General features: G+C 45.8%; 1 protein-coding gene and 3 long non-coding RNA genes across 6 annotated transcripts; 1 reads left to right on the top strand and 3 right to left on the bottom strand.

The window, feature by feature from the left end:
• Window positions 1-26,710: 26,710 nt before the first annotated feature.
• On the bottom strand, window positions 26,711-133,190 carry Gm12506. Of its 3 annotated transcripts, none has more exons than XR_390584.4 (5): window positions 131,052-133,190; window positions 60,110-60,507; window positions 57,742-57,847; window positions 57,375-57,565; window positions 26,711-29,056 (listed from the first exon to the last, which is right to left on the bottom strand). It is a non-coding gene; the product is annotated as a predicted gene 12506 (long non-coding RNA). The 3 variants fall into 3 exon arrangements; XR_390585.4 differs by having other exon boundaries at window positions 60,110-60,285; XR_881290.2 differs by lacking the exon at window positions 131,052-133,190 and adding an exon at window positions 60,699-60,817.
• Window positions 67,151-94,108, bottom strand: Gm12511. The gene is made up of 3 exons (XR_881291.1): window positions 93,973-94,108; window positions 92,898-93,021; window positions 67,151-67,833 (listed from the first exon to the last, which is right to left on the bottom strand). It is a non-coding gene; the product is annotated as a predicted gene 12511 (long non-coding RNA).
• Gm34343 lies at window positions 124,157-127,008 on the bottom strand. The gene is made up of 2 exons (XR_390583.2): window positions 126,404-127,008; window positions 124,157-126,035 (listed from the first exon to the last, which is right to left on the bottom strand). It is a non-coding gene; the product is annotated as a predicted gene, 34343 (long non-coding RNA).
• Window positions 133,191-133,424: 234 nt separating the features above from the next.
• Klf4 (Kruppel-like factor 4 (gut)) lies at window positions 133,425-138,763 on the top strand. Its single transcript, NM_010637.3, has 5 exons — window positions 133,425-134,033; window positions 134,150-134,270; window positions 134,917-135,901; window positions 136,018-136,182; window positions 137,600-138,763. The coding sequence occupies exons 1-5, from the start codon at window positions 134,029-134,031 to the stop codon at window positions 137,773-137,775; spliced, it is 1,452 nt and encodes a 483-aa protein (NP_034767.2). The 5' UTR covers window positions 133,425-134,028; the 3' UTR covers window positions 137,776-138,763.
• The last annotated feature ends 5,416 nt before the right edge of the window (window positions 138,764-144,179 follow it).

The following is a 144,179-nucleotide window of genomic DNA, read 5'->3' as shown; positions in this document are numbered from 1 at the left end:
CATTCCTACACACACTTATGTACCAATAGCCAGATGGAGACCATGGATGCAGATGCAGCCTCATCAGCCCTGAGCAGACAGGGCACTCACCAGGCAGCCAGTGATTAGCACAGGAGGTAACACACCCCACTGTAGATCCACACTGAGTTCACATACATTGTTGTAAAGCCACAGTTTATCAAACTACCAGGAATCAACATCTATCTCTACAAGCATTCCATCCCTCTAGATGGAGCTTACCTTTTTAACCCAATAGAGTCTGAGTCATCCATCCTCACTGTCCCTAAGACCATTAGCACCTCTCTAGCGACATGGGCACCTTCATCTGTGGTTGCTCTAATTCCTGCTTGTTGGACACATTTCCCTAGAAGCTTCCTTCCTTTCCACTCAAGGAGACAGAAAGGTCTGGTTTTGCAAATCAAAAGAGCATGCTTTCTCTAGTCCATCATAGGAAATAGAATAGGTCCATACAGAGATTCCAGAAGGCACCCAGGAAATGCTTATAAAAACATTAAATGTGAATAAACTTGAACACAGAACTAACCCTTGCAGAGATGGAATCACCAAGCACATGTGAGCTCTGGTGGCGCTCCAGAACATTCGTAGAGGAACAAGGAGGAGGAGGAGGAGGAGGAGGAGGAGGGAGAGGAAGCAGAGAATGGTGAGCAGTTTGCTTTAGTCAGGAATCCCTATTTCACACGTCCTCTCAAAATGGAAAAGTAAATGCAAGGTAGAGGTCACTGATGCTAGGAGGCACGTTCCATCATAGGGCAGCTGTGTCTTCCCGGGGAGTGGGAAGTTGCTCTCGGGACCTGTCTGAAGAAACCCTGAACATGTGGCTGGAGAAGATGATGACAAAACAGGTCTCAAGTAGACATGCCATATGACCAGGATGCTCAGCAGGGCAGTAGTTCTTCTGACTGAAATGAGGAACAAGAAGAAAACATCAAGGAAGTAGACAATTTGAACAGGAAGAGCAATAATTTCTCCTACAGACCCAACATGATCTGTAGGTTCCTACCTGAAAAAAAAAAGTGCAAGTCCAGCTCCTGCTGGACCTTTGGTGTTGGAAGACCAGGAGCTTCGAGCAAATTAGGTTCAGAGCTGGTCCACAAACAGAAGAAACCTCGGCACATGGAGGCAGGGGATTCTCCACTTTTGATATCCATTCTTATACCCCACATTGAGGAAGGCAGCTGTTCCACAGGGAAGACTTCCTGCCCTGATGTCATCAAGGCAGCTCCTAACGTGTTCTAGCTAAGAGGTATCCATTTTTCTTTCTTTTTTAATTTCATCTTGATTTTGATTTTACACAGTGTCTCATGTAGGTCTGGCTAGCCTCAAATTCAACCTGTAGCCAAGCTGGCCCTGAACTGATCCTCCTGCCTCCATCTCCTGAGTGCTGGAATTGAAAGTGAGCATTACCGTGCCCAGTGCTTGGATCTAACACTGGTCCCTGATATCTGGAACTCTACCAACTGAGCTACACTGAACTTAGATGTTCGCATCTCAATACAACCTTTAGCATATTTTACATTTCACATATTTCATGCATTTCTTTGAATCTTTTTGTCACCTGCAGTGAGTTGTAACTCATCACTGGAAAAAAAAAAAAGAATGAGTAGAACAGTTACTTATGCCTCTGTTTGAAATACTCCCACACTCTGATTTCTCTAAACCTGATATTTAAATGATTAGCCCTCGTCACTCCCCCTTCACCCAGTTCTCCCTGTCCTCCATGTGTTTATTTTCAAGCCTTTGAAAAATGAAGACTATAAAACTGGGACAGTTCCCATGGTGACACATTGGTGTCTTTGATCCTCTCTACTCTCACATGGCAAGCAAGCCACCCAGACAGCTGAAGCTCATTATAATCCTGTGAAGAGGGATCACGCCTGCTCCAGTCACCAGCCCACCCCCGGCATTGTAGATGACACTGCTGGTGGCCTTTAAAAGAAGATCCATCTTGCTCTCCAGACGTGCCTGGTGGAGATACTGAGAGATAGCAGAGGTGTGGAAGCAAGCACGTAAAACAAAGACTCAGAGGTCCAACCACTCAGACCCAGCTCTGGCACTGCATGCAGCACTAATCCAGATACTGATTCCCATCTCTCCTGTGTGAAGCAGCTTAATGTCAGGAAGCTCATGGAGGGCTCCGAGGCACTCATTCTTTCATGCACATCTGCCCACCACTGTGAAAGGATCCACCCACGGGAAAGACCCTCAAGGTGTTCAGAGACCAGTGAATCCAACAGGAGGCTCACAGCATGATATGGTATTAAAGGAAAGCCCTCAGCCCAAATTGGCCACTTTTTAATTCTCAATCAGCAAGGGTAGCCAGGCAATGGTGTCCCATGCTTGCAGGTCCCAGCACTGGGGAAACTGAGGAAGGAGATGCATACGCTGGGCTGCATCACAAGATCCTGTCTACAAAAAACAAACTGAGACAAAAGAATGCTATGGGAAGAAAAGGTTCTTTGACGATCATCAGCTCCAGGGTCAAAGGAAAATGTACACAGTAGTGATAGTGACAAGCCTTGTTCTGTTCTCTAGACCAGCAGATCTTCAGATCCAGCCAAGCCTCGATTTGTTTCCAGTGGAATAAATGCTCCAGTGCAGGGTTACTGCATCCCAATTTTTATGAATACCCCAAAAGAGTGTAGTGAGGCTGGACGGTGGTGGCGCACACCTTTAATTCCAGCACTTGGGAGGCAGAGGAAGGCAAATTTCTGAGTTCGAGGCCAGCCTGGTCTACAAAGTGAGTTCCAGAACAGCCAGGGCTACACAGAGAAACCCTGTCTTGAAAAACCAAAAAAGAAAAAAGAAAAAAAAAGAGTGTAACAAGCTCCATCCTCAGATCAGTAAGAACTGAATACAGAGCTACAAGTGACCTTGCCTAGAGGACTCAAGAGTGAAAGTTGATATAGAAAGTGAAGAGGATTGTGTGTTCAAAGCCTCAGGGGGTTTCAGGCCAAGCTGGGCTACATGAGACACAATAAAGAAAAAAAAAAAAAGGAAAGAGAGGAAGATGGGGGGGGAGAATAGAGACAGACAGAGACAGGGACAGGGAGGGGAGAAAGAGGAGGAGAGAAGAAAAAAAGATTGAAAGGGAAAGGAGAGAAAGAAGAAGATGGGGAGGGGAGAAGAGTCAGCTGCAAACCTAACTGGGAGCTTTGGGTGACAATAAGCTGGTTAACTTAAATTCTCTAAACCTTGGAATATTGGTTTACACAATGTTAGATATCCTATTACATTCAATTGCAGATCAATGCTTAGTGGAGAACACACCAGAAAGGTGTAAATGAATGATAAATATGGTCCACACAACTTGGTCCCCCAGGCAGCTTTACAGAGAGAGAAAGAGGATCTTCCATCTAAGACGTGCTGAGCCATTTCTATGCTAGGGTCCTTTAACACTGTGGTGTCAGTGCTCGGATAGTACTAACAAAATCACAAGCAAACCCCAAGTTAGGCTTCTGGGTCTCATGGGGGATGTCCTTCCATTAGTGACACCTGGGTTACAGCTTAGCTTGGGATCCTCAGACAAGGAGATGTGGCCTGGCTGGTGGAAGTGTCGAGAAAGCACCCTCAGGCGCCGTTCTCAGCCTGGCCAGAAGCACAGTCTGAGCTGATGAGCCAGGGAGGGGCTGTAATGAAGTTCACAGATGCCTGGGGATGTAAACACCAGTGGGTGTGGGTGACTAGGTGTGGAGAGGTGACAATGAGCCTGCCCTAGCAGCTCGGGGCCAGTAAAAATATGGGCAAAAGGTGAGGAAGGAAACCCATCCACTGGGCCTGATCTGGAAACACAGCAGGCCAGACACTCAAACAAGGAGCAAGCGTCCCTGGAGGCAAGTGAGGCCCAGAAGCCAAAGGGCAATCTCACAGAAAAGACGACACTGTGACCTCCTAACCTTGGGTCTTTGCCTCCCAGAGAACATGATTAGAGCACCTACTGGTACACAGTCTACAGAGAGAATCTGTGTCTAAGACTTTGTCCCTGCCTATAAAGTCAAAGTATTACTAATGTTAATAATTAGTATCCTGATCCCCACTTACCAGCTCTCCTTTTCTCAGCTGCAAATGCATATAATAATCAGTAGGTTCCACACAGTCACTGGGAGGATTAAATAATATACATCCAAGAAAAAGAAAAGGCCCTTGGCCCAATGCCCAGCCCAGCTAAACCATTAACAAAGCCCCATAGCACTGCTATCCCCAAGTCTTTCTCATGTGCCCAGACACCACTATTGATGTTGTCTAGGTACTGGTAGGAAGCCAATGCCATGCTCACCCAAGGCACCTAAAAGACTGTAACTAAGAGGTGTGAGTATGACGAAGCAGAACAGCAGTAGAATTTGGAATATCTAGGGGATAATACTGGAGAGTATATTCTTCCATTCATCCTATATCTGGCTGAGAGCAGAGTCCACGAGGACCGGCCATCCAACCCATGAGAGCTAGAACAGAATCGCGAAGAAGCCTTTCTCCTCTCCTGCCCCCACAACCACTACCTCCCACTGGCAGAATTTCATGGGGAGTCACAATAATGGTTCTATCAGGGTCAGTTTCATAATAGATGTCAGCTCTGCCGTGCAGAGAAGGATGGAGTGCAGAGTTTGGAAACACATCTACCTACCATCCCAGAGTCTAAGACTCAGCATCCTCATTAACCCTCTGAAGGTGGATGCTAGTGTCACCCTCTTTCAGATGATGGGATGATGTGTGTGTTACATGCTGGACAGAATAATGGTGGAACCTTATTTTGATCTGAATCTGACACATTACATACTGCCTCAGGGATGCCTGTCCTCGAGAGAATAGATAGGTCCTTAGAGATCTGGTAGGAGGGTTTTGTGCAGGAAAGCAATGTTTGCATGCAATCCTAAATTATCATTAGCTACATAATGATTTGTAAAAACAAGATCTATGAAAACAAAACAAAATGAAATGAAATGTAAGAGTCATGGGTCTTCTTGGGGAAGAGCTCTTTATCCTTCCAGTTACTGTCATAGTCCCAGACAGCTGGCAGACAGAGTCTAGCCAGCAAACCTGACTTCCACTCATGTAGCACTCCCCAATACTTTCTATGTAGTGATACGTTTTTGATAATTGCTTTAATTTACTTAACCCTCTTTAAAGCCTTCAGTCCACCATGGGTATTCCCCTGGAAACCTCTCAAAGTCCTGCAGATTGTAGTTTGTGACAGTTGCTAAGGTGCAGTGGTGTCTTAGTTAGAGTTTTACTGTTCTGAACAGACACCATGACCAAGGACAACATTTAATTGGGGGTGGCTTACAGGTTCAGGGGCTCAGTCCATTATCATCAAAGTGGCATTGTGGCAGCATCTAGGCAGGCATGGTGCAGGCAGAGCAGAGAGTGTTCTATATCTTCATCTGAAGGCTACAAGTGGAAGACTGACTTCCGGACAACAATGATGAGGGTCTTAAGCTCATGCCCACAGTGACACACCTACCCCAACAAAACCACACCTCCTAATAGGGCCACTCCCTGGGCCAAGCATATACAAACCATCCCAAGAGGCAACCAGACATTTAAGAGCAGAAGAATGCAGTGAGGTGCTGTAGTGTCTCTGTCCAGCTTTCCAGAACCAATTGCATACATCTCCCTAAGCATGCAGTGACTTTACCTTGCTAACTGAACATCAGCGGTGAGCACTGAAAGCACTGAGCCAACGATAGGGATAAAGGCTTTCTTGGAGATTGGATCATCTCACTTAGCTGATGATAATGTAGGATTCTATGCAAGCACTTGCTTTCATGTAGAAAACCCTCCTACCAGATCCTTAAGAACCCATTCTTCCAATGACAGGGGCCACTGAGGTCATTTACTTGGTAGAATGTTTGTCTAGCATGCCCAAAGCCCTGGGTAACATCCACAGCACTGCATGAAACTAGACATGGTGACACATCCCTGTAAACCCAGCACTGAGGAGGAGGGGAAAGGACATGTTACTAGCAAGTCTGAACCAGCCTTAAAAAAAAAAAAAAAAAAAAAAGTTACCAGCCCACTTTTGCTCGAAGGGTTTTGCAGAGGGTAGCATAAGGTAGATTTAGACTTTGTCCTCTCTATAGTCCTCTGGCCACACTGAGCTGATCAAGGCACCCTTGCCTTCCCTTTCCTCCAAGTCCTTTCCCTGGCTGCTCTGTTTGTCATCTCACCTACCCATCATAGAAGATGCTCTGGTTCCTGTGTGCCTCTATGAAGGCAGCAGGATGACCGTGGGCCATCCTCGCCATCGCTAAAGCCTTGATTTCCTAGGCTGCCAAGGAGGGAAATATGAGCTGCGTTGTCTACTGCACAGACTCGTGGGAAAGAAACAAGATGGTCCCAGGCCACACAGGAGAGGTGAGCACAACAAAGGCACGGACTGCTGAGCGTCAAGCTGGAAGCGGCTCTGAAAGCATGGAAACCAACCTTCTCAACTTACAGAAGGGAAAACCCAGGCGCGTATTCCTTGGCTCGGTGACCGAGGGCCGTGGAAAAACATGATCTCCTGGGCGTCCCAGAAGACCTCTCTCTTTTGCCCACCACGGACATGTGGGCACCACCAGGACAGACCTCCCAAGAATGAGAGGCTAGGACTAGAGTAGAAGCAATGACTGCCCACAACTTTCTCAGCTGTGGTTCAGTAGAGGAAGAGTGAATCTGAGAAAAAAGAGAGGGATGTGAGCTGTTGGGGCCGCTGCCACCGCTGCCGCCACCGCTGCTGCACAGAGGCCCTGCGGTGTTACCTTGTGTGGTCATGAGCACCAGCTGACTCACCCCACATCCCTGGCACTCCCAACCCCATCTGGAGAGAGGAAGGATGAGAGGTAGAGAGGGAGGCCCAGAGTAATGGAGCTATGCAGAACTGAAAGATCCGGTGGGAAAAAAAAGAGTTAGGACACAAGCTGAGCTCTTAAGGCAGCTGTGCTTGGGCTCCAGGGAAATGGTCATCAAGGACTTACTGTGCTCCTTGAAGGAGATAGAGAGGGTCAAGGCTGGGTTAAGTATCGCAGAGCAGATGGCATCAGTAAGAGTCCAGAACAAGGACAAGGGGCACTCTGCCCAAGTCCAGGAGAAAAAGTACAGAAGGCAGGGACTTGTGGCCCTCAGCTGTCTCCTAGAAACTCAGGGGGAGGATTCAGTTATGGTTTTAATCATTTTTTTCATTACCCAAGCAATGCATTCTCAATGCAAACAATGCAGACGTTACATAGAGCAGAAACCTCTCTTGGGAGCCACTCTCCCCAGAGACTCATTCTGATGTCCTCCTGCCTTCTCAGCCTCTGCGCATGAGTTTAAGCCTGTAGATGTTCATATGGGAAGTTATGCAGCTGTGTGCAGATGTGTGGCCATCTGTAAAGAGGATCAGCCATGCAAGCCATCCCAATTGACGTGTTCACACCCTCGTTCCACGGGACACCATACCTACAGAGCTTCGTGCATCCTTTGTAAACTGTCACCGTGCAGTTCCATAGCCAGGGAGAGTGATGGAGTTGCCTAACCACGCCCACACTGAAAGGGGTTGTTTTCCCCAGCCTTACATTTCCAAGTAGTATACCAACAAGAGTCTTTCCACGAGCTCGCTAACTAGGAATCAAATGAAAAATACAAGATGGGATTGCTGGTTCATGCCTACAGTCAAAGTGCTTGAGAGGCCGCGGAGTAGGAGGATTGCCGTGAGCAGAGCTATGTAGTGACACCCTGTCTCCGATAAATTACTACCCAATACATAAATATCCAAGAGAAAACATAATTTTAAAAAGAAAGCTATATTATATATAATATACACACATGTATATACGTATGTATGTATGTATGTATGTATGTATGTATGTATGTATGTATGTATGTGATGAGAGCAGCTTATCTGTAAAGTTATCTCCCCAAGAGGTAAGAATTTCCTAAGAAATGTGGGAATCTCAACCCAAAACATGTCCCTCGATCTAAAAACCCATCTGGCCTCAGATACTGCAGGCGTGTTGCCAAGAATTGTGATAGCCTATACCCAAGATGGGACCGAAATGTTCGATAAGTTGCTTCCATCTCCATGTGCAAGGGTTCTGTATGCTTTGTGCCCCTTAGTCATCATTTGGGTGAGTTCTACATATTTATGCTTGCTCTCTCTTTTTTTTTCCTTAATCTGTCGTCATATATCAGTCCCCTCGACTTTCTAATCAAATCCAGCTTTTCAAATGAAACTGTAGCTGGGTGTTTAGCTGGCTAAGTGTTGTGTTCTTCCCCATAACAGGGAGGGAGGGAGTGACATGCTATCATGACAGTGGCTCCTTCTCAGTGGACCCAAGAACCATATGCTGCCACTGCACAGTGTGTGCTTGTCCTGTACTCAGGGTGTCAGCTTTGTGTCCCTGGATGCTCAAAAGTGGAGTCAGCGTTCCCACTGCTGCTCTTCAGAAGGGAGAAAGGCTAGGGATGTAGAGCCCCTGTCTAGCATGCCCAAAAGCGGGGTTTAATTCCAACTACCACATAACCTCAGCACCACAGATTAACCAGGCAACTTATACATCAGGCACAGTGGCACACGCCTGAAATTCTGGAATTCAGGAGGTAGACATGGGAGGATGAGAAGTTCAAGGTCCTCCTTGGCCATATAGCAAGTTCAAGGCTAGCCTGTGATACCAGAAACGCTGGCAGGGGAGGGAAGGGAGGGAAGCTTTAGAAAGGATGGAGTGAGGGAAGGATGGAGGAAACGGGGGGGGGGGAGAGACGGAGGGGAAAAAATGTCTGAAGATACCCTCTCTTCAAATGCAGTATTGAAAATGTCTACTGGATTCTTGTTCCCCAGGGTCTGTCAGCCATTAAGCCTTCAGCAGCTTTGAGAGAACACTGGACAAATGTACTTCCAAAGATCTAGGCTGGCCTCACAGGGCAGGGGTGCTAAAGAGTCAGTAAGGGGCGGGGATTAAGTTCATTTCCCCTGAAACCTTACCTTGACCCTATGCTCAGTTGCCCAATCATTCAGTCACTTATGTCATACAGCAGTGGCTCTCAACACATGTTTCCTAAATAGCTGTAACAGTTTTACCTGGGACAGGTCACAAAGACTTTTTCCCAGACTCAGCCCACTGGATTTGGACTGATGTGTAGCTCAGTGGTAAGCTGTTTAGTTATGGTTTTGTGAAGGGCAGGGCTTGTTTGTTTTGTCTTTTTTTTTATTTTTGGTTGATTGATTGATTGTGTGTGTGTGTGTGTGTGTCCATGTCCTATTTTACTGGTGGAGTTGAAGAATCCTCCTTCGCCTCTCCCAGCTATGAGAATACAATTTTTCCCAGTTTGCTGTATGACCTGAGTACACATCTAATCTCTTTGAGCTTCAGTTTATCACCTGCCTTTCTCACTTGACAGATGAAGAAGCTGAGGCCCAAAGAATGGAAACAATATGTTCGAGAAAGTCAGTGGCGAAGTTAGTTCGATGCCCTGGTGTGAGAGCCTTTAACCATCCTGTACCACTGTTCTCTGCATGTCCTGCCTGGTGATGTTAGCATCTTGTAATGAGCTCTGAGAATGCATCAGCTCCTATTGCCTGTAACTGCCCAGCAGGCATGTAGAGAAAATTCTCATATCCCACCCAAGACTTCTCTACCATTCTTCTCGTGGGCTTGCTACCTCCACATAGCCACGGCCACCAGTGCTAGTGCCACGACTGCCTTCAGAAGGAGAGGTCTTCTCTTCTTTCTTTGGATGCCTCTGTTTTCCCCTTTCCTGTTTCCACAGCGGGCCCCCACCTTTGCATCCAGAATGATGACAGGATTTCTAAAGGATTCCTTTCTCCAGGCATTTCCTACCCATTTCCTTCCAGAAGGAGATCCATGCCAGTCTGCCTTGTGTCAAAAGGGAGGGGTGGGGGAAAGAATGGAAGAGGAACAGGGACATGAATAGAGAGAAGTAAAGAAGAAAGGAGAGGGAATTTAGGAAAGGGGAGAGAGATCCATGCCTTTCATACTAGTCTGACCTTTCTGCTCCCTGTGACTGGCAAAGTTAAAGGAGACCCCCATGGTGGATGACACCAAAGTCTCTCTTTAAGCCCCACGTCACCAACTTTGTGAGATTACTACAAAGAGGAGCTGCTCCACAAGGAATTCTCTCCATAAAAACTGCATCTCCTGCTGCAAAACCTTTTTCTTCCCAAGTCAAGTCTCAGTTTCCTTACCATGGGGAGCCTCTGGCCATTCCCTCAAATTCAACTATGTCTCCTGGGCCTGAGTCTGAGTGCCTAGGAGGGAGTCAGTGGGCACTTTATGTGGGCTCCTTGTGAGCTCAGTAGTCTCTGTGGCTGAGTGACTCACTTGAGAAGGTTATGTAAGGCTAACTCATGTAATATCAGCTCAGCCACAACAAATGAACACAGACTTCATGGCTTAAACTTGGCCCAGGCATGGGTGGGTGGTACGTGTCTGTAATCCCAGCACTTGGAAGGCAGAAAGAGGAAGTTCAGCTTAAATTCAAGGTCACCCTAGTCTACGTAGTGAGTTCTAGGCTAGCCACAGGTGTTATCACTAGGCCCTGTCATAGGAAAAGAAATGTGTCCATGCATAGCTCTGATGATACAAAATTCTATAGCAAAGTATCAGTAAGGCTAGCCACTCCTTAAAGTATATACATAGATAGTTCTTGAAATATGAAAGGACATGTGATAAGAAATTCACTATAGATTGAAAATACTGAAAGTCTAAACCATATTTGATGTACCTGTTTAATATACCTAATCTAGTAGAGATCCTAGTTTAGACTGGTGTTCTATCTGCTCAGAATCAAGTTATAAAAAAAAAAAAAGAAAATCTAATGCAACCCCGTTTTTATATGAAGTACCAAATATCTCATTTTATTTAGTGAAATCACAGGTCAGGATGGTAATTCTAAGTGGAACCAGGCTGAGTATGGTAGAGCGTGCTGTAAGCACTTAGCGGGTGGATGTGGAAGAACTGGGATTTCACCATCTTATAGCTCTCATCTATATAAAGAGTGGAGACCAGCCTAGGCAACAGAGACTGTGTCACAAAAACGGAAGGAAGGAAGGAAGGAAGGAAGGAAGGAAGGAAGGAAGGAAGGAAGGGAGGGAGGGAGGGAGGGAGGGAGGGAGGGAGGGAGGGAGGGAGGGAGGGAGGGAGGGAGGGAGGGAGGGAGGGAGGGAGGGCACAGAGGAAGAAAGAAAGGGAGGGAAGGAGAAAAGAGGAAGAGATGATAAAAAAAAGAAAGAGAAAGAGAAAACCCCACAAACCAACCATCGTACATATAGAAAAGACCTTACCTTGCTCTTTCTGGCCTCTGGGGTTCCAGTGTGTTCCCTCCCTCCCATCTCGTCTCCACCTCTACGTCTACCTGCTCTGCTGCTTGTGTGTCTCTTCTGTGTGTTCCTTGTCATTGGGTTTCAGTATCCACTGGATAATTTAGGATAGTTTTATCTCAAAATCCTTAAATTGTGACTACAAGGCATATCACTTGAAGGGTACATAATGTCCTGGCAAAGGACCCAGGTTCCATTTCCAGCCCCGGCCTTAGGCAGCTCACACTATCTGTAACTCCTGCCCTAGGTCATCCAACGTCCTCTTCTGGCCTTCATGGGCACCTACACCCAGGTTCACGAACTTACACATAGACATTGTGTAAAAACAGGCTGTGTATAGCCTGCCCAAGGTCAGTAAGGGTCATGATAATGAGTTCTACGTGGTTATGACAGCATAAGCCCTCCTCTCACTTATACCCACAGACCCCTCTGACTGACACCAGCCCAGATTAAGGAGGCAAGGCATACCCTTAGCTTAGCTTATTTTGCAAATGAATACATGGAAACCCAGAGTGGTTTGGCCATGATTAGGTCCAATTAGCCCAGAGCTAATGTATCAAAGGAAGCTAAGGGCTTTCCCTGGGTGCTACTGTGTGGACAGAAAGCAACAACAATAGGATTTTCAGTGATGCATGATGTAGAGGCAGTAACAATGTGGGAGGTAGCTGTCTAAGAAACATTATTGCTGCAAGGATCAAATTCTATCTGCTGTGAGTGCAGACCCCACAGCATTCGAACTCAGTGGGCTGGTCTCAGTGCACCTGTGTACTCCTCCCTCCCCAAGTGGGGTCAGGAAAGAGAAAATCCCATAGTGGAGCAACAGGAAGAACCAGAGAAAAGGACCCCTGCCTGGCTGCAGCCTGGATGCTCATTCCCACCCTATGTGATGTTAGCATGTACCCAGCCTTTCCATGTCTTGACCACTGTGGACAAAGTATGTTTGAAAGAGAATGGACAACCTTCTCACCCTCTGGATCCTGAAAGCCCTGACTTCAGCTTGCCTGGAATCATGAGCAAAGGCATTATTCTAAATTATGCCTGCATTGTCGGAGTCTAGCACTTTTCATTTCTTACGTTTCAGAAGGCCGGGTTGACCCGCTGGCTTTCCTAACGAGATGGCAAATGAGATATTTTCCCTACTTAGCTGTGTGATCTTCAGCATCCATCTAACCTCTCAGACCCTGAGTGTCCACATCTACCCAGTGGGAGGAGAGGGGAGGGGAAAGGGGGGATTGGTGGAGGGGAGGGGGGAGGAATAAAGGGAGGGGAGTGAAGGAGAATCTCTCCAGATTTTTGCCCCGTAAGGCCATGTGTGCAGAGTACTAGTTAAAGGCACCACAATGGGCTTCTTCAGTCTAAGGTTAGTGATAGGATCTGGGCTCACTAAGTCCTTTACATGCCTTGTCCTAGCTGACGTGCACAGCATCCTTCGAGCACACTCTGTCTCAGCCCCGTTGAAACTGAGACTCACTTGGAGCCAAAAAGTAACTTCCCTGAGAAAGTGTAGAGCTAAGTGAGAAGGCCGAGAGGTAGGAACTCAGCCTCTGGGTATTGGGATGAGGGCAGACACCGTCAGAGGACAATCTGCCTGAAGAAGACATAATGCTATCTCCTGCCATAACACAACTCAGAACCTGAAATACTTCTGTCGTCCCTCCACCAGCCCCTCCACAAGCCCCAGACCATGTGCACTAGCTGGGGAGAGAAGTGATGGGACAGGGGGCAAGAACAGGCCATCAAGACCCCAAGACTCTGAAGTGAAGGAAAGGAGACATCAGTATCTAACCTAGGACAACCGGGGTGTACTAGAAAACGAGGCCTCCTCGTGTGATTTTTTTCAGAGCACCCAGTCACCAAAGACAGATGTGTGGAGAACAGCTGGAAAACAGCCTTTTATCTGCCACCCAGCAGGTGGTATAACTGGATGATATACTTGGCTCAAGTGACTGTCAACCATGGGAGGGAACTATCAAAAGATTCAACAGTGTTGCAGGGGAGTACAATGAGTGGACAGCAATGAGTTAAACCTATGTCTTTGGAATTAGCCCCATTCTTCTTCTGAGGTTGTACAAACTTGGCCCAGCTGTGACCCTTTCCTGGGTCTCTGGAAGAAAGGTGAGCAAACCTGCCTTAAAGGAGAGTAAGTGACAGTGCTGTGTGAAGCTGCTGAAATATCCCAAAGCTAGGAGCCAGGTGCGGAGCTCACCTGTCACAGAGACAGGGAACGGACTCTTTGCGCCCCTATCTGAGAAAACCCAAACATAAATCATCCTTTGAAAAGGGTGCCTTGGGTGCCTCTCCTTGCAGGGGCTCGAGCCCTTTCCAAACATCCACACCCCCTTTAATCCAGGTAAACACTGAAAGAGAAACGCCTGGAAAAGTGGCGCTTTTTTTGATGTATGCAGGCAATGAACAAATGAGGCTCAGCTTCTACCGTAAGGTCACAGGAGGCTCCTGTGGGTTAGGGAACAACCTGCCACTGACTGTTAGCTAAGCTGCCCTCAAGACTGGAGAGCAGAGAAGCAGCTAGAAAACCCCTGTTGTGTGTGCTAAGTATTGCAACTCGCAGTTCTAAGAGAATGTAAGAAGAAACCGAAGAGACTCGGACAACAGAGCTAAACTTTTATTTATCCCCCTCCTGCTTGATTTGAGTAGGATCTGTTAGTCCAAAAGTAGTAACAGGATACAAGGAGGGAGGAGGGGAGGCGAGATGCTTTAGACATGGAAATTGACGTCTTTCCCCTTCTTTTTAGTTCAAAATCAAAAAGGGAATTCAAGGAGAAGAGACTAGAGCGGGTGGGGGGGGGGGGGGGGGAAGAGAGGAGAAGAGAGCGAGGAAGAGAGGAGCCCGGAGTCGTCCGCAGTCCGCGGGCTTCCTACCCGCAGAGCCAGGACCGAAAGCGCTTTTCCGCAGCCGCCGCGGGCTCGGAGCTTTTAAGGGTTTCTAATCCTGGAAGGCTGTCTGACATCACCCCGTTTCTTGTCGGCTGATGTTTCGTACAAGCCTCTCATTTCCTCAGCGATCTCGGAGCCGCCAATTACTGCCCCGATCTGGTGTTTATGTTTGCCCGGTCCTGCGCCTGGCCCCGCGCCCGCCCGCGAGCCTGCGCTTCCCTGGCCGCGCGGCCCGAGGGGGTGGGTGGGGGGCCCTGGCCCGCGCACCCCAGCGCAAGGGAGGGGTCCCCCTTCATTTTTTTTCATTGACTTCAGCACCATGTGATCAGGAAGTCTGGCCTCCCTCCATTTCCCCTCCCGACTGAAGGGAAACATTGTGTAGCAGCCTGCCGCGGCCACTGGTGGGATGGCCTTCGCTGGCCTGACGTAGGGGGATAAAAATAACCGGCATATTTAAGGCCGGAGCAGGAATCCCGGCGCTCACACGCGGCCTGGTCAGTTCCCGACGCCGCCAGCAGCGCTCTGCGCAGCATCCTAGCTGCTGCGCCAGCCAGCTCGGGAGTGCCTGCACCGCACATCTTGCCCTTGACCTGGGGACCCAGGCCTTGGAGAGGCACCTCGCAGAGCCCTACCCTCTCCATCCTCGGCGGCCTTGCGTTCTGTGTGCTGCCTCCCTAGAGATGAGAAAGGAAAATGCACATCAGGATGGCCTCAGAGAAAGTGGCCAAGAAGCCTGATGCTCCCAAGGTTAATACAGCCTTTGTCTCAGGGGAAGGTGACAACAAGCTGCCACTCCAAAAGCTGCATGCCTCCAGCCAGGCTCAAATCAAGTCCCTTCTACACCTCCCTTTTATACTGGAACTGCGTGTTTCGAAGATTTACAAACATGTGGGAGAGCGAAAAAACAAAGCAGCAGCATTTATCAAGGCCAACTTCATCAAATAAAACAGAAAAGATCCACCATCATCACTACGCCCCTAGAATACCTAGTAGTCTGAAATAATATGATTTCCCAGTAACTTGTCCAGCTGTTGCCCACCCCACCCCACCCTACCCCACCCCCAGCCAGAACACTCAGGCTGCCCCCTACAGCCCTTCACTGGGGCCGCCAGCTATGCAGGGACCCAGAAAACAGAAAAGGAGGAATATTCCTTGTGCCTAGATGTGGAAGCCCTCATATCCCACAAGCACCCTCCCTCCCTGTGAATCTGTCTGCAGCTGGCATTCTCCTGCTCATGCCCTCGGGTAAACCTAGTGCCCTGTACAAGAATTTCGGACCTCTTATTTTTACACAAAGGGAAACTGAGGCTGGGCGAGGTGAGTCAATGTGCTGATAGGACTTTCTGCACCATCTCCGTTCAGTTGCATCATCCATGCCGTGGCGATTTCTCACTTCGTGGAAGGAAGCCAACTCAGTTCTGCTGCCCCTCCTCCTCAGCTCCAATCCAGCCCAGCAGAGGTGAGTTCTCTGACCTGTGGAAACCTCACCTCTGCTCCATACACAAGTTTTTACTCCCAATTAAAAATGAGAAGTCTCCCTGTCTTCCGTTGTCTAAAGTAACAAGATATTCCAAAATTTCTGGCACAGTGACTCTCCTAAAAAGCCAAATGTTATGAGGAAAAGGAACGGACACCCTCCCTCCCTCCCTCCCTCCTTCCCTCCCTCTCCACTTTTTGGTATTACAGGGATGACAAATATCTATTTGTCCGGGTGGACGAGGCAAAGAAGTATTCCCTAAGAAAGACTGAGATTTAACCACCTCAGAGGAGGAGACTCCAAGGATAGATGTGACTTGGCTGATTCTGCAGCTCCCAGCACACTGACTGACAATTGCTGTTCTTGACCCATAATAATTAGACTGAATGGATAGAAGGGATGAGGGAAGCCAGGTACAGCAGATCAACCGAGGTACATCAGAAATGTGTGGTCTGGTCAAAGCTTTAGTGACTAGTGATAGTCACATTACCATATCCCTGGAAGGTAGATGCCATTGTCCCCGCTGTGAGTGTACAGAAAGTGCCACAATATGAAAGTCTGAGCACAGCATTTGAACCCAGACAGCTTACTTCCAGAAGCTGTGTTCTTAACTACTAGGCTAAATTCCAAAAAGCTGAGATGTCAGAGAAGCACCCACCCTTCCCTAGGCACCTCCTTGGTTCCATGAGGCTGAGTCCTGAAGAAGAAAAGGCTTTGTCTCTCAAGGCCCCAGGTCTCAGAGAGAGAAGCTTGAACACACAACTGGACTACAAGTACCTCACAGGCAGACATGGCACACCCTCTTCTCAGTTACCCTACATCGCTGACACAAATGTCTGTTGAAATGGTTACTCCTTACAGAAGCCAACCTCTGGACCATCAGCCATCTTCCCTATTTGCATCGAATGTAGCTAATGACTATGACATCAATCAAGCCTACCTAGCTGCTTTTCCTCTGGCCTGAGAATATCTGAGGACAGAAATAGTGACTGGCCTGGTCAGTATGGGGACAGTGGCCACTCACTTAATATTGATAATGGATGCACACAACGCATTAGCCCTTCACTGCCCTCCTTATCGATCAGTATAGGCCCCTGGTGACCATCACTCTGACTTTCAGTGTCTCAGCACCTCATCTGCTGCCCCACAGAATTTGCCACAGATGTTTTTTGACTTCCTTCTTCTTTCCCATAAACTCACGAATGCAGAAACCACCTCGATTTGCCTACCACAGTACACCCCACTTGGATTAAAGTGCCCCACACATTGTGACGCTCAGTAAACACTTAAGAAGTCGATGAGCAAACGAATGAGCAAGTGAATGAAGGAGTATGCAAATGCATGAATGGATGAATGGATCAACATTGCGTGAAGCAAGCCTTATCTCTTCATTTACAATAAGTCTATTCCAAAAGTCAGTCGGGACTATGGAAAGCCACTGAAATAATGCCACTGCCCACGTTATATTCATAAAGTAAGTGCTTTTTGTTTGTGACCACTCCAAATCCAAGACTCATCCATATTGAAGATAAAAAAAACGACATAAAAGGGGGTCATTGAATGAGGCCCTTCTTCTCGTACAATGTGGGCTCCAGTGGCCACTATCGTTAGAGCTACACACAGACTCTCTTTATGCCTCTCTGTTTTCATTAGCTCGGGTAACTTGCCAACGAGTGATCCTTTGGGGCTGAAATTTTCCATGCTGGGTCTTGGCAAAAGGTGAATTTTGGGGAAAAGTTTGAATAAAATCCCTTCAGCCATTTTTTTTTTTTGGTTTGATGAGGATTAAAAAAAATACATTTTTTCCCTCGCCTTTAATTGAAGACATTTTTAGGCCACAGGAAATGCCAGTTCAGTTGAACTTTGAAAAAAAATGGAACTGAGATCTAAACCCACCTAAGGAAACAGGGGAGATCATTTGGGACTCAAGAAATTTTTTTAATTAAAAAAAAAAGTCCAAAAATGTCCTTTAAAACTGTGTTGCAGCAGCTTTAGCACCCATGGTATCTGCTCTCAGAGCCTGGGCTGTATAAGTCTCTCCGTTATTTTAGCAGATCACAAAGGCTCGAGCCATTTAGAAGGGTTATAAAGCTTGGATTTCAGCTCCTCTGCCGTGACATATGATAGCACTTCTCGCTTGCTTTTGTCTCAAGAATCTTTCTGTACCAGGAATATATGGTTTGAACAATCGCCTCTAAAGAGAACAAAGCTGGGGTTCCTGGCACGAAAGGATCGTTCCTTCAAAGCCAATCACGCAATTTGCTTTCGGGAATTTTCTCAGACAAATGCTAACTGGACTATTTTATCTGGTATTAGATTTTCTCAATATTCTATCCAATATCAGATTCTTGCTTTCTTATTCATGGGAAACTACCAGGCACCGGGCACGTTAGCATTCTTGCCACAACATTTTTCTCAGAAAGCAGTGAGGAGTTAGAAAAGCCTGGGTTTGAGTCTCAACAAATTCCACAAGCTCTCTATGACTTAGTTTATTTGCCAGAGTAATGGGAATAATGGCATTAACTCAATAGACACGGTGGTGATTGGCTTAGGCCAAATGTCCTCCCCTTACTTTCTACAGTAAGTGGTATGGAATTGGTGCTTAATAAACAGCAATGTCTCTTCCCCCACCCTCATCAGGTTCACTCAGATTTCTCCCACCTTTGTGCTATCTAGTTGGCTCTTTGTATCTCTTTGTCTTAGGAAACGAGCTAGGTGACTCCTCTGATCTGAGGGCTCCAAAAAACAGCAGAATCAAAATAATACTAGCCATACATTTGGATCCATGCTGGCTCTTTGCAGGGCTGTCAGCACATGCACCCTCTTCAGATGTCCATGTGTCCTCCTCTCCTACCCGAGGGATCCTTCCCACCTTTGTCACTTTAGGAAGTAGCTGGTTTATCAGACAAACAGATGAATGAGAGGACAACTTGGCACCTTCTTCCTTATAGACAATGACTTCTAAGCAAGCTTTATTTTAACACACGCTGTATGAGACCCAGGACCTGCTAGGATTGCTCACTCACCTGGATGGATTTATATTAAAAAATGTGCTACGTTTCAAGACACCTTACTCTCCAAGTGGTTCTATTTAGCAATAGGCAGGCAGCAGCCTCCAACCAAATCTTCCTTGAGCCCCAACTTCTATTCAAGTTTCTCCACTGCATAGATACAGAAAGGCTTCGACAGAAGAAAACACTACAGGAATAAACAGACAAAAGAGGGGAGTGAGGGAAGAAGCAAGGAAGGGAAGGGAGAGAAACAGAGGAGGGATGGGGGATGGAGAAGGAGAGGGAGGGAGGGAGGGAGGGATGGGGAAGGGAAGGAGGGAGGGAGGGAGGGAAGGGAGAGAAACAGAGGAGGGATGGGGGATGGAGAAGGAGAGGGAGGGATGGAAGGCTAGAGCTAGCTAAGGCTCCACACCTCCACATCCTCTGGCTACACTGTATCCTAGTTACCGGGTTTCCTGCCACAAGTTTGGCTGGGCTTCTTGCCTCCTCTTTAATAGCTAGAATTATGAAACTTCAAGATGATTGAGTTGCAACTGTGTGCCCTTGCTTTTGGCCGTTTTCTATCATTCCATCCACACTCCATTTCACAGACGAGAAACAAGCCCAGAGAGGTTAGGCAGTTATCCTTGGAGACACAGCTAGAAGATGCCACCTCATCTTAAGTGACCTTTCAGGGTTTCTCAAACCTTCCCACCCATCTCCCAGCCACCCAACATGCATGTGAGTGGGATTGTGGGTATGTGTTCACCCATACTCACATATGCATAATGTGTATTTATGGGAAAGAAGGTGTGTTCTATGGATCCAAAACTGAAAGATACATCTATGATCTATGAAACAAACATCTTCTAGGATGGAAGAACTCCACAGCAGGGTCTTCTCTGGGGGAAAGAGGAGATGTCCTTGAGATAATGCACAGAAAGTTTCCGCTGTATTTGGTCAGTTTTTTATGTCATAAGCTGGTTGTATTCATGTGACTTTTTTATGTTGTGTTTCATAAGTATTCATTTTTCATAATACCTTTTATTTTTTAAAACTTATCAGCATTTCCTGTTTTTTTTTCCTTGCTATTTATACTCTTGCATCATTGCACAGACACAACACACACACACAAACACACACACACGCACCTAGAGGCACATTTAGCACACAGTCTATCTCTGGCAAGTACACGGCTCAGATATACCCTCTCCTGAAAACCCACACGCTTGCTCATGATGACAGGCAAAGATTTAAACAAACACAGACACCCTGCCTGGCAGCTCCAGCCTCTGACCACCATTCTCTTCTTCAGTCAGGGACAACAAATCCAGACAGAGGGACTTTAAAACCTTGGGTGTGGGAATAACACCAGCTGAGCAATGGGGTCACCTGGAATTTGGCAGAGTGAGGAAGTTTGGGCCTTCTCTTGGGAGCCGTCATGGACAGATGCTACCATTGGCCAGAGTGTGGAAGAAGCCCTCTTGCCACTGGCTCATCTGGGAAGGGACAGAGTTAAGGAGCAGAGGGAAGTCTCCAGGTTTTCACAGTTTGGGTGGGAAGCAGTAAATGTGTGGGAAACAACCTCCTCAGAAACCATAGCAACGCCCATTTGGCGGCTCTGGATTGGACCCCAACCAGAAATTTATTAAGCAGCCTCATGAGCTGTGTTCTCCAGAAGAACAATACTAAACTGATCAAATGTTAATAGCTTCAATCTGTTCCTACACAAGGAGTTCTTCCCCATCCCCCTCCAGGCACTTTGCATTGCTGCCTCCAGCCTCAGCTGAAAACCGTTCTGCCCCATCTCAGAGCCCAAGTGCAAGACCAGGACCATGAAGCCATCACAGGTGAGTCCTGGCACAGGCATGGAAGGTCCCTGGGGCCTTGACAAGGCTGCTCCTCAGCTGACTGTCCAAGTGGAGGTATCCAAGAGCATCTCCCCCAGCAGTTCTCACTCTGGCTGTGTTTAAGAATTACCTGGTGAGTTTTAAAGGTAGTGCCAGTGTCTGGATTCCATAATAGCCAGCTCAGTCAACTCTGAACCTCAGGGAGGGTGGAGCATGGTTATCATGTTTAAAGCTCCCCAGACAACTGTAATATCCTGCTCGAGCCACAGAGTAATTTCTTCCCTCTGTTGGATGGGGAAGTCAAAAGAGGACCGTGGACTTGCCCAAGGTCATAGAGCTGGAGAGTCAGTGCTCAGAATAAAACCCTGACATCCCAAGACCTAGCTCATAGCAAGCTCCATTTATCTGGGCTACAGCATTCTAGAAAAGTGTAGTGATTTTTCTTCTCTCCCTCCCCTCCCCTCCCTCTCCCTCTCCCTCTCCCCCTCCCTCCCCTCCCCTCCTCTTCTCTCTCTCCTCTTCTCTCTCTCTCTCTCTCTCTCTCTCTGATTCACCTTGAATCCTACTTGAGATAAAATGGGCCCAAAGATAACACAAGAAATAGAAGTACTCTTGTTGATTCCCAGCGTCCACCACTGTTTTTGGATGAATTGTGGCTTACTATGTGTCTCCTTAGCCAGATTCCCAAGTTCCCTTCTCCCCAAGATAAAACCCGAGGTATGGCTTTACTCCTTCAGGCTTCATTCCTGCTCCTGTGTGATTTGAGTCTGCTTCCTAAAGAGTAGCATCCTGGAGAGGAGGGAAGGGGAGAGAAGAAATAGGAAAACCCAGCCTATCCCTCAGTTCTTAGTCTCTCTATTGGAATGCTTCAGTAGGAGTCAGGCATGGTACTAGAGAGTTATAGTCCCAGCACTCAGGAAGCAGAAGCAGGAGGATTAGTTCAAGGTAAGCCTTAGCTACATTGTGAGTTTGAGGACAACCTGGGCTTCATGAGAGTCTACCTCGAAAACAAATGCCAGAGAAGCCTCAACAGCACCTCTTCAGCAGTCTTTAGTCTCCAGTCTCTCCTCATAGAGTCACCCAACCATCCTCTCTAGAATACACACCTTCTATGTTGCCCCTCAGCCAAGTGTCTCAGGTCCACTGCTAACAGGCTCCTAAGCACTGAGCAGCTAACTCATTACACAGAGACCATATCTCACATTCTGGGCCAGGAAATGGATGCTAGGGCAGAGCTTTAGAAGCAGAAGTCACAGTCACATTGAGAGACTATTCGTGTGACCACTACTGTGAAAGAGGCAAAGCCAGGTCGTCAGAGATGGGAGGATAGGCACACAGGAACCTACTCATGGAGATGTCAAGATGGGTTCCCCTGAGCAAAGGATGGGATTATTGATCTGCTATCTGAAGGAAGAGGAGAAGTTACAAATGAAGAGAGGAGGAATCAGACATGGGGGCAACAGAACGCTCAAATGTTCTTGATAGGCAAAGGCTGGTCTGGGAAGAAGATAGCAAAGAAGAAAGGAGACAAAAAGGGTCAGGAGAAGGATGTCGTGAGACCTTGTGAATCAGGATTTTAGTGGGGTGACCAACCAATCCAATGTGCCCAGGATGAGAAGTGTCCCAAAATGTAGGACTTCTAGTGCTCAGATGTTGAAGGAAGAAGTGGGGGGGTGGGGGGATGAGGGATGGAGCCGTGCACCTCAGATGCTTTGTTGGTTGTGACATGGTACCAGTCTTTAGAAGGTACCAGGATTGAAGAGAGGGCAACAGATTCATTAGTTGAAGTTGGAACATTAGGGCAGTAGCCAAGTGGAGAGACTAGCTAGCCTCATTCTTCTAGATCCCTCCAACAGACTTAGATTTGGGAGCCATCAGCATAGAGAGGGTAATGAATGGAATGGTGGGGGTGGGTTAAGTAACCTGGAGAGAGTAACCTATGAGAAAATAAAAAGCCATCATGGGACCTACACTCAGCCTCATGGAGTCCTAGTCTACAAATATCTGGAAAGTTGGGTCAAAACCAACAAAGGAGGCTGAGAAACAGTAACCAGAACTGAGGGGTCTTAAAGCATAAAAAGTTAGTGGCCAGCAGGATAGAATCATCCACTATGCCCAACGATACCCTTGGGAAGCAGTGAGATCAGGGGCAAATGGGAGGAAAGGAAATAGAATCTGAGCACTGGAAGAAAAGAGCCTTGAGAAATTTGTTTAGAATGAAAACTGATCGAGTGGGACCCAGACAGAGGCACAGGCAGGACTGGGTCTAAAGTCACAGATCTGAGCATAGTTCATCATGATGGGGAAGATCCAGTGGAGAGGAAGAATCCAATGACACAGAAGAAGAGCTCTTCACCATTCCCACAATGCACTGCAGTGTGGGCACACACTCCACCCAAACACTCCATGCATTCCTTGCGTGGTAGATGCTTTGCCTTTGACCACAATGAGGATGGCTCTCACTGAGATCAAAGAGCAACCTTGAGAAGCCTTTTCTCCCAGCTTCACACAGCCCTGTACAAACATCTCACAATGGCATCCAAATATGACTGATTTCCATGTTATCTCTCCTACAGAAAGAGGAAATGAGATACAAATTCATATCAAATCACACACACACACACACACACACACACACACACACACACATTGGTCCTCAGGGCACATGCATGGAATGAAGAAATTAATGAATCAACAATGAACTTGGACAGGCACACGAGCTTCAGGAGTTCCTCCTGGGTTAGCATGAGACATGCTCTCTGTTCCCCAAGAGGCTGGGACCACAAAGCTCTTGATGTCTGTGATCCCTGGAAAGGAGCAGGCAACAGGAGGCAGGGTGGGGTGGACACCTCACGGAGATCACATTCTTCCTTTCCATTGTTCCTACTGGGCAGTGAAAGAAAAATAGAATATCTACTAAGGCCCCGTGTGTGCACCTTCTCTTCTCCCCCAGCAGGGAGAGAACAGATGGGCGTAATTTATGCCCACACCCTTGCTTTGCGGCCCTGGCACTCAGGAGAAGGGTGCAAGGGCAGAGTCCCACCCAGGTCCTCCTGCAAACTTCTCTCAACATCTAGGCAAGAGAGCCACAGCAGGCCAGCGGGGTAGGGCTGGGAGCAAGAGAGGACAGGAAGAGAGGGAGGAGGAGGAGGAGGAGAGAGAAGGGAATGACTGCTGGGAAGTGGCCTTGGCCTGGTAGTCCCTGTGTCGGCCCAGGGCACACCTTATTAGCTCCATGCGTTGGTAATTCCACAAGGAGCAGAGGTTTTCTGTCATTTGTTTGTTTGTGATAGGGTCACACACAGCCCAGGTTGGCTCAGATTCACTATATAAGCAAAAATAACCTTGAATTCTTGATCTTATCTGTGCCCCCCAAGTGCTGGGATTAAAGCCATGCTTGTGTAACCACTACCTGATCCAAGAAGCAGATCCTTACACCTGCTTCAAAGATTAGGATACTGAGGTGCAGAGAAGAGAAGAATCTTCTCCAAGGTCACCCAGCTATGAGTGGCAACAGCCCAGAGTTCCAACCCACACCTGGATCCCAGTTATCACCCCCATTTCTTCAGACCCCACTGTGAAAGGAGGTCACATCTTCACTTGACCCTTCATCTTTCATGGCCATCTGAAGTGAACTACTGAAGGATCCTTTTGGTCCCAGATCCTCTGCTGAGGGGCTGGACACTGATGCAGAAGCCATAAAGAAAACGTGGCACAGGGTTCCAGAAGACAGCGCCAGAGAAGACTGCGATGAGATGCCTCGGTAGCAGACAAAGAACAGCATCTTGTCAAATGAGGGTTTCTGTGACTTCCTTTTGGGATCAGCCCTCTGCAGGTGGCACTAGCCTACCTTCAAGGTTGGAAAAAGAGCTGAAGGTGCTATTCTGAGGAAGCTGAGCTCTGGGTCACCAAGCCAGGCTCCTAGCAGCCACTTGCCTCCACAGTCGGTGTCGATTGAAAGTAACTGCTTCAGAGTTAGGGTTAGTGTGACAGCTAGATCCTCCACATGCTTTTGAACCCCACCATTTCCTATCTGACTTGTTGATGTCATCTGCCTATGGGATGTGACATTTCTTATCCATGCTCTAAAGGCTAGTTTGTCCATGGCCCTGAATCTGAGTACATTTGAGAGCCGTGATCATTCCCATGTTCCCAGAGCCCATTGTGGGGCTTGGTACCCAGTAAGTGCTTAGTCAAACATATTTTAACAGCTATCCATATTGAATTCATATTTAGTGCAGACTTCAGGTGAGAAGAAACCAGACTTGTTTATATGCTGATAGCAATCTACAAGACAAATGCTAGTAGTATCTACAATGTACAGGTAAGCTATGAAATCTGAGGTCCAGAGAAGGAGACTCTCAGAAGGAGAAACAGACAAGATCCAATCATTGGTATTAGAATCCAGAACCAGTCGAGGCTTTGAACCAGAGGTAAGCAAGGTATAGCTTGTGGACCAGAGCCTGTGTGCTACCTAGCTTATGACAAGTTTTATCAAATATGGCTGACCCCATTCATTTTTATTATGTGTGGCTATGGCACAATGGTAAAGTTGAGTAGCTACAACAGAAACAATGGAGTCTCGCAGGATATTTATTACTAGCCCTTCACAGAAAGTGCCCACAACCTGGAATAGTAAGTAGGTCATATCTATAATCATAGCACTCAAGGAGCAGAGACAGGAAAACTGCCTTATTTCATGGCCAGCTTGGGTCACTGAGTAAGACACTATCAAAAATGAAAGGGGACTAGCAAGATGGCTCAGAAGTAAAGGTGCTTGCTAAAAGACTGTAATAGCAGCCTGATTTCTGGGGCCCCTGTTATAGAAAGAGAGAACCAGTTTCTGAACTTTGGAAAGTTGATCTCTGACCCCCAAAGGAGAATCATTGCACAGGCACATACCCACACATAAACAGAAAATAAATAAATTGGTTTTTAAACAGTTTTTTAAAGGGGTAGGGAGGGGGAGAGGAAAAAAGGAGGGAGGGAGGGAGGGAGGGAGGGAGGGAGGGAGGGAGGGAAGGAAGGAAGGAAGGAAGGAATTGGGGGTAGAGAGGGATAGAGGAAGGAAGGAATGGGGGTTGGGGTGGGTAGGAAGGTAAAACATCACCCAGACCTGTTCTATCTACAATTCTAAGCTCCTTTCCTCCCTCCACATGTTCACAGCTTTCAAGGGTAGGGGAAGTACCACTTTTAAACATATATGCAAAAGACCCATGGTATGGTAGAGAGGACATTAAGCTGAGGTCTGAATGGCCAGAAACCTCAGTCATGGAGCTATGGGAGAGTCTGATTCCCTGAAGCAAAGGCTCTGGGTGGTATCAGGATCCAGAGAGGCACAGGAAGCCAGCATGATTGGGCCTGAGCAGGGAGTAGGGAGCATGGGGCCTGGCATGGAGCATGGGTCCATGAAAGGGGTCTGGCTTGGAGTAGTGCCAGAAACCGTGTGATTAGATAAGTGGCCCCAGAGGAGACCTGGGGCCCCTCCCTCTCTGGAAGGTCTCCGTCCTCTGAGCTGTGAAGTTTGCTGTCACTGTGGGTCATCCTCCTGGGATTGTCATGGTCAGCAGTAATAAAAAACATAACATAAAAACCCTCGGCAACACAAAGAGCAGCCTCAAGTCAAATGGCTGCCTCTGGGGTGCATACTGAAGTGAGCTAGAAGGTTCATAGCCCTAGAGAGCTGTAGGACCAAGAAGTCAGGGGCATGGTTAACCCGGTGAGCCCTGACACTCCCTCCAAGCCAGGCTGAGTATCATTTGGCCTTTCTGGGCCTGGGAACATCCTCTTCATGTGGCCCATAGCCAAGGTGGTTAGGGATGGAAGGCCTAAGCACCTGGAGTAAGGCACCAAGAATTTCCATGAGATGGTGACCTAGTCTTCAAGAGAAACATGAACAGAAGCCTGGGGGTCGGGGGAGTGGGGACATGGGTGCACCAATACTGGGGGTCAGGAAGATAAAAGGGAATACCTGGGTAACATGTAACCCCATCAAACCAAGTTTCTAACTGTCCTTCACCCAGCTCCTGACTCTTCCTTAATGCTAAGCAATTGCTCCTGTCCTTGTCCCCTCTGAAAGGACTGAACAAAAAATGGATGAATGATGCCCAGGTTAAAAAAAAAAACAAAAAACAAAAAACAAAAACAAAAACAAAAAAAACCAAAAAACCCTGCAGTCTAGCAGGCCAAGCCAGCTTCCTGGCACCACTGTTTATTAACTAGGTCAATCTCCCCTCTCTAAAATGGGAATATCATCTCCCACAAAACTCACATCAAAGGTTATGAGGATTATGAATCGTTATGTGCAGACAGCAGTAGTGTGTGCACTCTTTAAAACTTAACAGGATCTTCTGCTCTTGGATTCCTACAGTCAAGCAGGTTACCTGGATGAGAGCAGATACACAGCAGGGCCTGCTTGCTGCAGCTGGTATGTCTAGGACATACAGAAAGGCCTGACTCTAGGGACATAGAAGACTCTTAAGAAAGCCCAGAGTGACAAATGATCTTGGTCTAGTCTTCATTCTTCAGTTTATTCACCTGACACAATGTAGGCAGCATTTGCTCTGCTGTGGGAACATAGGACATGCACAGAAAACCGAGTAACTGGAGGCCTGGCACGCAGACAGATGGCAGGCACACTTGTGCACACACCTGCCCAATGGTCAAGTGCATGTGAATGGTATCATCTGGTATTCTCTAAGCACAAACACTTCTTGCATACCAGAAGATACAGGAAAACACACTTCAGTCAAAAGGCAGGTCTTTATTAAATAAAAGGGGGGCTATTTGGGGAACAGGAACTAGACCAGAGGAAGGAAGTAGGGGGAGAAAAGGGGATTGATGCAGTAGAGAGAATATTATCAAAGTATCTTATGTGCATGCATAAAGCCTATTTTTGTTACAGTTGTGTGTGTGTGTGTAGTATGTGTGTATGTGTGAGTGTATGTGTGTGTGAGTGTGTGTGTGTGTGTGTGTGTGTGTGTGTGTGTGTGTGTGTGTGTGTGTGAATATATATGTGTATGTTGGGTCTCACATATAATACAGAGCATGTGGAAGTCAGTTTGCAGGAGTTGGTTCTCTTCTTCCACTATGTAGGTTCCAAGGATAAACTCAGGTCACCCAGCTTGGTGGTAAGTGTTTCTACCTGATGAGCCGTCTCACTGAGCCAAAGCCTAATATTTTATGTAATTAAAACAAACTAGTCATTGTTTAAAGCACATGATGTGAACCCCTCAGGTTTGATATGACAGACAAATGTGAGTTCAAATTCCAACTCCTCTAATTACAAACTCTGACTTGAGCAAGCCACTCACTTTCAGAGTTCTTTAAACTGGGGACTGAGCACACAGCTCAACGGTAGAATACTTCCCTGGTGTGTGTGAGGTCCTGAGCTCTCGCTTCAGCACTGAATGAAAGACACAAAACACACAGACTTGAATTGAGGCTGGTAATACCAGTAGGCAGGAGTCTGAGGCAGGAGGATCGTGAGTTTGAGGGGCAGCTTGAGCCACATAGCAAAATGTTGTCTCAAAAGAAAAGAAAAATGCAAAAGACAAAATTAAATTAAAAGTAGGACCTGGCCCTGTGACTCTAAAGTGGGACAGAGGAAAGAGTTCACATATACAAATCGCCCTCCATTCCGGGACTTCCCTCCTCTCAGGAACCCCCTATACTGACTGAATTTACTGCCATCCAGAGTAGATTACAGCCTTTCTTGCTGCCATATCTAGCCATGCCACTAAGTTCTAAGCAACGGGATGTATTTAGAACAGGCGTAAAGAACTCTAGGAAATGTGTTCCAAGTGTGCCCTCCCTTGCTTCTGCCTTTCTCTTTTCCTGCCTCCTAGGATGTGGCTTGAGGCTGGACCTCAAGCAAGCATCTTGGACAGTGAGGTGACCTTGAGAAGAGCCACACAGCACAAGAAGCCTGAACCCCTGACATTACATCACCTCCAATCCCAGTCCCGACTGCTTCTGACCAGAAGATGGGGGTGGGGGGTGAAGATGAGAAATGGAGCTTCTCCAGCTACTAATACTGGTTAGGAATATAGATAGTGTGTATCGCTGAATTGGATCCAATTCTTAATAACCAGAATTTAGGCCGAGTGATTTTAGGCCGATGTGTGTGCCCTCTTCTCAGTTCCTTACTGCCTTGTCCCTATAGCACTGCCTTCCAACACCAGCCCTTCTCCTTTGGGCTCTGGTTCTCCTTCAGTGAGGTCACGTGTCCTACAGGATGCTCTCAAGGTTTATCTGAAGTTAACAGGGGCAGGTGGCTAGAAGGCCAAAGTGCAGAAACAGCTTGATCCATGCAAGAGGGTGACAATGTTTCCAAGTCCAAGTATATCTATGGACTAAGTCTAGCTGTGTGGTTGAACACCAGTAGCCTCAAAAGAACTCTGTCGGCTCGTCCAATGTGAGGCTGATGGGATGCTGCCTCCAGTGGAAACTATATCTTGGCTTGCAGGCCCGAGAGAAGGAGAGATCCATCCCGGAGAAGCAGTATCCTCTATTCTGATGAGGACATGTTTACCTAGAACAAGGCAGGAGAAGGATTCACTCATTTAAAGAAATACTTATTGAGAACTTACTGTGGAGCAGGCGTGAAAGAACAGTCAATAGATTGATTAGGGATTGCTCCTAGGAATGTCTGCATGGCAGGCAAATGTGTATCCTGGCCCTGGCAGTCCCCAAGGAGTCGCCTCCCCCACCCCACCCCACCCCCGCCCACCACAAATTCATCTAGACACTTCATTCCTATTGAGAGCAGGGTCATAGGGCTCACAAGTGGACTTGAATGCTGTGAAGCTGGCCACAGACGGGCAGTGGTCAGCAATAGTTGACAACGACCCGTGGTTTCCTGCATAGTCATGAAGGGTGGGTCCTGGTTATGAGGCTGCTCTTCTCCTCAGCCAAAGTGTAGTTATCTTTAACACAGCATAGAGGCCAGGAGAGAAGCCCAGGGGCAAAAGCATTTGAGAAGTCACAGGCTGAGTTTGATGGCTGGTGCTTGCTCTAAGAAAAAAATACTGGTGAGCTTCCCACACAGTGGTGCAACCTCCAATGTATGTTCCATGATATATGTTTCTATAACATGGAAACTACCATGTTTATTTGAAATTGAAAGGTTAAGTGTTCTCTATGACAAGAAAGAAAAGAAAAGAAAAGAAAAGAAAAGAAAAGAAAAGAAAAGAAAAGAAAAGAAAAGAAAAGAAAAGAAAAGAAAAGAAAGAAGAAGGGAGGAAGGGAGGGAGGGAGGGAGGGAGGGAGGAAGGGAGGGAGGGAGGGAGGGAGGGAGGGAGGGAGGGGGAGGGAGAGGGAGAGAGAGAGAGAGAGAGAGAGAGAGAGAGAGAGAGAGAGAGAGAGAGAGAAAGAACAGTCTAAGAAGGACAGACTAGGAAAGACAGTCTCATTCAGCTGAAACCCCATGAACTGTTTCAACTATTTCTGAAGGGCCTTGTCCATTTATTCTTCCATATTTTTTTGGTTTTATCATAGACAGACAGACAGACAGAGATAGTTCCATATACTCAAGGATGGCCTCAAGCTAGCTATGTAGCCTAAGATTGTCTTGAACTACTAATTCTCTTGCCTCTGCCTCTCAAGTGCTGGGATTGTAGACCTGTGCCACTGCACCCAGTTTATGGCTGCTGGGGATTGAACTCAGGGTCTTGTGCATGCTAGACAAGTCATCTGCCAACGAGCAACATCCCTAGCCATTTTTATCTTTTTAAAACTATGAGAAAACATGTATAGCATGCCCTGCTCACTCTGGGCCTGGGCTCCCCATTTAGTGCAAGTACGGGGTGCTCCACATGGATCCAGCATGTCTGTCTCCATCCAGAGAGGCTCATCGACTGCCAAACGAAAGGGCAACCTGCACTTCCATTCAGAAGGTACAGCAGCCTGCTTTTACACAAGGTGCATTTAACAGGCAATAATCGCAGGTGCCATGCCTGTTAACACTTTATCAGCTAGACAGAAAACACAGTCCCCAATCAGGCCAGGCCAGGCCAGGCCAGGTGTGGAACACAGGCAGCAGAAAGGGCAAGAGCTATCAAGGCCTGGATTCCAGCCTTACTCACTCCACTGCAGCCAATCCCAAGGCCAACTGTGTCTGAAAGCCTTGTTAAGTCTGTTTTATAACTTTCTTTTTTGACAAGTGAGGCCTTTAAAACACATTTCCTCATTGTGTGAGGGTGAAGTTCAGTCCAAACACTTGTCTGCAGAAGACACCACCGGGTGGACAATAGCCAGGAGACCTCCATAAACTTTACTCACACCCTGGGGCCCCTGGTCGGACGTGCTTCTTCAAGACTCCCTGTTAGTGGTGCTGCTAAGAGTCGGAACATAATACAAAGAGTGAATATAACCCTCTGTCCCCATAATAACTGTATAATCGCTGTATCTATATTCTATAGCTTTAACATCAAAAACCCAATGCTAACATCCAAACTTTCTGAAAGGAAGATTAGATTCTAATGCACCACCCAGTTAGACGGGGGAAGCCAGTACTCAGATTCTGACCCACCTATACCAAACCTATGCTCATTCTATTCCACCAGCCACCTAACAGACAAGCTTTTTCTAGGAAAAATAAAGTGTGTGTGTGTTTGTGTGTGTGTGTGTGTGTGTGTGTGTGTGTGTGTGCGCACGCGCATGCATGCGCGCAATCACATGTTTATGTGTGTACCTCCACATGTATATGGAAGTGAATGTAGAGGCCAGATGACAACTTTGGGTGCCATTCCTCAGGTACTACCCACCTTATTTTTTGAGACAAAGTCTCTCACTGGCCTACAACTCACAATGAGGCTGGGCTGGCCACGAGGCCCACAGGTTTACCTATCTCTGCCTTCCCAGCTTTGGGACTACAAGTGTTTACCACCAAAGTTGGATTTTTCACATGAATTAGGGAACCAAACTCAGGTCCTGGTGCTTACAAACTCAGCACTTTACCAAGTGAGCTATCTCTCCGATCCCTTAGACACCACATTCCTTCACACGGTCTCTAAAGCTGTCTCTCGTACTGCCGAGCTTCACTTTAGATCTGTGTGTAGTCTGGGAATCTAGGTCAGACTCAAATCTCCATCTCTTGAAGACAAAGCAGCTGGAATCTTCTGGGGGAACTCACCCTGTGGCAACCGGACAAGCTTTAAAGCCTTGCCTGGGATGTGCATTTAAGATAGATCAGGTGGCCTATGTCCCATCACTCTTCTGAGACCTTCTGGATCCAGCCCACATAGTCAGCAAGAAAAGCAGCACCAGGGTCAAGGGAAAATCTCCCACTCAATGACCTCCAGTGGGGAGATTTTGTGAGCACACCTGACCCAGGGTACCAGTCACTACTCTAGTCATTATGAACCCGACAAAGAAAACTTAAGGGAAGAAGAGTTTGTTTTGACTCGATGTTTGAGAATGCTGTCCACCACCAAGGGGGAAATGGCAGCAGGACCATAAGACAGCTGCTCACAACGTATCTACAGTCGGGAAGAACAGTGAGATAAGTGTTGATGCTGAGGTCCTCTTCTCCTTCCTATTCAGTCAGGGCCCCCAGCCCAGGGAAGGATGCTGCCCACATTTACAGTGGGTCTTCCTGCCTCAACTAACTCAAACTAGAAACCTCTGCAGGACATGTTTGTCCCATAGGTGACAAACTGACAACAGTATTAGCCATCACTTGCAGTCTGCCTCAGAGGGTGAAAGTTGGGTTGCTGAGAGCAAAGCACACAGATGTCCCACGCATGGGGGAGTCCTAGGTAAGCATTTCCTGCCCTGTCCTCATCTCCTGCCTTTGGCCAATACTCAACCTTTTCTCACCCATTCACACAACCCCTCCACTAGAAAATCCAATGCTAGGTAGACCGGTGTGGATATTAGTCAGTAGTTCAATGCTCTTTATTGGCCATAGACTATTATCCTGTGAGGTAAGAAAGAGTTAAACATTTTCTATGAATGCTTCTTGCGTGGTGATGTCAGAACTTCATGAAATCTGTGACATCATATTATGCCAGACATATGACTGCTTGTAGCCCATTCCCCACTCAATGTTTGAAACATAATTCCAAAGGCATAACTCCAGGGAAAGGGTGCTCACTCCCTACCAGTATAACCCACCCACACTTTATCTGACCTCTGACTATGTGGTGGTTTGAATATGCTTGGCACAAGGACTGGCACTATTAGGAGGTGTGGCCTTGTTGGAGGAAGTGTGTCACTGTGGAGTGGGCGTTGAAACTCTCCTCCTTGCTGCTTGGAAGACAGTTGTCTTCTCCTGTTTGCCTTTGGAACACAATGTAGACCTCACACTCTTCCAGCACCATGCCTGCCTGGATGCTGCCATGCTTCCTGCCATGTTTATAATGGACTGAATCTCTGAACCTGTAAGCCAGTTCCAATTAAACGTTTGCCTTTATAAGAGCTGCTGTGGTCAAAGTGTCTCTTCGTAGCAATGGAAACCCTAAGAGAGACTGCAACAGGGTTTCTCTTGCATTGGCCCACAGCACACCAACAGGCATGCTTGTGCCCTGAAGCCCTGTAAATGCATCCTTCCTCCAGAGAAGTGCTTCCCCACCTTGCTAATGCTATGGCCCTTTAATGCAGTTCCTCATGATGTAGTGACCCCTGACCATAGAATTATTTTCATTGGTACTTCACTGTAATGTTGCTACTGTTATAAATCATAATGTAAATAACCATGTTTCCCTGAAAGTCTTAGGTAACCCTCAGAAGGGGTTGTTTAACCCCAAAGGGGTCATGATCCACAGGTTGAGAACTGGTGCTCTAGAGGAAACTCCAGCTTCTAAATCCAAGGCTTCAGAGTCCTTCGTAGCTTGAACATCTTTTCCTATATCTGCCACCTCCTCACATTCACTCCATGTATGGGTCAGGACCCAGAGCACTGAGCAGAATTTCTGACTGGCCCCAACAAGCATAAATAACAAGTTAGACTCTTAGAATCAGAGTCCTTAGAGACCATATAGGGATGCTGACCTTACAGACAAGATGTGTCATCATCTATGCAAGTGCCCTGGTACCCAGGAGAACACAACCACATTTGTTCACAACAATAAACAATAGCATCATTGTTGTTCTTGTTTTCACAGGATGAACTCATGATAGACCTCCATCTAGGAATTCTGATCTCCTCATCAGTGATGTCAATATTAATCTTGGAAGTCCTTCTGGTAAACAAGCCAGGCTTTTTTTTTAATTAAATAATAAATAAATAAAGGAAATCCTTAGAAACAGCAAGTGCAGGAGTGGTTGCCAGAGGTTGGGAGGAGGCAAGAAGGAGGAATGATTGCTGGTGGGTTAGGAGGTTTCCTTAGGGGCTGTTAAAAATTTCTGAAATTTGATCTCAGTGATGGTTGTGCAACTCTGTGAATGTACTAAAGACCACCGAAGTGTGAATTTGCCAAGGATGATCTTATGGTGTGTGAATTATATGTCAGTAAATCTATAATTTCTAAAAAGCCAAGGGATCCATATAAGTTTCCCCAACTTTCTTCAGCTCCACTGCCTTATGCTCGGTGCTTTGACTCAACAAAAAGCAGTGTTAGCCGGGTGGTGGTGGCGCACACCTTTAATCCCAGCACTCAGGAGGCAGAGGCAGGTGGATTTCTGAGTTCGAGGCCAGCCTGGTCTACAAAGTGAGTTCCAGGACAGCCAGGGCTACACAGAGAAACCCTGTCTCGAAAAACCAAAAAAACAAAACAAAAAGCAGTGTCTATTACTAGTTAAAGAATCCTTGAAGAATCTGTCTTAGATGGCTACACACACACACACACACACACACACACACACACACACACACAAAGGCTGTCAGCTAGAAACACTTAGAGTCAATACCATAAGCAATTACCTTACCCAGCCTTCCCAGAGATCTCTAAGGTTGGGGCTCTCAAGCTTCAGCGTTCATCAGCATCACCTGGAAGGCCTGTTAAGACAGCTGCTGAGTCTCTGACTCAGAGGGCCAAGCTTCTGGGTGAATGCCTGGAGTCTGGTATGGGAACCACTCTCCACACTTGGCAAACCATTGCTAGAAGGAAGTAGTCACCTATTTTACAAATGAGGAAACTGACCCTTAGAATAGATTCAGTAGATTGACTAGATCACATGATGTTGCAGGCTCTGTGGAGAGAGGCCTATTTTCAGTTTTTACATCTCTTTTCTCTTGTTGCTCTTAGAAGCCAAAACCACTCACCATCCTTTTCCAACATTGTTTTTTTTGCAAGTGGAGTGGCTAGGCAGTGTGATTCCAGATCATAGCCTGTTTTAGTTCAGATGGAGACCTGATTCTAAATGTTTTTCCTCTTCTCCTGCCAGCAACATGGTAGAGATACAGTGGTCAGTCTCCATTGTCAACTTGGCTGGATTTAGAACCACTTAGGAGACATAGCTCTGAGTATATCTGTGAGGGTGTTTCCACAGTTTTAACTGAAGTGGGCACTATCTCAAAGAATTCAGTCTCAGACACTAAGGGTGGGGGGAGCCATCAGGGATCCTGAGACCTCAAACGTGGAGCCAATATATACACTTCCTCTTATACGTAGTTTTGAGGTGTTCTTGTTGTTGTTGTTGTTGTGTACTTGTTGGGTCAGGAACCCCAGTCTCACAAGGGTCTTCTTGTCAGCCATGCAAAATGGAGCCCTATGGATTCACATGTCAGCCAATCATTCTCCTAGCAGGTAGATACATGGATGGAAGATCTGTATGAGAACCAGGATTTATGCCTAAGTCTATCTAACCTCAGACTTATTTTTAAAAAGCACAGCATGTTTACCTACAGTTTTCTGCACCGAATTTTTTTTTTAACCATACAGACCCTGGAAATAGAATTTTGGACTATGAAGTAGTCAACACTTCCTAGCAAATCTCTTAACTTCCTTCTAATTGTGTCTGTCCCCCCTAACCCCACCCCAAAGGGAAGTGGCTTGAGTAATTAGCCTCAATCCCAAGCAAAGGAATTGGGTGTGGCTGAATCTAACCAATGTCCTGTGAGTGACCCAGGCACACATATGCTTTTAGCCAAAACTTCTCAAAGTATGGTATGCCACCATCACGGGCAGCGGCAGCACCTAGGAGCTGCTTAGATACACAGATCTCTTCTCTTTGTATCTCATTCCAGCCCGGATGAATCAAAATCTGACCACTAACAAGATCCCCAGGGCCTTCATTTGCTCATTAAAGTTGAGAAGTAGTGTTCTAGTTCAGTGGTTCCTGGGTCTGAGTGAGCATTAAAAATCACCTTGGAAATCTATAAAGAGACAAAAAAAAAAAATCAGAGATCTGGTTCTCACCCCAGACTTAATGAAGCAAAACGTTGCCTGGGAAGAACTAGAAACCACATCACTACCTTGTATTATTTTTACATTATTTTTCTCAAGGATCATTTTGAGGAACTGATGAAAATTATAGTCCTTCTCCCCGAGCACCGCATGCATATCTACAAAGCAGTCTGCCTTTAATTTCAGAGTCACAGGTCCCTGACATCCACCCAGAGACCTCCTAGGACCTGTGGTCTCCAAAATAGGAGATCTCTACATGTCTGGGCAGTTATAAAAATGCACTCCAGAGCCTAATAAGAAGAGGCAGCCCAGCTCCTGCCCGCTGGGTGAGCCCCAGTTAGTTCTCACCTGAAGATGATTTATATAACCTGCTGGAGTCCGGGCCATAACTCAGCAACTTCTGCAGAGAATATGGCTGGTCTTCTCTGGACTTCCTATCAGCCCAGATTATACAACTATTCATTTCATTTTCGGCAAATTAGCCTAATTCACATGGAAGATGACTTCCTGTTCAGCCACTACCCACAGGATGCCACCGAGGCAGATGCCTCATTGAATTAAGAGAATATTTTGAAAATTGCATGCAATGCACTTCAGAACAAATTATTACCAAGCAGGGACAAGGATCTCAGCTCCCCAAGCCAACTGAGCAAGCTTGTTCTACTTCTACATGCATATTTCTCCCACCACACTCTTTCACCATCTTATTATGTCATTGATGTCTTGCTCTGTCAATAAAGCACAGGATCCTAGAACCAAATGCCATATTTTTCATAACTAGCTAGCATAAAACCTGCTACAAAGAAATTAGTGAAAAATGATTTGGAGAATAAATATGGTAATGGATAAATGGATATTGACATCATTGATGAGGAGATCAGAATTCATAGACGGAGGTCTATCATGAGTTCATGGGGGAGGGTCCATGGATCCATTGGATGGAAGGTTGATGGATATATAAGTGGGTGATGAGTCGGCTGGAATGAGATACAAAGAGAAGAGATCTGTGTATCTAAGCAGCTCCTAGGTGCTGCCGCTGCCCGTGATGGTGGCATACCATACTTTGAGAAGTTTTGGCTAAAAGCATATGTGTGCCTGGGTCACTCACAGGACATTGGTGGATGGATGGGGAGTTGGATGAATGGGTTTGTGCATAGGTAGGTGGATGGATGAGTTAGGTGTATAGGTAGGAGATGGGCAGATGAGTAGATGGATAGATGTATGCATGAGGGCTGGAAAGATGGCTCAGCAATTAAGAGCACTGGATCTTTTAGAGGACCCAGGTTCAATTTCCAGCACCCACATGCAGGTTCACGACTGTCTGTAACTCCTGTATACCCTCACACAGACATGTGGTCAAATCGCCAATGTACATAAGATGAAAATATAATAAAATAGTGAGTGAATGGATGAATAAATTGCTGGGTTAGCAGGTAAACAGATGAATAGATGGATCGATGAATGGCTGTGTGGGTAGATGGAAGGTAAATGGATGAGTGATGTGGGTGGATGGATAAGCAGATGATTCATGAATGGAGGGAGAGATGAGGGAACAGGTTGGTAGTTAAATGGAAATGGAGACTTTTTTCTTTAAATATAATAGAATGGATAAAACCACAAGTTCAAATCTAGAAAATTCAGATCAAGTGCTACCACACACTGGGAATCTATGGGGTCTTAGTCAAGGCATTTATCAAAACGTTCCTACCTGCCTTATCAAAACGCTCCCGTATAGAGAAGCCTACTAAGCCCATGTCAGGAGGTTGCAAATTGGAAACAAGTCTGATGATATTTATCTATTAAAATGTCATAATTAAACCCAGTATTTTGTATACTAACTTTTAAAAAATGAGTAAGTGAAAATATATCAACCTAGTGTAGGGCTAAGAGTTATGCGATTGGCAGGACTTAGATAAAATAACTGTGGAAGGGTCACATGCCTGCAATCCCAGCACTGAAGAGGTAGATGCAGGAGCCTGGTCTGATACCAAGTTCCAGGCCAGCCAGGGCTACACAGTTAAACCTTCATTCAAAAAGCCATCCAACCAATAATCAAGCGAGAACCTGAGTTTCTAAGGTGACTGTGATGATTAACTTTGAGAATATTTCTCCAAAAAGCAGGACTATGGCAACAGAGGGATGCTGTAATCTGGCAAGTATCTCTACCTCTGACCTCATCATTATCAACTATTAGACCTTGGGCACATTGCACTTGGTTTAAAAGGGGAAATAGCAATAACACACATACACACACACAAACACACACACACACACACACACACACACACACACTCACTCCCTCATAGTTCTGAGGAGACCCACTTAGATAAAAGCTCCTCATTACCAGGCAGCAATGTGAGTTTGCAGAATTGCCAATAGAGATGATTGATTAAGAAAAATGCGCACTGTTGTTGATTTGATCAAGTTGAGTGGGAAATCATGATCCAACCATCTGAGCTCTCATTGGTGGCTAGAGAGAAGTAATGTAACACTGGGAGGAACCATCACCACAAAGTCTCTATGAACTACCAAACACTGAGGTTTTCAGGGTAAGTTCCACTACTGTGCACCACATAAGCAAATCTCAGCTGCCTCGAGAAAGCAAAAGATGTATGCATTTCTTTCTACATTTCTCTCTTCCTACCCCTACCACTCTCTCCTCACCAATCAATATCTTTCATCATAACTCCTACATCATCTTTCTCCATAGCCTTTGAGGCAACAAAGTTATCCTGAGCTTTGGAGAGCCAGAGTCCCAGGTTTGGAAACCTTGGACTTCTGTGCTCTGGATGAAAGACCAAATGAGCCTCCCCTCTGTGGGCCCCAGGTCCCCATGTCAACCCACCTTGAGTCAGCCACTTCGGCCTATACCTGGAGGCTGCTGCAGGATTTAGGGAAATATCAAATGTAAGAGAGCAAGAGCAAGTTTCTCTCTTCTGAAAACGGACAGGAGTTCCAACTAGAAGAAAGTAAACCTTATCTGTTTTGTTGTTGTCATTGTTGTTTTGTTGTTGTTCAGGAATTAGAAGAAGTAAGACACTCCCCTAAGCAAAGAACTCTTAGACTAAAGTCAGGAAAAGTCCTTTATTGCAAATGCCTACAGAAACATCCTGGTATTTTATGACACTGGCACCTTCCATGAGGGCTCTGGTTGGATGAACTGGAAAGGGCCACCAGTGTTTTCAGGACAGTGAGTGATCTCCATTCTTTCTGCCAAGATCTTGCTCAGAATCCTCAAGTCACATCATTTCCAACACACAGGAGCACCATAGCTGAGATGTAGTCTCCCATGGCTAATGCTGTCAACTTGTTAGAACTTAGGCTTACTGAAGAGATATGCCTCTGGCATAGGTACCAAGGATAGTCTGGGTTAGGTTCATTGAAGTGAGGAAAGCTATCCTAAATGTGAGCGGCATATTACAGTGGGCTGGGGTCCCAGACTTCATGAAAAGAGTGAAGAAAATGATCGTCAGGATTTGTCTCGCTGTCCTTCCTGCCTGCTGACACCGTGAGGCCAGCTGTCTTATCTAGTTGCCACTACTCTTTCCACACCATGACAGAAAGTACTCCTAAACTGTTCTCCAAAATAAACCACAAGAAAAGTAATGAACCCAAGCTCCTTGCATCATAAAAGTAGGAGAGACATGAAAAGTAAGCTTCTGTAGGTCAGCCAGTCCAGGGAGCACGTGCATTTCATGAGTCTGCCATGTTCCAGAGCAGCTCCTGTGGAGCTGAACCCCCCTTTGCCTTGGGGAGTCTCTATCTCATTCAGATCTCAGAATGAGGAGATGACGAGAAACTGCTGTGTGACCCTGGGAATCTTGTTGAGCCCCCCACCCCATGTAGTCTACATGGCCCAACATTCCACACAGAACTCATGTGGCTCTCCTACACATGGTCTTATTTTACCTCCCCATAAGGGAGACTCTGGTAGGCCCACTGACAAATGAATAAACTGAGGCCTGAGGAGATAATAAAGTACTCAAGGGAACACAGCAGCTAGACTAGAGCAGACCCAAGGCTCCGATCTGTGCCCTGGCTGCCTCTGTCTCCGCTGTCCTTTCTCTCATACATTATCAGCAGCTACCCAACATCCAAGTCCCCAGCCTGCAATTTCCAATTCTCCTCCATCCCATTTCCAAGGCCCTAGGCCAAAACTCAAGGGCAAACACAGGGAGGATGCAGTACCTGGCAGCCATGCATAAAAAAACCAGGGCTCGGGGTACCTGAATGACCTCTTCATAGTGATAGGACAAGACAGTCTTCACCTGTGGCAGAAATGATCTCTCTCTCTCTCTCTCTCTCTCTCTCTCTCTCTCTCTCTCTCTCTCTCTCTCTCAGAAACCCTCAAATACCAGAAGAGAGCACATGAAGCCAGTCATGGTAGCACATCTCTGTAGTCACAGCACTCAGGAGGCTGAGGCAGGAGGATGACAAATCTGAGGCCTGGGTTACATAGCCAGGCTAGCCAGTGAGTGCCAGGATAGACTCTTTCTCAAATCAGCCAAGTAAGAAACAAGAGGGCGTATAGGCAGTTCTTACAAAAATAACCCATGTCTGTAAGTTCCTAAACTCACTAACCTTCAGTGACAGGGCCTTAGTCTAGGAGACACTCTCCACACAGACAATGTAGACCAAAGAAGTTCCTCTCAAAGTTCAGAATTCTGACAAATGAGAAAGAAAGAAAGAAAGAAAGAAAGAAAGAAAGAAAGAAAGAAAGAAAGGAAGGAAGGAAGGAAGGAAGGAAGGAAGGAAGGAAGGAAGGAAGGAAGGAAGGAAGGAAGGAAGGAAGGAAGGAAGGAAGGAAGGAAGAGAAGGAAAGAAACAGCGTAGGCCTATCGACCAAAAGGGAAAAAAAAAAACCAATGTTAAATGGCAGGTAAGAAAGAAGTAATTTATCGGGAGAATGATAGGAAGTCCATGGGTAAAAAACAGAATTTCATTTTCTCACCATACGAAGTAGGTGTGTAGTCTTCCCTTCCCCCAGTTCCTCCGTAAATAAGGGGCTAGTGCTATCTGTGAAATAATTTATGATCCGGTGTGCTCCATTGTAAATGGCTGCTGTGTTTGCCAGCTACACCCCTGAGCACACTGACCTTCGCAGGTGAGCTCTGTGTTTATAGCACAGAAAATTGTTTTACTGCTGAAGCCCAGGCAACTCATATACCGGACACCTGTCAGGAGGGAGAGGGGGATCAATCACTCTGTGCTTTCAGGAAGAGGGATCCGCAGAGGAACAAGGTACCCCTCGTGTGGCCTAGCCAGGTCAAACAAACTACTAAGTACACGGTCAAGTTTGGGCCGCAAGAGACATCCAAGTCCAGGGTGAGCCAACTCAACACTCCAGGCCGGGGACTGAAGGCCAGAAGGCAGTCTGGAGACTCGAGAAGTCTATCAGTTCTGCCAGAAACCAACAAGCTGGAGTCCGAGGCAAGCATGCAAATAATGCCAAGGACTAAGGTGGAATAACCTAGATATGCTGGGAAATATGGCAGGCCAGGAACAAAAGAAAGATGGCGGCAGGAGCCAAAGGTCCAAAGCTGCACATCCACCCTGAGGCAAAATGAGAGGTGTCTGCAGTGTACTCAAGAAACAAAGTATGTACTCAAAAATTGAGTGGAGTGGCAAGGGCAGGGCTGAGGTAAAAAAAAAAAAAAGCATTCGTTGCCTTTGACTGTACAGCTCAGTCTAAGGAGGAAACTGTCATTGTCATCACCATCATCATCATTATCATCATCCCCACCAATACCTCAGTATGTAGATTTCAGAGAGGTTTGGAGATGGAACAAACACCCCTAGTAGGATAATTACGGGGCTGGGGCTGTACCTCAGTGATAGAGATCACATCCATCAGGCTCTAAGTGTAAGCCCTAATACTTCCCTTTAAAAAAAAAAAAACAAGAGGCAGTGTTGAGAGGGAGATGGCTTAACAGGTCAAGCCTGACAGCCTGAGTTTGATCCCCAGAACCCACAGTAAAAGGAAAGTTGGTCTCTGACCTTTACATGAGCACGGGGCATGTGTACATTCACACCCACACGCATGAGTACACACTCAACAACAATAGAAAGCTTTGAAAGATTTAAAGAGAGATTTACTAAGCATCCACGTGGCTTCACGGACTCCCTTTTGCTAGTGAGGCAATCAAGTCTTCACCAGACATTTAACAGGGCCCCTGACTTAAAAACAAAACAAAAACAAACAAACAAACAAACAAAAAAAGCCTCTTGAATTTTGAACCACAAGATGAGGCCTACACCGACCGAGAACAGACAGAGGTATACAAAAGAGCAGAGATAAGGGCTAGATCTATCGCTTAGTGGTAGAGCACATGCCTCTCTTCCATGAGGCCTAAGGTTCAATTCCTTTCACTATTTAAAAAGAGAGAGAGAGAACAATACTATACTTGGAGGAGTCCTTTCCTTCACACAATGATGAAATCAAGGACAGGACACAGTTTCCTCACACGGAGGCCCTGGAAGAAGGCTTCTCTCTCGGCCCTAGGCCTAGTCAAATGAGGAAGAGTCAAATGGGCTGGCCTGCAGTTGCCCAACACCCTGGGCCTCTGGGGAGAAGGAAAGAGGAAGTTAGCCATTGTGTCCAGACCAAGTGAGAAGCTTAGTGCGTTCCATGCCTGGTGTTTTCAATTCTGGGCCTTTGAAGGACATTTTAATTTTTTAATTGAAAAAAAAATTACAGTTGATGATCTGCCAGTTCCTCACACACACAATTATCACTGAAGGCCAGACCCTCACCACCTTGTAAATAAACAATAAACTGAGAAGACCTGAAATCAGTGAGGTAGAGGTTTTTTCACCTGGGTCCCTGCTCCCCTGACTATGCTCACATCAACACTGATGAAGCCTCAGACGAGATCTTCACACCATAACCCAGAGTCTAACCCTGGGGCTAGAACATCCTGACACTTGTGGATATCATATCGACTTGTAGATCTGACTACTAAATAATGATACAGAGCATGAGGTAGCGTTCAGAAGTTTCTAGACCCCTTGCCTAGCACTTGCAAGCCTTGGGTGCTATCCCACTCTGCAGACACATTCATCTCTATAACAATGGAAGAAAGACTAGCAACAGGACATGCGAGAGAGAGAGAGAGAGAGAGAGAGGAGAGTCCAAAGTGGATGTGCCTTGGAATCCTAGCCAGCAGAGAGCTGAGTATTCTACTGGCAACAACAAGGCAAGGTGACATTGGCAAAGACCCTGAAGGTCCCAGAGCCAAGCCACATGCCACTCACTTCCAAGTCTCGCTGTTCTCCCATCCCCCGGGAGGGAAGTGTGCTATAAAAGAACACAGAGCACGGAAAGAGCTCTCCCCTGGCTTGTTCAAGACAGAAAGAAACAAACTGAAGTCAGGTTGATCTCTGGAGACTCCAGGTCTGTGGGCTGAAAACCCCCTGGTCTAAATTTACCCTGATCATTCACTACTGGGGCTGTGACAAGGCAGTTACTTAGTGAACATTTGCCAAATAAAACTCACCTAATAAACAAGGTGCATGTGGCTTTGGATGCAACCCAGGGAGTTATTACAACCCCTAAAGAAGGGAAACACTAACATCCAACCACTCATTCTTTACTCCATACATATTTGATGAGCATCTGTCATGTTGCAAACTATGTGTGACACACTAGGGAGAAAAAGCATGGGACATGCTAGACACGGTCTCCAACCCCCCCACAGGCTTACAAACCAGTAGGAAAGAATGAAGGTAAATTAAGAGACACCTAAGATAAGTATAGATTATAGTAATGCTATGAAGAAATAGGCAGGGGGTGGAGTAGAAGTTATTGGTGAGGGCCATTCGGCTGGACAGCCAGGGGAGCTTCCGAAAGGGGGTCTTTCAGGAGCTGAAGGGTGGGAAGAGGAAGTGCCATCCAGGCCAAAAAAAGGAACATGTGGCTAGACTAGGAAGGATTCAGGACAGAAAAGAAAGATGCGAGAGGGAAGACACAGTAGATATGGAGGTTAACTGTCTAAAGGTGCACATCGCTTTATGTTCTGCCAGTACAGCATTCTCCCTCCTTCTTTAGCAGCAGAATAACCTTTTTTTTAGACATGAGGCTTGATTAGTATTGATTCCTCTTCCCAGGACAGAGATGGGACACTAATCTATGCTTAGTTAATCAATCCCCACCTGCTCCCACCCACCCCCACGATCCCAACCATTCATGATAGCAAGTCCTCTTGTGCCTGGGCTGTCCACACACTTGATCAGGTCAACAAACAAGATCTCGCCTGCAACTGTTAATGGAGGTGTAGACTACAAGGAGGAGCCGTGCACAAGAACAGAGCCAGCTGATGGCCAAGCAGAGTTGAGGTGACCTCCGGCTCCTGTGTAAACCCTTCTTCTAGCTGTCCCTGGAGTTTTCATCTTCGTGAATGATTAAATCTCTCCTTTTTCTCCCTTTTCTCCACCAAACTAAAGACACTGTTTCTATGACAAAGACTTCAGACGTGCTGGCAGCTGGGTGACAAGAAGAGGACCAAGAATAGAGAAAAACCAATCAGGGAGCTAAAACGGGGGTGGAAGGGTAGAGAGGAGAGTCTGAGCATCTCTGAGCAGAACCCAGAGGGGGGAAGCAAATGCTTGCTCTAGCATGCTTGGTCTTCATACATGGTCCATACAGATCTCTAGCTGGCTTGGGGTGTGACACACCCATGCCTTAATGTATGTGTCTTCGCTGGTTTAGATCCCTCTAAAGGCCTGAATTATCCTCACCTTCTATCTCTCAGCTCATAAGCTCCTGTGTACAAATGACTTCCAGGAAATAGATCAGTGAGTTCCCTATTTACCTTCCTTCCCATTCCATCTTTGTATGACATGGTCATAGCCCACGATGTGTATGTGGGGAATATGGGTGACATCAATTTGCCATAAAGCATTGGAGTTGAGGTCTTCTAAAACTGGAGTTGCAGACAGTTGTGAGCTGTCATGAGGATTGGGAGAACTGAACTTGGGACCTCAGGAAGAGCAGTCAATGCTCTTAATCACTGAGCCATCTCTCCAGCCCGCCCATGATTATTTTTCACATCTGTGTCATTTTGGTCTCTCCCCGAGAAGTGTACACTTGAGGAAGCTAGGGCCCTGTGCCAATCTCCTTTCACCGAATACAGCTTGGCACATACAGGTACTTGGCAAGAATGTGTTAAAGAAATGCTTTCCCTACAAAGAACTGATAATAGTTTGAAGAAATAGGCATGTTTACCCAATGGTGCATGTGTATGCAGTAACATCACGTAGAGTCAGGTGTGGGGTACACACCTATAAATCCCAGCACTCAGGAGTCTAAGGCAAAAGGATCACAAGTTTGAGACTAAGCTTGAGCTACACAAAGACATCTTGTCTCAAAAGCAAACAACAGCCAGGTATAGTGGTCCATGACTATGATTTCATCACTTGGGAGGTAGAGGATCCAGAGCTCAAGGTCATGCTCAGACTCATAGTAAGTTCAAGGACAACCTGAGCTAAATGAGATCCAGGAATGGAGAGAGGGATGAAGGAGAGAGGGAGGGAGAGAAAAGTCATGTGGTACTCCACAAATCTGCATAACTTGCATGTTCCCATTAAAACTTAGATAATAAAATAATTATAATAATATAACTAGAAATAGACACTGCAGGGTAAAAATAGAGACCCATAAGCAAATTAACAGTGGTGTCTCTACTTGGGGCATTTGTAATTGGAGAAAAATACAATTATCAAGTTTTGGAGAAATGTCTGAAAACAATGTCAGTTGATAAAAGATGAACAACGCATTGCACGGATTGTACCAATATTTAGAAATGAATGCATGCCTACAGTGGAAACCTGAGTACACATGGAGAACTACAGGAAGGGAGGTACAAAATCAAACAAGCGATGTGGAAAGCAGGTAGATCCGGGCTTGGGGTTTTTTTTTTTAATATAGCACTTTTTATTTCCTTACAAGTTGATTTAACAGTAAGTAGGTGACATGGAATTGGGCAACATGCTGACTCAGAATAGAACATTCTAGACTATTGAGGCTGTAGGAATCATGCCAAGCCTTCTGAATAGTTTGAAGGTCAAATAGGAGCCTCAAGTTAGAAGCTCCCTGTTCAGTAGCCGGGTGTGGTGCTATGTGCCTTTAACCCACTCAGGAAGCTGACATAGGAGAATCACAAGTTCAAGGCCCACCTGGGCTACAGAATAGATTCTGTCTTAGTACCTCCTCCTGAAAAAGAAGTGCCTGCCTCAGGTCTGGCACAAGTATTTAGCACATAAAATTAATAACAACTTCAACAGAAACTAATGAGCATCCCTGTGTAAAGAAAGGTGAGCAAGGGGTGGAGAGATAGAACTGTGGTTCAGAGCACTCGCTGCTTCTCTGGAGGAACTGAGAGCTGCTCCCAGCACCTGCATGAGGCAGTTCACAGATGTCTACAGCTCCTGTCTGCTTCAGGGGACCCTATGCCTCTGGCTTTCTCAGGTACCTGCACTCAGGCATACAGACCCACGTTCAGACGCATACCTACACAGAACTACAATTAATGAAAATGAAACTGGAGAGACAGGGGAGGTGGGATGATACATCCCCAGCACAGCCGATAAAGCCTTGGAGAAATGTTTAGTCTCTTTATCTTTAAGGGTTTTAAAACAGGATGTAATATAGCCTAGGCTAACCTTGAACTCATCATGTAGCGGAAGGCAACCGTGAACTTCTGATCTATCGGCCTCCATCTCCTGAGTGTTTCCATCACAGGTAGTGCCATCACGCCCAGTTTATGTGGTGCTGGAGATCAGACTGAGGGCTTCATGCATGCTAGGCAAACCCTCTCCATTCAAAGCTCCATACCCATCCCACGCTTATAATCTCTGCTGACCCTTCGTTTCCCCATGTGAGGGGGAAAAATTCTGACCTTGGCCTCACAAGCTCTTAGGTGGCTGCCAGGCCAAAGGGAGCGACTCCCAAGACCTTAGTGGCAGCAGCCCAGTCATCAGTGCTAAGCAGAGAGATCCAAGGGAACAAAAGCTTCAACGAAGCCTTGTATTTTTCCACCCCTTGATCTGGTTGGTGCTGACTACTCCTTTATTGTTCTTAACTGAGTGCAGGGGAAAGGCTTTTTAATGGGCAAAGAAGGGAAGAAAGAAATGAATCACTGGGTCCTTCAAGAGAGGGGACTTTTTAAAAAAAATTATTATTCCTATGCAACATCAATAATTGCAAAATGGTTTACAATCACTTACTGGCTGCTCCTGGGGTGTCATTCAAAGAAGCTAAGTCCTTCTCCCTTCGGAAGGTCACTGTGTGCGTGGGGCTCTGGATAAATGATAAGTCAGGTGCCATCTGTGCTCCCAAAGGGCCGCCACTTATGTCAGAGGAGAATCAGGTACTGAAGGATTAGCAGGACCTAGTACAAGTGTCAGACAGCAGAGTGTCCTCCCAGTGTCACTCACATCCATCTGTTGTGTCCCATCCCCTCACAACAAGGCAATGACCAAGGCACTGACTATGGGAACAGGTTTGTAGAGGAGCTGAAACTCGTGCCCTTCATTTGACCTATAGGGCCCCTTTCAGGCTCTATGCATTCCCTCAAGGACCTCTGTGAAATACTCGGAACCTCTCCCGGCCTCCCATCTTGCTGCTCTCGCCATTCCTGGACAATTATACAATGAATGCTTGTAGTCCCCACCCACTCCAAATGAACACACTGACATTCTAACCTGGAAGATGATGCTGCAGGTAGGGTGGGGCTATGGCAGGCAATTAGTGCCTTGTGAATGAGTTCCAGAAAACTCGCTCACCTCTTCCACTCTATGAGGGCCCAGAATTATGGCATCATCAAGTAATGAGAAAGCAAGCCCTCAGCAGACTCTCCAGCTAGCAGACCATTGCTCTTAAACTTCTCAGGCTCTATAACTGTGAGAAACAACCCCGCTTGTTGATAACCTTCCCAGTTTGTGGTATTTTACTATAGTGCCCCCAAACAAATAGGATGCTACACCTACGAAAGATATCCAAGGGCACTCTCTCATCTTCCTTCAGCTTCGTGAGGACTTGGTGAAGTGATGAAAGGCTAAGAGACCTCTCTGCACTGGCCCCTCTGACCAGGGACTTCCTGCCTCCAGACATGTGAGCCATGAATGTCTGTTATTTGAGAGAGACTTTATGGGTCCTTTATCACATCAGCCTGCACTAAGGCCCTCTGCTCTGCCCTTATCATACCAAAGTCCCAACTGTTTCCCAAAATTGTATTCCATGGACATACTAAAACCTCCACCTCTGCACTCTCTGTGTGTTTAACTATGGGGACACTTACATACTGAAATTTGGGGCTATGTCAATCTGTCAGTCAGCTCATAGGGGACACATGAATGATTTGTTTCCATGTTTCTTACACCTTACATTTGGGTCTAGTTCCGTAAACACATGTTACTTTGGAGGGGAAAAGGATACAGTGTTCATATACAGGATGTAAATAATAGCAGTAAGCCGAGCCTGGTGCTGCAGGCCTGTAACTTTTGTACTTGAAAGACTGGGGTAGGAGACTCACAAGATCAGTGCCTGAGACACACAGTGAGATCAGAAGCAGCCTGGGTAACTTAGGGAGAGTGTAGCTCAAACATAGAATGTAAAAGAAGGTTAGGACATAGCTCAATGAAAGAGAGCTTGCCTGGCATTTAGGAAGGCCTGGGTTTGAACCTCACCACTACATAAACAAAACCAAGCCCAGACAAGAGTTCTTGGTCATCCTTGGCTACATAGTGAGTTTAAGGCCAGTCTATGCTACATGAGACCCTGTGTTAGAAAAATTTTCAGCAAATAAATTTTCTTTATAAAAGGCTGCTGAGGGTTTTTGAGGGGTGGGGGCGGGGGCTGTTGCAGGAGTGAGGACTTGAGTTTGATATGCAGAACCCACATAAAAATGCCGGCTGTGGTGAGGCATGCCTTTTAATACCAAACCTGGCAACAGAGATAGAGGGATTCTTGGGGCTCAGTGGCTAGCTCCTGTAACATAGTTGGTGTTCCTCAGAACAGTAAGAGACCCTGCTTCGAAGGAAGAGGATAGCATTTATAAGGATGACACAAGAGGTTGTCCTGTGCCTTACACACACACACACACACACATACATACACATAAATATGCATACATGCACATTGCACATACAATCAAACACACTCACAAATGCACAGACATACACACATGCACACACATACACTCATACACACAATATATATATTTAATATTTATTTATTAAATTATATATACTTTATATATAGTTACATATGTATATAATTTATATATACATAAATATATAGAGATTATATTTTTAAAGGCCTGGTGCTTCCCCACAGGAACTTGGAAAGTGCCACCCTAGAATTCAGCTGAGAAAATCCCCATCTTCCAGATGAAGAGAATGAGACCCAAAGAAAGAGTGCGTCACTTGCCCAAGCTCAGCACCACTGACAAGAGACAACTCAGGAGAATCCGTGACAGATGAAGAGAACCGTGAAACCTCTCAGCAACTGGTGACAGAAAAAGCACTGGCCCCAGACAGATGTGGACTAGTGCATGCACATTTAAAGTATGAGAAAGGGCATTTCCCAGCATCCCAGCGGCCAAAAAATGGGGTGGAGCGGGGATCACAGCTGAAATAACGTGCCTCTGCCAAGAACTACCTGTAAAGACAGATGACAGTCTCTCTCTCTCTCTCTCTCTCTCTCTCTCTCTCTCTCTCTCTCACACACACACACACACACACACACACACACACACACACACACACACACACACAAACACACACACATCTTCCTGACATCATGTTTATTTTGTTGGTTATGTGGCTTGTTTGTTTTGTTTTGCTCTTTTTGAGACAGTGTCTCCAGTAACCCAGATGTATCTGAGGATAATCTTGGAACACCTGGGTCCTGCACACCCAGACCCACGGGGAAGCCTTACTTACTTCTCGAATGCTTTCCCAGCTCTCATCACAGAGGCTCGTTAAAGCCCGACAGCCCCATTACTGGAACTACATCCACCAGGACTAAGTCTCCTCCTTCTCAGAGCTGATGCTGGCCCTTTCCAGAATGTTCTTAAATAACCTCCTCATCTTATGCAACTGAGAAAGCTCTGTCTGCCTGAGAAGTTTTGGAACAGAGTACTGCTGTAGTCAAGACTCTGTATTTCAAGGACTAGGTTTTATTTTATTTGGGTTCTTGAGACAGGGTTTATCTGCGCAGCCCTGGCTGTCCTGGAACTCGCTCTGTAGACCAGGCTGCCCTTGAACTTAGAGCTCCACCTGTCTTTGCCTCCTGTATGATGGGATTAAAGGTGTGTACCACCACCACCCAGCTATTTCAAGGACTAACAATCCTGTTCATTTTGTTGACTATGTGGCTTGTTTGGTTTGTTTCGCTACTCTTGAGACAGCATCTCCTATAACCCAGATGTACCTGAGGATAACCTTGAACCCCTGATCCTCCTGCTTCCATCTCCTGAGTGCTGAGCTTACAAACACGAGTCACCATTCCCCCATTTTATGTGACACTGGAATCAAACACTCGGTGCTTTGTATAAGCTAGGCTGGCCTACATCTCCAACCCAACCAAGCTTATTTCTCCACAGAGAGATGGGGCTGCTCTTAGACTCACACAGACGCACTAAGAGGTAAGTAGAGGCCACACTGGAGGCTGGGAAACCTATGTACTTTACCCACAAAGCTTACTAGAACCACTTTATCCCTCCCTCCTCTCAGCCCTTCCCCCTTTCTTCTTGTCTCTGGGAGTCTCTTCCAGTCTTACACACACACACACACACACACACACACACACACACACACACACACACACACACACAGAGTCTAAGAATTAGCTGTGTAATTGTTTCACCCACACCTGACTACAGTTTGTTCCTACCTCAATTCCACCTGGCACCTGAGCCATGGAACAAAGTACCCACTAAGTCCATTTCTCTGGTCCCAAGTCTAACTTCCAAGAAACAGAATCTAATTAGGTAAGCTCATCTTTACAGGCCACAGTTCCAATCAGTGGTCTCTAGCTTACCTAGGAATCAGCTCGTCTAGGGTCCAAGGTCTATCTCGGGCCTACAGTGCAGTTGCCAAGAAAAGGTAGGTATGGATATAAGTCATGTCTGCTTAGATGCAGGAGACTAGAACACCTAGCACTAAGAGGCTAATACTCTTCTGATTCATGACTCAGTTCCTCACTCCAGCAATGCCTTATCTGTTACTCTTGCCACACAATGGGAACCCAAGGAATTCTCACCAGGTCCTCACTAGACTATGTTAATCCCTGAGGACCATAGTCAACTTTGTAGCAGGATGCTGGGTACAGAGGAGATCTAAAATCAGCCTAGAGGAGAGGACTCAATGAACAGCCAAGTGAATCATTTCTTGAATAAAAGGATGGGTTGTGCTATGTCTGCTCTAGAGAAACTAAAGCAAATCTCAAGGCCAAGGGAGGGGGATAAGGTAGATTGAGAAGTAGGGGTCTTGGCGTGATATGGTGGCATGCCCTCTAACCACAGCCCTTTTGAGGTACAGGCAGGAGGATCCAGAGTTTAAATTTATTCTTGGCTAGCTATCAAGTTTGAGGCCAGCCTCAGCTACTGACATCCTGCCTCCAAACCTAAAAATTGTGGAGGATTCTACAAAGAAAACTTAAAAGGGGTGTGGGGGGAAGCATTCCAAAGGATGAAATAAAGTGTTTGATGTGCCAGTCTGTAGCTCAGTTTGCACAGTGCCTGTCTAGCATGCATGAGGCCCTGGGTTCAGTCACCATGGCACACATCTGGATTCCCAGCTCTTGGGAGGTAGAGGCGGAAGGATCAGAAGTTCAAAGTCACAGACCAGTGAGATGGCTCGGTGGGTACAGTTGCTTGCTGCCAACCCTGATGGCCTACCTTTGATCCCTCAGGCCCTCACAATGGAAGTAGAGAGCTGACTCTCAAAAGCCATTGCATGACCGTGTACACACACGCACATGCAGGTGAGGTGACAGAGTCCAGCTTGAGGTCACCATCCATGTCTCTAAAATGGAACGAGTAGTAGCAACTTTGCTGCCTGGCTGAGAAAACAAGGATGGTATAGGAAGCGTGCCTGGCAGAGGACCTGGGATGGGTCAAAGGGGAAAGGTCAAAAGTGCCCATGCGCTCTGGGTTAAAAGAGCTCTTCCAGAAGTTGCCAGACCACTCCAGGTAGACCTTAGTGGCAAAAGGGACTGCAGGGGACCTGGGCATGTACATACTGGCTTTGCTCTAGTGTCCTCCAACTTGGGAGTCTGAGGCAGTAGGGTTGTCTGCGTGCTGCTGACTGACAACAGGAGGCCTGTGCAGGCCAATAACAAAGTTATGATGTTAATCATTACAGTGCCATGTCTGTTTCTGTCTGGGAACAAGGCATGCTGATCTTTGTTCCCCCTCCATAAAGATGAAAGGTGAGGTGCTACTGAAAGTGATGAGTCCCAGCAGAGAGAATGGCATGCCCGCCTTGCCACCTGGCTGGAAGGACATCAACTCGCTTCTCTCTATGTTCTTCTTAGAGTCCTTGGAGGGTGAAGCCTGAGCCCCTTGCAGGCAGAGGAGCAGGGAGGCAGATTTGCTCCTACAGGGAAGCCCCTTGTCTTAGTTGGCAGTTTTTAGTGCTGCGATGAAATACCATAAGCAAAAGCAACTTAGGAGGAAAGGGTTTATTTGGCTTATACTGCATATCATACTCCATCAGCACAGGAAGTCACGACAGGACCTCAAACAGGGCAATAACCTGGAGGCAGGAGCTAAGGCAGAAGCCATGAAGGGGTGCTGCTTTCTGGCTTGCTCCTTATGGTTTGCTCAGCCTGCTCTCTTATAGAACCCAGGACCCCCAGCCATGTCTTACAGAGGTATTTTCTCAGTTGAGGCTCCCTCCTCTCCAATGACTCCAGCTTGTGTGAAGTTAACATAAAACTAGCCAGCACACCAGCACAAAGGAAGCTTCATGGAGCCAATTAGCAAGAGTTAAAATATATGGAAAGATATATACGCCCAAGTCGTATGAAAATGTGTCCCCACCAAAAACAAACAAACAAACAAACAAACAAATCAAACAGAAATGTACCTGTGACATTATTCACAACCATCAGAAGGGAGAAATAAACCAAGAAGATAGGTGTCACATAAAAAGGTTTGCTACACAGGTCTAATAGCCTGAATTCGATCCCTTGAAGTCATCGTAAACTGCTGGATGCAGCAGTGTGCAACCTGTAATCCCAGCACTCCTACAGTGAGTTAGGAAGTGGAGACAGGAGAATCAACCAAAAGCGTGTGGCTCAGCTCTCCTGGAGTCCACTGTACGATGCAAAAACCAGAGAAATTCTAACTCAACAAAGGAGAAAAGAACGGACTCCCAAAGATTTCTTCTGACCTTCATACACAAGCCATAACATGCACATTCACACATATATGCACACCATAAATAAATAAACACATTTTTTTCAAGGTGGAAACTATTCTAATTCCAGCTGCTTGGGAGGTTGAGGCAGAAGGACCACAAGTTCAAAGCCAAGCTGGGCTACAGAGTGAGTTCAACACCGGCATGAACAACTTGGTGAGACCTTGTATTAAAACTAAAAGCTAAAGGGTCAGGGATGCTGCTCAGCTGCATGGCACTTCTTTAGCATGTCGGAGGTTGAAAATGATGCACCTAGTATGAAAAGAAATGAAAGAAAGAGTAGAAAGGAGAGAGGAAGGGAGAGGGGGGAATGAAAAGGGAGAAGGAAAGGAAAAATGGAGAGGGGGAAGGAGGGAGAGGAGGAGGGAAGGAGGGAGAATGGAAGAGAAGGAGGGAGAAGAGGAAGGAAGGAGGGAAAGGGAAGGAGGAAGAAGGAAGGAAGGAGAGAGGGAAGGTGGAAACCATACAAATGGCTCATGTGCCCATCTACAGAGGGATGTAGGAGATGGTTCATTCCAGGCTAGGCATCTCCATAGAAACAGATGGGAGGTGAAGGTTGCCAGGAATATAGGGAAAGGTAATGGGAGTTGATTGCTAATAGTTGTTGGGGAGACTAAAATGTGTGTGTGTGTGTGACTATGATAAAAGCCTAGCACTTAATACTTTAAACACATGAACTGCACAGTGTGCAGACAGTATGTTTAAGGAAGCTGCTTGGGCAGTCCACACCTAGACTCAGGGTCCTCCCCAACCTATGGCAAAAGGCTCGACCCCGAGCTACGTCCTAGGTGGCAGATCCACAGTCCTGAGCAAGGCAGATAACTCCTGGCCCTCACAGCTGGTATGTTTTCCTAAGACACTCTGCAAAATTAAAATAAGCATGTGCAAGCGTGATGAGATTCTAAAGCAAATACAGAGCTTCAAGAGAGAACCCTTGAGAATGCAGGAGCATGCTCAGAATGGTAGCCATTCCAGCAAAGACTAGTGCATGCAAAGGGCATGGGATAGGAAGAGCATGTGCTAAAGGCACAGAAATAAGGTACGGAGGGCTGAAGCACTGCTGCCCCCTTCTTCATGAGTTCCCCTGAACACATCCCACTAGTTCTCTAAGTCTCATCAGGGAGACAGTAGCAGTCATTCATTCAGGGCCTTAAACTGTACTGGATGTAGACACCCAAATATGACTTTCCTTTCCACCATCTCCATCCCGTCCTGACTTGCAGATGAAGTCTACACATCCAGCATGGGTTATGCACTCTACGCAGGTAATGAATATGCCCATACAGTTCTCCTACCAATAGTGTGAATCAGAAAGACGCATGGCTCTAAATGCTGTATGGCATCAATCACAGAGTCAACCTGTAATGGCTTGTGAACTGTCTTCCTTGAACAAACTCGACTTGCCCAGTCCTAGTCAGTCCTTTCTTGACCAGTGTGTCAAGAGCAACCACTGCTGTGACCAGTCTCCAATGACTACCTTGAGCAGGCGCCAGACTTATCTACCAACTGGTCTGAGTCAGACAGCTCTGTTAAAGAAAAGGTGATACTGCTGTGTATTTTGTTGTTGTAATTTTGAGGTTTTCTCTGTATCGTGTGTGTGTGTGTGTGTGTGTGTGTGTGTGTGTGTGTGTGTGGTATGTATGTGGTGTGTGGTGTGGTATGTAATGGGTGTGTAGTAGAGGGTGTGGTGTGTGTGTGCACGCGAGTGTGTTTGAAACAGAGTCTTCTATAGCCCAGGCTAGCCTTAAACTGACTGTAACCAAAGATAACCTTGAACTCCTGTTCCTCCTGATGCCGCCTCCCAAATGCCTGGCTCCAGATGCTACTGCTCTGTCAGAAGCTTGAGGTTGAAGCTCATCTCTATGTAGATTTTCTTTTTCCTGCCAGAGTGCTAGAAGTATAGGACAGTCCTCTGGTCACTTCTCTCTGGCAGCAGCAGGCTTCTGCTGCTGTTTCTGGGGCATCGTGTTTGAATAACAGAGTCCCCACAGTTCTGGCTGTGGCCTTGTTGATGCCGTTAGTTGACAGAAGAGCCTGGATTGGAGTGGCCAAAGTCTGCCTCCAGATTCTTAGATTTTTTTTCTCTTTTTAAAGATGTATTTATCCTTTTTTAATATGTATGAGTGTTTCCCTGTGTGTATATGTGTGCACTACACGCTTGCTTGGTACCCAAGGAGGCCAGAAGAGAGCATCTGATCCCTGTCTCTGAGGCAACTCCATCTCACAGATTTTCCAAAGAATCCCGGTTTGGTAGCACATGAGGGTGCATAGTGGGTCTTGGGTCCAAGAGAACTGGCTGTTCCTAGGGCAACTCCAGAGAGGCTAACTTGGAGACACACTTGCCCCCCACTCACCTCCTTCATCTCCCTTACTTCTCCATCTCCCACATGACAAATAGTCTCTATTTCACCAGAGGTCATCAGGGCTAATGTACACTTAGTGTCTAGTACAAGTCTAGTGCACGTCTTATTTAAAACAAGAGTAATCAGTGTTCTCATTTGCTGTGCTATATTGTTATTGCTTTGTGGTTTGAAGGAATTCCTTTTTAAAACATGGTCTCACTACGTTGCCCAGATTGACCTTGAAATCCTGGGGTCAAAAAAAAAATCCTCTCGAGTAGCTGGGACTCTTGGCCCACACCACCATGTCCAGCCCTGTGGTAAATGTTATATGTCTTATATTTTTCTCATGGAATCTTTTCCCAGCACCCTCTCAGGTCAGTATGATCATTTGTCTCATTTTACAGTTGAAGAAAGGAAGACCGAAAGAGATAGCGTATTGCAAGTTCAAGAAGGAGGAAGCTATCCATTCATCCATCAGGACCTGAACTCAGGGACGTGGCAGTGATGCCTGGCTCCAATTCTCCAGAACCCTCCTCAGGCCTTCCCAAGAAATCACACACCAATTCAACACAAGTTCATCTCTGAGTGGCCCTGTCTGATGACCAGGACTGTGTGGAGGATGACTGAAGCCAATCCCATAGCTCTAAATGATCCCAGCACCTGTTCACAATGGTGACCCAGCAATATCTCAACAGAGCTGAGGGAAACACAATACGTAGCTCTCCTGTGTGCTGGGAATGAAGACAAGCCATAAGGTGAGGATTTCCAGGCCATACACCATCAGGCAGTCAGAACTAGGCCCACTTCAGCCTATAGGCTGAGTTCCAGAGAAATGGTAGCTACATCATATGTTATCTTGCTTCTGGGAGGCCAGGCAGCCCTGTGTCTACACAGGAAAACCAAGGTAGATAAATGCAGGAATTCACAGCCCTATAAAAAATGAATTAAGATAAAACACATACCCTTACTACTTAATGAGTGAGCTTTACGGACAGCAATGCATGACAATGACTCAGAGGAACACAATTATCTTATCGTAAGTTAAAGGCAATCGATTTTCATTTCTAAGCAAATACCATATTACCTCGATCCTAACACACCTAGTTTTTTGAGGGGGAAGAGGGAGTGGGTAGGTTTATGTTTTTTTTTTTTTTTCAACATTTTACTCTTTCTGAAGTATGGGGACAAGTCACCCTCAGATGAGTAAGTTGACTCTGCATCTTTCTTCTCCCCAAGGCCAGTGTATTGAACTGAGCATATGAACTTCAACCGTGTCTCCCTTCCTCTCTCACCTCTGTCCTAGGCTAAGCAGACATTCCCTTCCCCACCCCCACCCTCACCCCCTCTCTTTAGTTCAAGTGCCAAGAAGAAAGCTATGCCTTCCTGAGAAGTTTAGGCGCCTGGCTTGCTTGCTTCTTGTCCTAGATGGAGCAGGCACTGACTTGGGGAAGGATGAAGTACTTAGGAAAACTGAGGAAGAGAACACCTCTTCCTCAGCCCAAGACCATCCCAAACCCTGATTCTGAGTGTGAAGAAGGGCATGGTTAACTGAGCCTGGATCTGGTGAGCTGGGCTATGCAGCCGCTCACTTCAGCCCTCTTGTCTGTGCTCCCTGCTCTCTGCCCAGAGGTCCTTGGCTTGCCATGAGGAGAGACATAAGATGTTGCCTTCTTGGGGGCAGTGGGCCAGGGTATACTGGAAACACATCACAGCATCTCTCTCCTGAGCCCACAACCCCTTCCTTCTGCTTCATGCCACCCACATGCCACCCACAATTCTCAGGACAAATACTAACCTCCTTTGCAGGCTGCTATTCTAGATGTGGGGCGTCTGGCCATCATGTCCTGGAGACTCCTCCATCACTCTCTCCTCCAGTTGTAAAAATGTTAAATGTGAGGAGGTCTCAGGGCTGCCTTCTTCATATGGGAGACTGGGGCAGAGAAAACATCCCAGATTCAAAAGCATGCTGGGCTACAGAGTGAGATCCTATAAAAAATAAAAATATAAAAACTAAAATTAAATAAATAAATAAATAAATAAATAACAAGGCAGGGCCAGGGATGCAGTTCAGTTGGTAATATGCTTACCTATGTGCTTGCCTAGAGCACATGAGGCCCTGGTTCCTCCCCAGCACCACATAAATTAGGTGTAGGGATGCCTACCTATAATCCTAGCACTTAAGAAGTGGAAGTTTGCAGATCCGAAAGTCAAGGTCCTCTTCAGCCATGCAACAAGCTTGAGACCAGCCTGGGATATGTAATGTCTTGCCTTAAAAAACAAAACAAAACAGTGTGAGAAAGCAGTCAGCAGGTTTTCCAGTCCAGGGTCAGGCAGTCCAGAATGAGAAGTACCAGGTTCAAGCCTTCCTCTTCACCCTTCCCCTGTGTGTGAAATGGGCGTAACCCCTCCCATCACCTGCAGGTATTACAGCAAATCTATCCAAAATCTTTTCCATGTCTCAGAAGTCACAGGCTCCTTCCCAAGAGCCCTCAGACAGTTTCAGCTTTCTCTCATGCCTGATATGATGTTGCTCTGTCGTTCTCCACAGGCACAGAGCTAGAAGATGGAACCAGGTCCCCAGGCTGAAATGTGCGTGGGGTGTCAGGGGAAGATGAGAAGGGGCACTGCCTCCAGTGTCTTCAGGGAAAGTTTCATAGAGGCAGATAGCTAGCAAGCAAGTGAATCGGTTAGGAAGAATTGACCCCACAGAACACACAGCCAATCAGCAGGGCATCTCTACAGGACAGGAGAACTTGGCCCAGACCCAGATAGCTGTATTCACCATCCTGATCTGACACTAGGTCTTGACTTACTTGCCTATAAAATGGGAACACTAAACAGTGCTTGACACCCAGGGTCCAAGAATTCTTGGAATGATGCCCAATGCCTAGCTAATTCTATGGTCTTGTTCACTACTGCCCAGGGCTTGAAGTACGTTATCATCTCATAGAATCTTCACAAGCCTGGGAAGAAATAATTATTCCATAGATGAAAAACCTGAGGCCCAAGTCCCTGTGCTGGGCTGCAGCAGGTCAGGGGTTTAGAAGCCCCTGTCCTTACTGACCTCACCTTGGGCTGTAGCAGCCACTCCCCACCCTCACCCCAAGAGAGTCAGAAGAGAGAAAGATAATGTTGAGAGGAAGCAGAGGTGAATGAGGCAGCAGAGAAAAGGACTCCCTGGGAACAGCTCAAAGCCAGAGAGCTGGCAGCAGGACAGGCTGGGCCAGGGGCATCTTCATCCCCAGGAAGGAACATTAGCTATAGGCTAGGGACCAGCATAGACCTCCAAGTCTTTCCCAGCAATGCTCTGAGCAAGTCTCTGAGCCTCCTCCTGCTGCAGACCACACCCCCAGTCAGCAATGTCAAGGGTGGACAGAGAAGGGGAGAGGGATAGACCCAGCTAGGATTCAGCATAGACCTAGCTCCAGGGTTGACCACGGCTCAGGAAAGCCCTAAGACCCCCTTTCATTCCCAGGCTCCCAGGGCTCCAGGTATCACATCATTCTCATCACAGAACAGATGGGGGAGCTGACCTGGAGGGGACAGAGCCACCACCCATCCTGGCCCAGGTTGCCTAGCACCTGGCCCAGCAGCCATCTTTGTCATCACAAGGATCAGCCACACAGCCCAGGCAGAAGCTAGCCTCCGCACTGGAAAGAAGAGTCCCCTCCACATGGAGACGTTCTCCCTTGGGACTCGGTGCCCATTCCCAAACCCAACAATTAATAAGCAGGAAAGGGGCTACCTGAGCCTGCCACAGGGGCCTACATCGTTGGCCACAGAACATGACAAGGAAAGTTGAAACTGGAAAGCATTACTAGCAAGATCAGAATGTGAGTCTCCCCATACCAAATTCCTGGTCTCTGGAGCACACACATATAAGACCCAGAGTTCTGCTTTAGGTCAGTCCCAGCTAGCAATTTACACTATTCTAGAAGCTTCATTTTGCCTTTTGATCTAATAGGTCTGAGGTACAGAATGGCACCATGTGTGTGTGTGTGTGTGTGTGTGTGTGTGTGTGTGTGTGTGTGTGTGTGTGTGTGTGTTTGTGTATATGTGTGTGTGCTCACGAGAGGGGGGGTGGTGGGAGAGAGGAGAGAGGTAGGTGTAGGGACAGGGAAGATGTTCATTCCATAGAAAAAAAGCGTCCAGTGTCTTGGGCCATGCTACCTTTCAGGACCAGGACACAAAGCTAGTCACCAAACAGGTAAATACCTTCCAGGGAGAGGGACACCATCCACTGGGAGGCCCTGCTGTCTTATGGGGGCGGGACATAGCAGGAGCATCTAAGGTAAGTCTATGTGTTGACTCCGGTAGACAAGGATCTCCCCGAGGTGCCTGTGAGAGCTACGGCCCTTTCCTGGTCCTCAGAGGGTTTGGAAGGAACCTCTTGAAAGCAGTGGCTCAGGATGCTCTGCCCCCTCCGCTTTCTGCCCATACAGCACACACAGAGGCCCCTTGGGAGCTTCTCCTGAGCTTGGGGGGTCTTTCCTTTTAATTCATCCAAAGAGGGGGCTGCACCAGTGTTACCTCGTGATCCTCAGCCTGTGGGGACTTGAATTATGGGGACTTGACTCATGAAAGGACTGCTCAATGAAAGCCATCGATTCCGGCTCCGGTGGTTCCTCGGGAACACCATGATGATAAGCATCTAGACGACTCCTGACTGTCCTCTACATCAGATGAGGCGTAGGAGATGAAAGGACCTTGGAACCAACATACCAGCAATGATATCGGTCTTATTATCCCTCATAAAAATGGCACCAGTTAAGTGTCTCTCTGGGAAAGGCCATGGCTGCGGAGCTCCTAGTTTTAGCGGGAGTGCACGGTAGGCCAGGAAAGCCATCTGGGCCCTGAAAGACCTGTAGCTTCAAGCAGCCCTCAACAGCACTGGCCTTGTTGGTCTCATTCCCCGGCTTAGCACTAAGCTGAAAAAGAAAAAAAAAAAAGAAAAAAAATGGGGTGTCCTTAGTACCCCTGTCCTTCAGTTGTCCAGCTGTCTGTTAGCTGTAGCCAATGGATTACCAGGCAGGACGGAAGCCCTGTCCAGCCATAAATGACCACTGGCTCCAGGCTGGCCACCCGCCCTGGCCGCCCGCACGGAAGGGCTGGACTTTACCCAGCAAATCGGGAAGGAACTGGAGCCTCTGAACTTGGGACTTGGGCTCCATCGATAAGCCAGTGGACAAACAGAGGGCAGGGGCCAGAGCTCCCCTTTATACACACAGAAGCTTGGCTCCAGTCTGATACATCTAGATCTTTGCCCTTTAGTTCAAACAGGAAATCTTAAAATGGAAAATGAGCTGCGTAAGGAAGGGGCGCGGCCACCAGCCTAAAGGGAAAGACAGCAGGTTGTTGGCAGAGAGTACTGGGGCTTCTCGCAGAAGGGAGTTGTGCTGCATGGTATGTTTAAAAGAATTCACCAACTGTAGATGCCAGACAGCAAGCAGGCAGGTGAAGATGCTCTATGGACAGCTTAGAGCCAGGGAGAGTCAGGAAGCTGGCTTGAGTCACAGCCTTCTTCCATGAGGAGTCTGTGGAGAATGGTGTCGCCCAATAGAACCTCAGCTTCTCCATCCATAAATAGGGCTGGCAATAGCATCTCCCTCCAAGTACACGCAAAGGCATCCAAATGAAGCTGTGCACAGAGTGTTCGGATGGCCAGCTTTGCATCCTAATGAGGCCCCTCCCCAAGAGATATTTCACAATCGAGGGGGGAATCCAAAATAAGATCTCTGGCTCCCCATGCCACCCCCGTACACCTCCATGCTACCCAGTTCAAAGCAAAGAAAATTGGGGGAAGGTAAATAATTAGAGAAGCTGAACGGGTCTCTCTGCTGGGGGAATCCAAGTAATTATTCACCTGTAAATTACTCCTCTCACATTAATTCCACCTCTAGATCCTTCAGACAAGAGAAATTCATTTATTTACGTCTTTAACCGGTCTGCTTTGGTAAACAGCCCAACAAGCTTGCATGGCCCATTAAAGCGGGGAGAAGCGAGACAGCAGGAGAGAAGGAAATTAACATGTGGTCATTACTGGCATTTAGAAGATTACCTCCAAGGGTAATTAATGGGGAATCAAAGCCAAGGCAGACCTCATACTCAGCCAAAGGGGAGGCCATGGCAGCCAGAAGGGGCCTGCAGGAAACCTTGGCTGCAGGTGTCCTGGCATCCCACTTGTGAGATGGAACCTTCCAGCAATCTTCCTTTCTGCCCTAAAGCAGTGGTGTAGGCTATGCACTGAGTGTAGAAACAGCTCTCCCTATGTAGTGAGGTCATTCTTGATTCTTACCACCAGCCCCCACCCCTCAAAAACCCAGACCTCTCCAGAGCACTCTCAAGCCAGCCTGGCTATTTCTGGACCTGGCACATGGACACCCATTAAGTAGTTACTGAATGAATGAATCCACACAGCTGTTCATTCTAGTGCCATAAAGCCTCTCAACTCTGCCTAAGCCCATATTCAGCCCCCACCCCTGCCCCACCCCACCTATGGAACTGACAAATCAAACAAGCTGATCATCTTCCAGCTCCAACCAGAGGGGAGAAAGTTGTAAATTTAGGCAGTTTTCCCTAGGCTCAGACAGCCTGGATTCGAAGTCTAGGTCAGCCCCCAAATGACCTGTGTGGCCCTGGAGACGTGGATTGACATCTCTGAACTTTAGCTTCCTCGTCTACAAAATAAGAATGGAAATGGCAGCTACCCAGTCCTTATTGCCAGGTGCATTGCAAGTTACTGGAGAAATGTATGCCATCTAATAAGCATGCACTGTTAGCTTCAGCTAACATCATTCATGACATCCCGCCAAGCTTCTTGGTGTCCTCGAATGAAAGACAAAGAAACTTCTTCTCATGTACTGTGAATACCGGGCCCCAGATGCCTCTCAGACTCAATCCTCACCACTTCCCATCCCTCTTCGCTTTAGCCTCAAAGTCCTTCTGGTTTCTCAAAAGCTTTCTCTACCTCCACAGCTAGCACAGGCTGCATCCCAGATGCTGGCAGTCCAGGGTGAAGCCCCTGGGGAAGCGACTTCACAGGAACCCATCCTGCAGAACACTTAAGAGGCTGGAGGCTAGCCTCCTTGGCTGGCCTTTCCAAGCATATATGTGGTCTAGAAGCTTTCTACTCACCTTGACACACTCAACAGCCTTGGGAGCGGGAACGTAGCTAAGTTTTAACATGAAGAAGCTGTGGTCTCCAGAGGGGGCAGTGACTCAGTTATGGTCACCATATAGTGTCAGAAGGGACATTATCTGAAGTTTCCCAGGCTGGGATATAACTCAGAAGCTGGTAAAGTATTTGCCTAGCAAGCAATAAGACCCTGGGTCTCGGTTGTCAGCACTTCATAAAAGCAGTCATGTTGGCTCATGTCTGTAACCCCAGAACCTGGGAGATAGAGGTGAGGGATCCAAGACCCAAGATCAATATGGACTACTCAGTGAGGCAGATGAAAATAGAGAATCAAGGTCAGCTAAGCCAGACACAGTGGTGCAAGGCTGTAAATGCAGCTGCTCTGGAGACTGAGTCATGGAAATGCCAAGTTCAAGGCTAGCCTGAATCTCACAATGAGTTCAAGACCAACTAAGGCACCTTAGTGAGACCCTGCCTAAAATATCAAAACAGAAGACTGCAGAGATAACTCAGTGGTGGAGAGTTGTCTGGCATGCATTAGGCCTAGTATTTAATGACCAACACCAAAGGGGGCGGGGGTGGGGGGGTGAGAGAAGCAGAGATGGAAGAGAAGAGTAATGAAGAGAAGAAAAAAGAAGAAAAGAGATAAAAGATCAGAACCAGTTGAAGCAAATGTAGAGATCAGCATTAGACCCAGAGACAGCTCCAGGGAACATGGAGGGGACTCAGAACCAGGAGCTAAGGGAAGAGAGGTGGCAGGGCAGGGACTGAAAACACACAATGACAAACAACAACAGCAAAGCTGTTACCACAACAATCATCCCCAAAATAGCAACATGCACTTATTCAGCATTTTCCTCCAGGTATGTTCTATGAGCCTCGTTTTAATATTTCACTCGAGGGATAAATGATCTCTGTATGCTAGCAGGCATGTCAGCAGACATAAACTGCACAAGGGCAAGGACAGCTCTAGAGCCTAGCCCAAAGCCTGGCCTGGTGCCCTCAAGAGATAGCAAGAGTACAGAAAGAAAGAAATGACAAGCTAACACAGATGTTATGAGGAACCCCCAAGATGTTCTTAAAATCGTATTTATGGAAAAAAAAACTCAGAGTATTATTATTCTCATCTAATTTTTATTTGTTTTCCAAATTACTGCCTAAGCAATTACGTAAGTTAAAAGTAGTGTCTGGAGGAACCTGAACTCCAGGACCCTCATGCTTCTTAAACACTAGTTCTATTTAGCATCTTTATTGGAAGGAGGCAACAGCACATATATAAAGTAAATTCTGGAATATAGCTTGGTTGGCTGATTGCTAGCTTAGCGGCCACAAAGCCTTGGGCTGGATCCCCAGCTCCACATAATCCTAGTATGGTGATTCAACACATCAGAGGCAGGGGCAGGAGCATTAGTATTTTAAGCTCACGCTCAGTTACCTAGGGATTTCTAGACCAACCTGAGCTAAATGGCCATGACTCAAAAAAAAAAATCATATGGTTTTCACTTCATACATGGAACCTGTCTATCAGGCTAACAAGTCCATAACTATTTAGAAATGTAATCTCTAGAATGTATTCTCTAACCACTAAATAGATGATCTAGAAATAAAAAACAAAAGGGTAACAAGAGGAGTGTGGTTTTGACAATAACTGAGTATAAATCCAAATAAGGCCAAGGTCACAGAAGAAATTAAGCTGTGCCTTTGAACATGCTTGGAACTGCTGGTGGCAAATCTATTTGCCTGCGCATGTGCACAGCAGAACAAATTTCACAGATGGGTTATGGATGGATGGTAGTGCTGGTTTGGATGGAGGAAGTGCCAGGGTGCTGTAGACTAAATATCCAGTTTAAGGGGTTGGAAAATGAACACAAAACAAACTCGAGGAAAGAAAACTTTAAAATAAATAGGAGCAGAGATGGCTGGAAGGTTAGACAGAGCAAGCCCAAGTTTAACAAGGGCAGAGATGGTTCTTCATTGAGTTTAAAATGACTGATAAATTTTGAGAGAGAATGATCAAGACAATTATAAAATTATGAAAGCTTAGAAAAGGAGCACCATGGCTGGAGTTAGCGGTCTGTAAAGAAGCTGAGGCAGGAGAATTGCAAGTTCTAGGACAGCCTCATCAATTTATAACAAGCCTGGAGGGGAGGGGGGACTGTCAGTGCACCTCAGAGGCACTTCCCTAGAATATGTGAGGCCCAGTGTTCCATACAATAACAATAACAAAAGTCATCACTGGGAGTGCTAACCGTGGAGTATGATTACCGATAGTGTAGTGGTAAAAGAGTAATAATCACTGTTATGAACGAGTGGACTGAGCTGCATCTCAGTGGGAGGCTGCTTACCAGGCACGTACAAAGCCTTAGCTTCAATACCTAGAATTTAAAAGGACGTACATTGTGAGTGACTTTATGTCAGTAAAATTTAAATAGATAAAAGAGAACTTATAGTTATGATGTACAAAATCCACTAAAAATAATTAGAATTTTTGCCTTTTTCTTTAACCATAAAGTATAATATATATGTGTGTGTGTGAAATATATAATATATACATATATAATATATAATTACATATGTGTCTGTAATATATATAATATCTATTAGACTTTTTAATGGCTAAAGAAAAATATTACACACTAAATTATCCTAAAGATAATTTAATATATATTATATGTAGCATATATATGTTAAATTATCTTAAAAAGAGCTCCCATCGGTCTAGGGAGATGATTAAGTGGGTAAAAGTGCTTGCTACAACAAATTAAGGACCTCACGTCAATTCCTAGCCCTCATGTGAAAAGTTTGGTGTGGTCATGGGCATATCTATGACATTGGTACTGTGGGAGACAGAAAAGAAACATCTATGAGCCTCCAGGCTCAGTGAAGACCCTGTCCCAAAGGAATGAGGCAGATGGAGATGGACTAAGTCACTTAATGTCCTTTTCTGGCTCGCAGCACATGCACCTGCATATATAGGACACACACACACACACACATACACACACATCATGTGGCACAGCCTTATAAACAGAACTCCCAGGCCCAACAATTCCAACTCATGCAACACAGAGAAATAATTTCTCACACACTTGCTGAAGAAAATATGCCTATGTGAGACAAAAAAAAAAAAAGAAAGAAAAGAAAAAAGAAAGCTATCCAGCCTTGTCACATGTGACCCTAGATGCAAAGCTGCGTACAATGTAGTTCATCTACCCCAGTGGTTCTCACAATCCCTAACGCTGTGACCCTTTAATACAGTGCTCACATGTGGTGACACCCCCAACCACAAAATCATTTTCATTGCTGCTTTATAACAATAATTTTGATATTGTTATGAATCATAATGCAAATATTTGATATATAGGATAATATATGGGCCATGACCCACAGGTTGACAACCACTAAATTCTAAGCAGTGTTGTGTTGGCTTAAACCAGTTGTATATATTTTTGCTATTCATCATTATAACCGGGTTTTAATTTTTTTAATATTTATTTTTACTTATTACATCTATGTGTGTGGTCGAGGTTGGAACCTACAGAGGTCAGAAGAGGATGTCCAGGTCCCCTGGAGCTGGGGTTATAGGGAGTTATGAGCCACCCAACATGGGTTCTGGGACCCAAACTTGGGCACTCCGGAAGAGCAGTACATGCTCTTAACTGCTGGGCCAGCCCTCCGGCCCCCTCACAGGAGCATATTAAGGGAGATTCCCCACAAGACTATGAGCAGTCACAGAAAAATGTCTTTTAGAATGCAACAGTATAACACATGATTTGGAGGCAAGAAACTTAGAAAACTAGAAATAGAAACTTCCCTAGTTTGAAAAATTACAAAAATCCAAAGCAAACATTACACTTAGTGATGAAGTGATAAAAGAACTTGCTCACGGTTAACAAAGCAGCTATCTTTATTTTAGATTGACTCATGTATACATTATTAAGCTCCTTAAATCACAAATAATGACATTTATTTTAAAAAACACTAAGGAAAACTAGAAGCTACTGAGATTACAAAAATTAGCAAGATAATTATCATAAGAAAAAACTGTTACCTTTTTAAAATGCAATGAACATGAGTTAGAGTGAATTTTAAAATCTAAGCTGAACGGGCCTGGTGGCGCTCCCTAGCATTTCAACAGGATTCTGGTTCGTTTTGTTTGGGGTCGTGTATGATTCTCGTCAGTGGTACTGAGGCTTGGCCCAGTCTCTCTGGCATAACTAGGAAGATTCCCACCACTGGCTTCCAGATCCATCCCTGGGCCTTCATAACTGTATTTTGAGACAGGTTCTCACTAATTTGCCCTGGCCTTAAACTTGTGACCTTTGGTTGTTGGTCTCCTATCCTGAACCTTGCTCTGGAAACCAAACTGGCCTTGAACTTACAAAGATATGTCTGCCTCTTCCTCCTGAGTATTGGGATTAAAGGCATGAGCCACCCTGCCCAGTTTCTATCTTGATTCTTACTAAATTTTTTTTTTCATTTTTAAAAAGCACAGAGCTGTAGAGATGGATGAGTGGTAAAGAGCACTGCCTGCTCTTCCAGAAATCCAGGGTTCAGTACCCAGCCCAAGCGAAGACATCGAGTCCAGTGTTAACTCCGGCTCTAAGGGCTCCCACTCTAGCTTCCTCAGTCACTGCGTGCACAAGGTGCAGGCAGAACACCCATCCACATGAAATGAATAGATCTAAAAATAAAGTACGACTTACTAAAGAATAAACCCTCTGTTTAAAAGATAGGTCTCTATATGTGGCTCCCGTTGGCCTGACAATCAAAGTGACCCTCCCCTTCCTAAGTTCTGGGATTTAACATGTGCAACACCTTGTCCAGCTTTACGAAAATAACTACAAGATCTCAGTGGGGAAATTCGTAAAATGTGGGTGCTGTTGTTTTGTTTCATGGGTTTTGTTGTTGCGGGGGGGAGGGAGAGGAAGGGAAAGGGAAACAAAACTTCAGCAGCTTTTCCACAGGAACTGGAACATTGGCTTTCAAACATCTGAGAAAGAGCCAAAGGTCAGAGATGAGCCTGCGGTAAAGCCTAGCTCTCAGAAGGTGGAGGCAGAAGAGCCAGTTGTTTAAGGCCATCCTCAACTGCATGACAAGTTCACAGCCAATCCGTGTCCTACGAGAAGATAAAAAAAAACAAAAGTAACTTAAAAAGAGCATAGTCTATTTGAACAGTGTCTCCAGCTCACCAGGACCACTAACACTGCCTCCTGGGGAGTCCCAGAATCTGCAGGTGGCCAGTGGTCCTTTATGCCTTCCTCAAATTGTGAGTCCCAACATACACCATGCTGACATTGGTATTTTTTTAAAAAAAAGTTTAAATCACGCAGAGCTAAGCAATGTCTTGATAAGCAACATCTCAATATGTGAAAAAGAAGAAATGGTTAGCAAACCAGAAAGAAATGCTCACGGGGCTTCAGCTGGACAGGCACACTCCGTCAAGACCAGAGACCCTTCACAAGTGTAGACAAGAGGCCATGTGTATCTTTCTGGGCTTAATTATTTAAAAGAAGCACTTAGGCCCCTGTTCGATTTCACTGAGTGATGCTTTACACGAGTCTAGGCTCAGCAGCTCAGTGGTAGAGCCCTGTCCTCGTATGGACAAGGCCCTAGGTTGGATCCCCAGCACTTCAAGAAAAGAAAAGCCCATTTAAAATAGTACTAAAAATTGATGGAGCTGGAGAGAACCCTCAGCGGTTAAGAGCACTGGCTGCTCTGCCAGAGGACCTGAGTTCTATTCCCAGCACCCACGTGGCAGCTCACAACTGTCGGTAACTCCAGTTCCAGGGAATGTACACTCTCACACATACGCCCATGCTGGCAAAACATCAATGCACATAAAAATAAATTATTAATTTTTAAAGAAGAATTAAAATGCAGCTGAGAGGATGTATCTCAGTAGTAGTGCTTGCCTGGTGTGGACAAAGCCCGTGGCTCACTCACCAGCACTGTGAGAAGAAAAGAAAAATAACGGTAAAACTATAAATGCATAGAAACAAGGGTCCTGGAGATGGAGTGGCAGCTATGGCTCTCTTCAAATGACAAGATGTCATCTTTTTCTTCCCCTTTTTTCTGTAGCTTCTAATTTTCTACAATGAACATGTATATCTTTTATAATCAAGAAGGGAAAAAAGTACTTTGTTTAACAACACAAACCCCTAATTTCAAAGATAAACACCAAGCAGTTGAAAGAAGAAGAGGGAAAAAAAACCCACTGGGTATAAAAATAACTTTCCCTAGGTTTGATCCTCAAACAGTGAGCTACAATCTCAGGAACTCTTTCTCCCCTGAGCTTTTCTGGGTCCTACGTAAGAAAATTGGGCCAAATGTGCCTGTTGGATTAGATTGTTCCCTAGGCAGGTAAAAAAGAGAAAGCTTTTGTGCTTTTAAGGAAAAGGTACCCCAGGCCTTATTTTTAGATTTACTGTAATTCAGTCTCTTAAAGGACTTAACAGTGAAATGAGCTGGGCAGTCGTTTCTTCCTCCTCAAGCATCAGAAGTTGCCCTTGTTATTGTTGTTGGTAATGGAGTGAGTTAATGAGTGTGTGTGCTCACATACGTGTGCATGTGTGTGTGTGTGTGTGTGTCCAGCTGTGTACATGAGTGTATCTGTGTGTGCATATTTGTATGTGCATGTGTGTGTGTCTCTGTGTGTGCATGTATGTATCTGTGTGTGCATGTATGTGCAAGTGTGTGTCTGCGTGTGTACAGAGGAGTGTAATCTAGCCTCATCACAGACAGAATTCCCACTAGTATATCTCTGTCTACACATCTCTAATTTGGTCCTACCCCCTGTGTTGGCCTCACCAGACACTGAATTCTTTGTCGGAAGATTAGCATCTCAAGTACTGATGCTAACAGCAGCAGCGATGGTCAGCTGAGATGCTAGCCCCAGGATGTAGATACAGGAGCCAAAAGATGACCTGTCTGAGCTTTGTCAGAGACAGGGGCCAACACACAGGACTGAGCACCACAGGTCACCATTACTTTCCCTCTACCTGGCCTCTGTCCTTCAGCCTCTCTGTGGTGTCTCACCTAACAGAATGCCAAACGCCAGGTCCAGCACTCCATTTGGAGCTCCCACGGGAGGTAGAGGCAGGAAGAGAGGGGAGTTCAAGGCCAGCCTCAGCTACAGAGCGAGGGGCTACAGAAGGACCTCTAAGCCCATCTTCGGCTATCGAGACTTTGTCCCAAACAAACAAACAAGTTTATTTTGGGTAATATATTAAAATAGTAATGTTTTAATTCATCACCTTAAACAAATATAATAAATATAGCATTAGGGATATATTATATAGTCTACCAGTTTAAGTTTTCTGTTGTGGCCCCAGACAATTTAGGTCTTTAAGTGTGTACTGGGTAAAGAAAAGTCTAGTTCTACCACATTAGGCCCAGGCTGTAAGAGGACTCAACTCAAACCTCACATCCATTGCTTACCCCTAAACTACATATACTAGGTATTCAAGAAATACATATAGAAAAGAAAAAGAAAAAAAAATCACCAATCCTTTAGGACCCACAAAGAATGACTTTCAGCCCTCACCAAATAAATGTCAACTTCTCAGGTATATTTGGTTTGTGCCAACTCAAAAGTTGAAGAAAGAAGTCAAGTTGGGGAAACACACAGATTGCCCAGGTCTGCTGCTAGAACCCACGTAGCCAGATGATTTCAGCCAACTCTACGGTGGGTTGCACTACAGTGGCTGCTGTCCCTCGGACTCCGCTGGGGCCTGAGCTTTGAGGAACTGCAGCAGACTGTGCGCGGGAGGAGTGTGAAGCTCACCCTGTGTCCTCCACTCCCCCACCACAGTTGTCTGGCCTGAATTTTTCTGGACAGCTACACACTGTGCAGACACCATGTTCCCTGGATTTACAACTCCATTTATAATGTTCTGGGTGAGGCCTGTATGGATGTTTTCCTTGCTCTTCTTTGAGCTGAGTGGGATTTCTTACAGGAGACCTGGCTGACACGGGAGAGGGCCAGGCTCCAGAAAAGCATCAGAAAGCTCTGCTTATCTTCCTCTCGGCTTCCAACCTTGGCATCTTGGCCTGGGTCTAGAAAACAGGAGGAAAAGCTATCTTCTTAGAGTTGAAAGTTTATCTTAGAACTAGCTTTACGTATCCCCAGATTTCAACAGCCCACCAGATGCCCAGTTGAGCCGTTCTCAGAGACACTGTTAACTGTCTTGTTGTTGTGATAAAATATATTGATGAGAGCAAGAAAGGGGAAGAGGAGGTTATTTGTTCTCCTGGGTGGATAGCCCAGCCCTTTATGTCCAAGAAGGCGTGACGGTGGGAGCTTGAGCCAGCCGCTCATGTTACATCCACAGTCGGGAATCAGAGAGGAATGAGTGCTAGCTTTCTCCATTTTTATACAGTCCAGAGAATGGTGTCACCCAGTTAGGATGGGTCTTCCTACACTAATTAACCTAATTGAGAAAACCCCTCACAGACATGCCCACAGGCTTGTTTCTCTGGTGTTCTAGGTCCTTCCAAGTTGACCATATTAATCTACCATGCTATCGGTCCCCAGAATACAAACATTCTGTATTTGTAAATTCTCCTCCTCCTCAAACTTCATTTTAAACTCCAGTCAAAGCTTGAGATGTGGTTTTTTTTTTCTTCTTTTCATTATGTTTGTTTATATTTTAGTTATTTATTTGGAAGGAAAGAGTACTTAAGTGTCACAGCACACATGGGGTGGTGTCTCTCTTTCCACCATGTGAGTCCCTAGGATTGAACTCAGGTCATCCGGCTTAGCGGCAAGCACCTTTACCCACATAGCCAGCTCATTGATCCTGTCTTAGTTTTGTTGATACAGGGTCTCATTCTTGTCCAGGCTGACTTAGAACTCCCTACATAGTTTAAGCTGCCTGCAGCTCAAGGCAATCCTACCCAGGCACACTCCTCACAGGCGTGAGCCACCACACCCAGTGCTTTCTGGGCCACTCGGGATGTGGGACACTTCAGTTCAACCTGCATATTCCCACCTGAAGAGTTCCTCTGTGCTCCTGCTGTCTCAGCACTGAGAGAGTAGGACAGAGGATGGCCAGTTCAAGGCCAGGCAGAGACACATGGCAAGACTGTCTCAACGAAAAGCAAAAGCAAATAAAACAAAAACAGTAACGCTTACAGAACACAGCCAGGTACAGAGTGATGTGGGGAGGGAGATATGAGCAGGGACTCAGAGGAACTTGACCACATTTCCTCTGGAAGGCACAGGTGAGCATTCCTAACTTGTGTCAGCTTTTTGGGACAGTCACTCTAGAGGACTAAAAGTAATTTTGGATGAATTGTAAATTATAACTCTTCTGAAACATCCCTATTTCTTTTCTTTTCTTTCTTTCTTTCTTTCTTTCTTTCTTTCTTTCTTTCTCCTTCCTTCCTTCCTTCCTTTCTCTCTTTCTTTCTTTCTTCCTTTCTTCCTTTCTTCCTTTCTTCCTTTCTTCCTTCCTTCCTTTCTTTCTTTCCCTGCCTTGTAAACCCTCAGCTGGGAACACTCCTGGGTTACATACAAATTTTTTTTGTGTCTGTCAATGACCATAGAGGTCCCATAAGGAGCTGAATGTGTGGTGACTCACACCTGGACTCCTAGCTTAAAAGGCAAGGGCAGGGGGATCACCTCAAGATTGAGGGAAGCCTGGGCTAGGTATCCCATGTAGTTAAGGGTGACCTTAAATTCCTGATCCTCTTGTGAATGCCTTGGAAGTGCTGGGGTTGCTGACCTGTGCCACCACTTCCTGTTTACCCACTGCTGGGCACTGAACCCAAGGATTCATACATCCTAGGCAGACAACTGAGCTAACCCCCAGCCTCAAGCCCCACACCGGCTTGCACTTTTTCATTTTGCATAGACAGCTGCTGCCTAGCAACACTGTCCTGCCGGGCACAGCAGAAAAGCCAGTCATCGTCAGCTGTCCTTAATGGGAAAACACCTTGATTGGTTTATAGTGCTCAGGGAAGGGCAAAGCTGCCAGGGAGAGAGAAGTTAAATACTAACTGGGGAGAAAACTGCCAATGGCCAGTTACTTCAGAGAAAAAGCTAGGTGGTGAGGAGGAGGATGACTAGGAAGAGGGAGAGAGGGAGGGAGGAAGGAAGAGAGAGAGGGAGGGAGGAAGGAAGGAAAGAAGGAACGAACGAACGAACGAACAAACGAACGGTGAGCCAACCTCTTCCTTGACTGCTCTGCTGGTACATGGGATCCAGTACAGAAAATCCCCCAAATAAAAAAATAAACGCAGTACACATCTGTCTCAGCTACCCGGCATAAAATAACCAAGGAGACCTCTGGCCTTCTATCCTGAGTCACCCGCCTGGCGCCTCTCATGCCTCTTGGAAAGTCAGGGGTTATGGGGTCAAATGGGCATAGATTAAAAGACTACTCATCTCTTTCTCTTTCTCCCGGGCTCTCCATCGGCAAGCTGAGGGCTGATAACAGTTTTTGAAGATCTGGGAAGGACTGAGAGAAAGCTAGTACCCACTGCCATTCTTGATCCACGTGGGTCATTCAAGGTTGGACCACGTTGCTGCTTTACCCCACCCCCCCATCCCCCCCACCCCGCTTCCAGCAGCACATTCACTTGTAAGTATGGTCTCTCTATCAACCCCTCACCCTAGAGAAAAAAGGCTCAAGTGCTCACAGTCCCCCAAGTTTGATTGTATACCCACTACTACTTTGGGGTACAGCCCTGCCCTGCCCTGATGATGCTGTCTTCCCATCTTACATAATAAAGTTTTATACAACCCTAAGGCTCCAAACAGTGATAGGAGAGTGTGGAAAGCAGGGCGGGTGCTGTTCATCCCTAGTTACACTCCAGTGGGAGCAAGATGCTGCTTGGGGAAAGTGCTTCTCCTGCTTAATAAAATTCAGACTGGTGCCAACCTGGTGAGACAGGGAGACATGGGATGGGAGGGAGGTGTGAAACTGGAGCCTTGGGTAGGTGTCCTGGCACATGTTGTTTTAAGAACAAAAATCTCAGTCATTCAATTTTACCAATAAAGATTCAGGAGCCACAGGCTGGAGTAAAAGTCTACTAGCTCAGGGAGGCAAAGAAAGCACCCAGCTGACCTTCCTATTTCCACCAATGTCCTAAAAGGAAAAAAAAAATTCCCCTTCTCCTTCCCCTTCTCCTCCTCCCCCTCCTCCTCCTCCTCCTCCTCCTCTTCCTCCTATTTCTCCTCCTTCCCCTTCTCCTCCTTCTCCTCTCCTCCTCCTCCCCCTCTCCTTCCTCCACTTCCTCCCTCTCCTCCTTCCCCTCCTCCTGGATGTCTTAAATACCCTTCAATTCACTGTCTTACTTTCTGTTTATTTATGTTTACTCTCTGTCGGCTGGTTGCTTGCTCCACCTCTTGATCTAGGGTTGACTTTATTTAGCTCTTGTGTCAAAGGTGTGGACTAGGGCTGAGCCACACCACGACTACTTGTTCACAGTAAACAGAAAGCTCTTGGATGTGGGCGAGGACTGAGCCACACCACAACAAGGCTTTTGCAGTTCACAATCTTGAGGTTCTGCAATGTGGTCAAATATTCGGCAACAGGCACGTGCACTGATTACGCTGTCTTTCCATCTTACATAAACACTCAGTACCTGGGAGACAGAAAGGAGAAGGGTCACTGTAAATTCAAAACCAGGGGCTGGGGAGACGGTTGAATTTGGAAAGTGCCGAACAAGCATGAAGACCTCAGTTGGATCCCCAGAACCAGCATGGCAGTGTATACCTGTAACCCCAGCACTGGGGGCTGAGAGATGGGCACAAGCAGACCCAGGGGTTACTGAGGCTCAGGACAAGATCCTGTTTCAACAAAACACGGAGAGGGGTAGAAGAAGACAATGAAAGTCAACCTGTGGCTTTCATACTCAACTGCATGGGGAGTGTACCCGCATACACCCATGCTCGCTCACTCACAAGCACGCATGCGCAGAGAAAGGTGCGGCAGGGCTGTGCGCACAAAAGAAGAAGAAAGATGAGAAGGAGAAGAAAAAGGAAGCCCAAAGCAAGTTCAAAGGCAGCCTGGGACAACTCCATAGTGAGACTAAGAGTGAGACCCTGTTTGAAAACAAGGAAAGAAGGAAGGGAGGGAGGGAGGGAGGGAGGGAGGGAGGGAGGGAGGGAGGGAGGGAGGGAGGGAGGGAGGGAGGGAGGGAGGGAGGGAGGGAGGGAGGGAGGGAGGGAGGGATCTAGCAAGGAAGGAAAAGTAGGTATCTGGTGTAGAGGGAGCAAAGATTAAAGCTCTGGGGGCCTTAACTGTGTGCTGGTACAACACCTCAGCACTCCAAAGAAAGAAGCAGGAGGATTACTGCAAGTCCAAGGTCAGACTGAGCAACATTGGGAGGTCACACAAGTCCTGGCTTCATAAATGAGACCCTTTCTCTGAAACAGAAAAAAAAAAAAAAAAAAAAAAAACCTGAGTAAACCTTCAGCCGAATCTCATCTCCCACACAAAGCGCACTTCTCTTTTATTAAATGAAGATGGGAGATTCTTTACTTCTATTTTTTTAAAGATATGGAATTTTCAATTAGCAGAATTTAATAGTTTACCCATAAATACAATTACAGGGGCAAGCAAGATGGTTCCATGAGTAAAGTGCTGTGCAAGCAATCCTGGGAGCCTGCGTTGATCTGAAGCACACACACACACACATACACCCCACACACACCCCCACACACACCACACACACAAACACATAGATAGATAGATAGATAGATAGATAGATAGATAGATAGATAGATAGATAGATAGATAGGTAGGTAGGTAGGTAGGTAGGTAGGTAGGTAGATAGATAGATAGATAGATAGATAGATAGATAGATAGATAGATAGATAGATAGATAGATAGATAGATAGATAGATAAAATGACCAGCACTGTTCTGCCCTAGAGATAACTTCTACTCTGTCATGGCAAATCCTTTTCTAGATTATTCAAACTGTGGGTGGGTTTTGTTTGTTCCTTCAGCGTTTTGAAGCAGGGTATTGCTACGTAGCCCTGATTGTCCTCAAACTTACTATATAAACCCAGCTGCTTTGAATTTGTGGCAATCCTCCTGCCTCAGCTTCTTGAGTATTAGGATTCCTTTTCTCCAGTTTGCTTCCTATCACTTTACTGATATATTAGCATGCTGCCAATATCCATCAATATGACATGCTAGCATGCTTGACAGCCCCATGGTAGCCCATTGGGCAGGAGATCTATAATTTATTAAATCTCCCCCTTAAAGAACCTATGATATACCTCTGGATTTTAGCCTTTTGCTTATTTTGTTGTTGTATTGAGACAATGTGTCATGTAGCCCAGGATGAGATCAAACGCACAATGTAACCAAGGATATTCTTAAGCTTTCAATCCTCCTGCTCTGACATCGTCAATGCTGGAATTACTGGCTTGAGCCACCATCGCTGGTGTACCTGATACTGGAGATGGAAGTCAAGCTTCATGCATGCTGGACCAGCAGTCCATCAACTGACAAAGGCCTTTGGCTCATCTTTGCAACTTAAAGATAGTTCTGAGAGAACACGGTGGCACCTACCTTCAATCCCAGTGCTATGGAGGTGGAGGCATAAGGATCAGGAGTCAAGTTCAAAGAGAGCTGGGACTTAAGAGCCCTGTCTCAAAAGACAAGTTAGTGAATAAATAAAGTTCTAATTTCTATGAAATAGAAATAATTGGTTACATAAACCAATTGGGAAATATAGAGATTTTTCTATTTTAACTTCCCCATGCAGGCATTTTCTGAATGAATATAAACAGGCTAGACTTGCTTGGCCCTCCCTGGCGAGCAGCTGATGTGACTCCACATACGGGAAGCTCCAAGCCTGACAGGAATGTCTGCTGCTGAGCCTGGCCAGGCCTGATTTCCTGAGGCTGACCTCGTCCTCCTCTCCTCTTGTAAAAAACAGCCCAGATATGATCATGGCAAAATTGCATTTTATAAAACTTAAATTGCCTCAAGATCTCACAAGTAGGATAACATGGCATTCTGTCACTAAATCAATTCAAGGAATACATTGTAGATAAATATTTAAAGAATAACAAATAGGAGTTAATTTTATGTATTATAGACTACTTTAAACGCTTGCAGTTTTGCTCAATAAATGTTAATAGTTTCACCAGAACAAAATATAGGTCTTGCCAAGTACAGTGGACCAGTGAGGCTGAGGTTTAAAGATGCCTGGTTTTACCTATAGGGTTGCAGATCTCTTTACTAACCAGTACCCCGGAGCTCTTGACTCTAGCTGCATATGTATCAAAAGATGGCCTAGTCGGCCATCAACGGAAAGAGAGGCCCATTGGACACGCAAACTTTATATGCCCCAGTACAGGGGAACACCAGGGCCAAAAAGTGGGAGTGGGTGGGTAGGGGGGTGGAGGGGAGGGCATGGGGGACTTTTGGGATAGCATTGGAAATGTAAATGAGGAAAATACCTAATTTAAAAAAAAGAAAAATCAAAAATCAACTATTAATCAATCAATTAAAAAAAAGATGCCTGGTTTTGCTGGGTGTGGCAGCACACACCTTTAATCCCAGCACTTGGGAGCAGAAGCAGTCAGATCTCTGTGAATTCAAGGCCAACGTGGTCTGCAAGTCAAGTTCTAGACAATCGGGGCTCTGTTACACAGAGAAACCCTGTCTCGAAAACCAAAAAGAAGAAGAGGGAGAGGGGAGGGGAGGGGGAGGGGAGGGGAAAAGAAAGAAAGAGAAAAAGAAAAGGAAAGAGAAAGAGAAAGAGAGAAAGAGAAAGAGAAAGAGAAAGAGAAAGAGAAAGAGAAAAAGAAAAAGAAAAAGAAAAAGAAAAAGAAAAAGAAAAAGAAAAAGAAAAAGAAAAAGAAAAAAAGAAAAAAAGATGTCTGGTTTCAGGCTAGCCTGGGTTTCACTAGATCCTATCTCAAAATTAATTCATTAAAGGCTTTTCAGGTTTTTTTTTTAAGTCATAAAATGTTGAAAGAAAAATACAATCAATCTCTTTTAACCCCTCCTGTTGATATTTTACTATGCTTCCCTATAGCATTTTCCTATATATAGTTAAATGTCTAGGTTTTTTAAAGTTATCTTGTGTGCATGAACAGGGGCTGGGCTGCAGGGGCACAGTATGTGTGTGCAGATCAAAGAACAACTTAAAGGCAATGCTTCCCTCATTACATTGTGTGGGTCCTGGGGATCAAACGCCAATCATCAGTCTTAGCTGCAAGCACCCAGCTAAACCACACAGTCAGCCCAGAAGCCAAGTTGTAAATAGCTGGGATTATAATATAAATACAATTGTATACCTGCTGCTTTCAATCATAATCGCTTTCCATTCATGAACTGCACATACCTATTTTTAATAGTTATATAGTATTCCATTTCTCAGCATAACGAATTACACCACTTTCCCCCATGTTCACAGTTTAGGTTGTTCTAAGTGCTCATCCCCAAAATGTGGGTTTTTGATCTCGGACAGGAATCCAGCTCTTCACTTTGAATTATTTCCTTATGAGAGATTCCCAGAAGTGAAATCACTAACCCAAAGGAAATGTATACTTTTCAGGCCTGGGAATACATACTGCCAAATTCCTTTCCCCCAGAGGGCTGTGCCATTTCACACTCCCATCAGCTCTGCTGCTCATCCCGTGTTTAATGGCATCGCTGGCTGAACTAGCCAATAGCAAGGTCTGAGCAAACTAGGACACATCCAGTCAGTAAATCATGCAACCCGTGGACTTGATCGCTGGACTATGGAACTGCAGAGAAAGACAAGAAGCATGAAGCAGAGAACGAAGGCAATAGGCAACTGCATGGAAAATACATAGATAAGACTATCTAGGGATGAAGTCTGATATGAAACAGTAAGTGTGGTGCACCAGGGTTGTAGCTCAATTGGGAGAAAGCTTGCCTACAATGCACAAAGCTCTGGGTTCCATTCCAGATTGGAATGGTGGTTCATCCCTCAAGTCCCAGCCCTTGATAGAAGGAGAAAGGACCATCTGAGGTACAAGGTCTTCCTTGGCTACATAGCATATTTGAGGCCATCCTGTGTATATTTACATTACATATTTGAGACCTTGACTCAATTTTTTAAATTAAAAACAGGAAATTATGCCAAGTCCCTACTGGTTTTGACTGTATTCACTCTGGGCTAACTACTTTACATGGCTATAACAAAAACTAGCTAGTTATTTTTGTCTGATTTGTTGTTGGTTTTGTTTTACAGTGTGTAGACCAGGCTGGCCTCAGATTGCACAAGTATTTGAGGATGACCTTGAACTTTGGATTCTCCTGCCTCCATCTCCTGTGTTCTGGGGTTATAGGTGTCACTACCACACCATCTTAGTGTGGTAATAGGATGGGAACTCAGCATCTAATACCTGCTAGGGGAGCACTCTGCCAAGAGAATTCCATTAGAAGCCCCTGAACTATCTCATACCATAGCACTATTTAAAGTTTCCAAAATATCACATACAAAAGAAAACTATTCAGGCTAAAAATTTGCATAGTTCAGGGTTTCTTAAAAGCTGCTGCTGCAAGATTCCGGTACTTGTAAGGCCAGCCCTAGCATTTTCGTGGCTGGAGGATCATGGTGGTCTTTTCTGAATTCCCAGAAATAATTAAGTCAATGAATGGAATTTTCTCAAATGTAAATTCTCCCATGATCCCCCCCTCACCCCACCCCCAACCTCTGGCAACTGCCACCACACTTCTGCTCACAGATGACAAGAATGAAGACTTCACCAACAGTCACAGAAACCGCTGGGGCAGCTGGTCACAGCCTAGGAGACTGTGTTTGTGGTTTTCAGCCTTTACCACAGCATGGAAGGCAGTCATATTTTCTGCTCTCAGAATCACTTCACGTCCTGTGATGGAGCAAACAACAGTCACTCCTGACCATTTCCCATGGGCATCAAGATGGCAGTTGCTGAAGGCTGCCCTCTGTAGAGATGGGAGCTAAGCTGAGCCCTCCCGCACCTTCCTTGGGTTTTCTTATGGATGAGAAAAACCCAAAGGGTGACATGTGTAGGGGCTGACAGGAGAAGCTACAGTCTTCTTAGATAGCTGACACTTAGTCTGTGCCTTGTCTGATGCTTTTCCTGACAACAGCCACACAACTCCCAACCCCAATCATCCCTGCCCCCATACTGGCTTGAAGAAGAACTACTTAAAACTTTCCTGGACTCGGGAGATGACTCAGTCGTCACCTTTGCAAGTGTGGGGATCTGATTCAATCCTCAGAGCTCACAGAAAACTACTCGGTATGGTGGTACTTGTAATCCAGGTGATGGGGAGGTAGATACAGGAGGGTTCCCAGGGCTAGCTGGCTAGTCAGTCCAGCCTAATTGGTCAAGGAGGGGCAGCACGTCAAAAAGAAAGAGAGTGGATAGTACCTGAAGATGAGACTCAAGGTTAGCCTCATGCCTCTGCACACATGCACATTTGTACATACTTATATGCATAGTGCATTTTTAAGTTTTTCATTAAAATAAAAGTATTTTTCTACTCCAAGGATAATCCAGGTACCCATAGACTCAGCAAGTCTCCCGCCACATCACCAGTATGTTTGTTAGAAATTCAGGTTGCCAACACATCCTACCCACAAGGGATTAGAATCTGTCCTTTTATAAGCTGACCCAGTGACCTGCAGTACCCATGCTTTGAGAAGCTCTAGGCAGAGCTGGTAACGTCTTCTGTAGCTTCCCTATTTGTAGAGAGCAAACCCAACACAGTCATCTGGTCCCAGCCTTCCTACCTAGTCTCTTCTGAATGAATTCTCACATTTTCCATTCTCTGAAGGCCACAAAGCTATGATGGCTTGTATATGCGGGCCAGGGAGTGGCACTATTAGAAAGTGTGACCCTGTCGGAGTAGGTGTATTACTGTGGGTGTGGCCTTTAAGACCCTCATCCTAGCTGCCTGGAAGCCAGTATTCTGCTAGCAGCCTTCAGATGAAGATGTAGAACTCTCAGCAATTCCTGCATCATGCCTGCCTAGATGCTGCCATGTTCCTGTCTTGATGATAATAGACTGAACCTCTGAACCTGTAAGCCAGCCCCAATTAAATGTTGTCTTATAGGATTTGCCTTGGTCATGGTGTCTGTTCACAGCAGTCAAACCCTAACTAAGAGAAAAGCCTAGCTGTTTCTGTGCTCTACTCCCTATCTGATACCTTTCCATAAAGAGTGACATTATACAAGTCAGGTCACATCTTCCTCCAGGAAGCCCTCTAGGATTCTTCTTAAGACACTTTCCACTTCTCTGTTCCACTAATTTGCAGGGTGTGTGTGTGTGTGTGTGTGTGTGTGTGTGTGTGTGTGTGTGTGTGTGTGTGTAAGTGTCTGTGGCTGTATGAGTCTGTATCTATGTATCTGTGTATTTATGTTCCTGTATTTATCTGTGTGTGTCTGTGTGAATCTCTATGTGTGTGTCTGTATCTGTGTATTTCTGTGTGTATCTGTGTGTATATCTGTGTGTGCGTGCGTGTGTGTGTGTGTGTGTGTGTGTGTGTGTGTGTGTGTGTGTACATGTATGTACCCTTCTAGGCACCAACAGCCTCATGTGTACTCTGGTAGACACTTACTCCACGCTTACTAAGTGGATATGAATTAATGAATTCCCTGCTAGGGATTATTGATTAAATTTTCTGCACCCCTATAATCTATAGATTTTTGTGAATTCAAATTTTTTCTGTGTGTATTGGTGTGTGTTAGGAGTTCTGGGAGTTGAAACCAGGGCCTCCTACTCTTTTTCACTTTTTATTTTGATTGGTTTTGGTTTGGGGAGACTGTTTTTGATTATTTGTTTGCAGACAAGATCTCACCATGTAGTTCTGGCCTAGAACTTGCCATGTAGATATGCTATTTGCCACTGCCCACTTGCTGAGGGCTAGGGTTATGGTGTGCACCCCCCACCCGGAGTCTCAATTTTTATTTTGAGAGAGGGTCATGAGAAACTGCCCAGGGTGGCTTTGAACTTGTGCTACAGCCTGGATGGGACTTGAACTTGTGAACTTTCCATGTGGTGGGATTATAGACACTGAGGGTAGGTCTCTCCTGGATTTAGACAAATCCATACCTCTGTGTCTGCTTGGGTTTGGCCCTTTGATCATAAGTGGAAGAAAAACTGGTTCATAAACATTGCAAGGCTCCATCCACAGGTATGAAGATTCTGGAGGGAGTCTGGAGTTTTACAAGCTTCTCAGATTCTGCCAAGATGAAGCTAAATCTGGTAGTGGCTTCCTTGGGCTCGTTTCCTCCCAAGCCCATGGCAGGGATTGGTGTGAGGTAGGAGAAGCAGCTTGGTATAGGATCAAAGGATGCCCTCGCTCTCCAGATTACACACAGCAGGACAGGCTTTCTGAGAGAAAGGTCATCCTTAATGGGCACACCCTACAGTGTTCCCCTTATCATAACTCCTCCCACACAGCAGGCCATTGTGTGCAGGGCTCAGCCACTGTCGCCGAACACCATGTGTCTGGCCCACTATGCTCACCCCGCAAATGAACCCAGCAAGGACCACTCAACTACGTAAGGAGCTCCAGGACTGGCCCAGGTGAGCCGAGGACAAAGTACCCACAGGACCTTGGCATTTCAGGCCAGACCACAACAGCCCAGTAGCCGTCTGTTTTCTCTTAGTGGGAAAGAGGCAGACTGATCCTAACCTCATGCCCCTGGAAGTCTGACCACCTCAGGGTACCAGGAGCCTTTGAAGAGCCCAAGGTTTGACATAAGTGAGCAAGATTTTCCTCAGTCCCTTACAGCCTGGTTGCGTTTCAGTCCTGGCGTCAATGTCATCTCAGCTCACAGGAACTGCCCCAGATGCCCTGATATGAGTTTGAGGAGGCATCTCCCACCGCTGACCCACGCAAGAGAATCCCAGCTATATACTCAGTGGTCCACTCTGGTCATTGGCCCACTTTGGCTGTGATCCCACTCTATAAGGCCGGCTTAGCAGTACTAAACCATTGGCTTAGCTACTTCTTTCTCATCTTCTTGAGGTCCTCAGTGCTATCACCACCAGCTCACAGAGAAAGAGCTGGAAGTCCAGCTTCAATGCTTCTTCCTGGCCCCTGTATTTCTTTTAAAATACTGAATACTGTGAGCTACATTATGTAGTAGTAGTAGTAGTAGTAGTAGTAGTAGTAGTAGTAGTAGTAGTAGTACTAGTAGTAGTAGTAATAGTAGTAATAGTAGCAGTAGTAGTAGCAGTAGTAGTCGTATATTATGTGCCTTAGTTAGGGTTTCTATTGCTGTGATTAAACACCATGACCATAAGCAACTTAGAGAAGAAAAGGTTTCTGTGGCTTACATATTCTAGGTCAGAATCCATTGAGAAAAGCCATGGTTGGAACCTGGAAGCAGGAAATGAAGTAGAAGCCATAGAGGAATGATTCCTGGCTTTCTTCCCATAGCTTGCTCATTTTTGCTTTCTTACACACTTCAGAACTACCTGGCCAGGGGTGGTACAACTCCAAGTGGGCTAGACCCTCTGACATCAATCCTTAATTTAAAAAAAAAAAAAAATCGCCCACAGACTTGCCTACAGGCATTTTCTCTATTAAGACACCATCTTCCCACGTATGTGTAGGTTTGTATGAAGTTAACAAAACCAACCAGTTTAGTGTGCTGTGCAACGTGATGTGCACCCGATGTCAGAGAACACCTTTGTGGAGTTGTGTCTCTCCTTCCATGTTTTCTGAAGTTTCAGGATTGAACTCACATTACCAGGCTTGTATTGCAAGTGCATTTATCTGATGAGCCATCCTGCAAAGCTGGAATGTCTTGTCTTTTTCTTTGTTTGTTTGTTTCTTTCTTTCTTTCTGGGGGTGGGGGGAGATATGGTCTTACTCTTTAGTCCTACCTGGGCGAAAATTCATTACATTACTCAGGCTGGTCCCAGACTCCTATCAATGCTCCTGTCTCAGCCTCCCAAGTGCTGGGATGACACATACAAGCCACCATGCCTGTCTTTGTCTCTAAGCTCTATTTTGACTCCTTGGCTGTGGTGGTGGCAATGTGGGTTTGCTGGCTTGGTCATTTGGTTATGGTTCTAGCTTGATTTCTATTGCTCTGATAAGTATGATGACAAAAGGTTTGGGGAGGCCTGGGGGTTTAAATGCTCTGCCCCAATAAGTCTGGGCATTTGAATTATTGGTCCTTAGGTGGTAGCTGTTGACAAGAAGGTGTCATAAGTGAGCAAGATTTGTCCTTGCTTTGACGCTTCAAAAGATTCACGCCATTGCTAATGTGCTCTCTGCCCCCATCCACAGTTCAGTATGTGAGCTATCAGTTGTTCCTTCTCCCGTGGCTTCAGTCTCCCATCATAGACTCTAACACTGTAGAAACATACACCCAGTTAAATGCTTTCTTTAATATGTTGCCTTGGCCATGGCATTTTATTCCAGCAATAACAAGGTAACTAAAACAGAAGTTGGTACCAGGGAATGGGTTATTGCTGTAATAGGCCTAACCATGTGGTTTGTGGGGCAGTGTGGAAGGCTTTGGAACTTTGGACTAGAAAAACAGTTGAAGGCTGTAATGGGCCATCCTAGTAGGAGCTTGGAAGATGGTAATACCGAGGGTCATGCGGACTGTGGAAATATGGCTCAAGAGGTTTCATACAGGAATAAAATTAGCAATTAGGCTAGAGACAACTCTTGTGATATTTTGCCAAAGAATGCGACAATTTTCTGCTCTTCTCCTAAGATAAGGCAGAAATTTTGCCCAAGATTAAATTTAAAAGTAGGGGAGTAACTTCTTTGGTGGAGATTATAAAACAGCCTGATATTGGGTATACCAGATGGCTATTAGTAATCCCTCTTATGCAGGTCTGCAATGAAAAAGAGCAAGTTGGGCAAAAAGAAATACAAAATGTACAGTTAAAAAGGAAAAGAAGCACCATGACAAAGGGTAAAAAGATGAAGAAGAGACCTAATGGGAAGTTGAAACTGTTGTAAATGTAATTCAAGGGTTCACCACCACATTCGTCAGTGTCATCCATGTGTGCTGGCTTTAGAGCCATGAAGGATACACTAGTAAAAGGGTTATAGACTGTCCCTTTGAAGTTAAGGAGAGCCACTGGGGACAAGTCTGTGGCAGAAGAGTCCCTGCATTGAGACCCTGAGAGACCATTATGTGAATCTGTGAAAGTGAAACCTGAATTGTACTGGAAACCCAAAGATGTTGATGGTCAGAGCCATGAGACCTTTGCCAAAGAGACTGCAGACAGAGAGTGGAACCAGCCCAAGGAAGAGAAGTGGGTTGCAGTCAGAAAAGCTGGAAGGGCGGGTCACTTTATTTCTGTCACCCATAGAACTACAGGATTTGGAGTTTGCCCTTCTGCATTTGTCTCTCTTTAGTCAAGTATTTCCTCATTATGCCCCAATTCTTCCCTCTTGAAATGGTAATATATATTCTATGCCATTGTAGGTTGAAAAGATATAATCTGTTGCTGTATTTTACATGAGGTTACAATTAAGAGATTTGCTTTGAGTTTCAGAAGAATCTCTGGGCTTTAAAACAGTATGGGGAACAGTGAAAGACTATGGGGACTTTTGAAGTTGGACTAAATACATTCTGTGTTATGATACAGCCATGATACTACTGGGGAAAAAGGAGTGGAATGCAGGTGGTCCAAATGAAATGTCCCCCATAAGTCTCAGGCATGTGAATACTTTATCCCCAGTTGGTGGGTGTTTGGAAGGGACTAGGAGGTGTGGCTTTGATGGAGGAAGCGTGTCACTGGAAGTGCACTTTGGGGTTTCAGAAGACCCATGCCATTCCCAGTGTGCTCTCTGACTCCTGCCTGCGGTTCAGTAGGTGAGCTCTTATTTGTTCCTGCCACTGTGCCTTCAGTCTGTCATCATGGACTCTGTGGAGCCACAATCCAAATTAAATACTGCTTTTATAAGTTGCCTTGGTCATGGTGTTTTATAGATTTTACATGGGGTTACAATTAAGAGATTGCCTTGAGACTCACAAGAGACTTTGGACTTTAAAATAGTATGGAGACTGTAAAAGATAATAGAGACTTTCTGAAGCTGGACTAAATACATTTTGTGTTATATTATATAGTACTGGGAGGCTTAGTTTCTCAGTAAGAGAAACGTCACTAATATTAGAGGAAAGAGGTTATTTTGTCTTACAAGTTACAGCCCACCTTCAAGGGACACTAATGCAAGAACACAAAGCAGAAGCCATAGTGGAATCCTGGATTGTCCGGCCAGGCCTACCTACCTAGGACTAGCACCTCCCACAATGGTGGGCTCTCCTCTATCAATTAGCAATCAATAAAATTAATATAATATAATATAATATAATATATAAATGCAAACAAAACCACTCTAAGGGCAACATGTTGGCTTAGAGGATTCAGGTGCTTATCACAAAACTGGTGGCATTATTTCAACCTCTGTAACCCATGGTGAAAGTAGAGAACCGACTCTCTGAAACTGTTCTCTGGTCTACACACACATACACACACACACACACCATGGCATGTGTGTACCTACACATACTCATGAGCACACTCACACACACACAATGACAACTAAATTTAAGCCAAGCATGATGACACGTGCCTGTAATCCTAACAACTTGAGAGGTGGAGACAGAAGAATTAAGTATTCAGGACCATTGCTATGTAGTGAGTTCAAGGCCAGCCTAAGCTATATAAGACTCTGACTCAAAATAATATGAATAGCAATATTTAAAATTTAAAAATAAGTGCCTCAAATATGTGCCAATATACATACTTGGCATGGAAGTATTCCATCATCCAAGTATGACATTGTCTTAGTTGAGGGAAGAATAGGAATGTTACATGGGAAATGCACAGAACTCACAGTTAGCAAATTCCTTCCACAGACTTTATGAACTTATTACCTTCAGAGCTTCAACTATCTTATAAGCATCAGGCACAGTAGACGCCATCTTCCAGGTCCACGTCAGTGACTCCAAAGCAAATGGAGGCTTGGCTATGAGGGCTGATGAGGGGAGAGCCAGATCCTACAGCTTGGTGTCTGAGGTAGCTAATCTAGTCCAATTACACCAATACAAGTGTACACAGCCTGGAATGCTGAAAGAAATTCTAGAGGGCTTTTGGGTATGCTCATACTTTGATAAGCATGTGATTCATTCAACAAACATTTATTGAGCTCTGACTACGTTTACAGACAGATATATTAGAAACTGGAAGATGAGACAGATTAGATATAGGGAGAAGGAGAATGAGTCAGAAGAAAGGTTGGTAACATGGGGTCGTGGGCAGGCTGCCTCCAGCTTCATAGTCATGGGACCTGGCTTGATCTGTCATCAATTCAACTTAGAAAGTCTAGAGAGGTCAATAGCTTCATGGTTTATACAAGAGAGTCAAGTTGACTTCAATAGTTGTTCTCAGCTTCTCAGCCTGAACCCAAGACATACACGACCCAGACATTGTTCATCTCCAGCCTTCAGTGCTACAGAACTACACCTTCTACCCTGCTACCTTGACAGCAGGAGCTACCTGAAAGTGACCAGAGTCACACTTCTTACTACCCACATGACACAACAGTTCTCACACCAGAATCCCATATCTCTCTCTCTCTCTCTCTCTCTCTCTCTCTCTCTCTCTCTCTCTCTCTCTCTCTCTCTCTCTCTCTCCCTCTCTCTCTCTCTCTCTCTGTGTGTGTGTGTGTGTGTGTGTGTGTGTGTGTGTGTGTGTGTGTTTCTTTTCACTAATAAAATGCTTTCTGAACCCTCAAGATTGAACTCAGGGGCTGGACAGGTAGCTCAGTTGGGAGAGCATTTGCCTAGCAAGTGCAAAGTCATGGGTTTGATCCCCAGTGCCAAATAGAAATGGTTGTAGTAGTACACCTCTGCAATTCCAGCGCTGAGAGGCTGAATAGGTCAAAGTTCAAGGTCAGCTTTGGCAACACAGTAAGTTCAAGATCAGCCTGGGCTACAAGAGACTCTACCTTAAAATATATATATATATTCAACCCACATTAGTTACTTTTCCCTCAGTATTAACCAACAGAGCACCATTCACAGAGGTAGGTCCAAGCTTGATGGAAGTCACACTTAAATAATAATAAAATAACTGTGGCTGGAGGTGTGACTAAGTACCAGAGTGAAGTACTAAGTACTAAGTGCCTACCAAGCATGAAGTCCTAAGTCTGATCCCCACCCACACTAAAGTAAAAAAATAAAATAAAAATAAAAATAAAAATGTTTTTGAAGAAAGGACTGCCACTAGTAAATCATAGCATAACAAAAACAACAAACATTTTTGAGAAAACACCAAACATTTAGAAAAGTAAAAATTTACTGCACCTATTTTATCCATGTGTGTATATGTGAGCACCACAGTGAATATTGGAAGTCAGAGGACAACTTGTAGGAGTTGGTTCTCCTCCTTCCAACATGTGGGCTGCAGAGATAGAAGAAACCCAGGTCATGAGTCTTGAAAGCAAGCCCCTTCACCCACTGAGCTATTTTAACACCCCAAAGGTAAGTACTTAAATGTGCTCAAAGAGTGAATGAGTGAATACATGGGTGGATGGAGAGATGAATTAACCAAGCAGGGAATGGGCATGGGGAGTGATAGTTTATGGATGGAGAAGGGAATGAATGGGTGGCTTCATGAATGACTGAGATAATTTGCTTCAGTCAAACCATTACGGAGGTAAATGTTGCATGTGTTTGTTATCTTAGTACTTAGAGTGAAAGATGCACAAAGGTTTTTTTGTTGGTAGTGGTTTTTTTTTGTTTTAGTTTTTTAAATTATTTTTGTCTATCCAACAAGACCCTGTCATAAAAAGTAGGGGTGGGCTCAGTGGCACAGCTCAGTGGCAATCTTATTGTGGTGATTGAGTTAAGGACTGTGACGCTTGGATTTAAAGAGACATTAGCAATCTCACTAGTAAAGGTAAAATCGGTAGGATGAGAACACAGTTTAGTGGTAGAGCAGTTGTCTATCATGCACAGAGATCTAGTTCTACGCCAACACTGCAGATTTAGATAGATAAGATGGATGAATGGATGGATGGGTGGGTGGATGGATGGATGAGTGGGTGGGTGGATGGATGGATGGTGGGTAGATGGTGGGTGGATGGTGGGTGGACGGATGGATAGATAGATAGATATTACATACACTTGTGAACAAATATCTGCCTAATTTGTGCTGCAGTCATAAAAAGACAAATTAATTGATACATCTGAAAGCTAAGAAACCCTAGACTGAGAGGCTAGCATATGAGATCAACATTTCTGAATTATTCCATAAGAGAAGAGCAACAGAGAGTAAGAGAGAAGGGAAGAAAGGGCCAACCCACGTTTTCATAAGGTCCCCACTCCAGTCTCCAGCATCTTGGAACCTACTCCCTCTACAACATGAATTCAGCCTTAGATTAAACTTTAAACCAGCTCCATCTCCCAGAACTGCTGTATTCAGATTCTGCTCCAACATGTGAACTTTGTGGAAGATTTTTCAACCACAACAAGTGGCCAATAGAGCATACAAAGCCCTCAGTAAACTCCTATCTGCTGTTGTAGGTGAAAGATTATAATGCCAGCCATGGCTGATACTTACTGACCAACTAAGCCCAGCTGATGAAAGTTCATTGGAGTTAAGCCAAAATATAGACTCATTAGACCTAAAGAAAATATGTTCTCCATATAATTCCTATATCAACAGTGAAGACATAGATGGGAAAAGGAAGAGAGAATGTATAGCTATTAAAACAAAGAGGAACTTGAAATGCCAGATACTAAGGGTGTGGTACTCAAATTCACTATGTAGCAGAGGCTGGCCTTGAACTCAGAATCCTCCTGCTTCCTCCTTCTAAATTCTCCAATTATAGGAATGGTCCACTACATCTGATGAGAACTCATTTCTGTGGTTTTTTTTTCCAACATACTATTTTCTTTGATTATTAGGGGTTTCACACAGTATGCCCTGATCACACTCCTTTCCCATTCTCCACAGGCCTACTCTCCCACTATTGTGCCCCCCCCAATACACCAAGTTCCATTTCTTAAGTAAAAGAAAACCCAAATATGACAACACGAAACCTGGACACTTCAGTATTAAAGAAGCAGAAACTCTTCACCTCCTCCCCCTTGCCTCTGGGCACGTGAGGCAGTCAGGAAAGCTGGCCCTGGGGTCATGAGAGCAGGTGAGCTAGCCCTGCCCCTCACAGGCTGCAGCACTTGGGAAAATGGGTCCCTTGCCTGAACTGGGCAGCACAGTAGAGTTGGCTTTGAGGGCCTGGGTGCAAGTGAGCCAGCAGGAGGACAAGAGAGCCAGAAAGCTGACCCTGCTTCCTGATGGCAGCTTTGGGTGGCTTAGCCAGAAGAGTGCTGGAGAGCTCATCCTGGTGGTGCAGATAAGGGAGGGTGGTGGTGGTGGTGGTGGTGGTGGTGGTGGTGGTGGTGGTCAGAAACTGTCACCACCACTGCCGTCAAAAGATCATGGCAGTTAAATACAGTGTAGAATTGCTAGGTGAGATGATCACTCTTGACTGTCAATGTGATAAGATTTCCACAGCTGAAACAAATATCTGGGCTTGTCTATGTGAGATTGGATTAGGATAGTTGAGATGGGAAGGCTTGCTCTATGTGTGGGCAGCATTGCCCTGTAGTCTGGACTCCCAAACTGAATAAAAAGGAGAAATAGAATTGACCAACAGTGTTCATCACCCTTAGCTTCCTGATAGTAGATGCCATGTGAGCCCCTGACTCAGGCTCCTACTGCAATCTTCACCACAGTGGCCTGTGTGCTGGAACTGTAAGCCAAAACCAACCCTTCCTCCCCTTCCTCCCCTTCCTCCCCTTCCTCCCCTTCCTTCCTTCCTTCCTTCCTTCCTTCCTTCCTTCCTTCCTTCCTTCCTTCCTTCCTTCCTCCCTCCCTCCCTTCCTTCCTTTCTTTCTCCCTTCCTTCCTTCCTTCCTTCCTTCCTTCCTTCCTTCCTTCCTTCCTTCCTTCCGTTTCTTTTGTCAGGGGTATTCTATAACATCTGTGAAACAGAGAAGCCACACTTTAGCATTAGGTCTCTGTTCCTCCTGAAGATGTAATTGTGGTTTTCAGAATCATGATGTAGCTTTGCAAACATTCACAAAAATCTTGATATTGTGTCTGTTAATTGGTCTTGTGATCAAGCTATGAAACTTGGAAGTAGAGACTGAAATAGGATCATTTTATCACCTCACTTGTGTCTTAGACTAATTCTTCCATCTGGAACTAAGTAGAAAGGTGATATTCAGGAGAGGTGGTGTGGGTGGGTGTGGGTGTGGGTATACGTGTTGGTGTGTTGGGTAGCAGTAGATTTAATGGTACAAAGATAAATGATATTTTGAGGATAGAGATTAATCCAAAGGAAGTAGCATGGAAAAGGGCCTAAAATAGTTACCCAACAAGACAAAAATAAACAATTAAATGTAGATGGGAAAATATCAAAAGGATTTAGTTGGTTGTACATTAACCAAAGAGAACTGAATGCTAAGCTTCAGGAGATGTAGAACAAGAGAGGTATCTAATGTCCATCCTCTCTGTATTTAAGAAAAGGAACCATTGCAAGGGGGTGTTGTTTTTTATTATATTTTGTGGGGTTTATATTTTATATTTTTATTCATTTGTCTTTCTATGTTGCCCAGGATAGCTTGGACGTCACTGTATAGCCCAGACTACCATCAAATTTGCAGAAATCCTGCCTCAGCTTCTCAAGTGCTGGAATTACAGGTGGGAGCCACCATGCCTAGCTTAGCTGTGTTTTGTTTTTTGTTTTTTCAGCAAGTTCAGTTGTATATGGGAAGTAATATTTGCAACGGGTACCTTTATTCAAAGATGGCTACAGATTACTTCAGAGCCTGAGGCCCTCAGAGCACCCCGAGACCTAGTAGCATGGTAGCTGTTCTCATGAGGAAACCAAGACTCCATGAACAAAGGGCTGGCCCGATATTTTAAGGCCAGAGAGGGAGAAGCAGGATTCTGGCCTCGTGGCCCTTCCCTCTTGCATAGCAGACCCACAAAGCAGTTTGCAGCTGGATTATCTTCCACTCGCCATCACACCCGTCACAAGTCCACAGCTTAGACAAAACACACTTAGTCTTACTACAACGGCCTCACCCTCCAGCTGATGAGGTTTCTAACCTTCTGTTACTGACAGAATCACTTGGGGACCACATTCAAGCTGTCTTCATAAGCCAGGACGCCCAGAGCGTCTGCTTGCCTTCCATCTAAGCCTTCAGTAAGTCCTGTGAGGAGCAGGTCACCAATCCACTTGTAGAAAAGTTTAGGAAAAGCTCGCATTCCTCTGGGAAGCCCAGTCTTACCGCTAACTAGTACATCCCTAGCTCTTGGTTTGATGAGGCAGTGTCTCTCTGAGTAACCCAGCTTGCAATCCTTCTGCCTCAACCTCCTAAGCATTGATATTATAATCATGTGCCAACATACCAGACCTGAGAATGGTGTTCTAATCTCAAGTAGGCTCTCAAGAGAAGTGTTTTATCCAATCATTCCCATTCTCCATGCCCAGCAGGTTCTTGAAATTGTGTTTGTAGATGTTAAAATCCTAATTCAAATGTTCTGGGAGCCTAAGCCCTTGGGAGGCAGAGGCAAGAAGCTTGTTAATTTGAGGTCAGCCTGTACTACATCATAATTTCTAGGCTAGCCTGGGCTGTGGGATGAAACCTCCTCAAGCTCAGTTGGTATTGTGCTTGCCTAACATGTACAAAGCCCTGGGTTCAATCATTAGCACCACATAAACTGTATGAGGTCCATGCCTGTAATCCCCATGCCTGGGAAGTAGAGGAAGAAGGATCAGAAGATCAGTGACCATTGGCTACATAGGGGGGTTGAGGTCAGCCTGAATAATATAGTATATAAGGCCCAGGAGGGAAGGGAGGGGAGGAAGGGAGGGAGGGAGAGAAAGAGAAAGGGAGGGAGGGAGGGAGGCCTGGAATTCTTAGTGCATTCCTGGACTCCCTAAGGTTTGCCATTGCTCTCATTTCTGCATCCTGCTCCCTTTTCCCTCCAAACACTGCAGACTCAAGGTTCCAGTGAGTAGAAGGGGTGCCCTGATCCTAAGTGAGGTACCCACCTCAGGGTAAAATTAAGATAAGAATGCAAAGCCATAAACTGAATGGTAAACAAACAAGGAAGAGACATCTGGTCCACACCATGATCTTCTCTACGAGCACTTTCATGACACACCAGGAGTCAATTGACTCTTACCTGTGGCTGCAAGCGTGAGGACGGGGAGGCTGGAAGAAGACTGGCCCTCACAGGAGATGTACTGGGGTACATTGAGTTGTCCTGGACCTGAAGGTAATTCCAGGAGCCTTCTGATCTACCCCAGCTGAGGAAGCACACCTCTAGTTATCCTCAGCAGCTGACAGGACTTCTTCCTAAAACCTGTGGAGTACCCTCCCGAAACCGACCCGTTAGCTCTCAGTAAAGGCATCAAGCCCTCTCTCTTTCTGCATTCAACATCCCCTGGCCTTCAGGAGAGATTCCAACAGTATCTCTCCTTCACTGTCACTATCCCTGTGCTCAGATATCTCCCTGTCAGTAATCACCCCTCCTGAGTTTATTTAGCTCTTTTTCTCTCCTGTGGTCCTCCAGACACATACAGACAAATATACAGACCGACCGACAGACAGACAGACATATAAAAAGTAAAAATAAATGAATAATCCTTTTACCTCCGTCCTCCTCTGACTATGGCCTTCTCTGTTCCTGTGGTTGCCTCAGCTCTCCCTCCCCCTCTTGCTTCCATCCTGTTCTGCTCAGCAAAACACATTCTACCAAAGTTGCTGTGATCCGTCACTGGCCAAGCCCAGTTGTTGGCTTGAGTAGCCATCTTCCTTATAGCTGGAGAATCCTGAACACTAAAGACTCTCAGGATAGCAGGCCTCAGCAGCACCCCAGGCCCTTGAGGACGACCGGCTCTTATCTTCCATACACACACAAACACACACCTGCTCCTCAGAGCCACGTCATCCTCAGAGGTCCTGAGTTGTGGTAACCTGAGAATTGCTAGCAGATTTGATCTAACGTGTCCTGCAGTGCTCCCCATACTCCCAATAGTGGGATGCCGTATGCCAAGGTCCTAGAAATAACCAGATTCTTCCTTCAGAAAAACTAAAACTTCTGAAGGCCCTGATCTCCCCAGTTTTCTATCTTTTCAGTTTTGCATATGCCTGACCTCATTCACAGGGTGCTAGTTTCTAAAAGACAGCTTCATTTGCAAGAGGCTATACTATGCCTTAGCCTCTAGAAGTCCTTTGATTGACTTGAGGACACTCACCAAGAGTTCACAATCCTACCCAGCCAGTCTCCAGCTGTTCTCCCCACTCCTCCTTGAGCCTCTTCCTCCTCCAGTTTCTCTTCCAAGACCTTCTGAACTCCCCCATCTCCATCACAGTCAGGTAGAACCTATGGCTTCCCTCTGGATTGCCTTCCATGGCTATAAACCAATCATAGCCATGTATTGATCATTCTTGGCATTCTATTGGGGTCATTCTGGGCTTACTGTCACATTTATTTTCATTTCAAAACAGTGTTTAAAGGCAATCTACAACTACTTGATACCTAAACAAACACCCAGACCCATTATGTCAATAATCTGGTAAATGTTTTACTTGCTGGTCTCCAGCTGCCGTGAGGAGACAGCCGACCATTTGCCAGATGCTCAGATGATACCTGAAGAGCAATCTACAGGGAAATTATTCCAAGATAGAGTGACACACTGGCCATTTCAGAGTTGCTAAATTGGGGAGGACATGATGTTGTGATAGTTCTGATACTGGTCATGTCCATTAACCAAGCCCTATTTAGTCTCTGGAACTGTTCCCTCACATGCATCATGACCATGCAAAGGAGTCTAGCTGGTGCCCAGGATTGGTGGAAGAAGAGATGTGAACACCTTTCCTATGCTTCAAACCTTGAAAGCCCTTTGTGAAGCCTGCTGCCATTGCTGACTTGGGCGATCGAATTCAGTGGGGCCAGTACCATTGATGTTGTGTGGCTAGAGAGCAAGCAAATTGACTTGGGAAGTCCCAACTAAGCAGGCTGCCTCACACCCTGGGCTTTCGTGATTTTTGCATTATTCTTTGGAAGATAGTGATACTGAGGACGGCAAATGGCTTCCAAAAGTCAAGAGTGAGGATTGAGTCTTGGAGCACTCGGTAGCAAGAATCTCTAGGGTGTCTGTATGCACGTACATATCTACCTGTTTCAGGATGCCATGTTTATGTATGTGTGGTTTACTTTGCTTTGCTTTGCTTGAGATGAGTTCTTATTTAGCCCGGGCTGCTCTGTAACTCCCTATGTAGTCAGTATGACCTTGAACTTCTCTCCCACTGGGTTCCCAGAGCAGAGCTACTGCACCTGCTTTATACAATACTGGAAACAAAACCTGGAGGACTTTGTTTGTGCTGGGTAGTCACTCTATGAACTGAGCTGCATCGCCCCCAAATTGATTGGTTTTTATTTGGACAGAGGCACTTTTTTGAAGCACAGGCTGGCTAGAAGTCATTATATAGCACAGGCTGACCTCAAACCTGAGGTCAACCCTTCTGCCTTGGGATTACGGGTATATGCCTACACACCCAGGAACAGTATACACTCTTTATGCACATTCAAAACATTTCTCCTGCTGCTAATATCAGCCACAGCTGCATCCACTACAAGGAAGAAGTTCAAAACCTGTTAACAATGCAGTCCACCCATCCAGCAAACCCCACTCTACCAGCCTGCTCTGGCAGCTACAGACTCCTTAAGTTGGGGGTGACTTTGGGATGATTACTGCAGTTCCCTACCTGCCCTCCTTCTCTGACATCTGAGGACACTACATGAGCCTTCTTCCTCCCTGGCTATTGAGTAAACATCAAGTGAGGTCAGAGACTTGAAAGCTTTTGGTAAACAGTACCAAACAGCTGTATGCAACGCTGTTTGCATATAAACAATCCAAATTACTTATGATGAGTCTCATGAGGCCCAGTATGATAAATGAGGGAAACCCCATCTCTCCGCCTCACCAGGCAGAAGCAGAAAAGCCACCCAGAGTCCTGATGTCTTCTAAGAATAGAGGGAGTCAGAGGGGGAGTCCTAGATCCCAGTCTAGCTTTGGGGTTTTGCATGAGTGTTCTGAGACTTGGGATTTGAGAGTCACCTGCCTTGCTGATGGTGACAACTTGTATAATCTTAGGTAATGTTCCCAATCTTCCCACGTCCCTCGGTTGGTAGAGTACTTGTCTGGTATGCATGAAGCCCTGGGTTCCATTTTCAGTACTGCATTAAAATAGGCCTGATAATCCCAGCACTTAAGAGATGGAGTCAAGGACACCAGAAGTTCAAGGTCACAGCAAGTTCCAAGGTCATAGCAAGTTACAGGCCATCCTTATCCTTATGAGATGCTTTCTATTATCATCATCATCATACCTACCTCATCAAAGCTATGTGAATGTTAATATACTTAAACCGACAATGTGTAGCTCAGTGCATGGCTACCCGTGTTGGCTGTGTTCTCAGTAGGGAAGTCAGCCAGAGAACAGAATTGAGTGGCTGGGTTGAAATAGAAGTAAATTACTTCTACTTTGCCATGGCTCGTTCTCACTAAAGGAACTGTATAAGAGGTCTGCATCGGGACGGGGCCTGGAACACTGAGCGAAAGAAGAGTGTGCTACTCTGGTGGAGGGATGGGGACATCTGCTTCTCCGCCTCCATTCAGGTGTTGTCAGCACGTGTATATCAGTTCTAGGTTCTCGCTTGGAGAAAAGGAGAAAAGGTCTGGTGGGTAACCTGGCTTATCATGTCAAGGCACTGGCTACCAAGCCTAATCGCCTACATTTAATTCCCCACACCTACATGGTAGAGAGAATGGACTTCTACAAGCTGTCCTCTGAAGTATGCTCAAGTATCATGACAAAGGCTCGCTGTTGTGCGTGCACACTAATTAATTAATTTAATCAATCAATCGATCAATCAATTAATTATTTAATTTATTTTTTTTTTTAAAAAAGGCTGCTATAGCGGCATGTGCTTCTAGTCTTAGCACTTGGGAGGATGAGCCAGGAGAATCTCCCTTGTGAGTTTAAGGCTAGCCTGGGCTAGATAGACCTTGTCTCCAACAACAACAACAAAAAAGGAAAATGACATTTTGTTGAGGATGAGAAGAAGCAAACAAGATGTGGCGGCTCACGCCTGTAATTCTATATACTTCTAACACTTCCGAGTCAGAGGCAGGCAGAATGGAATGCGAATTTTAGAGAGCTAGCTAACTGGCCTCAGTTCAACATGGGCAGTTCGGACATAACCTGGCAAGCTTCTGTGTGCGTGGCAAGCATGGTTGAACCCTGGGAGAACTGGTAACAGTAGTGCTCCTTAGTAATGGGCCTGCTCTTCAAATGGCTGCCACTTGAGAGCTTGTCTTAGGGGTGACACTTTACCAGGAGACCCTAGAGCAGTGGTTTATAGAAACAGCAGCAGCTGTGAGGCTCACACACCTGGGTTCATCCTTTGTCTCCGTCCCTGTCACTTTAGTGACACACACTCCCTTCTGCCATTCACTTGTTTCATTTGCAACCTGGGGACTCCACAGAAGCTGGCCCTTCACTGTGCAAATTCTGATCCGTTGAATGGTCAAAAGCCAGGTGTGGTGGTACATTCCTGTTATCTCAGCACTTGGAAAACTAAGGCTGGAAGATTTCCACATTCATATCCAAATCCAGCTTGGTCTACAAAGTGGACTGAAGGTCAACCAGGGCTATAAAGTGTTTGAAAAGTAATATAACAACAACAACAATCAGTGTTTTTTTTTCCATCTAACATTCTTGAAAGTAAACTAGTATAATGTAGAATATAGTTTCGGGGCATTTGGCACTGTATTGTAGACCTTACTTTGTCTGCTGGGTAAGCCCCACACTTGCTAATCACATCGGGTAGTCCAGGCTCGTAAGCCAGATAGACCAATCAATAGGTCAGTCATACTCCTTGCTCCCGTTGCCTGTTTCCCATTGTTTGCCTGAGAACTAATCCCGGTTCCAAGTGAACTGCAACTTGGCTCGGCTTAGTAACTGTGAACACAGTGACCTAGAAAAAACGGGCAGCTCAATGCTTCGTTTATTGTCCAGCATGACATCAGTCAGAAAGCATTGCAAAAATAATATTATGATCATGGAGGGAAAGTCTGTTATATGCCGCATTCTGTGCTTGCTATCTTAGGTACACTAGCATCCACTCTCACAACAAGGTGTATGTTACCACTCTCTTTAAACAGAAAACGGAGACCAGAATGGACTCAAGGGGTCAGGGTGGCCCTGGAGTCACTATCGATCCATCTTTTGGAGTCCTTTGTGTGACATCCTTTTTCCACCAGGCAGACACTTTACAACAAAGTGGCTTTGAACTAGCAGTTCGTCCCATCTGCTGGGAACCCAGCGGGAGCTGTGTAAGTCAGCCAGACATCTCTCCCTGAGTCTGACCCACACTGGGTAAAACCCAGTTGGTTTGTATTTCTAAGGAAGCGATCAAACTACCCTTCTCAAAGCCAGTGGGGGAAGGGATGTTCCAGAAGGCCTGAATTAAGCTGAGAGGTCTAATTTGGGGACATTCTTAATACACAAAATTTCTTCCAGAACATTTGGTCCTTTGAGATTTACCCCAAATTGCCAACGATTAGACAGAAAATTCCATCTCCCTCTCCCTGGTTGCTTCACAGTACCCGTCGTTTGCCCCACCGCCCCCATACGTTCACCCCCGTTTATTTCCTTAGACAGCTTGAGTACTTCCTCATTTGCATACGTGACTGACTTCATTGATTCATCGGTGAAGCTCCATCTGGATAGTTACATTGTTACGAACCTGCTCCTTATCCCCCTGAATAGACAGGAAAGAGGTCCGTGTTGCACCTCTCCTTCTCTTAGAAAACTCTGAGTTTTAAACTCACCATCCAGATTACAACATCTCTACTTCCCCACAGTTCCAAGGAAATTAGTCAGGGCTTAAATTAAACTTTAACCTTGTTTCAAATTAAAAATGCAATTTAGCACATTAGTTTCATATGTCCCTGCTTCCTATCCAAAATAAAAAATAAAAAAAAAAAAGCCTCTAATAGCTTCTTGACCTAGGAGCTTCAAATCCTGCTTAACATTCTTCCATTCTTTTATTCGCCTTTAAAATTTTATGTATGTATGTATGTATGTATGTATGTATGTATTATTTTCTCTGTGTGCACCATGTATGTAGAAGTCAAAGGAAGTTGGGTCTCCTTCCAAGTGGGTACCGGGGATCGAACTCTGGTCTTTATGCTTGGCAGCAAGTGCCTTTACCCATCCTGAGTCATCTCGCCAGCCCTATCTATTCTTTTCTCTTATTTCAGTCCTGAACTTCACCCAGAGCAGCAGGCAGTGAGTTGTTCCCACCTTTGTCCTGCTTACAATGCAGGTGCAGGGCAAGTTAGACGCCTTCAAATAAAAGGTTACATTGAATTTTGTTTTGTTTTGTGAGACAGTCTTTGGAGCCAGAATAGCCTGGGATTTGCTAAGTAGACAAGGTTGGCCTTGAACTTGCAGAGACCCTCCTACCTTAAACTCTTTAATTCTAGTATTACATGCCTGGGTCATCTCACCTACCTTCTCATTTTAATTTTATTTGTTTGTTTGTTTAGTTAGTTAGTTAGTTAGTTAGTTAGTTAGTTAGTTAGTTGTCTGAAACAGGGCCCAGTCTGGCCTCAAACTCAGAGTGTAGCTGAGGATGTCATTGGACTCTTCATCCCTTGAGTCCTGGGACCAGGACTATCCGCCACAGCTTACGAGTGCTGGGTATTGAACCCAGGACTTCATGCCTAAGAGGCAGAGATGGGACCTACAGCACCAACCCTGGATTACTTAACTGATATGTTTCCATTTCTGGAAGTGAGGCTCGGGGTTGCCACAAGCTTGGCAAGTGCTCTGCCACTGAGCAACACTCCAGCCTCAGTGACCCTTTTTACCAATATATAGCACTTGGGTACACACACGTCTGCACATGTATGCTTGTGTATCCACAGCAAAGACTAGTCCTGCTTTGGTCTCAAACTCAGACTGACCTTCCTGCTTCAGTGTCACCCTTGAAAAAAACTGCACCTAGCTGGTTTTTGGAGTTGTTGCTTTTTATGTTTCTATTGTTTTTAATTATGTGTATGTTTTTAATTATGTGTATATGGGGGTGGGATATGTGCACGCGAGTACAGTATCTGGGTGAACCACCTATGTGGACCTGCCTAGAAACCAAACTCTGGTCCTCTGCAAGAGGAATATGTGTTCGTAATCATTGAGCCTCTGCTGTAACACCAACCAGGCAGACTTGGAGGTGTCTGTAGGTAGTGCAGGCTGATTCTACATTTTATATGAAAACATGCAGGACCAAGAGAACCAAGCTGGAGCTTCTATGAGAGCTCACATCCCAGAAAACTACAACTGTGTGGCTTCAACACAAACAGACTGCAGACTGGAAGGGAACCCACAGATTCATAAGCACACCCCACTGATTTATGACGTACGCAACGCTTCAGCCCAGAATGAATGGTGGCTGCTTTCAGTAAGTGGGGCCAAATCAACTGGATAAATGCACTTTTAAAAATTAAGAAACACACATTAAAATTAATTCCAGATGAGTTGAAGCAAAACAATAAGATGTTTTTCTAATATACATGAACACATATACATGTGCACACTCGGTGTTGTGTGCACATCCATGGTATGCACATAGTAGAATAAGCTGTAGTATAAGCAAAGTTTCCAAATGAGGACAAGAACGACCAGCCACTAAATGCATCAAACCAATAAACTGAATGACATCATAAGCAAAAAATGATGGTTCGGCCAGATGGCTCAGTGGGTAAAGGCACTTGCCCTCAAGCCTGATGGTCCCTAGAAGTCGCGTGATAGAAACAGAAAAATGACCCCAAAAGCTGTCCAGTGACCTCCTCTTATATACCATGGCTCAAGCACATGCTTGTGTACACACACACACACACACACACACACACACACACACACAGACACTAAATGTAATTTAAAAATGAAAAGCGCTCATCTGTAGGCTTGTGACGACACAAGCCTACAATCTCAGCATTCGGGAGGCAGAGGCAGGAGAATTAGGAGTGCCAGGGCAGCGTTGGCTGAATGAGACCCCGTCTCAGCACAAGACACACTAATGCAGGGCAGCTCATCAGGAGACCTCACTAAGTATTTAGAAGTTTATATTTTCAAAAGTCTATCTGGCAAAGGTTCAGAAAATAATATGATATGATATGATGAGCGAAGACCTCCTGAAAGTGCAGTCAAATGCAGTCATTTATATAACGATAGTCAGGATGGTAGGAAAACAATGGGAGAGAAGAGTCTGTCTCTCTGTGTCTCTCTGTCTGTCTGTCTCTCTTTCACACACACACACACACGCACAAACACACTTGGCCCACCATATCAGCAGATTACTCATACATGAATCAAAAACAGGCCAGCAATTTGTTTCCTAAGACAACAATTCACATAGCTCTGGTGGCCTTGAACTCCTGATCCTCCTCTAGCATTTAAAAGATGTGTATGTGTGTGTGTGTGTGTGTGAGAGAAGAGAGAGAGAGAGAGGGAGAGAGAGAGAGAGAGAGAGAGAGAGACCTGTAGGCCTGTGTGGGAGCAAATCTGAAACACAGGATGTGTGTGGTAGAGGTGTCACCTTTACGTGGTTTACAGAGATGGAACTCAAGCTGCTGGCCTAGCACTGCAAACCCTGTTGCCAGCGAAGCCATCTCATAGGCCATTTTTAAGGATGTCTCTGAGCTAATTAAATACAGACAGTTTCTCATGGCTACTTCCTAAGCTATCCAGTGTAACAACTACTTATCTAACATTTACACTGCATGGAGTATTATATGTAAACTGAGGGGAGGGTGGAGACAGAAAACACAAAAGAAGATATGCTAGAAATATGCAAATTATGCAAGGAGTGGAGTGTGCTCAGATTTCTGGTGTTGCAGGGTCTCGAGTCCAATCCTCTACAGATCTTTAGGCACAACTATATGTTCAAAAGGCTGATACACAACTGGGAAGGGCACAGGGAAAATTCAAATTAAGCCCACCCTCAGACCTGCACAATGGAGGGCTGAAATAGAAAAGTCTGGAAGCCTCAGTCCTGGTGAGATTACAGAGTGAGTCAAGCCCTCCTTCCTGCTGGGAGAGTGATTATTCCCACACTGAAATTGCTGCTGCTCTCATTGTTGTTGTTGTTGTTGTTGTTGGTAAGTTTGGGGTTGTTTGTTTTGTTTTGTTGTTTTGTTTTGAGACAGGGTCTCTCTCTATACACAGCTCTGACTGTTCTGAAACTCTCTTCATTGACCAGCCTAGTCTCGAACTCACAGACATCTGCTTACCTCTACCTCCCAAGTGCTGCAACTAAAAGCAGTTATTTTGTGTTTTGTTTGTGTTTGTGTTTTTGAGACAGGGTCTCATGTAATCCAGGCTAGCATTCACCATGTAGTCAAAAATGACCTTGATCTTCTCACTGTCCTGCCTCCACCTCCCAAGCAAGTGCTGGGACACCAAACATATACAACAAACCTTGTTTCTGTGGTGCTGGGAAGTGAGCCCAGGGCTTCGCACATACAACAGATGAACTGCATCCACAGCCTGCGCTTCTCCTTTTAATGATGAGTTTACTGAAGTCCAGAAAATAATCTGCTCACACCCTTGTCCGTACCAGGTCAGAGGAGGTGTGAGGTGGTGGCCAGGAAGCTACCACGGCTGTCATCACCCTACTTGTGTGCTTCGAACTGTAGACGATATCTGCCTTCTCCATCCGCAGCAGAAACCTCGAGTCCTTTGTCTTCTGTCTGTTCTTTTACCCAGACATGAAACACTCCCATTTCTCTGCTTGGCATCTTGCTAAAGTCTGAATACACCCCTGGGAATGAGGCTTAGTTCTGCCCAGACTGGAGAAACAAACAGACGCACACAGAAAACAACATGTGTTTCCAATCGCATCCAAAGACCCAACGCTTTCTGCCTATTCTGAAATGTGTCCCCAGAGAACACGCCTAGCAGTCAAGGTTAAGGTCATTTTAATTTCTCTACAGGTTCAAATTGCAAAATCACCCTCTGAAAAGATTGGACCAGAATACACTAGAGGCATATATTTGCCTCTTTTGCTCCTCCTCCTCCTCCTCCTCCTCCTCCTCTTCCTCCTCCTCCTCCTCCTCCTCCTCTTTTGTCAGTGTTTCTGGCGATATAGACTATGTGCCTTTCCAGATCTCTTCACAACTGTTAAAACTACACTAAACAAGTAGCAATGGTCTTGCCTCTTTCTCCCAAGTGCCAGGATCACATGACTGTGCCACCATTCTCGACTGTTTGGGGTTTTTTTTGTTTGTTTGTTTGCTTGCTTGCTTTTTTGTTGTTGTTTTGATTTGGTTTTGTCTTTGTTTTGTTTTGTTTCGTTTCGTTTTAACTTCCCCAGGTAAGAGTCTTGCTCTGTAGCTCATCCCTGGCCTGGACCTCACTGTACAGCTCAGGGTGTTCCCACGCTCATAGCTGTCCTGTCTCAGTCTCTGGGCTGGGACTGCAGATGTAAGCCTCTCTTCTACTCTATCTATTGCTGTGATAAGCACACTTTAGACAAAAGCAGCTTGAGGGAAGATATGCTTTATTTCAATTTATAACTAACCCCAAGTCATCACTGAGGGACACAACATTTGCCATTCTACACAACATTACCTCTGACTAAAGAAAACTCTCACTGCACAGACAAGAAGCACAACAGGACCCACAGAGGCTATTGCTTGCTAGCTGCCTTTTTCACCTGCTCGTACTCAGCTGGCATTGCCTAGGGGTGGTGCTGCCCATAGTGCCCTGAATCTGCATATATCAACTGGCAATAAAGACAGTCCCCCCAGAGACATGCCCACAGGCTAATCCTGTGGTAATCCTCAGTTAGAGCTCTCCTCTCATATGATTAGGCTGCCAACTGACAGAGCCAATCCGGACAGCCACCATGTCTGGCATAAAGACAATTCCTTACAAATGCTGTTGGCCGGCTTCCTTCTTTCCTTCCTTGCTCCTTCTTTTTTTTTTCCTTCCTCTCTTCTCCTTCTGTCCTCCCTTCCTTCCTTTTTCCCTTCCTTCTTTCCCTCATTCCTTTCTCCCTCCTTCCTTTTTCCTTCCTTCCTATAATTGGCAGTTCACATATTCTTACACTTTAATATTATTTTTTTTGACATTTTGAAACAAAGAAGTTTTCATCCACCATTCTGCAAATATTTTTCCCATGTTTTGATTCTTCCCTTTTATTGATGGTAGTTTTTTTCCCTTAGATATATCAACTTTAAATGTTTTATAGTAAAATCTGTTTATTAAAGCTTCTTTATTTTTACAAGGTATTCAAGAAAGACCTTTCCATCTCTAAACTATAAAGTTTATTTCTGGCTGATGCTGTTTTCCTGCATGGATTGTAGGCCAGCTTGGAATACACAGCAAGACAGTGTCAAAAATACAAAAGGAAAGAAGAAAAGGAAGGGAAGTTGATAGGAAACAAGAAAAGAGAGGAAGAGAAGGGACAGAGTAGGAAAGCTGACGAGGAAGGTGTGATGTTTGAATAGGTTTGGCCCCCACAGACGCATGTGTTTTAATGCCTGGCTCATATGGAGTGACACTATTAGGAGGTATGACCTTGTTGGAGGAAGTGTGTCACTGTGGGGGCAGGCTTTGATGTCTCCTACACTCAAGTTACACCCAGTGTGGTACACAGCCTCCCTCCTGTTTTGTCTGCAGATCAAGATGTAGAACTTCTTGAAGCTCCTCCCACATCATGGCTGCCTGCACATTGCTAGGCTTCTCGTCACAGAGATAATGGAATAAACCTCTGACACTGTAGCCAGCCCCAATTAAACATTTTCTTTTATAATAATCATCCTGGTCATTGTGTCTCTTCCCAGCAATAGAAACACTAAGACAGAAGTGTAGTCACGTTATATAGAGAATCAAATACTTAAGTACAAGAGAGAGCTTAGAGCAAGGAAGCAGTCCTGTGCAGCTATCAGTTCCAAGAGGGACAGCACTGTGTAATGACTGCTGTAACATCTACTCCAGCGGTTCTCAACCTTCCTAATATTGGACCCTTTAATACAGTTCCTCATGGTGTGGTGACCCCAATCATAAATTTATTTTGTTACTTCATGTATGTAATTCTGCTAGTTATGAATCAAAATATAAATATCTGATATGCAGGATATCTGATATGTGACCCCTGTGAAAGGGGCATTTGACCACCAAACGGGTTGTGTCCCACAAGGTGAGAACAACTGTTGCCCTTCTGTACTTGGGTGGTGTGGGGAAAGAGAATTTGCTACCAGAGGCTCTCCCTAGCAATCAGTAGAGGGGATTGTCCCTCTAGGATCCAGAATGGAGATGTAGGCTACAGGGAAGGAGTCTCAGGTATTGCAAAATGTGAATGGTGGAATTACAGCAAGAAAGAGAAGAGGAGAGCTCCCTGACATCCTAGTCCCGCTCTCTGCTTCCCTGCAGTCAACTACCCATCACCAGCCTGGCCTTCGCCCTCTCTGTTAACCTTGGAGAGTACCCTCAGGTTACTGACATTAAGTTTTGACTTCAATGCTTCCCTTTCCTTCTTTCCTCTTTCCCTCCCCCTCTGGCATGAATGAGCTCAGGTTTTGATCTCAAGGTGTAGACTTAAGCTTCTGATCCTCCTGCCTCCACGTCCTGATTCTGGGGTTACAGATATGCACACATACTCTGGTTCAAACCCAAGGCTTCGGGAATGCTAGGCACATGCTCCATCCCCAACCCCATACCCTTCACCACACTACAGCCTGACATCAATCTACCACATAAGCCTAGCACATCTCTCCCCAATCAGAACCAGACTTTTCAGTGCATATTCAAGAACATATGGCTATTACTGGACTATTCATCTTCCCCCAAAGGCAGGCATATGCTTGCTTGTGTGTATGCCTCTCTAGCTAGATGACCTGCCCTGCACATATCCTGGGTTCAAATACTACCTTTATTATGCCTTCCCGGGCTCCATCTTCTCATATGTCATATCTCACCAAATGCTGAAAGCCAAAAGCCTTTTACTTTATGTGATGTTTTGAATGAGAATGGTACCCATAGATCATATGTTTGAATACTTGGTCCCTGTTCAATGGAAGTGTATGGGAAGGTGGAGTGGAAATGTCTGGTTTCTTTGGAGACTCAATTGTGTCATGTGATGTTTTTCTGGAAGCTGTCTTATGAGAGGATGTTTTGCTGAAGCAGACGCATGAGAGGGTGTTTTGCTGATACAGGCACATGAGAGGATGTGTGATGTTTGGAAAGAGTATAAGTAGAACCCAAAACACAGTGAAGGAGGCTCTTGCATTGGTTTGCCTTGCAACACTTTGCTGGGCTTCACTGATCTTCACTTGTGATTTCTTAGAGAGAAATGAGCCAAAGAACTTCTCATGGTATTCTGGCTGCTTCTTGCCACTCCCTTGGACTCATGCCAATGTGGTGAAGCCTCGCAGTCTCTTCTGGATCAAGCCACTGCTACTTATTCATGTTTAGTGTGTTGGACTAGACTGCTAATATCCTGACAACAAAGAATAGAATTGCCCCAAAGAACTACTTCTAGACAGGTTCCCATCCTCTTGTCCTGTTAACTATTTTCTCCCCTACCTTTGGTCAGTGAGGTAGAAGGGCGGGTGAAGCACTTAAGAACCCTTATTAAGAACCCTTAGAAAAAAGGAAGGATTAGGAGATGTGGACTTGTTGAGGGACATATGTCACTGAGGACAGGCTTTAGATTGCAAAAGTTCTAACCTAGGAACATCTGAATTATTAGCAGTCTATCATTCCCTGAAAAAATCTAGCCTGAGACAACCACCAGTCTGGTGTCAGGGGACCCACACAGGGAGCTAGCCTGAGATGATCAGCAGTCTGGGCACAAGCAGGCCCCAGTGGCTCCCAGGACTTTTATAGATAGACAAGATAGACACTAAAACTCCACCTGGGACTGAGAGTCCCAGATAGAAGTGAGCTTGAGACAGATGACCCTCACATGGGGCTACTTGGGTGGGCCAGGCAAGGAGCAAGCCCTAGATGACCACCAGATCAGTGCCATAGGGCCCAGACAGAGAGCTAGCCTGAAATGAACACCAGCCAGATGCTATGTATGGCTCAGACCATGCCTGAGATGACCCCTGCCCAGTGCCATAATGCATGAGTGGAACAAAGCACTTCTGAAACCTCTCTTGGCATGACCCCAGACACTCAGAGACCCCAGGTATCTCTAAAGGGAGCAAGTAAATGGTGGAGAAATGGAAGAGAAAGAGAAACAGAAGGATGTGGGCACAATGAAGAGAGGCAGAACTGGAGACTCAAGGGTAGTGAGGAACAGCCTGATATGAGTAGCTGGTGATGCCTCCTGGGACTATGTGTGGGGTCCTGGCCTGGCCTGCCACTGGGGACTATGTATCCATGACCCTGCAGCAGCCAGGTCTGTTACCACCAAAGGCCAGGCAGATGTCCCTAGTCTGGGCTGCCACCAGGGACATGCTGATATTTGAGGGCTGTAGGCATAAATTTTTTGCAATGTATTTTTAATAAGGGTTCAACCTCTCCTCTACCCCACCACACAGAAGAGGTAGTGGAAGAGAAAAGTTAATAGGATGTGAGGGAAGTAGACCTATTCAGTAGTAGTTCTTCGGGGGCAAACTCCATCACCTTTTTCAGAAGTTCAGCCCTGTACCAAACACCAAATATGACTCAGCAGCTGCAGACCAGTCAGTCTTCTAGGCAGGCAAACACCAGGCACAAACCAGCACCTGTAGTTCAATCCTGAGAAAACTGCCAGGCTTGCCAACTAGCCTGAGGTGAGGCTGCAGAAGTGGTAAGCTGCTGCAGGACCTCATGAGCAGTTCTTTGACAAGTTTCTCTCAATGTCGGCATTACCACAAGTTGATCTCAACAACACTATATAAGGCGAAACAGCACGTGCATGTCTTTAGCAAAGAATAGCAAGGTGGAGCAAACCAAACCAATGCTCAGTGCTCATCTCCCACTGTGGAAACTGTGGGGTCATATGTATACTTCTTCATCATGGGTCCTTTCACGTGTTTACTATATCAAAACATCCTTTCACCTGTGTCTGCTTCAGGAAAACATTCTTTCCTGTGTCTGCTTTAGCAAGATACCCTTTCACCTGTGTGCCTCAGCAAACCATCATTTGACATAACTAACTTTCCAAAGAAACTAGAAGTTTGCACTTCAAATGCTTTGCAGAACTGGCCCCATCCCTTACCTGACATCATGAAAGAGCTGGCCCTGGAGGCATGAAAGCAAGAGAGCTGGCTCCATCCCTAGCCAGTTGGAGTGCTCAGGAGTTGTTGGTGAGCCAGCCCGAAAGCATACAAGCATGGAAGAGCCCTGCTGCTGTCTCCTGTATGGTGGTGGTGTGGATAAGAGAGAGATAACATCCTTTTCTCTCACCCAGCAGGTAGGAACCTGACCCTGGGGTCATGAGAACAGGAGATCTGTCCCTGTCTGTCACCAGCTGCATCACTTAGGAGAGCCAGCTCTACACCTTGCCTTGGCAACACAGTAGAGCTGATTCTGTTGGTGGGGTCACCGACAACCCAGCCCTGAGGTCATGAGCATGGGAAAGCCAGCCCCACCTCTTGTCTTCTCGGCAGTAGCTTCAACGAGGGAGAGATGCCTTCCTTCCCTCCCTTGTCCTTTGCCATCTGTACTGGCTAGTTTTGTGTCAACTTGACACAGCTGGAGTTATCACAGAGAAAGGAGCTTCAGTTGAGGAAATGCCTCCATGAGATCTAACTCTAAGGCATTTTCTCAATTAGTGATCAAGGGGGAAAGGCCCCTTGTGGGTGGGACCATCTCTGGGCTGATAGTCTTGGGTTCTATAAGAGAGCAGGCTGAGCAAGCCAGGGGAGACAAGCCAGTAAAGAACATCCCTCCATGGCCTCTGCATCAGCTCCTGCTTTCTGACCTGCTTGAGTTCCAGTCCTGACTTCCTTGGTGATGAACAGCAGTATGGAAGTGTAAGCCGAATAAACCCTTTCCTCCCCAACTTGCTTCTTGGTCATGATGTTTGTGCAGGAATAGAAACCCTGACTAAGACACCATCTATGGCAGGCAGGAGAGCTGTCCCTGCTGCAATACTTGGGAGAGTGGGCCCTGCACCTTGCCTAGACAGCAGGGTAGCGCTAGGCCTGGTTTTGGGTTTACAGGTGAGCTATCACAGAGGGCATAAAAGCAGAAGAACCAGCAGTGGGACCAGCTCGGATACCTCTCAGGCCCAGATCCAGTGCTTTCAATTTGTCCACCCCAACATCTCCTCCATCAATAAACTGCAGGCATGCAAGAAGGGGCTGGTCTTAGAGATCCAAAACTATCAGATCTCCATGACACAGGGCAACAGCAGGCTATCTGAGAGAGACCCACTGAGGTTCCAGTATAGATAGAGTAGCAGAAACCAGGGCCAATGAGTGACTGCAATGAACATTTGCAAGCAAAAAAGTGTGGACATAATAGTTACTGCGGGACACACTGTGACACACTACAGTTTCCACAAGGAGTTTTTTTTCTCTGTTGTGTGGGAGGTCGCAAGGGGGGAGGATGGGCATGAGAGGAGGGAGGGATGAGTGGGATTGGGGTCAAGGATGTGAAATGCACCAAGAACCAATAAAAAGCTTTTCTTTATTAAAGATTACAAAAGCCCACACCATTCCCAGTTCTGTCTCGTGCTTGAGGATCGAGATGAGAGCTCTCAGCTACTGCTCCAACACCATGCCTACCTTCCCGGTGTCATGCTCCCCATTAATGATCATGGATTCTCACCCTCTGAAGCTGTAAGCCCCAAAAGGAAACACTTCCTAAGGTGCCTTAGTCATGGTGTTTTAACACCATATTATAAAAGGAACTAAAACGCTTTCTTTGTTCTTTCTTTCTTTTCTCCCCTATTTTATTTTATTTTATTTTATTTTATTTTATTTTTGAGACAGGGTCTCATATACAACAGACTGGCTGCAAACTCACTCTGGGTCTATGGATGACCTTGAACTTTTGACCTGGGATTACGGGCATGCTAAACACCTCGTTTCTGCGGTGCTGAGGCAAACATTCATCCAACTGAGCTTCAGCCTTTTCTATCTTAAAAAACTTACTTAGTAATTTTGCAAAAAAAAAAAAAAACCAGCATAAGAGAGAGATATGTAGCCAGGCTGGCCTTGACATCACTGTAATCCTTGACATGACCATAATGTTTCTTATTTTAGTTGATAAATAATTAGACGTTTTGATCCAGGTACAATGGTGCACACTGGTCACAATGGTACTTAAGAAGCTGAGTCAGGAGGATTACTATAAGTCTAAGGCTAGCCTGGGTTACACAGTGAGTTCCAGGCCCACTTTGGTTATATAGTTACGACTCTTCTCAAAAACAAAATTGAACATGAAATATGTAGACATTGGGAAATCGCTCAAATGAAATAATTAACATATGCATTACCTCATATACTTAATCATTTTTGTGGTTATGAGCATCTACTCCCTGGACAATTTCAGGACACAATGTAATGCTATTATCTGTGGTCACTGTGTTGTACAACATGCCAGCAAATTTTCAGAGTCATTATTTTCCCTAAAGAAGAAAAAGTGCTTCCAACTATACCATAACACCATGCCTTCCTAAGCCTTGTGATTTTTTACTTTCTTCTCAATGCAGGATTTCCCCGTGCTGGGTGTGATGGCATAAGCCTTCTTTCTAGCTGAAGATGCCGAGACAGGAAGGTGGACTTAGCCTAGGAGTTCCAGGCCAGCCTGGTGACTCAGTGGGACCTCCCTCCCCTACTAAAACAGAGCAAAACAGTTCTTTGGCATTTAGACTCTGCTATCAGTCATCCTTCTTGAGTGCTTTATATGTGTGTATTTAAACATGAAATAAATGATCAAGGCATTAGCACACTGATAGACCCTTTCTGTCGGTCGACAACTGTAAGAGCCTTTATTTATAACACCTACTCCCATTTCGTCTATTTTTCTTTTGTTTTTATTCATTTTTTAATTTTGTTTGTATTTTTTTTCCTAAAGGGTAGAAGCAGTTGAGACAGGGTCTTATGTAGCCCAGGCTAGTCTAAACTCAAAATGTACCTCAGATTGATCTTGGTCTCCTGGTCACCATGTCTCTGCCTCCCAAGTACCGGAATTACCTGTGAGGGCCATCACAGCCTACTCCTCTCACGTTGGAGATGTTATAGGGGTTGAGGCTGCAGCACTCCCCCAGCGCGTGCAAGACACTGTTGACACCCAGGGTGATAACTAATTAATTGATATCAGGGGAAGAGGTACACTAAACTTGAAACATAGATAATCTCTTCCTCCTAGATTAGCATCTGGCACACAGTAGGTACTCAATAACTGTTTGTGGGCTTCCTATTAGTTTGTGACATATCACAGGCCAATCTAAAGGAAAGTAAGCTGGGTGTCATAATATATGTCTATAATCCCAGCTCCTAAGAAGTAGAGAGCAAGAGAGTCAGGAGTTCAAAACCAACCTCTTCCACATAGTGAGTGACTTTGAGGCCAACCTGGGGAATACAGACCCTATGTTAACAAAACAAAAATGAGATTTCCAAATGGCCCTAGACTTGTGTTCAAAGCTTCCAAAATGGCAGTTTGGCAGCAATGCTGGGCTATTGAAGGCCCTGTTGAAGGTGCTGGGGGTGAAGGAATAGCTTCCAGCACATAGGCTATCCTGCATCCAGAGTGGAAGAGAAGATGGCTATTGATCCCATGCAGCAGATTGGTGGAAGTGGAGACTATCAGATCTGCTGGTTTTAGCAGAGTCAGGAGGAGATAATGAGCTTTAGAGTAGGAGGTATTTATTGGCCCTTGGAAGTGGGTTTTTACTTATAAGTGCATTTTTGGACCTCATGTCCAAAACCAGCACTAAATATCATGCTCTACACTCTGCCTGCACCACACCACTCTCCCTCAGTGAGATGCAAGGGGAAAAAAAAGGACTCCATTTGTGGGGAAATGGAGTAGTTATAACCAAAGGAAAGTAATTACACATTTAGGACAGGGACAATATTCTACTAGGCCTCCATGTGGATGGAATTTTGTTTGAACAAGTTAAATTTGCAAAACACACACACACACACACACACACACACACACACACACACACACACACACCTCTTTACCAGGAGAAGAAAGAGCCCATTGCTTGCTGTTGTATTTTAAGCTTGGGTAAATACAGGACACTGTTCTCAAACCCTGACATTTGGCTACCCTACATCTCACCTTGGCCACAGAGGAATCTGTCAAAACTGGGGCAGATTCTAGTCAACCAAGATGCTTGACAGTGCACTCAATGGGTGAGGCAGGTAAAGGCCTGGCCATGTACTGGGAGGAGCTCTAGATTTCCAGGCAGGGAAACCGTGAGCCTGCTGAGTGACGGGACATTTGTTTAATCCAAGATGCATGTATAAAATGGACCCTGTCACACACACAAGCACTGGTGACAGTAAACATACTTAATAATCCATGTGGCAGGACATTCATAACAGGTAGACAGCAAAAGATTTTCTGTCCCTTCCCCCATGTCCAGAGATAACTCTTTTGTTGCTGGCTCATCAAAGAAGACCACGGTTGCACAGTCTGCGAGGCTTCTAATCCCAACAGTCAGGAGACTGAGGAAGGGGGATAGCTAAGAACTCAAGGTTGGTCTAAGCTAGACAAAAGCCTATCAAAAATAAAATAAAATAAAATAAAATAAAATAAAATAAAGCCTAGTGTGTAGCATACACATAAAATTCCAGCACATGGAAAACAGAAACAGGAGACTCAGAAGTTCAAGGCCATCAATGGCTACATAGCATGTCTAATTCCAGCCTGAGCTACATATATATGAGGACCCAGTCTCAAAAAGGGTGGGTAAGAGAGCTCAACAATTTCTTAGAAGCCTGAGTACCTGGGTTCAATACCCTAGAGCCTATGTACATGTGAAGGGAGAGTACAGAGTCCACAACATTGTCCTCTGACCTCGTGCATGTGCTATGACATGCTCATCACAAATAAACTTTAAAAAATTAAACCCCCAAATAAAAAAAATAAAATAAAATAGGATAAAAATAAAAATAAAGGAAGACCAAGGCTTTCCAGGTAAGAACTATTCTGGGGGAGGAGTTACAGTGGCTATTTATTTGCCAACCACAGCAATCTTGTTAGCACATGACACCGGCAGCACATCTTGAGCCCACATGTACCATGTTCCAGGCAACCTGCCCGTGGGCCTCCTACAGTAGATGAGGTTATACAGCTGAGAGAAGGACTGTGCTCACACGTCAAGAATTCTGCAGCTCCTCATGGAGGTACACACCTATCATCTCAGCACTTGAGAGGCAGACAGGAGGATCTGGAGTCCACAGCCAAAAGCCTGAACTACAATAAAAATAAGCAAAACAGTGATGTCATCTGGTGGCTGTGATAGTGGTGCTTCAGCCACGGCTGCCACCATCTCTGCCACTGCTCCCCATACCGCTCCTCTCCTCTCCCATTTCTACAGGTTTCTCTGGTTATTGCCTCTTCAACATGGCTTTTATTTTCTCTGCTAAGCGTGGTGCCCCAGACCTCAAACATGCCAGGCTAAAGCTGTACCGCTGAGCCGCAACCCCAGCTCACACACTCAGTATTTTAGTGAACACCTACAGTGTGCCTGCTTACATGCCAGATGCTTAGGATGGAAACATCTAGAAGAACTTGCTTCAGGAAGTCCTCCCAAGCCAGGCAGTGGGAGGTGGACACAACATAACGTCACATCCCAGAGCATGAGAGGACTGTAGCAAAGGCATAGACAAACAAACAAACAAACAAACAGAACAGCAAAGACATCAACCAAACACACTTTCCTTACGAAGCTAAAAGCCATGGTGTTGTAAATCAAGCTTGAAACTGGAGGCCTTGAGACAGGCACAGGGAGGAGACTACAATAGCTGGGTTGGTAGCGAACTATACTGAGGGTATTTATGGAGTGCGGGAGGACCTGGGTTCAATCCCCAGCACTGCATAGTTTGAGTGTGGCAGTATACAATGCCAGCACTGATAAGGTGGAGACGGAGGATCAGAAGCTTCATCCTCAGCTGTGTAGCTATAGAGCAAATATGACACCGTGTGTGTGTGTGTGTGTGTGTGTGTGTGTGTGTGTGTGTGTGTGTGTGTGTGTGTGTTTAAAGAAGGGGGCATCTTATTAGAATTGGGTGCCTCTCTGGTCCACACAGGGTGCCAAGTGGACCAGACTATTTCAAACAATCACAGTAAAGCAGAATCCAGGGAAGTTTTCAGGGTCAAGGTAGATATAGGAGGCTGTCATAAAGACCATGACGATAATCTAGGTCTATGATCATGATGAAACATAAACCAGAGAGGAAAATTCGTGAGGAAAAAAATGGGGTCCATAAACAAGAAGCTGCAGGGAAAATCACGTTTAAGAACTAGAGCTGAGTGAGGTGATACACACCTGTCCGGGCAGCATCTGGGATGTGGAGACCAGAGAAGGAGAGCTCAGGGTTGGAGTGGGGGTGTCGCTAAGTCAATAGAGTGCTTGCCTAATGTTCCTGAAGAACAGGGCCCCAAGAAGGAACATAATGGCATACACTTGTGATCCCAGTGTTGCTGGTTGTCAGTGTCTTCACCTGGTGCTTCCAGGCTCCTGGAATCTTATCCAGTTTGTAATAAATTCGTACAAAGACTAGAAAGTAGCAAGGAAACTTGGTTCAAAATCAAAAAGCCTAAGATGAGTCAGAAATATGCTCTCAGGAGGGCTGGCAGGAGCAGAGAGCTGGGTGTGGTGGACTACAATCCCTCTACTGGGAGGTGGGGGTCAGAAAATCCAGTGTTCACGATCAACCCGGGTTCCACAACAAGGTCAAGACCAAATGAGCTTCTCAAGACTCTTTCTCAAATAAGGAGAAGAATGGCAGTGGGCCATGGGCGTGGGAGTACTCTAAGGATCCCCAGGTTTTGTTTGGGGTTCCCTTCTGGAGTGCAGCTGCTTCTCTGTTTTGCCTGGCAGGTTTGAAGGATATAACCTTGTTTCTACATTGGCCCTTCCCATAATGCATCTCATTTTAATCATATAGATGCCCAATTATGCATAGGCAAAAGATGGAACTTAGGGGAGTCTCCCTAAATGTTCACTCAGAGGACGTGGCATGCCTTACTTTGCATGCATTCAAAACCAGTTCAGGCCAGACTCCCCCCCCCCCCTTGCTCTCATACACAGATTTACCTGGAAAGACTTCTGAATAGAAAATGTCTATGGAAGAGCTTTTGATAGAGATAGAGAGGCTTGTTACACTGTGGCTCTCAGGGGGCTCCGAGGTTGTTAGGAGAGGGATATATTCATAGTGTGTGGAGGGGTCCGAGGTTGCCAAGTTAAAAGAGGAGAGTAAGTGGAGTATCATTCAGCTGTTAGAAAAAAATGAAATCATGAAGCTTACAGGGAAATGGACAGAATGGGGGGGAGGGGTGTCATCCTTAGTGAGATAACCCAGACCCAGAAAGACAGACATGATATGTATTCGCTTATATGTGGATATTCACTGTGAAGTCAATGATAAGCAAGCTGCAGTCTATATAACCACAGAGGTTAAGGAGGAGACTAGGGAGGGACAGAAAGATCTCCATAGGGGAAGAAATAGAATAGAAGGGGGAGTGGAAGCTGAAATGGAAGGATTAAGAGGGTAGAGAGGGTGGTGAGAGAGAGAATATGGAGAGATGCAGCTAAAACTAAGAGCCATTTGAGGAGTAGTATAGAACCTTCCTAAAATATCTACATCCATGAGGGCAATCTAAATGAAACTGCCAAATTACAAGGGAGACAGAGCCCCATCTGGACATTTCTCATCATCAAATAAAGCTTCCAGAACTGGGAGTGAGTTACATCTAATTGAATTGTTGGCCACAGGAATCCCATGGTAACCCCAAACAACCCAAGCTGTTGCCAAAGCTATAGGTTGCTCTCCACAAGCTGGCACTAAAGCCCACTGCTGAACCGACACAGCTCACTGAATACAGAGAAGTGAGCTGGTGCCTACATAGAGTCATTACCCCTACGGGTTGGTATTCTTGGTACTGGAAGGTACCCTGCACACTACCCAAATACAAGCCCTTTGATCGATAATAGTATCCTACCTGCAAGATATGCTAGGGCAATGGTGACACAAAATTTATAGGCGTAATCAATGAATATCTGATCTGACTTAAGCTCCATTCCACGAAATAGAACCCATACCCAAATGCTTGAGTGAAAAAGCTGAGATTAGGTAGTCCATGGACCTGGGGGGAATCCAAATACTGTTCTACTAGACAAGAGGAATAACAAAATGACTCCTAATGACATTCTGCTACATTCATAGGTCAGTGTCTTGCTCAGCCATCATCAGAGAATCTTCCTCCTGCAGCGGATGGGAGCAAACACAAAGACCCATACTCAGGGAACATCTTGGAAGAGGAGGCAGAACGAGTGTACAAGCCAGAGAGGGATGGAAGACACCAAGGAAACAAGGCCTTCTAAACACAGCAGGACTGATGCACATATGAACTCAGAGACTGCAGCATGCACATGTCTGCACTGTTCCACACCAGAGGAGAACAAAGAGCTGAAGAGTAGACACATCCCTAACCCAGAAGCTGTCTCCAATTGGTAACTACTTGCAGATAAAAATTTCATTTTCGACAAGGGAGCCTTAGTAGGGAAACTACCCCTAAGCAGCATGCCCAGCCATAGATGGACAACAGAAAAGAAACTCAAGGGCATCCTCGGAGGGTCCTTGTCTGGTGTGGATGGCCCCGGTGCTGTTTATATTTTGAGGTTAATTCCACTTCCCCAAGAGGGGCTGCCTGGGAGGAGAGAATCACGTACTCCGGTGACTTCGAGTGAACCTTCTCCCATTTTAACCTGTAAAATAGAAGGCTAGACCTTGGCACTGAAAGGGAAGATGGAGTTGAAAAGTTTTAGGAAGAACGAGGGGAGGCGAGAGAGAGAGAGGAAGATGGAGGAGGAGGTGTAAGGAAAATGGAACAGAAGCAGGGGGCCTGGGAGAAACCACCATAGCTGGGGAATATAGTAGTGTAGCAGTAGATCTGCCCAATCTAGGTGTGCAGCTTGTATTCATATTAATTGAGTTGTATTTTCATTGCATGGGCTTTTTTGGGTTAAAGATTCACCGACACACTTGTCTCATAACGTTTTGTCAGGGATTTTTTTTTCTTTCTCTTTTTTTAAATTTTATCTTTATTTTTCATTTGTATTTCCTTCTCCCTTTTTACCCTACATCTTATATTATACCCTACAAGCATATATTATAGCTTCCAGTTTTGTTTTTATAGGATTCCTGAGAGTGTGAATAAGTGGGTCTCTCTGTATGTATCAGCCTTTTGAACCCTTTTGTGAGCTCTTTTCCTTCTGTTTGTTTTTGTTTTTATCTTACTTTGTTATTATCACTCAGAAGCCTGCTTGTTTTTGAAAAAGAGATAGAAAGGGGGTGGATCCCAATGGGACAGAAGGTGAGAAGAACTAGGAGCAGTAGATCGAGGGAAAGACATAATGGTATATATTTTATGAAAAATAATCTATTTTCAAGAAAAGAAAAAATAATCTAAAAATAAAATAAAATAAAATAAAAGCTACCGCCAGAACCTGACACAAAGAAACAGGAGTATCTTGAGTTCAAGGCCATCCTTGGCTACACAGAATATTCAAGCCAGCTCAGGCTCCTTGAGAGCCCGTCAAAAAAGAAAGGCTCGGAGTAAGTAAGGTTTGTCAGCCGGAGGACTGACATTGTTGTTAAGATCCGGTATGATAATTCCAACAGTGGAGTAAGAAGGCTTCACGAGTTCTAGACCAGCCTGGGCTACCGAATGAGAGCCTGCTCCAAACACTCCAAAAGACAAAGATAAAAGGCAGGGGGGAGGAAGCAGAAATTCAGATATGAGAGGGAGACATTGGTCATGCTGAGCAGACAAGGTCTGGGTGCTTCGGCCGGGGTGACGGATCTCTGCCCACAATCTCCCATATTTCCAGTGTTTGCTTTGGGTCACAGGTCTGTGTATCCTCATTATGTCAATATGGTCTTTATTGAGGCCCCCTAGCTCCAGAGCTGCTGAAGACTCTCCTCATCAGGCAGTCTCCTGGTTATTGAGGAAGAACAGGCATACAGAAATGAACATGATTCTGAAACACACACATGCACACGCACGCATGCATCTATAATCCCAGCACTTGAGACGTGGAGGCCAAGAGAATGAAGAGGTCATAGCAACTTGGACACCAGCCTGGGCATCATGAAACTGTTTCTTTAAGAATAGATTTTCACTTTTATTTTTGATGTGCTTCCTATGAAGAGGACTCACCAGGCTGCGGGTATGGCTCAGTTGGTGGAGCACTTGCCTGGCATGCACAAAGCCCTGGGTTTTGTCCTCAAATCACATAAGCCAAGCAAGGAGATCAATGCCTGCGATCCCAGCACTCAGGAGGTAGAGGCAGACTCATTAGAACTACAACACAGCAAATTTGCAGCCAGCCTGAGCTACATGAGACACTTCCTTGAGAGAGAGAGAGAGAGCAAGCACTTAAGTTCCTATTCTACAACTGACCAGTTGTAATCCAGTGACAAATCAGGTAATGTCTCCAGGTCTCAGGTTCCTTCTAGTTTTCAAATATCTATGACCTCCTGGCCAAGAGTTGAGAATCCACATACACAGTACAGCAGTCTTGCTCTCTTTCCCTGCCCATCTCCCATTGGGTACCCGTTTGAGAGAATAGGCCCTGAGGCAAAGCATATTTCTTCTCCTTTGTATACCCCTGAATGTAGGAAACGAGAGAAGCTGAATTCTTTCCACACACGACACAATGAAGTTAAATAACGGATCTTAATTGTTCTCTACGAGAGAGCTGGATTCAATAGCTTGTTTAAGAAACTGTGCACGTTGGCCCACTCTCGTTCCCTGCAAGGCAATGAACTGGTTCCGAGAGGGCAAAACCAGCTAAGCAGCCTGCAGCAGTCGCTCTCTTTAACACGGCCCCTCCATTCAGACCCCATTTTCATGGACACACTCCACTGTGTTAACTGGCTGCAGCTGCAATTAGGAGTCGGCAAATCCAGGCATGTGTTTGGGTCCGAGCTGCATCCTGTGTGATTCCTCAAATACTTTGGGTTTGGCAGAAGCCGGGACGCATTCTGTCAAGTTCTTTCTCTCTCTTCATTGTTAAACCCGTGTGTATTCAAGAGAAATGGGCTCCATCTGATTCTCATTCATTTTCGCTTAACTCGACAAAAAAGTTGTCTTGGAAGAACCAGAAAATATCCGAGTGGCAAACCCAACTTCTTTAATGGAAGTCTTATTAGAATCCTTTTTCTCAACTCTAGACAGCCTGACATTCTCCAAATGGGCCAAGCATTTCCATTTCACAAGGCCCTTGCTCTTGTGGACCAAGCCTAGGTTGTCCCTCATCCCACTTCCTGTATGCTGTCTCCTACTCAGGGAGTCCCAAGGCTGCCTCCTTTGTTAGAGCCTGTTTCAGGCCCCAACTCAAAGATAACTGTATGATCCGGAGCTCCTGCTCGACCTCACTTGGAGTGCTAACTAGCCCTTTATCCCAAGCCTGCTTTGTGTTGCAGTCAGTTGTTGAACCAGGTTAGCCAAGCCCTCACTGATGTCTGCTTCAGTGTTAAGCCCTTGACCTTAATTAAAGGCCTGTGCAAGAAATGGCAGACAAAAATTGGCATTTGCGGTAAAGCTCTTGCCAAAAACATTAATTATTGTGTCTATCAATGTCCTTATGTGGGCTTCCAGGTGAGAACTGAGCGTAGGGTTTAAAGGACCAAAATAACCATGGGCTTGTTCCCCTCTGATGAGAACTGTGGCCAGCATTTGTTCCTTTTCTGTCCTGGCTGCCAGGAAGCCAGGAGACGATTTGACAATCATGACAGCCCTGTCCCATGCTAGCTAGCTCCATTTCTTCTTTTCTTCTTCCTTTTTACTTTCTTATTCCCCCTCCCCTGCCCATTTTAAAGGGCCACATTGTTACATGTATACAGGAAAAGAAAATACATTCTCTTTATAAGTCATCTGAAGCACTAACAGCCTGTCTCCCTAAAAGAGTACGTTGTCCATGACTGTTGCTAGGGATCAGGTCTAGTAGTGCTAAGGGGTGTGTGTGTGTGTGTGTGTGTACATACATATATAACTTAGAATAAAAAGCACTTGGTTTCATCACGGCATCTTCACATATAATTAATGATCCCCTACCCCACTCTCCACCCCACAGACTCTCCTCTCGTCCCATAGGTCTTTCTGCCTGCAGTTGGTTTTTCTATCTTCTTTTCCATTACATACTTCATCACCCTTCTTATACCCTTTCTTCCCCATTCATGATCTTCTTTCTAGTTTCATGACCTACAAACATGTGTAAATACACACACACACACACACACACACACACACACACACACAGCTATAGAATTTTAAATTTAGGTTTGATATTTGAGAGAAAACACATTTGTCTTTCTGACACTGACTTAATTCACTTAACATAATTTCCAACTCCATCCATTTTCCTGTTGTCATGATTTTAACTTTCCTTTATAGGAACATAACATTCCGGCATTCACTCATCTATTGACAGGCATCTAGGCTAGTTCCACCTCCTGGTGAGCACAGCACCTGCTAACAAGGGCATGCAAGAACCATGGCCATGAGTTCAAGGCCAGGCTGGGCTATGGTATAAAAGTTTAGATCAGTCTGGGCCACACATCGAGACCCTATCTCAAAAAACCCATGTTGGCTTATGAGTTTTTAATACATAAACCAAGTAAACATCTTGGTATATGATCATTCTATTTTCAGGTTTTTTGTGGCCCCTACATGCTAATTTCCATAGTAACTGATCAATTTTATTTTCCCACCAGCAATGAGTAAGAGCTCCTCTTTCCCCATGTCCTCCCCAGAATTTGTGATCCTTCGTCTTCTTGATATAGCTGTTGTGATGGGGTAAGGTGGACTCTCAAACGCTTCTCTTTTGTATAATCCCTGATGTAGGCACTTTTTCTTGGCAGCACAATGTATACCTCTCATGTTCTTCTCTGGACTCCTCAGCATATAGCAGAGTTCCTTCTATAGGCATCCCCCCTGTCTGCTAGATGAATGGGAAGCAAAACAAATATCCAAGACTCTGGGACTAGACAAATTAGACAACCACAGACTCGCAGCTGAAAATACAGTACTGTGCCTTGGCTAGCTAGTTCCTTGGATCTATTTGAGATGTGGTGGCTCAAACTATAATCCAGTATGTGGATTGAGATAGGAGTATCAAGTATCGTAGTACACTTGAGAGCAACCTAAGCTACAGAGTGATTTTAAGGCCAGCCTGGACTATAGAACAAGATTTTATTTAAAACAACAAAAATAGATATCTAAGATCACTGGGAGCATGGAGCATGACCTCTGAGGGACAGTGGTGCCTAGCATTTCTGTTTTTCTTGTCTCTTTGCTTCCATGAGGTGGGAAACTTCTACTACTGTGTGTTTCTTCCATGGCATGCTGCCTCAACAGGCTCAAGAGCAAATTGGCCAAATTAGCATGGACTCAGACCTCTTAATCCACAAGCTGAAACACAGCTTTTGACTTATTGTATTTCGTTATACTAATAGAATGCTGCTGAACGCTGCTGCATCTTTGGTCCTAGCAGTTATTTTATTCGTTTGTTTGCATGTTTGTGATTATTTGATTAGGTAATTCCAGCTCCCTGTGGGCTAGGAGTGCATCTTCATTTATGCTGATATTCCTTCTCAGTGTCTAGCTCTGGCCCACACACATGGATCGTGTTCCCTAAACCAACTTCATAAATGAAGGAGTAGATTTGTTTTATTCCACATGTGCAGTCAGTCTCTTAGCTCTTAGACTGCTGTATAGTTCATTGAGGGGGTGGATGCTTGGCACAAAGACTGCTGTTAACTCTCCTGTTTGTTTTTTCGGGCCAACTATAATGGAAATGTAAGGTTTGCCAACAATCAGGGGAATTCGGGATGGTAAATGGAGCACCCTTGCTTTCAGGACCTGGTAAAGGTTTGACAAGCAACACATAGCCAAAATAAAAATTTTAAAACTATACCCCAGGAAAGAGTTGGCCATGTCCTTTCAAGAAACTCCCCAAGCAGAGAAAAAAAGTGAGAGAGAACAGAGAAGGCAAGGAAACCCGTTACATATGCTAACCACGTCTCAGAACATGGAGAACACAGAGACCACGGAAAGGACAAAGAATTGAGCAGTGTTAAACTAAAATGAAGGCAAAGCCACTCAGCGCTGTATTTGTCTAGGCAGACAACTGGGTTTTTAAAAGGATCACACAAAGATTTTGTTTGGTCTTGTTTTACTGTCTTGCTTCTAAATGGAGGTCTCACTCTACTGCAGGCTAGCCTCAAACTTCCGCTGGTCTTCCTGCCTCAAGCCTCCTATGTGCTGGGACTACAGGTCAAGCCACCATGTCTATCTCAAGGATACTTTCTGACTCGGTCTTCAGCACAGTTGCAAAAAGGATTCAGGCAGGCTGGGGGTCTAGCTCAGCTGATAGTGTCTGCTGCACATACACAAAGGCCTGGGCTCTATCCCTGGCATCCCATAACCAGGCATGGTTCTAAATGTAATGTCTATAATCACAGCACTCAAGGGGTAAAGGAAAAAGGATCAAAGATTAAGGTCATCCTTAGAAGAGAGTTTGAGACCTGCCTGTCTCAAAACACCTAGAGCGTGGCACATGCTTGAAGTCCACGGGTTTCTAACCTTGGGAATACCTTGGCTGGGGTCAGCAAGACCAATGGTCAAGGACTCATCTGTCCATTCATACCCATGTTGATTGGACCTTAGACTTGCTCAGTTTCCCTCCCATGGCACAGAGGGAGGATTCATCATGCCAACTGATTGGAGGGCTAACCCAAGCTTACATGTGCAACAGCCAAGTCCAGACTAGAACCTTGGCCTTCCCCCTCAGCAGCCAGCCCCTGCCCTGCACACACCAGCTCTGTGGTGAGACAGAAACAAACATTAAGCTTCTCCCTGCTGCCCAGGACATCCAACAGCTGACCGGCTGAAGCTTTGTCTTCAAGTCAGTGGTTTCTGCCCCCTGTACGCTGGTCCACAGTCTATTATCTCTCTGTGGTTTTTCTATCCCCACAGGCATTCCTGAGACATCTGCAAATAAGTGGCTAGTCTCTTAGTACTATTTTTTTTTCTTTCATCTGTACTGACTTCCCTGCAATCTAATGCAATCATGGCACAGCTATCTGAAATTCCAAGAGCTTTTTAGCTGGTCCTGAAGCACCTCAGAGACAGGAAGTATGCCTTACTTATTTGGGACATGCCAATACCTCAGCCAGTGACTGGCACACAGTAGATCAGCAAAATGAGAGACCCAGAAAGCTAGGCTTGGTGGCACACACCTATGATCCCAGCACTCGCAAAGTGGAATTAAGAGTTTAAGACCAATCTGGGTTTTATTTTCTGTATTAAAATACAAAAGGAAAAAGATATAACACAGAAGTAGATATTGAAGCCAGAAATGGGTGAGTTAAAATTAGATAGATGCTTTCAAAGGGCTGGGAAGTGTCACTCAGTACTAGGGCACTCACAAGCCTAGCAGAGATAAGGCTCTAGGGTCGTATCTTAGCACTACAAAAAAAGATAAAATGAAGGCTTTGAGTTGTAGCTCAGTTGGTAGAATACTTGCCCAGCATGTACAAAGCCCTGAGTTCTATTCCTAGTACACATAAATGAGCACACTTCATAATGAGAGGTGCACACCTATACAGTTCCAGCGCTCAGGAGGTAGTAGTTTAAGGTCACCCTAGGCTATAGATTGAATTTTTTATGTATCTAGTCTAGGCTACCTAAGACCCTGTCTCAAAAGATGTAATAATAATTATTAATAATAACAATAATTCAAATATCTCTATTTCCTAGTATTGCTGTGAGGATAGGAAAAAAAGAGATACTCCATCAGTTGTAGCCCAGGTAAGGACATCAGCCTTTGAACTTAAGACAGAAAAGGATGAAGTCAAATTTAAATTAGTTATTTCCTAGGAGACAAGCAAGAAATAAACAAGAACAGTGGATGTGATTATCCAGTGTTCAGTGTTTCCTTGGCTATTTATTGTCAGAGCTCAGAGCCCATGTAAAGCTGGCCCTGCCTCATCCCCCAACTTCTGCTTCATCCCCCAGTGAAGTCATAGCGCTGGGCTCGCTCATCTGTCTATTGACACAGAGAGCCTGTGAGTCACAAATTCAACAGGATGACTTGCTGCAGTGTGATTGACTGGAAAATGTTCCCTCATCTAATTTTTTTTTTTACAAGCTAAAGAACACACTTGGTTTTGCAGCATGAAGTGCAGGCTTTTTTATTTATTTGACGTTGGTCTTTTCAACACGTTGGCAGAGGGAGGGCCCCCCATGTTCATGTTTTGCTTTATGGAATGACATACATTCTCTCCCTGCCTCACCTCCTCTTCCTGCTAACTATTATATCTAAAGCAAACAGTTCTAGGACAATGGTTAGATTGCACTTGAATTTGATGTTTACTTGACATTTACACACTGGCCATGCTGGACAGCTCAGGCATACCCAAGCAGGGGCTCAGCCAGGAAAGGACTGTGCTCAGCTGCACAGCCCTCTCCTGAGGAGCCAAGATCCCGAGCCAATGGGACACGGTGGTGACATGTTGCTTATGCTGATTCATATGACAGAACTAGGCTATGAGGGGAGAAAGGGTCATCAGAATGTCTTCAGTGCTCTCAGGAAATCTCTCCCTTCGCTGTGGAAGGAAGACTAGTTAGATCATCGAGACTCTCCCTGCCCCAGTTCCTTATCTGCACTATGAGGGGTGTGTGAGCCTTCCAGTGCTGGATTTGTCTCAGGGTGGGCTGGAAATGACTGATTTCACTTCATTTCCAGTTTCCTCACTTCTTCAGCAAATTTGGTTGTTGTGGGTCTGATGTAACAAGTAACAAGTCTCTGGGCAGATTTGGACTCTGAGAAAGCCCTTGGTGAAGGCTTGTTTGCCCGGTGTGTACTGACACAGGAGGGAAGGGGGCTCACAGAAGCACTCAACACAGGCTTCTGTCATCACTGCTGTCCAATGCCTGAGCTCGGACAGCAATCAAGATGCCTGTTTTCTCATTCCAGTTCCACAAGCAAAGAGCAATAGCCTTTGATTCAACAGGCCTCTGATTCTGTGGGTGCAGGCTAGGACAGTGGGGGGACTCCAGTTCAATTCTAACTTTAGTACAGTTTCTGTGCTTTCAGAGTTGGAAAGAAGTCAGAACTTACTGCCATAAATGCCTGAGTAACCCAAATGCAGTGATGCTTACTGGAGGACAATAACTGGGAGACAGTGCATCCCAATCTTTGAACCAAGACAATTCACCATGGCCCAGCATTGTATAATGAAGAAGTAATTAACTATGTAGAGTCTCACTGATTGAGGGACAAAAGTAATATTGATTGGCACCTTTCATGCCTACAGTTTCAATTAATGTTCACCGTAGTCTATGAAGCACATATATTCAAGCCCTTCTCACAGTCAGATGCACTGCGACCATATGAACGATGTGCTAAAGGTCATCGGGACCTCAGGCTAATTACTTGGGTGGCATCATTCATGACTTTCCCCCAGCAGTCTTGGCACGCTTCCACTTCCTACCATTCTTCCATCTTCCATAGTCCAATGAATTCTGGCAAAGCCCCTCTACCCCCCACCTCCTTAAATGAGATACAGCAAAACGGCTCAAAGAATCGAACTCCGATAATGATAATCTGCGCTTGGAAAAACCAAAGATGCTGTTTTGTCTTGAGCTTGTTGAATGAAACATCTGAACACTGAATTCAATATGCCAATGTTTCCCACAACGCTTGGCGCCGAGAACTCTGTCGGTTAAATTTAGCAACCAGGAAAAAAAAAAAAAACTGCATCAGCAACTGACTCCACAGACTGAACTCAGTCCGAATGGACTGCCCTCCTTGAATATCTACCATGATGTTGGGAATTTCTCAAGATCCGGAACAATGCCAGGGGCTTTCACTTCAGGGATGATTGTGGCCTTTCCATATATGTATATGAAAGCATCTAGATTTGAGTTATTGACTCCTATGCATCAAATACACTACGAGACGTGCAAAAGCTCTGCTTGAAAGTTCTCTTGGCTTTTCCTTCCTTTCTGAACATTCGCTCTTGTCATCTTTCCAGCTCTCTCCCCACCAGGCAGGACACTACAATTGATCAACGAACACAATGTGAAGGAAAAGAACAATCAGTAATCAAATGCATTGTTAAATTTGAAAAAAAAAAAAAGATCCCTGGCTCAAAAGGACATAAAGTCATATTGGCAAAAATAACCTATCCTCTGCCCCACAAACTGAGAAGAAAATTAAACACAGAAAGGCTTGGTTTTTGTTTGCGTTTCTCAGGGTGTGAAGCACTTGTTTTCAACTCATTTCTAAATCCTACACTTGGCCCAAGGCAAAAGAAAAAAAACAACAACAAACAAACAAAGCTCCCACAAGATGGACAGCAGGAATCTGTTTTCCCCTGAAAGATGAGCGATCCCAGCAGATAATCCTGGTACCAAAGCTCTCACCTGCAAACGGTAGCATCTGGGACAGGAGGTTCTCCTTCGGAGGTCAGTTTTCCCTATTCCCAGAAGCAGAAAAACTTGGTGGACCAGGGCAAGAAGAAAATTACGACTTTCTTTTTAATCCTCTTAGGCCCCCAAACACACATGGGGGTTGGGGAGGAGAAAGAGGGAGATCCAACTCATTTTTTCCCTTAGTGGATTTTCTTTTAAACGGTCTCCTGTCACTTAGGCTAGCTTTGAACTCCTGATCTTCCAGCCTCCACCTCCCGAGTGTTGGGATTAGGGGCTTGTATCATTACACCTGTTCAGCTCATTAACTTTTAAGTGTTTCAGATGACTATAGTATCCAGTAAGATTCTTCTCTTATGCTTAAGAAAAAATTATGCCATTAATGATGGTTTACAATAGCCCATAATTTCTTAAGAGAATTGTTACTGCAATATACTACTCTTAAGTTACTCTTCTATGTTGTCACTAAGAATAAAAAGATAAGCACAGTATGGGGGAACTACGGTATCAGCACTGGAGAGGCAGGATTGTGATAAGTTTGGGGCCAGCCTGGTCTACCTACTGAGTTCCAGGGCTTCATAGTGAGACCCTATCTCAAAAGACCAGAATAAGGAAAAAAAAAAAAAAACAAAACAAAACAACAACAACAACAAAAAAAAAAACAGGCGGTGGTGGCGCACACCTTTAATCCCAGCACTTGGGAGGCAGAGGCAGGCGGATTTCTGAGTTTGAGGCCAGCATGGCCTACAAAGTGAGTTCCAGGACAGCCAGGGCTACACAGAGAAACCCTGTCTCAAAAAAAAAACAAAAAAAAAAAAACAAAAACAAACCAAACCAAAACAAAACAAAACTCCTAAATAGGACATAGTAGCTCAGCCTGTGATCTCAGCACTGATATCCAGGCTGAGGCAGGAGGACTGCCATGAGTTTGAGGGTAGCCTGGGCTCCAGAGAAAGAAGAACCTGTATCAAGAACAAAACAAAACAGCACAACAAAACATCAAAAGTTTTAAAAATACTTGGTACTCTCATTAATTTTAGATTTTTCTCAATAAATAGCTTAAAGGGTGTGTTGGGCCTGATCTTTTGGTTTTGGTTTTTTTGGTTTGGGTTTGGGGTGTGTGTGTATGTGTGTATGTGTGTGTGTGTGTGTGTGTGTGTGAGAGAGAGAGAGAGAGAGAGAGAGAGACAGAGACAGAGACAGAGACAGAGACAGAGACAGAGACAGAGAGACAGAGAAAGACAGACAGACAAAGACAGACAGATGGCGCACACTAATTCGCAATGCACATGCGCCTCGACCACTAAGACTGCAACTAAAGTGATCAAACCTAAGAATTCACGAAAAAGATTTTAATTAAATTTCTGAGAATTGATTCTTAAATGTCTGTGATTCATTTTCTGCTCTAAAAACTTCAATACCCAAAGTTCTGGGTTTTGAAAGGCAATGAATTTGGCTGCAGAAGAGAGTCGCTCTCCATTTGGTTTTGGTTTGGGTTTTGGTTATTTTTGTTTGTGTTTTCAAGTTTGCTTTAGTACAATGGCTGGGCATGGGCTCTTCACCCACTTTGTCCAGCTGCTCTGAGAAGAGTCAAGCGATTTTGGTTTGTTTGTTTGTTTTTTGTCTTGTTCAGAGAACTTTACAAAGGAAAGAAAATGAATGGGTAAGAGGAATAAAAAGAGCTAAATACCTAATAAAAAATGGAAAAAAAAAGAGGAATAAAAAGGATGAAAAATTAAGTCTCATCCTGCCAACACTGGACTTGAGAAAAATATATAAGTAAAAGAACTGGAGGCCAGTGATGGCTCAGAGGACAAGGAAGTTGCCACCAAGACAGGTACCCTTACCTGAGTTCAATCCCTGAGCTCTAAACAGTAGAAGGAAAGAACCAACACTAGAAAGTGATCCCCTGACCGAGAGAGAGAGAGACAGAGAGTGACAGAGAGCGAGAGAGAGAGACAGAGAGAGAGAGAGAGAGAGAGAGAGAGAGAGAGACAGAGACAGAGAGCAAGAGAGAGAGAGACAGAGAGAGACAGAGCGAGAGAGAGAGAGAGACAGAGACAGAGAGAGACAGAGAGACAGAGAGCGAGAGAGAGAGCGAGAGAGAGAGAGAGACAGAGAGACAGAGAGAGAGAGACAGAGAGACAGAGTGAGAGAGCGAGAGAGAGAGAGACAGAGAGAGAGACAGAGACAGAGAGCGAGAGAGAGACAGAGAGAGAGACAGAGAGCGAGAGAGAGAGAGAGACAGAGAGACAGAGACAGAGAGACAGAGAGACAGAGAGCGAGAGAGAGAGCGAGAGAGAGAGACAGAGAGACAGAGAGAGAGAGACAGAGAGACAGAGAGCGAGAGAGAGAGCGAGAGAGAGGGAGAGGGAGAGAGATTAGATAAGAAAAAATAAATAGATCAGTTAAAAAAAAAGAAGAACAACAATTTGGGGCTTTGATCATGATTACAGCCCAGCAGAGAGGATATTTCAGACAGAAAAAGACATCACAGATTCATGGGTTTGAGAGTTGAGAGTTTAAGGATCTTAGACTGGTCTCTAAAGAGAGCTCTGGAAAGTTTATCTAGGGCTAGAATAGGAAGCGTTTGGTCTAGCCAGGGGTAAGCAGTTAGGTCTTGCTTCTCTAGGCAAAGAGATCTGTCTGCTGGCAGAGCTTGGGATGTAGCTCAGTGGGTAGAGTGCTTGACTAGTGCACATGAAGCCCTGGGTTCGAATATCAAAATAAGCATAAAGCAGTCTATTGGTGTACCCCTGTAATCCAAGTGTGAGCAGGACAGGTGTGAAGTTCAAGGTCACCTTTTTCTACCTCTGCTACCTTAGAAAGTCCCAGGAGACCAACCTGGGATATATAACACCCCTGCCTCAAAAAGAAAAGGAGGCCAGTCTGAAGATGACAGCCTTGACTAAAGGCTAAATCAAGGTAGCCAGGACAGGAAAAGGAGCAATTTAGGAATCAAGTTTGCCAACCTCCGTGAACACATGCATGCCTGGGACAAGGTAAGGAAGAACCTGAAGGAAACCCAGGTTTCAATGGGAAGAGAGGTGAGGTTGTAAGAGTCTGAGCAGACTCACCTTGAAGAGGGGCAGCTAATGAGTCTAGAGCTGAGAGCAGAAAGAACAGCTTCCTGTTAAGACTCCTTTCCACAGGGAAAGTGTACATCCTTCAGAAATACTCAGGGCACAGCATGTATCAGGCAGGTCCTAAGTGAGTGGCTGGAAACGCTACAGGGGATAAAGTGATGGTCCCCATCTATCTCCAGTTTATTGTGCCTGGAGAAAACTGGTGATATTAAAACCTATTAAGTCCTGAGTGTCAAGCCTCACTTCTTTAGATGATCTAATTAGATCCTCATTACTCTAAGAAGTGGCTACTATTAACATCCCCATTTTATGGAAGAGAAAACGGGCAAAGTGAGTTCATTTGCCAAGCTACGAACCAGCAAAGTTAACATTTGAAAATCTAGTGTTAAAGCCATCTTCCTTCTACTTTTTCTTTTCTCCCTCCTAAGACAAGGTTTCACTCTGTAGCCTGGGCTGGCCTCAAATCCTAGGTGCTTCTGCTTCGGCCTACGAATACCGGATTCCAGGCATGTACCATCATGCCCAACTTTTGACAATGCACGTATTTAACCTCAGCGTAAGTCTGACGTCAACGCCAAGCTTGATAGGCATGGTGGGACCTGCATGTCATTCCTGGTGATCAAAAGCTTCAAGAAGCTTCAAGTGGGAGGAACGCATGGTCCCAGAAGTTCAAGGCCAGCCTGGAAACACAGCAAAACCACACAGGAAACAAAAACAGTGACACTAAAGTCAGGGTGGCCTTTACAAGATGGCAGCAGATACCCAAAAGAGACCATGGTCCATTTCGGGAGTTCAAGTCCTCACAGTTGGGATTTTACAACCTGAGCCCCGAAAGTCACCCTTTCCTCTGCCTAGCTTTTAACCCAGGGCTTTAGCTCAGTGACAGAGTGCTCACCTTGCACAGGTAAGGCCCCTGTATTCAATTCAACTTCCTGTACTCAATTTTTAAAAAATCATTTTTTTTTACTGGGCCTGGTGATTGGCACCTACAGTCCCAGCACCTATGAGCTGTGGTGAGTTCAAGACCTGATTGTGCTATAAGTTCCAGACCAGACTGGGCAACAGTGGGGGACTCTACACCAATTTAAAACAAATTAAAAGAACACCTTTTCTTGAATCCTATTGGCAACCATATACAGAAAACCCAGGAAAAGGAGCAGGTGCCCAGATACTCCATGTGCCCTGACCTGTGCCCAGCTATGTGTGGAGTCCTGCACTGCAGATACTCATACAGTCTCCCCCACAGCTGGGCAGTCATCCCACCCCACCCCACCCTTCCTCCCTAGCTCTGGCTACTGCCATTACATCATCTGCCAACTGCTGCAGTTTGTGCTGGAAAAAAAAGTATTTTAAAACTCCAAGGACATCAATAATTAACTTCCATACCACAAAACTTGTAATATGAGTTTGCTGAAATAAAGTCACCAGTATTTAATTCTTCTTTAAAGGGTGTCTTCTATTATTATTATTTTAGAGTGCAATTTAGTCATCAAAGGTTTACACAGCCTCATGTTTATAAATTATATGGGGCAGGGATTTAACTCTTCTGGCCCTACCTGTTCTGATGAGAGGGAGGGTCATAACCCTGTTGTCACACCCGGCACCTGCCTTGAAAGGGATGAGTTGTGAGCTGGAACTTCATAGCTCTTTTAGAAATCTGGGATGAATATACAGATTTCCTCTTATGATGCAATCGCAAGAAGAACCCGTGTGTTGCCTGCTGGCTTTTATCCTCCAGAAGGCTGTTGGGAAACTTCATCTTTTTCAGTTGCGTTTCAGAATCTTGCCTTGATTATATGACATAATAATAGTGGCTCTCCAATTCATCTGTGAAATCTTTTTTCATTGTGGTGGTTACTGGTTAGATGGTCAAGAGGGGGGAGGGACTACTGTCCTAGGTAAATAAAAACCACCGAGCTGAAAGAGTTTAGGGCCCTGACTGACTTTATGTGTTTACATCCTCATCTAAGTTCATCGAGGGTTTGAGACCTTGGCCTTAAAGTGGCTCACTTTACAAAGTAATGCTCAATCCTAGCTTTCCAAGCCAGAATTTTTTTCTTTCTTTCTTGACACCACAATGGGGGCGAAGGGGTGGGAACAGGTGTTCTTTTTGTTGTTCCTTTGTTTGAACGAGTAATATTTTCAGAGTTAAACTGGCCTAGTTCCAAGGGAATGGGGATGAACCCCTCGAGGTCACGTGAAGGGGGAGCGCCACTTTCCAGGCGAAGTCGGGCTCTTCCCCACCCCTTAGCGCGCCTAGTCCTCTGCCAAAACCAAGAGAAAGGATGAAAAGTCCTTCCTCAAAGGCTCCCAGCTCGAGCCCTGCCTTTGACAGACTGACTGGGCAGCCCCACTTCATTGGGAAGAGATGCATTCCAAGAGCGCTTCTGTGGTCGGCCAGAAGTGGAAAATTCAGGATGACAAATATTCCGAAGAAAACTAATATAGGTCCCAAGGATTCCGGGACTCAAACAGGTGAAACGACAGAGGACGTGGCACCGACGCCCCGAGAGGAGCGAGTGCACACGCTGCCTATGCTGGAGCATCGACCCCCTTTCCCGAGTGCCTTTCTTCAGTCCCCGCCCTCAGCTGTCTCCGCCAGGGTTCAACCATGAGGGCGGCGGAGCCCAACTCTGCTCCCCAATCCAAAATAAACACCTAGCCTTAAAAAAAAAAAAAAAGTAAACCTAGTTTAGCGAGTTATACTGAACACCACACTCACGGTTTTTGTTTTGTTTTAAGTACTTGGTAGAGATGAGGGCGAAAACCTTTCCCGGCTGGAAAATTACTGAGGGTAGTGGGGAATGGGAAAAGGAGTAATAAGACTAAAACAAAGACTGCCTTTTCCCCTCCCGGTAGGCAAGGGCCTGAGGTGCCACTTTGGAGCACTAGGGTCCCATTGCAGCGCTCCTCTTCCCAGCGCAGGATCACCTCCCAGTGAAGTCCCTTTGAGTGGGTTGGCTAGCTCAGAACCTAAGTTGATGGGAGCGAGTTGTCCTATGACCTTTACCTCGCCGCTTCACCTCTTTATGACTCACTTCTCATCTTCAAAATGAAGAGTGCGAGTGCGTAGCTTGTAAAGAGCTTTGAGATCCCTGGTGAAAGGTATCTCCGCGCCTCGGTCCCTCTCCGCGTTCCCACTCCCCCACCCCCAATGTAAATCTGGAACGCCTTCCTTGTTCCTTCCATTATCAAGATGACTACGTGCCCAATCCCGGCCGCTCTCTTTCATAGCAGGCGCGGAACCCCTTCTCCTAGCTTCTGAGATTCCTAGCGCCCCCCCCCAATCACCCGGCCCTCACCCCCACCCTACGGGAGGCCCCACTGGCACCCGCGCCAGGCCAGGCCCTGCGCCGACACGGCCCGGCGTCTGCGTGCGTATGCGAGAGAGGGCGGGCTGGATGAGTCACGCGGATAATCGCGCTCTCGAGTGCGCAGACGACAGGACAAGCGCGTACGCGAGCAGGGGTAGGGGCGCGCCGCCTCTTCCCCCCCACACACACACACCCCCAACCTCCTGTCCCCCGCCAGGGTTCCCGTGGCAGGACTTTCGAGCCCAGGGAACCGACCGTGGCCGCCCAGAGGACCCCGAGTAGCGCGGCCACGGGAGCCACGCCGTACTCCCAGCGCCGGAGCCGCCGTCGCCGCCACCGCCGCCGGCGTCAGCACGGCTCCAGCCCGCCAGCTGCCTGGCTGGCGTCACGGCCTGGCCCCGCCCCGCCCGCGCCCCTCCCTCGCCCCCGCCCCCACGTGCGCGGAGTTTGTTTATTTAGCTACCATGGCAACGCGCAGTGGGGGCTGCGGGAAGGCGGGGAGAAGAAAGGCAGGGGGCGGGGCCTGGCGGCGGAGCCCCGCGCGCCGCCACAGGGAGGAGGCGGGGAGCAAGCGAGCGAGAAGTTATAAGTAAGAAGCGCGCGGCGGCCGCCGGCAGTTCCCCGGCCAAGAGAGCGAGCGCGGCTCCGGGCGCGCGGGGAGCAGAGGCGGTGGCGGGCGGCGGCGGCACCCGGAGCCGCCGAGTGCCCCTCCCCGCCCCTCCAGCCCCCCACCCAGCAACCCGCCCGTGACCCGCGCCCATGGCCGCGCGCACCCGGCACAGTCCCCAGGACTCCGCACCCCGCGCCACCGCCCAGCTCGCAGTTCCGCGCCACCGCGGCCATTCTCACCTGGCGGCGCCGCCCGCCCACCGCCCGGACCACAGCCCCCGCGCCGCCGACAGCCACAGTGGCCGCGACAACGGTGGGGGACACTGCTGAGTCCAAGAGCGTGCAGCCTGGCCATCGGACCTACTTATCTGCCTTGCTGATTGTCTATTTTTATAAGAGTTTACAACTTTTCTAAGAATTTTTGTATACAAAGGAACTTTTTTAAAGACATCGCCGGTTTATATTGAATCCAAAGAAGAAGGATCTCGGGCAATCTGGGGGTTTTGGTTTGAGGTTTTGTTTCTAAAGTTTTTAATCTTCGTTGACTTTGGGGCTCAGGTACCCCTCTCTCTTCTTCGGACTCCGGAGGACCTTCTGGGCCCCCACATTAATGAGGTAGGTGAGATGTTGGACTTGGGAACAGAAAGGGGTGAGGATTGGAGGGAAGCTTCGGAGCAGTGGCCAGGGTGTCCCCTGACTCCTGGTCCCTGTGCGCCCCGCCCGGCCCGCAGGCAGCCACCTGGCGAGTCTGACATGGCTGTCAGCGACGCTCTGCTCCCGTCCTTCTCCACGTTCGCGTCCGGCCCGGCGGGAAGGGAGAAGACACTGCGTCCAGCAGGTGCCCCGACTAACGTGAGTGTCGCGCTAGTGCCCTGTAGATTTCTGCAGATGGGGTGGGGTGTATGGGCGGAATCCGGGGGTCACCAAGAGTCCTTGGTTAGGACAAGGATTGCCCTCCATTGGAACTCTACAGCCTTCCGAGGTGGCTCCTCGGCCCTTGAGTCGGCCTTAAGTGCGTGTGGTCCCGGCACTGCGGTACCGCCAGGGGCGCACAGCGGTTCCCCACTAGTCTTCGGGCGTCCGGACCGTGGGGTGGGCGCACTCAGTCCACTATATTTTAGGTGGACAAGTCTCGAGACCCTTTGGGCCGGAGTGATCGTAGCGCGTGGGCGACCCGGTGGCTATGGTGCATGGGGAGAAAGCCACCGTGTCCCAGTGTCCCAATTCCGTGGGCGGCTGGAGCGTCCCGCGGATCTGGCGGGGAAGAGGACTGGGCTGGTGGAGCGACGGCACTAGCTTGCAGGAGAACGAACGCGCCACCTCTTACCTTGGTGTTAGCTGAGATTGCAGTGTGGCCCCTGGAGTCCCCGAGGCTGCCTTCCTGTTCTGTCCAGTTCCTATAGCAGGGTGTTGGTGTGCTTCACCCAACAAGTCAATATTAGGGGTGGCAACAGGGTGCTACAATTAACAGTTTCTCTCTCCCTCCCTGTTCTTGCAGCGTTGGCGTGAGGAACTCTCTCACATGAAGCGACTTCCCCCACTTCCCGGCCGCCCCTACGACCTGGCGGCGACGGTGGCCACAGACCTGGAGAGTGGCGGAGCTGGTGCAGCTTGCAGCAGTAACAACCCGGCCCTCCTAGCCCGGAGGGAGACCGAGGAGTTCAACGACCTCCTGGACCTAGACTTTATCCTTTCCAACTCGCTAACCCACCAGGAATCGGTGGCCGCCACCGTGACCACCTCGGCGTCAGCTTCATCCTCGTCTTCCCCGGCGAGCAGCGGCCCTGCCAGCGCGCCCTCCACCTGCAGCTTCAGCTATCCGATCCGGGCCGGGGGTGACCCGGGCGTGGCTGCCAGCAACACAGGTGGAGGGCTCCTCTACAGCCGAGAATCTGCGCCACCTCCCACGGCCCCCTTCAACCTGGCGGACATCAATGACGTGAGCCCCTCGGGCGGCTTCGTGGCTGAGCTCCTGCGGCCGGAGTTGGACCCAGTATACATTCCGCCACAGCAGCCTCAGCCGCCAGGTGGCGGGCTGATGGGCAAGTTTGTGCTGAAGGCGTCTCTGACCACCCCTGGCAGCGAGTACAGCAGCCCTTCGGTCATCAGTGTTAGCAAAGGAAGCCCAGACGGCAGCCACCCCGTGGTAGTGGCGCCCTACAGCGGTGGCCCGCCGCGCATGTGCCCCAAGATTAAGCAAGAGGCGGTCCCGTCCTGCACGGTCAGCCGGTCCCTAGAGGCCCATTTGAGCGCTGGACCCCAGCTCAGCAACGGCCACCGGCCCAACACACACGACTTCCCCCTGGGGCGGCAGCTCCCCACCAGGACTACCCCTACACTGAGTCCCGAGGAACTGCTGAACAGCAGGGACTGTCACCCTGGCCTGCCTCTTCCCCCAGGATTCCATCCCCATCCGGGGCCCAACTACCCTCCTTTCCTGCCAGACCAGATGCAGTCACAAGTCCCCTCTCTCCATTATCAAGGTTAGTGGGGGGAAGGGACTGGCTGGTAGAGATGGCGCTGGGAGCTTTGTTTCTGGGGATCTTGAGACTATCCAGATTGAAGTTGACCCCACTTTCTTTACCCCCCCCCCTCCCAGAGCTCATGCCACCGGGTTCCTGCCTGCCAGAGGAGCCCAAGCCAAAGAGGGGAAGAAGGTCGTGGCCCCGGAAAAGAACAGCCACCCACACTTGTGACTATGCAGGCTGTGGCAAAACCTATACCAAGAGTTCTCATCTCAAGGCACACCTGCGAACTCACACAGGTAAGGGAACCAGCACTGTGGAGGAGGGTTGGTGCCTGTCTGCTCCGTAGGCTGGCTGTGGGCTCCTTAGGGCTTTCTTGGGTGCTGGGGTGTATCTCTTCTCCATCTCCTGGATCACAGAGGAGGGCAGCAAACAGGCGCCTATGGTTTTGCCCAGAAGCCTTTTGCTTGATGGATGCTATCTGCTGCCTGAATGTGCAGTTTCTCATTGGGCCTTTAAAAGATAGGGAGTTTCCTGTGTGTGCCTGCCCCTCCTAGCCTGGTAATCAAGAAGTTATACTTTGCAATGCAAAACTGTGGCGGTATCTTTAAAAGAAAAGTTTTAAATTTTCTAGATTATTTTCATTGTTGTCTCCTCCTCCTCTTAGATCTACCTACCCTTGACTCTATTCTGGTCTTTAGAATAATTAGATCGTATTTACGTTTGAAGAATTTAATGGTTCCCATTGCAGGGATTCTGGTGTAAAACTGTCCCTGCAAGCTGGGTAGGGTGACACTCAACTTTGGAGTTACAAATACCAAAGTTGAAAGAATCCTGTTGATTCAAGACCGATCTGGTCAAGAACCCGAGTCTCGAAATAACAAAGAACGCACAGGTAGTCTTTTAGTGGGTAGAGTCTTCCAGATGCATTTATGAAAACAGCCAGAACGGCTCTGCTGGAGAAATTAGCCACGGGTGGCATTCTGGACCCAGCGTAATGGCATGGGATCCTTTGGGTTTCAACAGAGCCAACTTCTTTTTTTTTTTTTTCCATTTTTTATTAAGTATTTAGCTCATTTACATTTCCAATGCTATACCAAAAGTCCCCCATACCCACCCACCCCCACTCCCCTACCCGCCCACTCCCCCTTTTTGGCCCTGGCGTTCCCCTGTACTGGGGCATATAAAGTTTGCCTGTCCAATGGGCCTCTCTTTCCAGTGATGGCCGACTAGGCCATCTTTTGATATATATGCAACTAGAGACAAGAGCTCCAGGGTACTGGTTAGTTCATAATGTTGTTCCACCTATAGGATTGCAGATCCCTTTAGCAGAGCCAACTTCTAATCCAGTCCATTTCCAGTGCTGGTTAGGCTCGAGAGTGAAAACTCCGTACTGTGGGGGTGGACGCTTTGAGAGGGTATCTGCTTTTTTTTTTTTTAAGTTACTAACTACTGTTTCTCCATGAGTTTAAACTCATAACACATGTCATTCCTCTTCATCTGAAATTCAGTATGGCCCTAAAGTGTCATAAAGACATTCCTGAAGGTTTTTTTTATTATTATTATTATATTTTTACTTTCTTGAAAGGAGAGAGGGTGGGGCATGCAGTAGAATTTGCTCTCTGGCCTCTCCCTTTTTTTTAAGAAAAAAAAGGGGGGTGGCTAATTCTTCCTTCTAGCAATGGCTTCAGCAGCCCGTTCTCTTTCCCTTTACAGGCGAGAAACCTTACCACTGTGACTGGGACGGCTGTGGGTGGAAATTCGCCCGCTCCGATGAACTGACCAGGCACTACCGCAAACACACAGGGCACCGGCCCTTTCAGTGCCAGAAGTGTGACAGGGCCTTTTCCAGGTCGGACCACCTTGCCTTACACATGAAGAGGCACTTTTAAATCCCACGTAGTGGATGTGACCCACACTGCCAGGAGAGAGAGTTCAGTATTTTTTTTTCTAACCTTTCACACTGTCTTCCCACGAGGGGAGGAGCCCAGCTGGCAAGCGCTACAATCATGGTCAAGTTCCCAGCAAGTCAGCTTGTGAATGGATAATCAGGAGAAAGGAAGAGTTCAAGAGACAAAACAGAAATACTAAAAACAAACAAACAAAAAAACAAACAAAAAAAACAAGAAAAAAAAATCACAGAACAGATGGGGTCTGATACTGGATGGATCTTCTATCATTCCAATACCAAATCCAACTTGAACATGCCCGGACTTACAAAATGCCAAGGGGTGACTGGAAGTTTGTGGATATCAGGGTATACACTAAATCAGTGAGCTTGGGGGGAGGGAAGACCAGGATTCCCTTGAATTGTGTTTCGATGATGCAATACACACGTAAAGATCACCTTGTATGCTCTTTGCCTTCTTAAAAAAAAAAAAAGCCATTATTGTGTCGGAGGAAGAGGAAGCGATTCAGGTACAGAACATGTTCTAACAGCCTAAATGATGGTGCTTGGTGAGTCGTGGTTCTAAAGGTACCAAACGGGGGAGCCAAAGTTCTCCAACTGCTGCATACTTTTGACAAGGAAAATCTAGTTTTGTCTTCCGATCTACATTGATGACCTAAGCCAGGTAAATAAGCCTGGTTTATTTCTGTAACATTTTTATGCAGACAGTCTGTTATGCACTGTGGTTTCAGATGTGCAATAATTTGTACAATGGTTTATTCCCAAGTATGCCTTTAAGCAGAACAAATGTGTTTTTCTATATAGTTCCTTGCCTTAATAAATATGTAATATAAATTTAAGCAAACTTCTATTTTGTATATTTGTAAACTACAAAGTAAAAAAAAATGAACATTTTGTGGAGTTTGTATTTTGCATACTCAAGGTGAGAAATAAGTTTTAAATAAACCTATAATATTTTATCTGAACGACAATCTCTTTGTTTTTTTTTTTCGAAACTGGAAAAGAACTTTTTAACGGGGGGGGGGGGGGGGCCACTGGTGAGAACCACACTGTGAAGCCAACCTTACCTTAGCAAGAGGATGTAGGCAACTTGCTTTTTTAGACTACTCAGTTTTACATGAAGTAGTGTTGGAGTTGAGAGCTGTACGGATGGGACCTTAAAAAACATCTGGTTCATGTTTGTTTAGTACGAATGCAGAAGTATACCTCCTTACCCAAACGCACATTTCCAGGTAGGTGGCTCAGTTATTCTTTGATCTGCTCAATTTTAGCAGGGAGCACTAAACAGTAGGCCAGAACACTCTAGTTTCATACATTTATATTTATACACATAGACACATACACACACAAACGTGTGTGTATATGTACATGTTACATTTTGTCTTTAAATGAAATTATGAATCATTTTCTGTGCAGGCCTGGCCTTGTAGTCCCCACAGAATCTAAGTAACAAAAGAACCTTCCCCAGGCAAACAACCCTAAGAACAGAATGTAGTTCCACAGTGCCCTCCTGAGGATTAAGGGCTTCATTTATGCTGCATATATTATCCCTAAAGAGATCCAAAATATACTATCTACAGAGTATCTCAAAGCTTCCTGAATGTCTCTGAAGGCATGGAAACAATTTAAAAATTACTCAAACCCTGAAGGACAGGACTGTGTAGCCCAGTGGTGGGGTGCAACTGAGCAAAACCCTGGAGAGGTAGCCACCTCTCCAGGTTGAAGCAAAACTATTTTTAGCTGTCACAAAATGGAAAAGTCTGTGTGATACTTGTAGACATGTTAATGGTGGTGTGGGTGACTCAGAAGATGAAAGGAGCAGAAGCTGACTGGCTTATTCTTTAGAGTGCTTATTAACCATCCATTGTACCTAGTGCCTGGAGTTGTATTTACACCGTATTATGCTTTATAAATGGAATTTAGAAACGTAGATTCACAAGGAGCTCATGGGAGATCGGCAAAGTAGTTTCTTTGACTTTTAAGAGGCCAGTGTGATTGAAACCACAGCATGTGTCTTTGCTTAAAAGGAAACAGGTGCATCAGGAAGATGGAATTTTATGTGGTCAAGAATATATTCAAAGCAAAGCTAATGACATGGAAAAATGTTCATGGTATGTTAAGTGGAGAAGGCAGGATATAACACAATAAACAGCGAGACTCCAATTGTATACTTGAGTTTGGGCTTGTCTCCTGTCACCCAGGCTGGCTCAATCCTAACTCTGTTGCTGAGAATGGCCTTGAACTGGTCACCTTGCCTCTCCCTCCCAAACTCCTGGGTTATGGGCATGCTCTAGCAAACCTGGCTGTGTTTTGTTTCCTGTTTGGTTTTGTCCTTGCTTTTTGTTGTTTGTTTGTTTAAGTAGGTTTGCTTATTGTAGCTCCAGGCAAGCCTGGAGCTCCTTGCAACTCAACTGTCCTTTTAACCCAGGGACTCTCTTGCCCCGGCCTCCCCAGTGCTGTATGTATATATGCTCACTGTCATATGTGGCTTGGGTATGTGTGTTGAGGAGCAGAAAAAACAATAGGAAATAAAAAGATTGGAAAGAAACACGAAAAAGTGAATAGTAGTTTGCTTGGCTTCAAATTTCAGTCCAAATGGATTTGAGAACCAAATACTACCCCTCCCCATCAATTTGCAAACACTCACAAATAATAAGTACAGGAAAATTGCTTTTCTAAGAATAAAAGTAAAATACACCTGGGCTTTTTTTTTTAAAGAATTTAACCTATGTAAAATAAAACTGCAGTATGCTTAATGACTTTTTCTTTGTAATAAATAATGGTGGTTGCTTTTATAACCTACCTGTCTTATAAATGGTTTACTCCACCTGGGGTGTAGTGCAGTTGGCAGAGTGCTTGCCTGGCATGCATGAGGCCCTGAGTTTGATCCCCAACACGACATAAAACAAGGTCTGGTGGTACTAATGTTAATCCCAGTACTTGGAAGGCTGAGGCCGGAGGAATAGAAAGTCAAGGTCATCCTTACCTGCACTCACCTGTACACTTCAAGGACAGCCTGTAAGGCTCTGTCTCAAACAAACAAAAAGGGGGGGGAGGGGACAGAGGGGAAGAAACATCTTTCTGAATGATTGTTACCATAATCACGCATAAACTATCAGGACGGCTCAAATCTATTCAAAAATGTCTGAGGTCATAAGGAAACATCAGTACACATTAGCTTCTTCTAATCTGCAAAAGTCAGCTCAATATCGCAAACGAATGAGGAAGAAGAGTACTCTAACAGGACAAAACATTATTCAACACAGCCTAAACCATTTCCTCTCACACCTAGTAGCTCTGGGCTGCCAGGCACACTGTCATTGTGGAGGTACGGAGCCACTCACGTACAAGAGAGCACCTAATAATTGACATGCCTGCTTATTATATTTTCCTTATGACATTTAATTTTATATGTCCTAGATTTTAACTGGCATGCTTACACAAGGGGATTAACTGTAGTGTTTCCTGCCTGTCAACAGACAGGTAGGCTGATTTTTATTCTGTCAAAATGTACTTTCTACCGGAAGAGACTTGCAATTCTGGTTGTTTGTTTGTTTGTTTGTTTAAATTCTGTTTTCTTTTTGTTCGTTCCTGTTCTTGTGTTGAGACAGTGTCTCATGTGTTCCCATCTGGCCTGGAAATCACTGTATAGCCTTGAACTTCTAATCTTCCTGCCTCTTCCTCTCAAGTGCTAGGTTTCCAGGCATGTGCCCTAGTTTGTATGATGCTGAAGACAGGTTTTCATACATTCTGGACAAGCACTCCACTATTTGAGCTGCATTCTCAGATTTTGGGGGTCTTAGGGGGGAAGCACTCTTAATATGTAGCTCAGTCTGGTCTCAAACTCACTCTGTAGATATCTCTTCCAATTTTTATATACTATATGAGTGAATGAACATATATGCATAGATACATAAATACACACACACTCACAAAGAAAGTGAGACAGGGAGAGCTATGTAGCAGAGGCTGGCCTTGAACTCATACCCTAGCCTCGACCTCCAGAGTGCTAAGATTGGGTATGAGTCACTATGCTCTGCTACATGAGTCTTTATAAGGAAAACCAGGCACTGCAATGTGTAGAAGCCGTTCCATAGGAAAAATATTAACATAAGTACGCATACCTGTTGTCCTCTGACAATACAGGGAGTCTCTCTGGATTTAGCAACGAGTGGCAGTTACCTGCTCCATTAAAGTTCTGGATTCTGATGCTGTATTTAGCACTCTACAGACCAGATCATCTCCATACACACCCCTTTCTCTCCCCACCCCCACCCCTCTCTTTCTCATATAGACAAAGGTAGCACCCAGTCCTACAAAAACACTTTCATATAGTTGTTGTTTTTATCATTTTATTATTTTATTATGTATTGTGCTTTTTATATTTATTTTAGCTCTTTGTATTTCCATAGCACCTTCTACAGGCTATTGTATACCATCAAGTTTTTATAGTGCTAAACTGAAGCCATGTCTGCCTCCTAAAGGTCCTTTATGAAACTGTCTTCCATTGTTCGCATGTACAGTCATTCAAAGATGTTTCCTATAAAACCATCCTGATCTGCTGTCTTCATAAAGAAGGCTGTGGAATGTGCTGCCTGCGAAATCCAGTGGGAAAGGAACATGGACATCTGAACACTGTGTGAACTTAGTCTTCTTAAAGTTTGCATTAAATGAAACTCAAAAGAGCTGGAAGTGAACAAGCTTTTGGAAGGCTTTGTCTTAAACACAAAAGGAACACAAGACACAAAAGAAAGTCTTAAGGAAATTTCTCACCATGTCCTGAAAAAAATGATTAGTGCTTCAGTTGCTTTAAATTATGCATTGTGTCTATGGCCAGACCACAGTCAAAACAGAGGGGAAGGGGGCTTCAAAACATGTGCTGAAACACAATTTCCCAGGCTGGTGTGAAGCCTCCGGTAGCCAATTAAGTTGGTGGAGGAAGGAGATGCCGCGGAGGTGTCATTCATATTGCTGTAACATTATATACTTGGAGGCCTTCTTTTTTAATTGTTTTGACCATACTCTCGATAGAGTCTCACTTGAATTGCTTCGGTTCTCTCACACCTAAATGAGTCAACATGTTGCAAACAGGTCCGCCCAAAAGTCTCCCAATTGTTCTTAAAGGAAAAGAAGGGAAATAGATAGAAACCTAAGAGGAGCCAAACAGAGACAACCCACACCGGCAGTCTCCTCCTGGTCACCTGATAGAACCACGTGCTTTGTGGATACAACTCAATGATTAGAAAACAACGGCTCCAGAAGGTTAGTTAGGGCCATTGGCTGTGTTTTAGGTTTGTTCTCCTGTTTATGTTATATGTTGTCATTTAAGCAGGGCAGAAAACAAGCAGTTAAGGAAAATATATGTCAATGGCTGATGATGTATAGACAGACAGACAGAGGACTCCTGCTGATGGTTGGACAATTATCTAGTTAAACCAACTACAACAAATAGATATTTCCAGTTCACTGTGTCTGAGGCCAGAAGTTCCTATCCCTTTTTATTTGTATTTAGTATGTATGAGACAGGGTCTCAAACTTCCCAGCTGGGGCTTGAGCTCTTAATCTTCCTGCCTCCGCGTCTTGAATGCTGGGATTGCAGTGTGTGATACAGTACCCAGTTCACACAGTGCTGGGGACCAAACCCAGGGTTTAGTACTGCTAGGCAGGCACTTTCCCAACTGAGCAAATCCTTAGGCAGTTCTTATACCATAGGCACTGACAGGATCAATGGGTTGCTCTGCGGCCAAATCGCCATGGCAAGAACCCAACGCACTCAGGTGCAACATCTGCATACTCACTCTGCAGCCTGTACGGTAAGTAGTTGCTGCAACAGAGATGTGGAAGGAAGCTTGGGTGATTCCCTGAAAGCCTGAGAAGTAAAGTAAGGCAGTATAAGCCACGACAGAAGAAAGCAATCCAGCACAATCGAAAGGGGCTCTCCACAGGGGTAGGCACATCTCATTCTGATCTGGGTTCCCTTAGTTCTGCACAACTCTTTATGCCTTACAACAAAACGCAGGGGTGGGCTTGCCCCCTCCCGACCCTGTTACATAGATGAAGACGCCCAGATTCTCTTTTGATAAAGTTACCATTTGTTTTTTTGTTTTTTGTTTTTTTTTTTTTTTCATTTCTCATTCTTCTGCTATACACTGAGTACTTTTTCTTGTTGGTTTTTCCTTTTGTTTTGGGGGCGTTTCTTTTAGCTGGGGTCTCATACAGCACAAGTTAGTCTTAACTTCAGCCTTCCTACCACCAACTCCTAAGGGCTGAGATTATAGGCAGGAGCCACCACGCCCGGCCACGCTCGAAGCATTTCTAATACTTTTGTCTTCAGTCGGCTGGACAGGTAGGGCGGCAGGCAAAACAGACGCATCCAGTTCAGAAGGA

The sequence above is a fragment of the Mus musculus genome, chromosome 4 (genome assembly GCF_000001635.26).
Source record: "Mus musculus strain C57BL/6J chromosome 4, GRCm38.p6 C57BL/6J".
Classification (NCBI taxonomy): domain Eukaryota; kingdom Metazoa; phylum Chordata; class Mammalia; order Rodentia; family Muridae; genus Mus; species Mus musculus.
This window is presented reverse-complemented; position numbering and strand designations above follow the sequence as displayed.

Coding starts and splice junctions, on each gene's coding strand:
- Klf4 (NM_010637.3), top strand. Junction 134,271..134,916: donor CAGCAGGTGCCCCGACTAAC/GTGAGTGTCGCG, acceptor CTGTTCTTGCAG/CGTTGGCGTGAGGAACTCTC. Junction 135,902..136,017: donor CCCCTCTCTCCATTATCAAG/GTTAGTGGGGGG, acceptor CCCCCCTCCCAG/AGCTCATGCCACCGGGTTCC.